Source organism: Panicum virgatum, chromosome 8K, assembly GCF_016808335.1.
Source record: "Panicum virgatum strain AP13 chromosome 8K, P.virgatum_v5, whole genome shotgun sequence".
Taxonomy (NCBI): domain Eukaryota; kingdom Viridiplantae; phylum Streptophyta; class Magnoliopsida; order Poales; family Poaceae; genus Panicum; species Panicum virgatum.
The window spans coordinates 624975-759236 of NC_053143.1; the positions used below are offsets into that span (position 1 = coordinate 624975).

The 134262-nt window shown below is 44.4% G+C and overlaps 16 protein-coding genes, 2 long non-coding RNA genes, 2 other non-coding genes and 1 pseudogene across 27 annotated transcripts; 11 read left to right on the forward strand and 10 right to left on the reverse strand.

The window, feature by feature from the left end:
* The window catches only part of LOC120646446, a 7864-nt pseudogene extending 460 nt beyond the window's left edge, over positions 1–7404 (reverse strand).
* A 511-nt stretch (positions 7405–7915) lies between these two features.
* LOC120643370 (fatty acid desaturase DES3-like) lies at positions 7916–11352 on the reverse strand. Of its 2 annotated transcripts, none has more exons than XM_039919721.1 (7): positions 11196–11352; positions 10696–11101; positions 10402–10491; positions 9724–9790; positions 9026–9118; positions 8525–8932; positions 7916–8438 (listed from the first exon to the last, which is right to left on the reverse strand). In XM_039919721.1, exons 1-7 carry the CDS (start codon positions 11347–11349, stop codon positions 8247–8249), a joined length of 1410 nt encoding a protein of 469 aa, XP_039775655.1. In that variant the 5' UTR covers positions 11350–11352; the 3' UTR covers positions 7916–8246. The 2 variants fall into 2 exon arrangements, with proteins under 2 accessions (XP_039775655.1, XP_039775656.1); XM_039919722.1 differs by having other exon boundaries at positions 8032–8438; positions 11217–11277.
* An 8811-nt stretch (positions 11353–20163) lies between these two features.
* Positions 20164–24530, forward strand: LOC120643372 (protein trichome birefringence-like 28). The gene is made up of 4 exons (XM_039919723.1): positions 20164–20794; positions 20967–21338; positions 21483–21638; positions 23859–24530. Exons 1-4 carry the CDS (start codon positions 20337–20339, stop codon positions 24265–24267), a joined length of 1395 nt encoding a protein of 464 aa, XP_039775657.1. The 5' UTR covers positions 20164–20336; the 3' UTR covers positions 24268–24530.
* A 2878-nt stretch (positions 24531–27408) lies between these two features.
* LOC120643373 (clathrin heavy chain 1-like) lies at positions 27409–37170 on the forward strand. Its single transcript, XM_039919724.1, has 29 exons — positions 27409–27602; positions 27688–27892; positions 28574–28662; positions 28761–28967; positions 29228–29326; positions 29429–29537; positions 29720–29799; positions 29884–30111; positions 30196–30261; positions 30781–30897; positions 31262–31459; positions 31578–31694; positions 31802–31861; positions 31973–32059; positions 32161–32244; positions 32340–32474; positions 32552–32614; positions 32686–32790; positions 32890–33002; positions 33085–33337; positions 33430–33566; positions 33670–33948; positions 34050–35052; positions 35144–35629; positions 35728–35898; positions 35979–36164; positions 36288–36410; positions 36486–36596; positions 36689–37170. Exons 1-29 carry the CDS (start codon positions 27558–27560, stop codon positions 36839–36841), a joined length of 5109 nt encoding a protein of 1702 aa, XP_039775658.1. The 5' UTR covers positions 27409–27557; the 3' UTR covers positions 36842–37170.
* A 638-nt stretch (positions 37171–37808) lies between these two features.
* Positions 37809–42155, reverse strand: LOC120643374 (mRNA turnover protein 4 homolog). 2 transcript variants are annotated; one of them, XM_039919727.1, is made up of 8 exons: positions 42017–42155; positions 39594–39762; positions 39370–39460; positions 39224–39282; positions 39061–39121; positions 38690–38780; positions 38535–38611; positions 37809–38190 (listed from the first exon to the last, which is right to left on the reverse strand). In XM_039919727.1, exons 2-8 carry the CDS (start codon positions 39644–39646, stop codon positions 38068–38070), a joined length of 555 nt encoding a protein of 184 aa, XP_039775661.1. In that variant the 5' UTR covers positions 39647–39762; positions 42017–42155; the 3' UTR covers positions 37809–38067. The 2 variants fall into 2 exon arrangements, with proteins under 2 accessions (XP_039775661.1, XP_039775659.1); XM_039919725.1 differs by lacking the exon at positions 42017–42155 and adding an exon at positions 40018–40182.
* On the forward strand, positions 41555–41628 carry TRNAI-AAU. The gene has a single exon. It is a non-coding gene; the product is annotated as a tRNA-Ile (tRNA).
* On the reverse strand, positions 41800–46659 carry LOC120643375 (probable phytol kinase 2, chloroplastic). Its single transcript, XM_039919728.1, has 6 exons — positions 46381–46659; positions 45931–45998; positions 45760–45862; positions 42626–42773; positions 42253–42367; positions 41800–42173 (listed from the first exon to the last, which is right to left on the reverse strand). Exons 2-6 carry the CDS (start codon positions 45945–45947, stop codon positions 41996–41998), a joined length of 561 nt encoding a protein of 186 aa, XP_039775662.1. The 5' UTR covers positions 45948–45998; positions 46381–46659; the 3' UTR covers positions 41800–41995.
* A 5155-nt stretch (positions 46660–51814) lies between these two features.
* LOC120643376 (myb family transcription factor EFM-like) lies at positions 51815–53739 on the reverse strand. The gene is made up of 5 exons (XM_039919729.1): positions 53230–53739; positions 53055–53131; positions 52824–52860; positions 52581–52701; positions 51815–52423 (listed from the first exon to the last, which is right to left on the reverse strand). The coding sequence occupies exons 1-5, from the start codon at positions 53516–53518 to the stop codon at positions 51979–51981; spliced, it is 969 nt and encodes a 322-aa protein (XP_039775663.1). The 5' UTR covers positions 53519–53739; the 3' UTR covers positions 51815–51978.
* Positions 53740–56818: 3079 nt separating this feature from the next.
* LOC120643377 (SAM50-like protein SPAC17C9.06) lies at positions 56819–70556 on the reverse strand. Its single transcript, XM_039919730.1, has 5 exons — positions 70423–70556; positions 59571–60037; positions 58575–59057; positions 57608–58120; positions 56819–57507 (listed from the first exon to the last, which is right to left on the reverse strand). The coding sequence occupies exons 2-5, from the start codon at positions 60027–60029 to the stop codon at positions 57427–57429; spliced, it is 1536 nt and encodes a 511-aa protein (XP_039775664.1). The 5' UTR covers positions 60030–60037; positions 70423–70556; the 3' UTR covers positions 56819–57426.
* Positions 70557–70668: 112 nt separating this feature from the next.
* On the reverse strand, positions 70669–74059 carry LOC120643378 (protein MALE DISCOVERER 2-like). Of its 5 annotated transcripts, none has more exons than XM_039919735.1 (8): positions 73873–74058; positions 73285–73506; positions 73045–73182; positions 72859–72952; positions 72144–72409; positions 71830–72020; positions 71601–71733; positions 70669–71439 (listed from the first exon to the last, which is right to left on the reverse strand). In XM_039919735.1, exons 3-8 carry the CDS (start codon positions 73133–73135, stop codon positions 70877–70879), a joined length of 1338 nt encoding a protein of 445 aa, XP_039775669.1. In that variant the 5' UTR covers positions 73136–73182; positions 73285–73506; positions 73873–74058; the 3' UTR covers positions 70669–70876. The 5 variants fall into 5 exon arrangements, with proteins under 5 accessions (XP_039775669.1, XP_039775666.1, XP_039775667.1 ...); XM_039919732.1 differs by having other exon boundaries at positions 73045–73185; XM_039919733.1 differs by having other exon boundaries at positions 73045–73185; positions 73729–74058.
* Positions 74060–75271: 1212 nt separating this feature from the next.
* Positions 75272–75343, forward strand: TRNAP-CGG. The gene has a single exon. It is a non-coding gene; the product is annotated as a tRNA-Pro (tRNA).
* Positions 75344–75702: 359 nt separating this feature from the next.
* LOC120643380 (ubiquitin-activating enzyme E1 2-like) lies at positions 75703–81839 on the reverse strand. Its single transcript, XM_039919736.1, has 7 exons — positions 81778–81839; positions 81349–81680; positions 80108–80325; positions 78517–79311; positions 77331–78199; positions 76669–77101; positions 75703–76516 (listed from the first exon to the last, which is right to left on the reverse strand). The coding sequence occupies exons 2-7, from the start codon at positions 81581–81583 to the stop codon at positions 75920–75922; spliced, it is 3147 nt and encodes a 1048-aa protein (XP_039775670.1). The 5' UTR covers positions 81584–81680; positions 81778–81839; the 3' UTR covers positions 75703–75919.
* Positions 81840–82519: 680 nt separating this feature from the next.
* On the forward strand, positions 82520–84692 carry LOC120646447. Its single transcript, XM_039923011.1, is given in 4 exon segments — positions 82520–83732; positions 83734–83881; positions 84153–84291; positions 84661–84692. Coding segments are annotated over 4 exon segments (846 nt in total). The 5' UTR covers positions 82520–83205.
* Positions 84693–92431: 7739 nt separating this feature from the next.
* On the forward strand, positions 92432–93556 carry LOC120646085 (LOB domain-containing protein 12-like). The gene is made up of 2 exons (XM_039922802.1): positions 92432–92826; positions 92976–93556. Exons 1-2 carry the CDS (start codon positions 92479–92481, stop codon positions 93381–93383), a joined length of 756 nt encoding a protein of 251 aa, XP_039778736.1. The 5' UTR covers positions 92432–92478; the 3' UTR covers positions 93384–93556.
* Positions 93557–98195: 4639 nt separating this feature from the next.
* On the forward strand, positions 98196–100841 carry LOC120643382 (protein trichome birefringence-like 34). Of its 2 annotated transcripts, XR_005662993.1 has the most exons (5): positions 98197–98801; positions 99301–99475; positions 99546–99754; positions 99899–100457; positions 100542–100841. XR_005662993.1 is itself a non-coding variant. In XM_039919739.1 (4 exons), the coding sequence occupies exons 1-4, from the start codon at positions 98419–98421 to the stop codon at positions 100401–100403; spliced, it is 1272 nt and encodes a 423-aa protein (XP_039775673.1). In that variant the 5' UTR covers positions 98196–98418; the 3' UTR covers positions 100404–100470. The 2 variants fall into 2 exon arrangements, 1 of the variants encoding a protein (XP_039775673.1); XM_039919739.1 differs by lacking the exon at positions 100542–100841 and having other exon boundaries at positions 98196–98801; positions 99899–100470.
* Positions 100842–111424: 10583 nt separating this feature from the next.
* LOC120643381 (protein trichome birefringence-like 34) lies at positions 111425–113874 on the forward strand. Its single transcript, XM_039919738.1, has 5 exons — positions 111425–111968; positions 112449–112623; positions 112702–112910; positions 113061–113219; positions 113332–113874. Exons 1-5 carry the CDS (start codon positions 111550–111552, stop codon positions 113678–113680), a joined length of 1311 nt encoding a protein of 436 aa, XP_039775672.1. The 5' UTR covers positions 111425–111549; the 3' UTR covers positions 113681–113874.
* LOC120643383 lies at positions 112196–114197 on the reverse strand. The gene is made up of 3 exons (XR_005662994.1): positions 114006–114197; positions 112565–112643; positions 112196–112476 (listed from the first exon to the last, which is right to left on the reverse strand). It is a non-coding gene; the product is annotated as an uncharacterized LOC120643383 (long non-coding RNA).
* A 1171-nt stretch (positions 114198–115368) lies between these two features.
* On the reverse strand, positions 115369–121772 carry LOC120643385. The gene is made up of 2 exons (XR_005662995.1): positions 121506–121772; positions 115369–115879 (listed from the first exon to the last, which is right to left on the reverse strand). It is a non-coding gene; the product is annotated as an uncharacterized LOC120643385 (long non-coding RNA).
* LOC120643384 (protein trichome birefringence-like 34) lies at positions 118721–121075 on the forward strand. Its single transcript, XM_039919740.1, has 5 exons — positions 118721–119301; positions 119789–119963; positions 120058–120266; positions 120415–120573; positions 120679–121075. The coding sequence occupies exons 1-5, from the start codon at positions 118865–118867 to the stop codon at positions 121019–121021; spliced, it is 1323 nt and encodes a 440-aa protein (XP_039775674.1). The 5' UTR covers positions 118721–118864; the 3' UTR covers positions 121022–121075.
* A 2522-nt stretch (positions 121773–124294) lies between the features above and the next one.
* On the forward strand, positions 124295–127039 carry LOC120643386 (protein NUCLEAR FUSION DEFECTIVE 4-like). Its single transcript, XM_039919741.1, has 3 exons — positions 124295–124927; positions 125564–126426; positions 126506–127039. Exons 1-3 carry the CDS (start codon positions 124532–124534, stop codon positions 126996–126998), a joined length of 1752 nt encoding a protein of 583 aa, XP_039775675.1. The 5' UTR covers positions 124295–124531; the 3' UTR covers positions 126999–127039.
* A 1482-nt stretch (positions 127040–128521) lies between these two features.
* Positions 128522–129414, forward strand: LOC120643387 (PRA1 family protein B2-like). Its single transcript, XM_039919742.1, has one exon. The coding sequence runs from the start codon at positions 128656–128658 to the stop codon at positions 129328–129330; it is 675 nt and encodes a 224-aa protein (XP_039775676.1). The 5' UTR covers positions 128522–128655; the 3' UTR covers positions 129331–129414.
* The last annotated feature ends 4848 nt before the right edge of the window (positions 129415–134262 follow it).

Sequence of the window (134262 nt, forward strand, 5' to 3'; positions counted from 1 at the left end):
GGGAGCAGCCTTGCGAGGCCGAAGTCGGAGAGCTTTGGGGTGTAGTGGTCGGCGAGATAGCACTGACTTAACCAGGTTCACTAATCCAACAGTAGATCATCTCTAGTACATTAACTGATACATAATAGATTAGATTCGATCTTATACCAGCAGTAGTGGTGTCCATGGCGTCACTGGAAGTAGGTGTAGACGTGACGACGTCGACGGTGTTGACGGCGTCGGGGATGTAGCGCAGACGCTCCTTGAGAGTCCTGGCGGTGTAGCGGCGACCTTCAAGACGCCACCGGCACTGCCCCGGAGGTAGTGCTCGCGCTTCTGAGCCTTCCACTGCTCTGATTGATCGGTGGGTGGTGAAAAATGATAGGTTATACAACTCTGTGGTCAACCCCATCTTATTTATAAGCACTGTAGGCCCAGGGCCGAGCCCAATGGGCTAAGGATTACCTCCCAATCAAAGCAATCGCGGATTGGTTCCCTAAACTCAAGGGATAAGATATCCCTATTTTTCTGCTAACTTTGTTGTTGACAGAAGTCAAACAAAAACAAAATCAACATTCTCCCCCTTGACCAAAGGTCAACAACTTTTTCTTAACTTAAACTTAATTTTATTATGTCACTAACTCATATTTAACTTATACTAAATTCATCCTCCGTAAATCAGGAAGTACCAGACCAATGCATCGTCAGCAGCACAACGGCATACTGGGACAACATTACCCATAGTCTTACTGAAAAACTTTGTCAGGATTCTTATTCTTATTTGGGGAAATATTAATGGCCCTAAACCAGGACCTGATCAAAAGTATCAACCAAACCCATACCTAGGACATGTTTCTGAAAGAGGGTTGATGATAAATCTTTTGTGAGCGGATCCGTAATATTTGTTGTAGTACTTATATGCTCAATCTTAATTGTGTGGTCCCGGTTTCTATCTTTCACGACACGATACTTGAGGTCAATGTGCTTGGAAGCACCAGACAACTTATCGTTTGCGCAAAAGAATACTGCAGATTGATTATCGCAGTGCATTGTGATAGGTCTCGAGATACTATCCACAACTCTTAATGCCGGAATAAAATTCTTAAGCCACACTGCCTGTCCTGTTGCATCATAACATGCCACAAATTCAGCTTGCATCGTAGATGCAGCCGTTACACCTTGCTTACCACTTCTCCATGAAATTGCTCCCCTTGCCAGAGTGAAGATATATCCAGAAGTGGATTTTCTATCATCTTCATCACCAGCAAGATCAGCATCAGTGTAACATACAACCTCAAGATTGTCTGTCCTCTTATATGTGAGCATGTAATCTTTGGTGCATTGGCAATATCTTAACGCCTTCTTGACACCTACCTAGTGAGCCCATCCTGGATTTGACTGATATCTACTAAAAACTCCGGTTGCAAATGCCAAGTCTAGACGCGTACAGACTTGTGCATACATCAGACTTCCGACAGCTGATGCATAAGGAACATTGTTCATTCTTTTTCTTTCTAAGTCATTCTTAGGGCATTGCGCTTGACTAAACTTATCGCCCTTTTGAATAGGAACAAGTGAAGTGTTGCACTTATGCATCTTATATCTCTTAAGCATTTTCTCAATATAAGCTTTCTGAGATAATCCTAGTACTCCTTGGGCTCTATCTCGGTGTATCTCAATGCCAAGGACATATGAGGCATCACCAAGATCCTTCGTATCAAAGTTGGATGAGAGAAAATTCTTAGTCTCATACAACATGTTCTTATCGTTGCACGCTAACAGTATGTCATCCACATACAGTACTAGAATTATTAATTTTCCACCTTTAACTTTGGCGTAGATACAACTATTCACATCATTCTCCTTAAATCCGAATTTCTTAATGATTTCATCGAATTTAAGGTTCCACTGCCTGGACGCTTGCTTAAGTCCATAAATGGACTTCTTTAATTTGCATCCCATATATTCTTTACCCTTTATGGCAAAACCTTCTGGCTGTGCCATAAAGATTGTCTCATTTAAGTCTCCATTAGAAATGCAGTCTTAACATCCATCTGATGCAGCTCCATATCAAAATGGGCAACTAATGCCATGACAACTCTAAAAGAATCTTTGGTAGACACAGGAGAAAATGTCTCATTATAATCAATTCCTTCCTTCTGTGTGAACCCTTTTGTTACGAGTCTAGCTTTGAATCGTTCGACCTTCTCTTTGGAATCACGTTTGGTTTTGTAGACCCACTTACAGCCTACTAGTTTGACTCCAACAGGAATTTCTAGTAAATCCCATACTTTATTAGTACTCATAGACTTTAATTCATCTTCCATGGCTTTAATCCATTTAGTAGAATTCTCACTTGACACTGCCTGTCTGAATGTGGCAGGGTCACTTATATTCCCGATATCATATACATCTTCACTTAAGTATGTCTCATAATAAGTAGGAATAGCTGATTTCTTTGCCCGTTGCGACCTTCTTACTGGTTCAATCGCAACTGGTTGAGGAATCTGATCTTGTGGCGCAGGTTGCGCCTGGTTCCCAACCATTTGCTCCATGTTCTGATGTTGCTGAACAGCAGTAGATGGCATGGCGCCACTTACCTGAACAGGAGGAATGACTGGTGGTACAAACTGATATACCTCTGTGGGCTCTTGAACTACTGGATCAGGAAGCTCAACCCATAGTTCTTCGAGACTCACTTCCCTCCTTGGAAAACTCCCACTAATTCCTGAGTCCTCTAGGAACACAGCCTGCCTGGTTTCTACGAACTTAGTGTGACGACCAGGACAGTAGAATATGTACCCCTTAGACTTTTCTGGGTATCCAATGAAGTGGCAGCTTATCATCTTAGAATCTAATTTCTTTTACTGTGGATCAAATAATTTAGTCTCAGCAGGACAGCCCCACACTTTTAAATAATTAAGTGACGGTTTCCTCCCATTTCACAGCTCAAAAGGTGTCTTGGGAACTGACTTAGACGGAACCCGATTAAGTATGTGAGCAGCTATTTTTAATGCTTCCATCCACAGCTCCACAGGCAAACTAGAATAACTGAGCATGCTCCGCACCATGTCAAGCAGTGTACGGTTGCGACGCTCATCGACTCCATTTTGCTGTGGTTCGCCTGGCATAGAGTATTGCGCTCTAATGCCATTTTCTTCTAAGTACTTAGCGAATGGTCCTTTAATCTGACCATATTGAGCGTGTTTCACATAATATTCACCTCTCCGGTCTGATCTTACAATTTTAATGGAAGTATTGTGCTGCTTCTCAACTTCCGCCTTATAAATCTTAAATATTTCTAAAGTGTCTGAATGCTTTTGAATGGGGTAAATATGTCCATAACGGGAATAATCATCAGTAAATGTTATAAAAGAGTCATAATCGTCTACTGATGTGACTGAGAGAGGGCCACAGATATCTGTGTGAATTATTTCTAATACGCACGTACTCCTAGTCGCTCCTTTCTTAATAGTCTTAGCATATTTTCTCTTAATGCAGTCGATGCACTGCTCTAAATCTGAGAAGTCTAACTCCTGAAGTATCTCATATTTAATGAGACACTCCATTCTCCCCCTCGAAATGTGGCCAAGGCGACAGTGCCACAATTTCGAAGAAGTCTCATTCTCACGCTTACGCTTATGCATCGCATCACAGACATTCATTGCAGAATAATTATCATCAAGAGAGAGCAAAAAAAGATCGCCTTGTAAATGGCCAAGGCCAACACTAATATTATGAAATTTAATGTTGCAAACCGAGTTGCCAAACTCACACACATGTCCTGACTTATCTAAACGCGAAACTGAAATAATGTTTCTCTTTAAACTAGGAACATAAAGGACATCCTCTAAATTAAGCCGGAAGCCGCCTGTCAACTCTAAGGTGAAGCTTCCAACGCCTTCGACTTCAATCATGTTCACATCAGCTACTCTTAGGCTTCGCTCCCCCCTTCTTATAGTTCGGATCGAACTGAATACCTGTAATGAATTAGAAATGTGCACAGTGGCACGTGAGTCAACTAACCAAGCATTAGGGGATAAATATGCTAAGAATAACTCATCAATAAAAGAAACAACATCAATCTTAATATTACCTTACTGTTTCAGTCATTCCTTAAAGCCTGGGCAGCCCTTCTGAAGATGCTTGGGTGAAGCACAGAATGAACACAGCATCTTTCCACCTTGGGACTGCTTGCCCTTAAACTTGTTGTTGTTCCTTGGACCAAAGTTATGGTTCCCTTTCTTCTTAAAGTTCTTCTGGCCTTACTTGCTGCTACCTGACTCATGCTTATTCTTGGGAGTGCCTGAAATGCTGAGATTGCCAACCATGTTGACAACATCCTTCATCTTCTTAGTCTTAAGCCTTTCTTCTTCTTCAACACAGTAGTTGATCAAATCACTGATAGACCAGACAGTCTTGTTGGTGTTGTAATTGATCTTAAATGCAGCATACTATGAAGGCAATGATGTCATGATGAAGTGCACAAGAAAACCTTCAGAAATCTCCATCTGCATCTCCTTAAGCTTGTTGGCCATGTCACACATATTGAGAATGTGCTGCCTGATGCCAGTCTTCCCATCATATTGAGAGGCCACTAACTTCATGATGAGAGTGCTTGCATAAGTCTTGGATGAGCTCTTGAAGTTCTCCTCAATCTTTGCCAGAAAGGCCTTAGCACTCAGATCTGCTCCCTGCGCATCCTTGGTGGGGATGGTGCCCTTAATGCCAGCACTGATGGTCTGAGACATGACCATAAACGCCTTGCAGTCTGATCTTGCCCACTTTTCCAGAGCAGCTAAAGTCTGTCCTGCAGCAACAGCAGGCTTATCCTCCCTTAATGTCAGATCCAGATCATTCCAAGCCAAGCATGTCATGACCTTGCCCTTCCAGTCAGGAAAATTCGCTCCATTGAGTGGCTCGATATTGTTCAGGTAGGAGGCCACAACATTGACATTTGTCACTGAAAATCAAGGGAAAAACTTATCTTAGTAATCATATACAATGAAATGCAAATAAAAGCATGATAATAACCCTACGGTGGTCTGATTAAAATCATGCAATTAAAATTTCAATTTGCATCACCGGTGGGGAAAACAAACGAAATTTCGTCTTAATACTCATGATTAAACAACGGTGGTTAGAAATAATCACAAGTTTACTCTAAATAAACTCCTCGGTGGTTCCATTTATTTAGAGGCATCTCAAAGTATAGTGGTGGAATAAACTTATGAACATGAAATAAACACCAACTACTTAAAAAAATTACTCATGCAAGCTTAACTTAGATGGATGCAGAAATAAACTGAGCTTAATACTGAAAAGAGACTGAAAACTGAAATAAAAAAAAACTTAAAATTCAGCCCGAAACATGAAACGGCCTGCTGGCGGCCTGCTTGCGCGCGCAGCGCACCCTCAATGCGCGGCCTAGAAGGCGCGCGTGCAGCCCAGCAAGCGGTGCAGCCCGGCAAGGGCGCGGCCCAGCAAGAGAGATGAGCGGCTCAGGCTGATGGCGGCTCGGCTTAGCTTAGCGCTCGCGGCTCGGCTAATGCGCGCGGCTCAGGCTCGGCTTAATGCAGCGGCTCAGGCGCGCGCGGCTCAGGGGGCGGCTCAAGGTAGCGCGTGGCTTAGGCGGTCCGTTAGCGATCTGGCCCGGCAGCGGACGAGTAGGCCGGCCATTCGGCCCGCTCGGCGCGCGCACCGCCCCCTCCCAGTGATCGATCTGAGCCGTTGGCTCTCATCCGACGGCTGACGATGGTTGGGGCGAGATATAAAAGGCTGAAAAATTGGGAGAGGGTGAAACCCTAGTTCATTCTCTCCCTTTCCTCTCCCCCGCGCGCTCTGCTGCTCAGAGCGGCGGCGACGGCGCCGCCGGCCGCCGGCCGACGCGCGGCTTAGGTCCGCCCCTCCTCAGAGCTCTCCCCGCGCACCCTCTCTGATGGGATCTAAGGGCCGGAGCACCGCGGGCCCTCTCTGCAGTGCGCGTGCATCTCGCGCGCGCACCGCCGAGGGGCTCCGCCGGAGCTCCATGGCCGGCGATGGGAGCTACTGATGGCCGGCGAGGGCTCAAGTTGAAGGCGCGGAGGCGGCGCTACTGATGCGCCGGCGAGGCAAGCACCGCCACGCCGAACCGGTCGGCGGGGCTACAGCTCCCTGAGGGACGCCGGCATCCATGCGCAGCAGCGACTAATGCCACGCGCGAACACCGGAGGTAGAGTCCCCTTTCTTATCTTAATCTTACTTAAACTGATCTAGGGTTAGGGTTTGGGATGGGGATTTGCGGGATTAATCTTTGATTCGATCTGAAATTTGCATCCCCTCCTTCTAATCTCACTTCGTACCGACTTATGCACGAAATTTTACCCAAAACCGAGATGGTTTAGGCCACTGACTTAACAGAAAAACTTAATTTCGTGAACTAAAACATGATAAACGCCTAGATAAACTTAGCGGATCTAAAGTTCTAGGCATGGAGGCATTTCTGACTAACTAGAAACACGTGCATGATGTGAATCTTAACTGAATAGAGCTAAAAACATGAACAAGAACATGCACAGATAGATCTACACCATGAAACCGAACCTAAAGCTTAGGGTTTGTCTAGGAGATCTAACCAGGATTAGGATAGGCGACTGATACCAATTGTTAGGAATTGAATCTAATATAAACTTAGCACTGACTTAACCAGGATCACTAATCCAACAGTAGATCAGCTTTAGTATATTAACTGATGAGGAATATATTAGATTCGGTCTTATACCAGCAGTAGTGGTGTCCATGGCGTCACTGGAAGTAGGTGTAGACGTGACGACGTCGACGGTGTTGACGGCGTCGGGGATGTAGCGCAGACGCTCCTTGAGGGTCCTGGCGGTGTAGCGGCGACCTTCAGGACGCCACCGGCACTGCCCCGGAGGTGGTGCTCGCGCTTCTGAGCCTTCCAGTGCTCTGATTGATCGGTGGGTGGTGGAAAATGATAGGTTACACAACCTTGGGGTCAACCCCATCTTATTTATAAGCACTATAGGCCCAGGGCCGAGCTCAATGGGCTAAGGATTACCTCCCGATCAAGGCAATTGCGGATGGGTTCCGTTGAACCAATCCCTAAACTCAAGGGATAAGATATCCCTATTTTTCTACTGACTTTGTTGTTGACAGAGGTCAAACAAAAACAAAACCAACAGTTGGAGGACTTGAGGTCGCGGTAGATGACGGCCCTGTCGTGCAGGTACTGGAGCCCCTGGCGGCGCCGTGCGCGACCCTCAACCTGGTGCGCCATGGCAGCATTGGACGCATGGGCATAGGCAGCAGCAGGTGGTCCTCCAGGGATCCCAGCGCCATGTACTCGTACACCAGCAGCCGCTGCTCGCCCTCGGCGCAGTAGCCCACCAGCCCGCCGCTGCTGTATATATGTTCTTCTTGCTCATAGAATTAATAATGGAAAGAAAGAACAATGCAAGACGACGACGGCGGCCGGCGATCTATGCCGTGGGATCGATCGGAACGAATTGAAGCAAGGTGAGGAAGGATGGAGAGAGAGAGAGAGAGAGAGAGAGAGAGAGAGAGAGAGAGAGAGAGAGAGAGAGAGAGAGAGAGAGAGAGAGAGAGAGAGAGACGGCCAGCCAGCCCCAGGCCCCAGGCCCCAGGCCCCAGCTGGATGGGACGAGATAGATAGATGGAGGCTTTGCTTTTTCAGGGAAGGAAGGAATTGAAGGACGAATGGATCGAGTTTTGCTTGCCTTGCCTTGCTTTGCTTAATATAAACTGCATGCATGCATGCGCATGCTGCAGCCTACAGGCAGGCCTTGCCATTGCCATGGCCATGGATGGATTTTATCGATATTGGTACAGTTTTTTCCATTTATTATGTACTTGTAGGAGGAACCAATTTTTTTTATTATTATTATATATATATATTGACTATATATAATAACAATGCTTAGCTACTCCACCTGTTTGGTGGGTGATGATGAATATAAATGATCTCAAGAATCTGATGATCCGACCGATGAGCTAGATAGCCCAATAATCAACGAACAATACATGCATATATATGTGTGTGTGCGCTTGAATATAATTAGATCAGGATCCCATCCCTTGCTTGCTTTGCTGCTGAAATTATTTGACTAACTTTTCTATGCTACCTAAATCTACCAGGATGTAATTATTAATTCCGTACGTATAAATCCTTGCCTTGTGCATGCTTAAACTTGAGGTCGTCGTAATATAATTTCCAGCTGCATGCAGATGGAACGAGTCACTAGTTTTGCTTATGGTCGTTTTGGGTGTTGATCAAGCAAGGTGTGGTCAGTTTGGTAGTAGACGACATCCCCGTGGTCGCTGACAAAGTGATCCACTCTGAGACTCCTGAGGAGCACGCCAAAGAGGTGAAGTGGCAGCGGCCCTGCTGACTTGTGTGGTTCCCGGTAGTATCTGCCCAGCACCGGCCTCGCAGCCTTGGTCTGTCGTTATTATTATGAAGTTTTCAAATTTCAATTTTTTATATATAAATAAAAAGTACAAGAAGAAAGAAGAAGCGCATGCTTACTGCTTCGACGAGATGGTAGTGCGGGATCTGCGGGAAGAGGTGGTGGATGACATGGGTGCCGATGTCGTGGTGGATGTTGTTGATCCAGCCGTAGTCCCGGTCCACGGTGGTGAGCCCCCCACGCAGGTAGCTCCACTCCTCGCCGCGGTACCAGGGGAGCTGCTGCTCGGGGCTGCCGTGGTGGTGCAGGTACGTCACCAGGTCAAGCCACATCACAAATACAAGGTATGGGACGGCGTAGAGCTTGAGCAGGTGGAGTGGTCCGAAGGCGCACGCCATGGCGAGCAACGATGCGAGCATGACGCAGCAGCAGGTGGTTGAGAGCATGACATCGGCCCGCTCCTTGGGGCTGAACAGGTCGCTGCTGGGAAGAAAGTGAGATCCATTCTTGCCGGGGCTCCTGTACCACTGGCAGCAGCAATATTGCATTGGGTTTCTTTCAATCAGTTACTAGCTAGTAATAACTTTATTTATTTCAGCACCCAGCAGACAGCAACATACTAGGTAGACTGGGAATGCGAGGAGCGGGAACGGGACGGTGAAGCGTAGCTTCTTGGTGCGTGGTTCAAGCTGCCGGTAAAGCTTCTCCGTGATCTGCAATGCAATGCATGCATTTGCATTTGCAATTGTCAAGACAAGGAATATATTTTGATGCCGGGCAATGCAAATGGAATCAAACTAAATGCCGGTTGCAGCTAGCTTGTACTATCAGCAGTAAGAATTGTTGATTTACCTACTAGTATTTGGCAGCATGCAGGCACAGATCTAGCTACCTACTAGTACAAACTTTTATAGGAGTAGCACCAGCAGATTTGTGCTAGAGCTAGCTGGTGGCAGGCATGCATCGTGCATGCAGCATATGCTAATTTAATTAAGCTGGTGGCAGAGCTAGCTAGTTGATATGCTAAGCCTTTTACTAATTAAGCTAGTGGAGAAAAATGCAATGCCATGTGCGGGCCTCCATATATAGCCCAGATCTGCAGTCTGAAAACTGGTCGCCCCAAGAAAGCAAAAGGACAATACTCCTAGATAGATCACGACGCATCCCGGACACTGACACAGCAAGGACGAATCCGACTAATTTAATTAATTATGGCAAAACCAACCTAATGGCTAACCATATATATATGGAATTGCAATGGAGGTGGCCTAATGGCCATAAAAAAAACAAAAAAAAGGAGAGATGCATGATGACTGACCGGGTGCCATGACTCGTCCCTTTCAATGTGGCCGTGGTTCTGATGGTGCGTTCTGTGGCTGATCCTCCTGCATGCATGCATGCATTATATATACAATCACTTTTTCTTTGCTGCTGATGGTGTGCAGTGTAGTGACCGGATTTATTTAATTTGCAGGATTATTGTTAGTAGTAGTAGTAGTATATTGTTACTGCTAGTTACGGCAAACGGAAATTGTTGTCAACTAGAGCTATTTTTTGTATATAATATGTTCCGATCGATGCTCTTAAAACGGCTACTACTGGAGCTTTACAGCTAGCTAGATGCGTGCATGCTGCTTGCTGCTTTACACACACATGCATATCAGCCAACAGAGATTCTCTGTGTAATGTCTTCTTCTTCTTCTTCTTCTTGAAAACTGTATCATGCATCTATGCAAGATATTTATCAACGACACGAATCGAATAACTTTGAAAAGAGAGAAAGATGACAGCAAAATATCTTCTTCTTCTTTTTGAAAATTGGACCATGCATCTATCCAAGATATATATCAAACTGACACGGATCGAATCTCTTTGAAAAGAACAAAATCAAGATCATGTGTGCTAGCTACTACCTTTCCTGCCTGTTGTCTACTTTTATCTTAGCGTATTTGCTTCCTTGGTTGGTAGAATGAAATGAAGATATATAGTAGCATACCATCCATGGTAGGGGACGAGGATGAAGGAGTGGAGGAGATGCCCCACCGCGCTGTTGAGAGTGCCGCTGTCAGAGAAGCTCCCGTGCCCACTGCATTAATTAATTTTATATATATATAAGCAAATCAATATATATATATAATTATTCCATTCCACCATGCATATGCATGCATGGATCGATCGAAGAAATAATCAGATGTCACGTATACTATGTCTTGATAAATAAATAAATAAATTAATAAACCAGCAGCAAGAAGCAGAAGAAAATACTCTAAAAGCAAGCAACCGCGCGTACCAGTCGTGTCCGAGGACGAAGAGCGCCCAGAACATTGTGCCCTGCGCCGCCCAGTAGATGGGCCAGAGCGCCCAGGTGTCGAGCGCCGCCGCCGCCACGGCCAGCCCCGCCACCACGGCCACGTCCCTTGCCACGTACGACAGCGACCGCAGGGAGCTCTTGCGCCAGCAGTGGGCCGGCACGGCGGCGCGGACGTCGCCGATGCGGAAGGGAGGCGGCTTGCCGGCGTCGAAGACGAAGCGGCTGTCCTCGGTGGCCTTGGCGGCCGCCGCCTCCTCCTGCCGCTGCTGCTGCTGCTGATGCCTCATAATTTTATTTTGCGGGTACGGCGGCGTTGTTGTTTGCAGCTGCGTCGGCGTCGTCGTCTGCTGATGCATTATTCGATCGACGGCGGTGGCCGGAGAGCCTGCAGGAGGAGAATCGATGGACAGAGAAGAGAGTAATTGATTTGATTGGTAGAGAGAGAGGAACGAAGGAAGGAACAGGAGGAGAGGCCGCACCGGACGAGGAGAGAGAGAGACGGTGGTGGTGGTGTCGTGCGACTGCGCCCTCCCCTCCTCTCCTCCCGCCGCGCCGCCGTGTGTTGCGCTGCTCCTGCCAGCACCAGCACGCTTTATAGAAAGGAGGAGGACAGGCCCACATGAATACCTGCATGCAATGCAAACCCGGCCTGGCCCACCTTGGGTGTTTAGTTCCCTCCCAAAACTTTTATGCTTTGTCACGTCAAAGCAAATAGCATTAAATAAAATTTATTAATAAATTTTTTTACACAGATGAGTTATAAATCACGAGACGAATCTAATGAGCCTACTTAATTCATAATTTTCAACAGTGATGCTATAGTAACCATCTGCTAATTATGAATTAATTAGGCTTATTAGATTCATCTCGCGATTTACAACACATCCGTACAAAAGTTTTGTAAACAGATTTTACTTAATACTCCTAAATACTAGCAAGATTCTCTTTCTAAAAAATTTTAGGGGAATCAATCCAGAATCAAGTGGTTCTCAATTCTCATCATCATAAATAAAGTTGATTGGAAAACAAAAAAGGATCAAACAAATCAAAACGTACCTGCACATGCACCAGTAAAGTCCTGCAGTAGTACTAGCAAGAAAATTTATCACTCCACGCAACGTGTAATTTATTTGGGCTTATTTTCACGTTTATCCTACTGGGAGAAAAAAAATACAAACAAACACTCCGTGCATCCGTGCAATTTAATCGGGGCCAACAACTTGCGTAGTATGGCTGCACAAATTATTATTATTATTATTATTATTATTATATATATATATATATATAGATTAAAAAATTATCCAATTTTGAACATTAAGGACGAATGTCTACGACCATAAAAAAATAAATTCGGTTACATAGCCACAAGATACTTTGCAAAATCCTCTAAACTACTCAAGGGTGTATAGCCTATAATTATATGCATGTGCACAGTAATTATAAGCGGTCTCTAACCTTACTCAAGGGTGTCATTATTAGAGCATCTCCAGCCCAAGTCCCCAAACAGGTCCCCATCCTATTTTTTAGGAGTTTTGGGCTAAAACTCAACTCCAATTGAGACCCTATTTGGACTCCCATTTTACATGGGCCTCCAAATTGAAGGCCCAAGCCCCTGTAAACAGAGGCCTCCCATTTCCAATAAACGGATCGGCTTCTCCTTCTTCCAGCTCGTGACGCCCTCCCTGCGCAGCCGCCCTCCCTGCGCGCCGCCCCTCCTTGCGCGCGCCGCCCCGCCAGCCGACGCCCCCAGCACGAGGCGCCGCCCGCCACGCCGTCTCCGCCCGCCGCCGCCCGCCGCCTACCACCGTGCCGTCTCCCACCGCGCCGTCGCCGTCGCCCCTCCTTCTCCATGGACAGATCCACGCCGGCGTCCCGCGCCATCTCTGGCGGCGGGCGGCCTCCCCGTCCTACGACGGCTCCCCCGGAGAAGACGTGACGTCGTCCGTTCGTCGCACCGCATCCCCGTCCTACTGCAAATCCTCCCGCTGCCGGCCTTCCTCGTCGTCAAGATCTGCCATCTCCCGCCGACAGCCTACCTTGTAAGCTCCCCAACAATGCGCTCGTTCCTCCACGCAGTCGTCACACGTCCACCTTCACGGAGCCTCAAGGTGCTTCACCACCATTCTCCACCGCCGCCACCTTTGACGCCCGCAGCACAGCATCATCGCCAGTACTCATGTACGAGGCCGCAGACGACGACTTTAGCTCCACCCCAATAGTTGACTGGATGCCTGATTTCTCTGCAAATGTAAGTCAATGTTTACTCTGCGCCTTACTTCTTGCACATCATCAAGTAGGCAGTGAATGTTTTCTGAATATTGCTTGTCAATGTTTTCTGAACCTTGCTTTTGGTCATGGACTGAAAATCATGTGGTGAGTGAAGCTCTGCACATGACTACATCAACTCACCTTTTCATGTAGGGAGTACTAAAAATTATGTCCAATCTAAATGCAACAGTGAACAGTGAATAAATCAGAGTTGATCTTTCTATTTTTCTGTTGCCATTGTATATTAGGTCTATTGCTGCTACTGTTTCAGTATCTATATTGCAGCACCCAAAATGTGTCACAAGAATTCCAGTGCTTGCCAAAGTTCTAATTGCATTCAGTAGACATGCTTATTTGTTTTCCTTTCACAGTGATGCTGTATTATTTCCATATGGACTATTGTTACGCCTGAAACTATCAACCTTGGAAACTGATTATTTACCTTTGTATCTGGATTTTCAGACTGCTAACTTTACGAGTGCCAACTTGAGAGGAGCTAATCTTGAAGCTGCCAATCTCAAGGTAAATTGAATTTTCTTTAACACGATTTCCTAATGTTCTTCCTGTAGAATTGAAGCAAGGGGTACAATGATAATCATTCAATTTACTTGGTCACTGAATGGACCATTCTGAGATGTTTCCATAGATAACTAGTTTACTTGGTCAGTTCAGCATTTTGCTTTACTAGGACAGTTACTAGACACCTGCTGTATCATTCAATTTCTCAATGTGAATTTCTCAATAGTTTCTGTCTGCTGCAGTCCTGAGATCTGCCATGGCCCAATTTCAAGGAAGAAATGCAGTTAGAATAAGAAGCTGTGAATTGTTGCCTGTCTTAAATTAGTGCTGCATTTTATGTCTAAGTTAGAACAATGTTTGGTTCTGACATTTTCTCTTATGCAGGACCCAAGGGCTTCTACCTCCCAGTCTTTCAAAAACATGATGACACTGGACGACGATGCTGCAGTGGAATTACTGATGGCGTCGGATCCCACTCCAAGTAGTGGCAGGAAAGGAGTATCAAGGCGAGGCAGCGGCTACATTCAATGTGAAGATATCCATCTTTGCACATCTTGGATGAATATCAGCAATGACCCCATCATCGGTAATGAGCAGCCATCAAAAACTTATTGGAATAGGATTGCTGACGATTTCCACTAGAACAGAGACTTTGATTCCAATAGGTCTGCCAATTCTCTCGAGCATCGAATGGGGATCATACTGAAGGACTGCATGCTGTTCCAAGCATGCTATGAATAGATCGAGCGTCGTAATCCCAGCGGCGTCCCGTACCAAGAACATGTACTTGATCTCTGTTGCTGCTGCTATATCTTGTCATTGCTTTATATATATTCCTTCTATTGCCGTAACCCCAGCTGCTATATCTCGGTTATTGCAGATGATTGAAGCTCAAGCAAGGTATGCTAGAGCTTCGAGTGGAAAAAGTTTCCAACTCGTCCATTGTTGGCTCAAGGTGAGACATTGCGAGAAGTTCACATCACTGAGACAAAACAAGATGCCGAGTAGAAAGCAAGACGCTGCACCAGAGGGAGAAGAACAGCAAGAGGCCAGCCAAGGCCCTCCTTCCCAGAAAGCCCGAACTCTGGGTAGAAAGCAATCCAAAGACAAGCTAAAAAAAATGAAGGAGATGACGAGTACAAGGATATGATGCAAAATTTGATGGTAATGAAGGCCGAGGAACATAAGATGAAGAAAGAACGATGGGACAAAGATATGGCGCTCGAGCAGCGTAGGCTACAGATGGAGGAGCGGCGGCTGCAGTGGGAGCAGGAAAAGAAGATCATGTTCTGTGACATGACTACCATGGACGCTCATCAAAGGGCGTATGTCTTGGCGAAGAGAGCTCAAATAGCAAAGGAGACAAGTGCTGCTATAGTTGATAGCGCCGGTGCTAGTGTGGGCGACAGCGAGGAGAGCGTAGTGTAGCCGATGCTACTAGTGCTTGATAGCATGCTATCTGAATTATTTGTGCTGTAATGTACTATCAACTGAATAGCAGTATTGAATACTGCTCTAATGTTTATGGCCATCTGAGACTGAATTTTGTTGAAAAATTCTCTAGTGTATTATTATGAAGTCTGAACTGAATGTTATTCACTACTGAATGTTCAAATGGGTTCAAGCAATATTCAGTTGTGTGCTTTTCTGGAATGCATTTGTGCACAGTTCTACTGTGATGTTTCTTTTGTGTAAATTTAACCTCTGCATTGTTCAGAGCAATATTCCTTGTGTAGCATGCTGATGCTGGTCATTCAGAGGGTTGGTTGTTGTACTTCTGTCAATTAACAGAATGGTCATTATTCTGAATTGATTGATAGAATGGCAACACTTGGGCAAGAAACAGTGCTAGTTCAGATTGTTAACTGAACTGAGCATGGCTGGCTGATCTGTTGAACTGTTACAGTGTTGGTGCCCACATTGTTCTGTTAGTGATGTAAAGCATTGTAAGTATGAGAAGTAACATGCCGAAAATAGTGAACCTGCCAATAATTTAGAGAACATTTAGTTTATTATGACTAACACTTACACTTACAGCAGAGAACATATATGACTAACTTATAAATAGGAAACAGATCACCAGATATAAATATCACAATTCACCAGGATTCTGTTTTCATATACTGTTAACAAATGGAACTTTTCAGTTGTCTGAACCATATTCTGTTTTTTTTTCAGTTGGAACACTAACAGTTTGCACACTCCACAGGAATATAGAAGCCAATCCCTTTTGAGCGAGAGCTGCTGTAGCACTGCATCTGCACATGCAGATAGAAAAGGCATGCACACTTCATTGAAGTATATTCTCTGCACTCAAGTCTCAAATAAACACTTGACAGAATGGAACAGAATGCTAATAGCATTGCAGTTCATTTGTGCCATTTCATTTTCCAGAATAACATAAACACTTCATTTGTTTTTCAGAATCAAACCACTGAAAGTTCAAATATTGTGCTATGCTTTACAATCTGTGAGCTATTTGATTCTTGATAGTTGAAATACAGTGTGCAAATAGAAATGAGCCCAGAAGGCTCACAATCCAAAATAAAACTCATAGCTGCTGAATGCTCTTTTTTCTCTCATTCTAAAGCAAAACTCACAATCCTGTACAGCCTTGGCAGCACACTAAAAAAACACTTTTTGATCCAAACAAATGGGCACTTAATGTTCTTGATTTCTCTATTCTACCCACAGCTGCAGAGTTCATCAAACAGGTGCTGGGAAGAGGAGACGAAGGCGGTGCCGCCACTGCCGCCGCCGCAGACCGGCAGCTCCACCCCTGCTCCTGCGTGCCGCCGTCGCCGCAGACTGGGCCAGTAGCACCGCTCCTGCTCCGGCGTGCCGCCGCTGCGGACCGAGGCCGTCGAGGACAGCGACTAGGCGAGGGAGCACTTGAGCTCACCCACGCTCGCGCCATGCTGCGGGCCTCCGCGCCAAAGAGAGCACCTCAACTCGGCCATGGAGCCTCGGCCTCGCCCAGGCAGCGCGTGCGAGCTCGAGAATGGAGCGCCGCAGGCCTGTCCCAAGGGCCACCTGAGCTCGCCCATGGAGCCTCGGGGGCCTCGCCCAGGCAGCGCGTCGAGCTCGAGCATGGAGCCAAGAGAGAGGAATCGAGGGGAGAGGGAGAGAGATGGAGAGAAAAATTGAGATCCTGATGTGTAGACCGAGAGAGATGCAAGAAGGAGAGGGATGCATCGGGAGGAAAAGGAATGGAGATGCGCAGCAGCAAGATGGGCGGGCAAGGCGGTCGGGGGCGGGCCGATTCCGCGGAGGGCGGGCGACGGCGACGAGCGGACGCGCGACGGCAGCGGTCGAGCGTGGCCGCGCGTGGGAGATGGGAGGGCGAACTGACAGATGAGTCCCACGTGAATAGGGGTTTGAGTTGCAGGCCCGGCTGGAGTTGGGCCTCAAATTGAGCTCTTATTTGTTGCAGGCCGGCTTGCAAAATGAAATTTGAGGACTCAATTTTGCAAGGCCCGGCTGGAGATGCTCTTATGTGATCAATTACTTTGCAAAATCCTCTAAACTACTACTAGCGGAGGCCGACCTATGTGAGCCCAGTTCGGAAGTTATAGGCCCGCACCAGCCATACACGGATGGGCTGTGGCCCTCTGCGTACTTCTTGTCGGGCTGTATTGTCTTTCCCCCCACAAAATTATATATCTGCGTAAGGGCATCTGGTCTATTAGTTGCAAGAGGCTGAGCAGCACCCGAGGTTCGAGACTCGACTCTCTATAGGAGCGAATATTTTAGAATTTAACAGTATTGTGCATTCATTGGTAGATGATGTTCCCCTCGACAGCGAGGTGCCTGTGGTGACTTCGTCAATCCGAGAATTTGTCGGCTCAATCTTCAAAGATGCTCATAGGGTGGTGGCATGGAGATGTCAAAAGAAAAGGGATGAAACTTTTCTCGCTTCTGGTGTAGCAGAAAGGGAGGCCCACGCGACGGATAGCTCAGTGGTAGAGCGCGCCTCTAGTAATTGCGTCCTTGTGCCTAGGCTGTGAGGGCTCTTAGCGTCTGACCAGAATATGTAGATCACCCAAGGTACATTAGCATCGCGTACTCCTCTTGTTTGAATTGGAGTTTGAAACCAAACAAACTTCTCCTCGGGAGGATAGATGGGGCGATTTATGTGAGATCCCGTATAGATCTAACTTTCTATTCACTCGTGGGATCCGGACGGTCGGGGGGGGGGCACCGCTGCTCCTCTCTTCTCGAGAATCCATACATCTCTTTATCAGTGTATGGAGAGCTATCTCTCGAGCACAGGTTGAGATTCATCCTCAATAGGAAAATGGAGCATCTAATAACGCATCTTCACAGACCAAGAACTACGAGATGAGGCTCAGTCTTTAAAGATGCTCATAGCGTTAGAATTTGCGTACGTATATTCGTAAGGTTGTGAGTGTATGTGCGTTGTGAGTGTCTGTGTTATATTATGTAATCTAAAAATATATATCTTTTAAAAGATAAAAATTAATCATCTTCTAATATTTGAGATTAGATCGTCCGATTTAACTACACGTTCCACATCCATAAAAAAAAGGTACTGGTTCCACGTCGGGGAGTAAGCGTTCTGAATGGCGGTGTTTGAGGATGGGCTGCCAGACGTGTCGATTTGTGGTTGGTCCTAGTAGGTGGATGTAGCTTTTGCTTTTTAAACTTGTGATTTTCTCCTAAACTATAAATTCATTTTTGAATCCGTTTAAACCACCGCATTGCTGCGAATTAATCTGATAGAATGAGATCCAATATGAATATATTTTATTATTTTTTTAAATCAATAGTCTAAATGAACTCATTCAACATTTATATATACTACCTCAGCATTTTGATATCAAATGTTGAATTAACTTATCAAAATGTTGAACTTGATTTGATGAATTGTTGAATCTATAATTTTAAACGTTGACTGTATTAACATTTTCTATACAAGAATCACACAATCCCTGACAAAAAACAATGAACTGATTAGATAAAAGGAAGCGTAAGCATAAAACATTTCTACCTAGGCTGCTGACTTGCAGCGCTCTTGCATGTGCATCATTTGTGAATGTGCTGGTGTCCCTGCTTGCATGTTGCATAGGCCCAAGCTGATGATGCGGAATAGTGGGCCATGACAGGTCGTGCGATGGATGGTTTATCCAAAATTGTATTTGATGGAGATTTGAATTTGTGAAGGTTACGGCTGCGGCAACTACAAGCAAACGCGATATATATATATGGCCCATGCTTCTATCCACTCCTAACTTGTTGCAAGAAATTAAAGTTGTGGAAGATAAATTAAGTTAGGTGAGAGCAGACAACAGAAATTAGGAGCAGTATGTATGTAGCTAATTTCCTTCATTTTACACCAACAGCTCTGTAAATAAAGCGCACATGCTGATTAATATAATCATGGCTTGTTATGTAGGAGTAGTAGCAGCTACCACACACCAACTCAACTAGTATTTGAAGCAAAGCCAATATGCGACCTAGTTCTTGTATGAAATTGCCAATTGCCACGAGGGAGGTTGAGAAGCAAGGCAGCCGGGTCTGTATGAAATTTAACTGTCACCATTGCTTCATCAAAAATTAGAGGCCAATGTCAGGTATATAACAACTTTTAGCCTCATTTTGTTTTGCTCGCCCCTCCAAGCTAGTGCCCTAAAATGAAATGCAGCAAAATAAAAAGGAAGTAGCAAAAGTTGTATGTATCACAACATTTTGTTCCTCTTCTGCTCTACTAGTCCCCCCTCTTGTGGGGTTACGAGATACTCACTCTGTTTTCTATTTACATGTATTAGATTTGTCCTAAGGCCATGTTTAGTTCCCAAAAAAATTTTACAGTACGCATCACATCGAATTTTTGGATATATGCATGAAGCACAAAATATAGTTGAAAAAATAATTAATTATACAATTTAACTGATTAGCACGAGATGAATCTTTTAAGCGCAATTAGTCCATGATTGGACATTATTTGTCAAATAACATCAAAATGTGCTACAGTACCAAAATCAAAAACTTTTCACTAACTAATCAAGGCCTAAGTCAAATTTGACAACTTTGATTAAATTAATAGAAAAATAATAGCTTTCAAAACATCAAATTTATTTTATTGAATCCACCGTGGAATATATATTGATAGTGCATCCGTTGGGTAGTATAGTTGTTGTTATATTTTCTATAGAATTGGTCAAGTTAGCCAAGTTTGATTTAGGACAAATCTAGTATGACATGTAAAAAATGAAGTAGTAGATGTTGAGGCTGGTTGACCTAGAAGAAACGCCAGTTACTTCTTTGTTTTTATTTACATGTCGCATTAGGTTTATACTAAGTTGAACTATTCAACTTTGACCAAATTTATAGAAGAAAAAAAGATAACATTTTTTACACCACCAAATTTATTTCAGTGAATCACCGTGAAATAAATGTTGATAGTGCATATTTATTGGTAGTACATGTATTGCAATATTTTTCTACAGAGTTGATTAAAACTAGCTAAACTTAATTTAGAACGAATCTAGTACGATAGGTAAATAAAAGTGGAGGAAGTAGTTTTAGGCCGTGCGGTGAGGTGTGAGTGAGAAATTGAGAATGAGGGCCACCAAACAGACCAGAGTAGCAGACCACCACCCTACCATACCACACGCCGGACCCCGACGCCGACACTTCGCCGCCTGCCGGCCCAACTGCTCAAGGAAGGAAGAACCGAAGAAGCCTGTACAAAATCTGAGGCCGCGTTCCCCGCCGCGGGATCGGCGGCCTTGCCCTTCTTGACTTGGGTGGCATCCCCTTCAAATTGAAGGCTTCAATTCCCCAGCAGCTCCAGCTCCAGCTCCTTCGCCATGGCCAAGCCACCGCCTCCCACCTCCCCCTCCGATCCCCCGCTTCCCACCGCCGCCGCCCCCAAGCCCCGCACTTTCGGCCTCTTCTCCTCCTCCGCGCGCTCCCTCCTCGCCGCGGCGCGCCGCTCCCCCGTCACCACGCTCGTCGTCGCCTTCTTCCTCCTCGCCCTCTTCATGTACGGCGAGGACGTCCGCACCATCGCCGAGCTCTCCATCGACGACTACCTCTACCCCGACGCCGACCTCTACAATGTCTCGGGGCTGCCCCCGCTGCTGCTCCCCCCGCCCACCTGCGACCTCTCCGACGGCCGCTGGCTCTTCGACAACGTCTCGCTCCCGGCCTACAGGGAGAAGGACTGCACCTTCCTCACCAAGCAGGTCACCTGCCTCGCCAATGGCAGACCCGACGATACATGGCAGTACTGGAAATGGCAGCCCAACCAGTGCTCCCTCCCAACGTACGATTCTTCTTCCCTCCAGCTCCATTCTGCTCCCTCCGATCCAGATCTGCCACTTTAATTTGTTGCCTACTAAACTATATAGTAGTACTAATTGCGCTAAAGATTGCATCTTTGCTCTCCAATGCACTAGTATCGCTAATTTGGTTTGGGGATCCGATCAAATGCATAGGTTCGACGCTCGGAGATTCATGGAGACCATGCGCGGGAAGCGGCTCATGTTCGTGGGGGACTCGCTCAACCGCAACCAGTGGGAGTCGCTCGTGTGCCTGGTGCAGCCCATCCTGTCCAAGGGCAGGAAGAAGATCGTCAAGCGAGGCTCCCTCACCATCTTCCACGCCAAGGAGTACCGCGCCACGCTCGAGTTCTACTGGGCGCCCTTCCTCGTCGAGTCCAACTCCGACAACCCCAAGATCCACAGCATCGAGCACCGGATCATCAGGCCCGACCGGATCGAGGGACACGCCAAGTACTGGAAGGACGTCGACTACCTCATCTTCAACACCTACATCTGGTGGATGAACACTGCTGACATGAAAGTCAGGTCAGTACACTCCATCATCACCCATTCCTTTCTGCTCTGCTCGATTAATTCCCAACTCATTCCGGACTGGAAATGCATAGCTTCTCTGCATCTTTCTGCAATCAAGCATTGGAACCATGTTCTGAGTATGTTGAATTTTTGCAGGAGACCTGATTCAAGGTATTGGTCACAGCACGACGAGGTTCCCAGGATTGAGGCATATGGACGAGTGTTCAAGACGTGGTCTGAATGGTTGAATAACAACATTGACCCTGCCCACACCTCCGTCTTCTTCATGACAATTTCCCCTCTTCACATCAGGTGAACAAACTAAAAGCTGCATTTATATTTCCTCCTTTTTTTTCTTCTATGGTACAAACAATGGTGGTTCGCTGTGGACTTTGATTAGTTCCTTTATTTAGGAGTGACTTGCAATGCAACCTTGATCTTTTTGGACCACTGTCGGACCAATTGGACTCCATACATACTAGGCTTGATTGAAGTGGTTTGTTAAGCCCAAATTGCCTTCTTCAGAAGCAATGTTCCACTTTCTAGTCTGCAGGGCACAACATCATTGTCCACTCTACCAAACTCTGCGGTCAATGTTTGGAATTCAGCTGTTTGGTTAGTCCATGACCCACTAAGGAAAATGATCAATGGCCTAACTTATTGGTCTTATAGTCCATGTTTTCATTTCAGTTTCCTGGACTTCATTCACTACTCTCAAGTAGATAGATATCTCTCAGATTTGTTGTAAATGCGATCAGAAAGGAGGGAGGGTACTGTAGACTTGGTACCATGAATCCATGATATATGCATGTTAATAATCTTGAGAATCGAGTGTTTGCAAAATTAAAGACTGATGGAATCTTAAGTTATATGCGTTTCGCTCACTATATTTCAGGCGTTGTGTGGTTCACATGATATACGGAATCTTAAGGTTCATAAGTATGTGTAGACTAAAGTACACCAAAATTAGTAGTGATGGCTGGGAGATCGTGTTAGGATCTCAACAAACTTCTATGTGGGCCTGGCTCACAATTAGGAAGGGAAAAGGCACCATTTTGTCCAACAGCAAAAATATGAAAGCTGGGATTTGACATGTAAACAACCTCTAGACAGAAAAAAAAATGGAGCCCCACTGTTTCCGAATTGGCTTCTCTATTTGTCCTGATTCCTGATAGAGACTTAGACTGTGACTCTGTGACTACTTTGTGGTGATGTGCTGGAGTGTTACCAAGGAAAAGATAGATACATGGATGATTACCAAGGAAAAAAAAAACTCCCCTGTTAAAATTATGTTTGTAAAGTCATGATCAAGGCTATTTTTTTTGTTATTTTGTAATCCCATGCCATGGCTATTAAAGTTGTCGTTCTGCTTGAGAAAGAAGGGGATTCTTATCCTAGTAAAACTGTTGGGCAGTTATGCCATTGTATGTTGAACCTGTGACCTTGGAGCATTTGAATTTAGTTTGATATACAGTACGGTGTTACAGAACTCCACTTTCACTAGGAGAATATCTACTTGAATGTTGCCTCCTAGTTGGGCTGAAAGAAAAATAAAATATAGTAATACATTTGGTGGAAATGAAATTATATTATTCACAGGACTCCTAATTCTCTATCATGCTCGCACTAAGGCTGAGACATAGTGGTTAGAGTAGTAAGTCAATAGAGGTGGCCTTTGACTTATCATCAATGCTGCCATCACCAGTTAGATAGGAATGCAATATTATATATGTGGCCCGCAGTGAGTTACATACGCATACCGATTTCTTTCTTATTGATACTCAATAATCCAGCCATTTAGCCAAATGCCTGAATGTTTAGTCTCTCTTAGAATCTTTTACTCTCCATGTTCGTTACATACTTGCTTCTCCCATGTGGGTGTCAACTACAATGAGGCTAATCAGTTGTTATCTTAATCAAGGATCAATGGCGTATTTAAAGTTGCATAGAAGTGCTCTATTAATGGTTGCAGTTAAATTGTGTTGGCCAGCTCTATCATCAGGTTTCAACTCTTGTGCATTGTTAGACTCAAACTAACTTATTGTTATAATAGTGAGCGTCTCTGGAGCAGAGTAAAATATAGGCATCATGTGAGCCTTGAGTGCCTTGTGACAAGTATTTTGCAATAAGTCATTGCTGGTGTCTGCAATACTAATGTTTCATAGGACTCTTACACCACCTGCTTCCACATGGGCATGTCCTGGACAGCATAATAGAAAGCAGGCACCATTTTGTTGCATGTTGTATGATGCACTTTGACTTTGTTTTTACACCTTGTATGACTATAGGATTCTTTGGTGCTGAATCATATTGATTTCTTGGCGTGTTGTTTGATTTTATTCTGATGTACTCGTGTACCAGTTGGAAAAAAATATAGAAAAGGAACAAGGTAAAAGCAATTGTGGTTAGATGGTGTCAGCATAAAACTAGCTTCAAATTTCTGTTGTTTTTGAGTTGCGAATTGTCACGATATTTCAGACATCTCCTTACGTGTTGATCTTGCTAAAACTTACTTCCTTTTTGTGAAAACAGCCCAAATAACTGGGGGAACCCTGAGGGGATCAGATGCGTGAAGGAGACGCTTCCGTATCAGAACTACAGCCAACCCCTGGACCTGTACCATGACATGCGGATGTTTGATCTGGTAGTAAAGGTGGCTAGCTCCATGGAGAAGGTTCCAGTCACAGTGATTAACATCACGAGGATGTCAGATTATCGGAAGGACGCCCACACATCGTTGTATTCTATCCGGCAAGGTAAGCTGCTGACACCAAAGCAGAAGGCAGACCCGGAGAAGTTCGCAGACTGCATCCATTGGTGCCTTCCCGGCGTGCCGGATGTGTGGAACCAGATACTTTACACGAGGATCCTTTCGAAATCATCTTGGCACTCAAATTCTGCGGCTCCTCCCTTGCAGTCACTGCCTCCTCCTGCCCAATGAGAATCTTAGCAGGGGCTTGTGGTTTTTACCATGGCATAGGAAAAATGTATGATTATTCATTCTTTTGTCTTTCTTTTTGGGTAGATTGAGTAAAGGTTAGAGTAAAAAGGAAATGGATGGGCTGATCACTGACGGCATGGCATGGCATGGCATGTAAAGTGTAAATGAGTTTTGAGTTAGCCAATTGAGCGAACAGCAGCGATCATGTAGACAGTTGCCTTATGAATATATATATATATACTATACCAGTTTCCAGACAGAAATTAGCCATATGTAACCTGTTTCCTGTTGGATGACACACAAGGTGCATATGTATACGCAGTGCTTCTAATGCTTGAGAAGCATGTATACAGGAGAATCATGTAAAACAATGTTTGAGTTTTTTTTTTCTGAAGGAGTATACATGAGCTTGTTTTGGGCACATTTCTGCCTAGAGGCTTCGTCTTGGTTGTCCAATGACAACAGATGCTACAGAAATCTCATTCATTTTGCATTGCCAACGAGCTGTTACACAATCGCAACTTTAAATAAAATTATTATAAAGGCCTCATTACACACTAATCCATGGGCTACAGCCCAGATCAGGCCCGTTTCTTCAGTAGCCTAACTGTCCTCAGCAGGTAGTTGAGTCCACTATGGCCATGTTTTCTTGTTGTAGTTTTCCAAATACACCCTGTTTAAGTTAGGTATTCCAAATACACTTCTAATGGTTATTACAAAACAATTCAAAATCCAACCTGTCACTAAAATACTTCTCATCTGCAAAACAACAACAGACTAAAATTACGCATCAAATGAAAACAACAAAATAAAAAGAATAATTTGCATCCACCATACAACAACTTGGCAGGTACGTGCAAATTAGTCCAACAACTTGTAAGGTGCTCAATTTAATACAATAACTTGACAACTGGGTACAGATTGATCCAACAACTTAGAGAAAGCTTAATTTAGTGCAATAACTTGGTAAATTGGTGCATTCACAGTTCCAACGTTTCATGACAATGTATTTGCTAACATCAGGTCACAATAAAGAGTATATTCATGTGGGAACATATTATTTGACAATAGATTTTCATGTCGCAATGGACGCCAATAATTTTATTCTCAGAATAAATTAATCATGGTTTCATTAAAAGTAATATTATTTAACCACCATTACAACAACAACATATTAAGCACGGTAGATGAGCGTCAATAATTCTTAGTTCAAATTGCTGATGGTGATCCGGTTGTTGCTTTTCAACTATGTACAATTTTTTATTAGTACAAATTCAATAAAATTTTAGAATTACCATTAGCATCACTGTTTTTATTAGTTCAAATTCAATAAAATTTTAGAATTACACCATTAGCATTACTGAAACACTGAAGTCGATAAGAGAGACCCTAAAATCTTAGATTTCTTCTGCACTTCTGTCATGTATTCAACAATGCTCATGTTTGTTTCTGTTTATTATTTTATTTAGCTCATTTTCCTTTCTAACAAATATAGGAGGCTTTAAAAATATATGTATATGTACCAAGCTCCTAAAAAGTATCAAAAGTTTGTATCAACATATTGACTTTTTTTAGCTTAACAGTGCATATAATCAAACATATCGAAAATAGTGAGGGTGGATTTTTCAATATTGAATATAAAACTAAATAGTTTTAATCAAAATTAAATCACTATAAAAAATAATTAATATAAATACATAACATTAATTTCTAAACACTAAGGGTTTTCATCTTGGCCAAATACATTGCCACGCAGGCGCAACATGAAAAATCAAGGGTCAAATAATACTTAATAATTTATCCTAATGTGAATATACTCTTTATTGAGACCTTGCGTTAGTTATATTGCTGTGTAATGTTTGGACTGCGAATGCACCTATTTGCCAAGTTATTGCATTAGATTGGGCATTTTACAAGTTGTTGGACTAATCTGCACCCATATGTCAAGTTATTGCACTAGATTGAGCACTTTACAAGTTGTTGGACAAATTTGCACTCACCTAACAAGTTGTTGTATGGCGGGTGCAATTTACTCAAATAAAAATAATAATTAGCTAGTTTTTGAACTAGATTATATGGAACTATAAATCTCTTTTTTCTTCAAAATATTGATAACTATGTCAATAACAAATTATTGATAATTTTACAGATTAAAAAGGTATCAGTATACACTTATAAGTTTCTCATGAATATCTTTTAGTTTTCACTAAAAGTGATATAGGTATTATGATGACTCATGTTTTAGAGAAAAAAAAAATTTATTGTGTATTTCTTATCCTACATTCCTCCTATTCTTATGTAACCTATTGCGTCCTAACTATTAATGACTATCATACTCCTATTAGTGGAGAAGGTAATTACAATTATTTACTAATTTTTAACACCACAATACATGGATTATACAATTAATTACAATAAAGATTAGAAAAACTAATAACCACAATCACAATCCACGTTTTCATGTCGTGTTGTTTTCCTTTGCCAATGCATGCATCAACATATAGTTACATCATATAATATAACTCTAAATACTACTGATTAAGAATCCAACAACCCAAGATGAAAAGAACAAATAAACATTATGTAGACATGGTATTTTCTTCTCTTATATGTGGACACGGTATTCACGTATAAGTGATGCCATCATTGTTCAACTTTCAGCATAATAATCTCAAGTAGTATGTGAATACTTACATGAACATTCTTCCTTTACCCGTGCCAAATTTAAATCTTGATGATGAGGAGGAATCTGCCTCTCTTAATCACAATATAGGAAGTTTTGATTGCGATAGGATATAGCCTGCCCTGCCTTGGTAGCGAAGGAAGGAGGGGTGGGTTGGTATAAAGGATGGAGGAATGATTATCCTTCCAACATAACTTAATCTTTTTTGAAAAGAACATGACCTAGATTAGCATGCAGATAATCACGTGTTATGATTCAAAGGAAGCTGCTTCCCTCAATTATAGGAAGTTTTATACGTGTGATAAAATTGAGCCTTGGTAGCAAAGGAAGAAGGGACTCATCACGACTATAAAGAGAGGAGGGAAATAGAGGAATGGTGAAGGTGTGATGAGCGAAAGTGCAGAGACCAGACCACATGGCAAGGGCAAAGCTAAAATTCCCCTCCCCTTGCTGTGGTTGGCCTCCTTTTCTGTAGCGGCCCCGCTGGTTCCACCCCCCGTCTTCCTTCCCGTCTTCGGGAAGCTCAGATCAGATCCGAGTGGAGGCTCCACCCGTCGCCGCCGCCGCCGCCCCCTTCCTCCCCCGACTCCAGAGAGATCTCGGCACCATGGCGGCGGCCAACGCCCCCATCGCCATGCGCGAGGCCCTCACGGTACCAGAACAACCCATCCTCTCCCTCCCTCGCAGATCTCCCCGCTTCGTCGCCTTCACTGATCCACTGACAAATGGCCTCGCAGCTCACCAGCCTGGGCATCGCCCCGCAGTTCGTCACCTTCACCCATGTCACCATGGAGTCGGAGAAGTACATCTGCGTCCGCGAGACCTCCCCGCAGAACAGCGTCGTCATCATCGACATGGCCATGCCCATGCAGCCTCTCCGACGGCCCATCACCGCCGACTCGGCGCTCATGAACCCAAACACCAGAATCCTCGCGCTCAAAGGTTTGCTAATTCCTACCGCTCTCTTAGATCTGCCCATTCACCGTGCGGGATCTCATCTCATCATCCTAGTAAAGTCCTTGTTGAATAGTCGGCTCCTGGGATCTCTAAGAATTGGACAGCGATCTCAGCTCCTTCTACTTCCTTTTTAGCACATCATCTGAATCTGCACTAGTGAAATCAAGTCTTCGCTTAGGATCTTGCAATTTAGTGTGATCTTCTGCATAATAACTACCTACAATGTTACCTTGCTGTTTATCCTGACCTTGTACAAGTCATGTAGAATGAACAAGGCCCTGTTAACATTGTGCTAGGCTGCTATAATTCTAGCTTGCCATATAAGCAATTCATATAAATATTATCACTGTGACGTCAAATTTCCTGTGGTTCAACATAGTGTACAAATAGGTTTGAGAAACTTTAGGGTTCTAACACCCAAGTCTGTTTGAGGTTTCGGAGTTGCTATCGATGACTTGTCTGCTGGCTTACTTGGCATTGCTTGTTTAAATTATCAGAGAATATTTTGTTAAATGAAGTGCTTGATTTGAAGTGTTGCTGTTGGTTCAGCTATTAGTTCCAACATGATGAATTTGGATTTTAGACATCTCGTATTTCAGTTGCTAGCTGTTTAGTTTGATTACTTTGTAGTTTGTAATAACAGCAAATATTTACTGAAATTTTCAGCCCAAATACCTGGGACAACACAGGATCACCTTCAAATATTCAATATTGAGGCTAAGACTAAGATAAAGTCTCATCAGATGCCGGAGCAGGTACATAAGTCTTTCTAATAAAATCCCCCCCTCCCCCCGATGCTCAAGGAGATGCCCTTGAGGTAATGCGTTAATGCACTGTTACTTTTGAATTGCAGGTTGTGTTTTGGAAATGGATCACTCCCAAGTTGTTGGGTTTAGTAACACAAACATCAGTTTATCACTGGTCAATTGAAGGTGATTCTGAGCCCACCAAGATGTTTGATAGGACAGCTAATCTGGCAAACAACCAGATCATCAACTATCGATGTGACCCGGCTGAGAAGTGGCTTGTGCTTATTGGGATTGCACCTGGTGCCCCGGAGGTAGGCTATTACAGAAATTTGTTGCTAGTGACATCATTATAGACAGTTCACATGTCAAATGAGGTTAAACAAACTAATACCAGTGTTGCCCTCTAGCCTGCTAATGTTTGTTCCAATCTTCTTATGATCCAAAACATTGTGTCTGTAAAACTCAGTCCTTTCGAACTATGAGAATTTTCTGGAGATAGTAATTAGTAATTACATAATACTTTTGTTGTCTGTGCTTCTCATATTGGCGTGCCTCCTTTTCATGCAATCAGAGGCCACAGCTGGTGAAGGGAAATATGCAACTTTTTTCTGTTGATCAGCAGCGTAGCCAGGCACTTGAAGCCCATGCAGCATCTTTTGCAACATTTAAGGTACCAGTCAGTTACCCTGTGGTGATTATGGTCTTCTATTTTTGTTTTATTTATTTCTAGTATTAGTAATTTACCAACCCCTATTTTATCTAACCTTTATAGGTTGTTGGTAATGAGAACCCATCAACCCTTATTTGTTTCGCCTCGAAGACAACTAATGCTGGACAGATCACTTCAAAGTTGCATGTTATTGAATTGGGCGCCCAGCCAGGTTTGTATTTTAAGAAAAAATCTCAGACTGATTTTTTTTTCGTTCTGTTTAGTGCTACATTAAAACATCTAGCAGTGTGAACACTTATAGAGTTGCCTAATTCTCGCTCTTGCATTGCTTATTTTTTCGTTTGAAAGACATTTGAGCCCTTGTCACTATTCTTATTGATTGTTTGGTTATAGGGAAACCTGGCTTTTCTAAGAAACAAGCCGACCTCTTCTTCCCACCAGATTTCCAGGATGATTTCCCTGTAGCTATGCAGGTGAGCATCTTCCCGTAACAATGTGCACTTTTAGAACATCCCATGATGCATCTAAAATGTTTTTATTCCATTTTTTTGCTGCAGGTTTCACAAAAGTATGGGCTTATCTATGTAGTTACGAAGCTTGGCCTTTTGTTTGTATATGATTTGGAAACTGCGGCAGCAGTTTACAGAAATAGAATTAGTCCAGACCCTATATTCTTGACAGCAGAATCTTCCTCGACTGGTGGATTTTATGCCATCAACAGAAGAGGGCAGGTTTTACATGCCACAGTTAATGATGCAACCGTTGTGCCTTTTGTCAGTGGTCAAGTATGTACATCAATACTTCCGGACTTGTTTTCTTTTCCTGATGCATATGTTATACAATTGTCTTGACACAATTTTGGCATGCAGTTAAACAACCTTGAGCTAGCTGTGAATCTTGCCAAGAGAGCCAATCTTCCTGGTGCAGAGAACTTGGTAACCTCGACCACCTCTATGATTGATATGGACGCTAGCAGTACTTTCTTGGCCGTTATCTGTGCTCATTTTTTTTATAACTTGTACCAGTTTTATACTGGCTAGTGAGTCAATATCTCTGTCTCCTGTAAACTACTGTTACTTGCTAGATCACAGACTATCTCACCCTAGTTTATTAACCTGGGGAATCTTGTCGAAATCGAAATGCTTACTTGATCACTTCTTAGCAGACCTTTCATTCACTTGTTAATTCATACATAGAAATGGCACATACTTTACCGTAGGTTAATATGCATCGGCTGTTTTCCACAGCTTGTTTTGATATGGTGCCCTGCCACATCAATATCTATTGCTTGTACTTCAGACTTTTGCAATCAACTTGCTGTCATGCAAATATTGATGCTCTATACTGGTTGTTGAAGTTACAGACTCTGTAGTTAATTTTACATTTCCACATTTCATTTTATGTGTCAAAAGATTGCATGAATTTTTATTGATGCTCCGAATTTGTATTTGCAGGTTGTGCAAAGATTCCAGGAACTGTTTGCACAGACGAAATACAAGGAAGCAGCTGAGCTGGCCGCAGAATCTCCTCAAGGCCTACTGAGAACACCTGAGACTGTTGCGAAGTTTCAGGTCGATTTCTAATTCTTTTGCCCCTAGAGCTATCATTGTTTAGTGCCTCTTTTTCTCTGGTCCCACCTTTGTACATTGTCAATGTGTGATAGTAGAATTTTCTCTCTTACATGAGGACTGCGCTAGAAAGTTGATAGGATCATGGGGATTTGTCTGTTAAAATTGTTTAGCCTTGTGTATTGCGAAAGAGAAACTGTGTTTGTTGCTCATCATCAGTATTATTTGATATAAAACCAAAAAGTACTACAATTAAGTTTATCTCATGTGCTTTCCTTCTGTCAGAACTAATTTACACATGTACAATTAATCAGCTTACAACGTAGGTTCCTTCGCTTAACTGCATTGCTGTTGACATGCTTTGCAGAGTGTTCCTGTGCAAGCTGGGCAAACACCCCCACTGTTGCAGTACTTTGGTACATTGCTAACTCGAGGGAAGCTCAACGCCTTTGAGTCTCTTGAGCTATCTCGACTTGTCGTCAATCAGAACAAAAAGAACCTTCTGGAAAATTGGTTGGCAGAAGACAAGCTAGAGTGCAGTGAAGAACTTGGAGATCTTGTCAAGGTAATACATGAGTTGTGCTGTTTTTATTGATTGCATGGATTTTACCATGCCTCACCAAGTTGCGCCCACTGTCTTGTGTCTGGATTGTTTGCTAATTATTTCTTACCCTTTGATGCAGACTGTGGACAATGATCTTGCCCTAAAAATATACATAAAGGCTAGGGCAACCCCTAAAGTTGTTGCAGCTTTTGCTGAAAGGAGGGAGTTTGACAAGATTCTTATATACTCGAAGCAGGTTTGTTTTTTAGTTTTATTGAAGTCTTGTTTTCAGTTGTTACCTGCTATACGCCTATACCTGAGTTGAGCTTTGAATTTTGTTGTTGACCTACAATTTGGTTCCAGGTTGGGTACACTCCAGATTATCTCTTCCTTCTCCAGACCATTTTGCGTACAGATCCACAGGTGACTGATTTGTTTAAACTGAATTGGCCTTTTGTTAGACATTTGATATTTGGTTGTGGGCTTCATTAACCTTATGAATCTTTGTCTCACGGTCTGTGTTCGATTAACCAGGGAGCTGTGAACTTTGCTCTCATGATGTCACAAATGGAAGGTGGTTGCCCAGTAGATTATAATACTATTACTGATCTTTTCCTTCAGGTATCCACTGTATATCTGTTTTGTTGGTTAGTAATGTCCCTTTTGGCTTTTTAGTATTTGCTATGGAATTTGGTTGCATGCCTAAATCCTTCTGTTCACAGAGGAATATGATACGGGAGGCAACGGCTTTTTTGTTGGATGTTCTGAAACCAAACTTGCCAGAGCATGCTTTTCTTCAAACCAAGGTTAGCAGTTGTTTTTTCCCCTTTGGATATGAATGGTTACCCCTGGATGTGGACATTGTTTGTTACTTAGCAGCTTCTGTCTGAATGCACTGTAGGTTTTGGAGATAAACTTGGTGACATACCCAAATGTCGCTGATGCCATTCTTGCTAATGGCATGTTCAGTCATTACGACCGCCCTCGTATTGCTCAGCTGTGTGAAAAAGCAGGCTTGTACTTGCGTGCTCTCCAGGTCAGTTCCTCAGCATTGGTGCAGCTGATTTCTTCTCTTCTCTTCTGTTTAACTAATCTTATATTTTTGTGATGCAGCATTACTCAGAGCTACCTGATATCAAGCGTGTCATCGTCAATACCCATGCCATTGAGCCACAGGTTTGTAGTGTTCAGTTATGTTTGATCATGTTCTTTTATTGTTTTGTCCACTTAACAAATTTCTTGCACAGGCACTTGTTGAGTTCTTTGGCACCCTGTCAAGAGAGTGGGCCTTGGAGTGCATGAAGGACCTTCTACTGGTTAATCTGAGGGGGAATCTTCAAATAGTTGTGCAGGTAATCCTGTTTAATTTCCTGTGACCTGTCCCCTTGCCCTACTGACATATCTTTTTCCTAACGATTCTAATTATTGTGAAATCTTTGGCACACCTGCAGGCTGCAAAAGAATATTCTGAGCAGCTAGGAGTTGATGCTTGCATAAAACTATTTGAGCAATTCAAATCTTACGAGGGCCTTTACTTTTTCTTGGGATCCTATTTGAGCTCCAGGTAGTTACTCGTGAATCCTGATATTTGACATGTGAACATCTTTCTCAAAACGCGACATGCCTGATATCTTTGCATGCAACAGTGAAGACCCAGATATCCATTTCAAATACATTGAAGCAGCTGCCAGGACTGGACAGATCAAAGAAGTGGAACGTGTAACCAGAGAGTCCAACTTCTATGATGCTGAGAAGACGAAGAACTTCTTGATGGAAGCAAAACTACCTGATGCCCGCCCACTGATTAATGTTTGTGACCGCTTTGGTTTTGTGCCAGATCTCACTCACTATCTGTACACGAACAACATGCTTCGGTATATTGAAGGCTATGTACAGAAAGTATGCACCGTTTTGAACTAAGTGTTATTTGGGTGTAATTCCTCACAATATGTTGAACATGAGAATGATTATTTCTTTTCTCTGGTTTCTAGGTGAATCCTGGGAATGCTCCCTTGGTAGTGGGCCAACTACTCGATGATGAGTGCCCTGAAGATTTTATTAAGGGTTTGATTCTCTCTGTTCGTTCCCTCCTTCCTGTTGAGCCACTGGTTGATGAATGCGAGAAGAGGTTTGTTTCTCATATTCCTCCATCTGCATATTCAAATAATACACACCCTCTCTCTTTACCCCACTTTATACTGTTCTTATTTGCTTGATAATATGTGAACCAGGAACCGCCTACGTTTGCTCACTCAATTCTTGGAGCACTTAGTGAGCGAAGGTAGCCAAGATGTGCATGTCCACAATGCTCTTGGGAAAATAATCATTGACAGCAACAATAATCCTGAGCATTTCCTTACTACCAACCCATTTTATGACTCGCGCGTTGTGGGCAAATACTGTGAAAAGCGGGATCCTACACTTGCTGTTGTTGCTTACAGGCGTGGGCAGTGTGACGATGAACTTATTAACGTCACTAACAAAAACTCATTGTTCAAGCTGCAAGCCAGGTATGTAATTATCCTTGTTTTGATGGCTTGTGTTTGTTTGAAATCTTTATATCCATTACGCGTTGATTTTACATGTTCATTTATGTCACTTGAAATGTCAGATATGTGGTTGAGAGAATGGATGGTGATCTGTGGGATAAAGTTCTTCAGCCTGAGAATGAGTATAGAAGGCAGCTCATTGACCAGGTGGTTTCGACTGCATTACCTGAGAGCAAGAGCCCGGAGCAAGTGTCTGCTGCTGTTAAGGCTTTCATGACTGCTGACCTCCCTCATGAATTGATTGAGCTTCTTGAAAAGATTGTTCTTCAAAATTCCGCGTTCAGTGGAAATTTCAATCTGCAGAACCTGCTCATCTTGACTGCGATCAAGGCGGACCCATCAAGAGTCATGGACTATGTGAACAGACTTGACAACTTTGATGGGCCTGCTGTTGGAGAAGTTGCTGTTGAAGCACAGTTGTATGAAGAGGCTTTTGCTATATTCAAGAAGTTCAACTTAAATGTGCAGGCTGTCAATGTTCTCCTGGACAACATCCAAAGCATAGAAAGAGCTGAGGAGTTTGCTTTCCGTGTTGAAGAAGATGCTGTTTGGAGCCAGGTTGCCAAGGCCCAGTTACGTGAAGGTTTAGTCAGCGAAGCAATTGAGTCCTTCATCCGGGCAGATGATGCGACACATTTCCTTGATGTCATCCGTGCTGCTGAGGAAGCCAATGTGTACAATGATTTGGTTAAGTATCTTCTGATGGTAAGGCAAAAGGCAAGGGAGCCCAAAGTTGATGGAGAACTCATCTTTGCATATGCTAAGATTGATAGACTCAGTGATATTGAAGAGTTCATTCTTATGCCAAATGTTGCCAACCTCCAAAATGTTGGTGATCGTTTGTATGATGAAGAGCTATATGAAGCTGCAAAGATCATCTATGCCTTCATCTCAAACTGGGCTAAGCTGGCTGTTACCTTGGTTAAGCTGAAGCAGTTCCAAGGAGCCGTGGATGCTGCTCGTAAGGCTAACAGCGCGAAAACATGGAAGGAGGTCTGCTTTGCTTGTGTTGATGCAGAGGAGTTCCGTCTTGCACAGATATGTGGTCTAAATATTATTGTCCAGGTAAGGAGAACAGACTTCATATTATTTCTTCTCTATGACAGGTTATATTACAAATATTCTATAATCTATTCCTTTCTGTCATTCTTTTTAGGTTGATGACTTAGAAGAAGTGAGTGAATACTACCAGAATAGAGGATGCTTCAATGAACTTATTGCTCTCATGGAGAGCGGTCTTGGACTTGAACGTGCACACATGGGCATCTTCACAGAACTGGGAGTTCTGTATGCTAGATACCGATCTGAGAAGCTTATGGAGCACATCAAACTTTTCTCCACCCGTCTCAACATTCCTAAGCTTATCCGGGCTTGCGATGAACAGCAACACTGGAAAGAACTTACCTACCTGTACATACAGTACGATGAATTTGACAATGCTGCCACCACTATCATGAACCACTCTCCAGATGCATGGGATCATTTGCAGTTCAAGGATGTTTGTGTTAAAGTTGCAAATGTTGAACTGTATTACAAGGCAGTTCACTTCTATTTGCAAGAGCACCCTGATCTCATCAATGATATGCTAAATGTGCTTGCGCTCCGTTTGGATCATACCAGAGTTGTAGACATAATGCGCAAGGTTGGCATCTGAATGAATACTAGTTTCCTTTGTGCACATGGAAATTCTGTTTCAAATTCCATCCCAAAAATCTAACTTTTGTATTGTTATTTTGACAGGCTGGTCAGTTGCATCTTGTGAAACCTTATATGGTTGCAGTTCAGAGCAACAATGTCTCTGCTGTGAATGAAGCGTTGAATGAGCTTTATGTTGAAGAGGAAGACTATGAGAGACTCCGGGAATCAGTTGACATGCACGATAACTTTGATCAGATAGGTCTTGCTCAGAAGGTACATAGGAACCAGATAAGTGTGCAATCCTTCTTGTTTTTGCTTTTAGTTTAATAACTTTGAGTTCATTTCGGGAGCAGCTTGAGAAGCATGAATTACTTGAGATGAGGAGGATTGCTGCCTACATCTACAAGAAGGCTGGCAGATGGAAGCAATCCATTGCTCTATCAAAGAAAGACAACATGTACAAGGATTGCATGGAGACATGCTCGCAGTCTGGTGACCGTGAACTATCAGAGGACTTGCTTGTCTATTTCATTGAGCAGGTTTGCTTTAAACATGTTCTATTAACTGCTGGATCTAGTGATAAGCCTACAGCAAAAAGCCTAGTCTTTTATCTGCTCGGCATAGCATTCTGATTAGTAAACATATCCAATTATCTAATGCAGGGAAAGAAAGAATGCTTTGCATCTTGCCTCTTCATTTGTTACGACTTGATCCGGCCTGATGTTGCCCTTGAGCTTGCATGGATGAACAACATGGTGGACTTTGCCTTCCCATATCTCTTGCAGGTACCTTATTTCTGCCCATATCTTTATTTATTTACGTACAGTTTTCTGTGAGTAACATCCCTGCTGTGCATGCAGTTCATTCGTGAATACACCAGCAAGGTTGATGATTTAGTCAAGGACAAAATTGAGTCACAAAATGAGGAAAGAGCCAAAGAGAAGGAGGAGAAAGATCTTGTTGCTCAGAAGGTAAATTAAAATGGCACTCTCCTCTTTTGTGTCTGTAACAATCATTCATGCTGTGAGATAGTTGGCATGACAAGTTGCATTCCATTGTGCAGAACATGTATGCCCAGCTGCTTCCTCTTGCTTTGCCCGCTCCGCCGATGCCTGGCATGGGTGGTCCTCCACCTCCGCTGGGTGTAATGGGCATGCCTCCAATGGGCCCTGGTCCGATGCCAGCATTTGGGATGCCACCAATGGGAAGCTACTAGGTTGGTTTTGCAGAGAGAATAGATGATGGTTGGGATTTTTTCCAGTGTAAGCAGAAGTGGAACTTTTTTGGAGTTGTAGATGATGACAGTTTGGAATTGATATTCTTTATGGTACCAGGAAATTTTGGCGAGTGAAATCTCTAGCCAGAGTTTGAGAAATGCCACCTGTTGCTACACCTTGTAATCGGATAGGATGAGGATGATTAGGTTGATTCTGTTGAAAGCTGGTACCATTTTGTATAGTGTGATAAATATCGATCTGTAGACATTTTGGCTGTATACCTGATGGCCTCAGTGGCAGACAAACAATGTATGTTATTTACAACTTTAACGCCCTATCTACTAGTGCTACTGCTTGTAATTTTTTGTGAATAACCGAAACCTTTGACACCCTACATATTGGCTTGTTGTGGAACATTGATCGTCACAATGGAGCAGCGTTGCTGTTGTCTTGGTTAACCATTGGCCATCCAGCCCCACTGGAACAGCACAATGCTCGCCCAGCCTCATAACTGTTATGCTAGCAATTTCCCCTATATTTCACACAGCAAGCTGTTAGCTATCTGCTTCCGTGTGCTGGCATTATATTCAGTCTGCTGTGGCGACAAAATTTGATTGCCTGCATTTTTGTCAGGCGACTATGATCACCTCACTAATGCATATTAACCAAATATCGAAATGTAATGTGAAAGAGAATCATGTCTACTCTTATCTGTTCCAAAATAAGTGCACTTAAGCCCTTTTGTCCTAAGTCAAACTATCGTAAAACGTACTACGTTTCCAGTGGAAGTAAGCAACGAGCCAGTACAATCACTCAACAACACGCAAAAATGCACATGTTTCACGAGATCCCAAACGAACGAACGACAAGCTACCCCCCAGCAACCGGATAAAGATTCAGCATTTTGCCATCGACCTACATTTAGCACAAAACCCAAGTCACAAACTGAACCAAACAAATGTGATCTTCAGAAATTGAAAGACTCGTTGATTCTAAAAAATGACTGCAGATCTGATCCACCCCTCAACCATCTTGTTCATATGATATACCAATCAGCTTACACCCTCCAACACTGCAGTAGATGGGACTGAAAGAAACACACAAGAAAATTTTCACCGCATCTTTCAAATTTCCAACACTCCGGGGTACATGGCCGCACACAATACCAAAAACTGTCCCAACACAAGACAGCAAGTGCGCCCTTACATAAGGGAACATAAGGATCTTAACAGGAATCATCATCAGCTCCTAGATGAGCCAAGCCTTCTTTGTACACTTCAAAGTCATCACAAGACCAGCGGCACACAAGGTATAGCCGGAATGTTGCCATCTGTATCCCAAGCAAGCGCTGCGAGAGGGGAAACAAAAAGGGTTCAGTGCAAACAGAGAGACAAGCATACAGAAAAGGGGGGCAAATGTTGGTTTCAGAGTAAAATGGACAGATGCACTTCCACAGTTACAATTGAGATGGTACGGGACTACTGGGGCACCCTAACAAAGAGCATTTCAGTAAGAACTGAGCTGCCAATGATGTCTTCATGGACACTCACCAGCCAAGGTATTTAATTTTGGGAAATGTGTGTAAAGTGTAATTATAATGAAATTAAAAGATTGTCCTCTTAGTTCGATCAGCTTTATATTTAAATAAATTATGCAGGAAAGACTGCATAGTGTGCTCTATGCTATTCTTACCAGAGTCTGTGCTGCTTCTGGTGAAAGGGGTTTTCCTTCCTCACACACTACATGATCTGCAACTAACTCTACAACACCTGCAGCAACAATGTTGAACTTTTTAATAATTTTGCTTCGCAAGTTTAAGCATGTTAAATGCAGGGGAGACTACGAACCTCTGTTCAGGCGAACTGGCAGTCCTTGCTTGCGTAGAAAAGGTTCCATTTCATGTGTAAACTGTTCCAGAGGGCCTTCCTTAAGCTCCACCTGAGGCATTGTAAATTTTGTTATACAAGAAACAAACAAACAAAAAGATAATGACACCAAGAAGAATAACTCCTAAGGCAGGCTAAGGAGCTATTGCAAATAAATTTCAGTATCAAAGTAATATTATTCTGGGTGTGATTGATACTACTTATTAATAACATATTAACACCAAGTGCCCAGACTCGCTATTTGTTAACTACAGGGGACTGTATGGTTAAACATTGTCTTCCTAGTCTGTCTCAAACAATTAAAGATACATCAAAAGCAAAAACTAGAATACCGTTTCTGTGGCAGTGCTTCCTGTCCTTGCAAAATCATGCTCCTCAAATTCTCGAAACAGCCTGCAAGTATGATAAGGATCATAATCAAAGTTTATCTAAGCCACAACATGTGTATTACAAAAACGTAGGCAATGGTTAAGACTGAAGAGATATGAATTCTACCTCTCAACTTCATCCCTTGGAAGATTGGTAAAGAAGAGACCAGAGTCACCTTGAAGGAACTAAACACAGCGAAGTTAATTTGATCAAAACACCATACTAGTAGTATGAATACAGTGTCTAATGAATTCTGGAAAAGAGCAGCCCACCTTGGAAAGTTTGTGGAGGCCTGTTTTAGCTTCATCGGCAGGTGAACGCCCCAACGCTATCTGCATAACCTTCTTTCCAGCAAGAAATATCCTGGAACAGAAAATGCAGCAGCTATAAAACATGTGCTAGCTGAACCTTAGCGTTTTAAAGGGTTTAACTAGCATGTCACCCTTGTATCAGGAGCAATGTGTTTTAAAGGGTTTAACTAACAAGTGGTGGGTACCTGCTAGATGATTTGAGCTGCTCCCTGAGGTCCTTGAGCTTCTGATTCCTCATGTTATCGTAGGTAAAAACATAGGCGCTGCTGTATTGGTCGACGGCCTTTTTTATGTCATCTACTACTTTGCCCTTGCGCTCTGAACCTGGCTTCTTCTTGGTCTTTGATAAGGTCACTGCGTCGGGCCAGCATAGAATTAGCACATTTGACAACAACTGCTTGTGCTCTTGAAAAACAAGAGGCCATCCCTAGCAAATATCCTCACAGAAACTTGTATTGTGTTGGGTGGGTAAAAAAGAAAGAATTGGCGAGGCAAACAAGCAATTGCTGGAGATGGATGTGAGGGTATGAATACCCTGTCTACTCTAGTTGAATGGAAGCAGCACACGAGTACCAGGCAGACCAAGAATCGAGGAAGAGAGATGCCAACCTGGGCGGTTGCGCTTAGATTTCGGCATCCTTTGCTGCAGTGGCGGCGGCGGGAGACGGAAGCCGGCGGCTCTAGGGTTTTATTAGTAGGAGTTGGCTTGTCCGACGAGAGGAGGAGAATGAGGTTGAAGGAAGAGGGAGCTGAAGTGGGCCTGGCCCATTATGTCCTCAAGACAAAACTGCAACAGCCGCCTACCCCTTCTTTTTTTTTTCAAGAATAAAATCCATTTTTGACCATCCAACTATTGACCGAATTTGATTTTGGCCCTTCAACTCCAAAACCGGATATCTTTGATCATCCAACTCTCAAAACTGGTTAGATTTGGCCATCCTGGTGGTTTTGAGTGTGGTTTTGCTGACGTGGACGCCACATGGCGGCGGGGCCCGCATGTCAGCCCTTCTCTCCCTCTTCTCTCTCTTTCTTCTCTCTTCTCCCCCTCCTCTCTCCCTGCACTGTCCGCACTCGCCGCCGCCGCTCGAAGGGGCCGGCCGCCCGCGTCCTCGCACGTTCCTCGAGGACCTCGGGGTGCCGTCCATGCGTCCCCGCCCCTGCTCGCCCTGTGGCCCACCATGCTCCTCTGTGCTGCCGTCGATCCCGGGAGAGCAGGATGCGGTGGCGGTGCAACCTTCTCCCCCACCGCCGGCCGTCCTCGATTCGTCATCTCCGGTGAGTCTCCCTTCAATTCCTTGCGCAGGGAGCTTCCCCGTCCTCTCCTCGCCCGATTCTGGTCCTCACACGATCGATTCCCCTTCCGCAGGTCCTCCTCGGCGGAGCTCCATCCCCTCCGCCGCCGGACGTCGTCGCTCCACCTCCACGCTGCCGCTCCCCACGCTGAGCTTGGCCGGTGAGCTTCGCCGCGCCCTTGGCCAGCAGGTGCGCGCGTGTGCCCGGCCTCCATTAGCCTCCTGGCCGCCTACCCCCGTCGGCCGCCGCACCGAGCCACCGTGGCGTCGCGTCGCGGGCGTGGGCACTGCGCCACAAGCCGCGCGCGTTCGCGTGCCGAGTCAGGGTAGCCGGCCGGACACGAACGAGGGCGGCGAGGCAGGGCCGGGCAAGCGGTAGAGCAGGGGCGGCGACAAAGGCATGGGGCGGCTGGCGGGGCAGGGGAGGAATGAGGGAGCGGCAGGGGCGGCCACCGGGGCAGGGGAGGAAGGAGGGAGTGGTGGTGGTGGACGCCGGGGTAGGGGGTGCGGCGGCGAGGGCGGCAGCTTGGGAACCTCCCCGGCCTCCCCGCTGTCCAGGTACCTCACCGGAGAGAGGAGAGAAGAAAGAGGGAGGGGAAAAAGAAAGAGAAAGAGGAGAGAGGATGACTGACAAGTGGGTCCCACAGCCATGTGGCGTCCATGTCAGCGAAACCGGCCACCAAAACAGCCTGATGGTAAAAAATAAACGGTTTTTATAGTTGAGTGGTCGAAGATACCCGGTTTTGAAGTTCAATAGCCAAAACCAAACCGAGGCAAAAGTTGGATGGCCAAAAATGGACTTTATCTTTTTTTTTTATGTTCCATCAAGTGTTTGTTTTAAATATAACCAAACAGGCCTATTAGCTCAGTTGGTTAGAGCGTCGTGCTAATAACGCGAAGGTCGCAGGTTCGAGACCTGCATGGGCCAAATCATTTTTATTTTTGCATCTCCTCTGCTGTCTAGTTGAGCTCCTTACGCAGCATTTTCGCTGCACGTAGCAACAATCACCAAACTATATAACATTCAGTTTTCCCAGCAAATCACAAACGAATTCCAGATTCCGCTGCAATTTCCACCAGCTTATGCTTATGACCGAGATTTGATCTTCAAAGAAATTAGAAATTATTCCCATCTCTTTTTTTTCTTTATTGGGCAATAATTTTCAAGTCACATGAATATGATGGAGGTTACAAAGAAGGTACCGACACGCCAGGACCAGGACCAGGACCAGGAGTGAATCAATCAAGTAGCACTCCAGTCCTCACGCATGCAGCAGCACAGGCTCCGTGAATTACTAGAAAACCAGAGCACTGACCAGCACAGATGCGAGAGGAACCGTGAGGTTGTCGTCAAGGCGTGTGCTGATCGGCAGCGACTCCACAACTGCTGCAGCGAGGGATATGACACCAAAGGCACCAACGATAGCCCAGCTCTTGTCAACAAATCCGAAAATGTTCAAGTACCACATGTACCTGCTTCCGTATATATTGCTGTCGCAGTTAGTCTCAGGTTTCAGTAAAAATATACTGTCAAATATGGACTGTTACTTACATCACTGACGCGATGAAACCAGCCGTGAACATCGCGATGCTGCCAGCATACGATTTTCCAGGGTTGTGAGGGAGTTTCACTTGTCCGAATCGTCTCCCAGCTATGTCAGCAACACCTGATCAAAAGGACCAAACAAGTTCATTGTTTCACTTTTTCAGCTGGCGCGATTGTAACAAAAAAACTAACCCAGTCTGTGAATTCAGCATTGTAATTTGGACCGTTCTTTCTTCCTATTAATACAACGACACGCAGTTCTCCTGCGCGTTCGAGAAAAAAAAAGTTCATTGTTTCAAAAAAATCACAATTTCTTCTGTTACTAACTACGCAAACAGAAACAACTTGTAATGGCAGCAAGAAGAAGAAGAGCTAATACCATCCCCCGCACACAAATTGCAGATCACGGCGATTGAGATGGGCGATGTCCTCGAGAAGACTATTGTTGTCAGAGTTATAGCACAGGCATAATACAAGGGGCCCTTGAGTAGTTCCCTGTAGTCCCCATGCCTGGTCATCGAGTTAACCACGTGTGGACGACCAAAATTAGCAGTAACATGAACAGATCGGTCTGACCGGTGTGTCCAGGCGGTCTGACCGGTCTAGGCGTTTGTAGGCGGTCTGACCGGTCTAGGCGTTTGTAGACGGTCTGGCATGACCAACCGGTCTGACCGGTCTAGGAGGAGTCCGAGTACAATTAGAGTTCTTAATATATTTAGATCTGTAAACAGAATTTCTTGCGGGGTAAGTCTTCCCCATCCTATAAATACAAAGGGTCACGGCCGATTGAAGGAACAACCCAATCGAATCTATCAAAAACACATCTTTTATCTTTTTTATCTTTACCCTACTTTTCCAACCTCGACATGCTGTTCTTCTCTCGTCTCCATGGCGTTTGAGGACGCCCTAGCTGGCCTGCCGAGTCTAGGACAACCCTACACGCGCTTGCCCCGACGGGGTCCCTCCTGGGCGAGCGTTCGTAGGATCGTCGCCGTTCTGCACGGCGACCGGTCTGACCGGTCCCTCTGACCGGTCTGACCGCTCCACGTAGGAGGTGCTGCAAGGAGCTCCTCCTCGCGTCGCGCGACCTAGCGCGATCGTGTGTTGGCCCGTAAAAGGCGTCAACATATTTTTGGCGACTCCGCTGGGGAACGAGAATCAGGCTATCATGGCCGATTTGTCAAACCCTAGCAATCCAGCATCATCTGAAGAACTACTTAAAGAGTATCGGCGAGAATACGACAAAGCAGTCGAAGGTCTACTTTTGTCTTGCTTTCGTATAACAGAGCATGGAGTCGTTAAGATAAAGGAGTTGTATACACCATCTACCATTGATGTATTAATGGAGATGCAATCTTCAGGTACTTTATCTGACATTCTATCTGGTTTTGTCAAGCATTTGATTGATAAGAAAGATAGTTCAGTTGCAATTCTTGTTATTAAAAAATCGGCTATTGAAAAGCCGACTAGTAATCCTTGCGAAATTTTGCATAATGTTGCTAGTCAAGATACAATTCGGCCGTCCCAAGCCGAAATTGTTGAGCCAAATTTCCCTAGCAAGAGCACAGAAACTAAGTTTAGTACTTCTACGCTCGGGGGGCAACAAAACATAGTCAAAGGTTCCGGTTGCACCGCAACCGGTCTGACCGGTTATCCGACCGGTCTAACCGCCTCGTCTAGGGTTTCACCAAATAATTCAAAACCTAAGATGGTTAAGCCCAAAAAACCCGAGATTGGTGTTTGGAAAACTGTTGAATCCAAAGGCCGTCACAAGCATCAAAAGGAAAAGCCGAAGCCCTTTCTTGGAGATCTTCCGGCTAAATTCAGAAAACGAAATAATGATGCTAGTCGGCTAAAACATCCAAAACACTCAAGATCTACTCCAAGACAACAATTCTATGATCGGAATCGGCAGACAAATAATTTTCCTAATTCAGTGCCGTTTTCAACACATAGGTCGTATACACATATACCATACGACATGCTTTGTTTTTATCCGTCATGGTATTTTAATTCCTATATGCCGTCTCTTCCTATATATTTGTGCCCAAATTATATTACCTATAGGGAGCCGGCAATTAGTAAGCCACCACCTACAAATAATGGCCGTTTTGATCCAAAAAATCGGCCTGTGCAGAAAAAGAAACACATGGTGATCAAGCAAGTTTATCGTGTCAAAAAAGATGGGCGATTGAATAAAAATTCAGATTTGACATAAGATAAAGAAAAACCGACCGTTGAAGAAACATCGGCTAGTTCCGTTGCTCAGATTGTCCCCAATGGAGATCATACTTCAAACAATATAGTCGAACAATGTTCAAGTTCGGCTGGGGGGCAAGATAAGAGCATCTATATCGGTTCTGACAGGACCGGTCTGACCGATTTATCAGACCGGTCTGACGGTCTGAACCTGGAAAGTCTGGTGGTGCAAAAAATAGGATCAAGCCAATCTTTGAGGAGCTTCTGGATAAATACAAGAAAATATCTGCACAAAAACAAAGCAATCAATTGGAAGACAAACGAAAAAGGAGTTCTTCATCACCAAGATCAAGAAAGCATCAATGGTCATCGTATTGGTCTTCGTCATTCATCCCGTCGATGCATGTACCATGGTCTGCATATTCAGGTTTGTTTAATCCATGGTTTGGTCAAAATTCTTGGCTGCCATATTATGATTATCAGTTTTATACTTTACCAAGGAGCTATGATTTGTATAATCGGCTGCATGGGCCGTCTCAAGATTTTTGTTATTGAACATGCTAAGGAATGTAAAGCCGAAATAGTTTGCTGATCGTAAGCTAGAAATTATTACATACTAGTTCTCTTAGTTCGGCTATTTTAGCATGTTTAAATATAATGTGTGGCCGACGTATTGTTAATTGTCGCCCTTAGACAATTTTGGTCCAGAGAAGTGTTCTTTGGCACGCAAGCTTTGCCAAAGAACAGGGGGCATATGTTGACGACCAATATTGGCAGTAACCTGAACAGACCAGTCTGACCGGTGTGTCCAGGTGGTTTGACCGGTCTAGGCGTTTGTAGACGGTCTGGCATTACCAACCGGTCTGACCGGTAGGTCCGACCGGTCTGACCGGTCTAGGAGGAGTCCGAGTACAATTAGAGTTCTTAATAGATTTAGATCTGTCAACAGGATTTCTTGCGGGGTAAGTCTTTCCCAACCTATAAATATAAAGGGTCACGGCCGATTGAAGGAACAACCCAATCGAATCTATCAAAAACACATCTTTTATCTTTACCCTACTTTTCCAACCTCGACATGCGTTTGAGGATGCCCTAGCTGGCCTGCCGAGCCTAGGGCAACCCTACACGCGCTTGTCCCGACGGGGTCCCTCCCGGGCAAGCGTTCGTAGGATCGTCGCCGTTCTGCACGGCGACCGGTCTGACCGGTCCCTCTGACCGGTCTGACCGCTCCACGCAGGAGGTGCTGCAAGGAGCTCCTCCTCGCGTCGCGCGACCTAGCGCGATCGTGTGTTGGCCCGTAAAAGGTGTCAACACCACGCCTTCATCTTTAACTACACCAAGCCCAATCACCGTCACCTTTATGATGTTGATTACGATAATAAGCGGAGCAAGGAACGGGGCATAGACATCATCTGAACTGCACGGGGCAAAAAATTGTTTTCAGTACGGCTCCAACAACAAAGACCGACCTGATGAATTAATTACCTGAACAAAGGCCACATGAGCAAATACACCAAGCCAACAGTTATGTGCACCAGTTTCCTGCAAAGTTTCTAGAATGCACGGCACAAAAAAAACTAATCAATAATTTCATCCTTTTTTTTTGAAAAAAAATGATATGCTGGAGTAGTAATTAATTGCATATAAGGTTTCGAGTTTTCATGGTTCAGAATAGACTAGGTAAAGCTGCAGTACTAGAGTTTGGTGGTTGTGTAGTGAAGGTGGGGGTTCACTCTGGCTTGCTGCCCTGCTTCAATTCAAACGAACTGGAACCACAAGTTTACAACTCGAATCTGTTGCTAGCACAAGCAGTGGAAAGCAAATTACGGAGGACAGAGTTGATTTGGTCGTGGGACAAACACAAGTCAATCTCCGACAGGAAAAGTCCACAAGTTGTTGTGCGAGGAGGAAAGGAAGAGGGCAATCAAGCATTACCTGTTCCAGCAGCGCGCGATTGGCGACCTCCTCCCAGAAGCGCAGCACGGCAGCCACGGCGAGTCCGGTGAGCACGGCGGCGCCGGCGTCCCGGACCAGCGGGTTCTCCGTCCACTTGGTCCCGGGATACCCAATCAGCTGTTGCTGTTTGTTTCTGGTGGACCGGATGGAGCTGTTCCTCTCCTGCCAGTGCCCGCGCCTGCAGTCGTGCAAGAAGACTCTGCGGTTCTTATCGTGGACTTCTGATGACCTTAAAATTAGGAGGGATGCTGCAGCTCACATCTAGTTGAGAGTCTCTTCTCCTTCCTCGATCTCCCTTTCGTTATTTTTTATTTTATTACATAAATAATGTTATATTATTACTGCTTGGTGCTCCATCATGAGCCATGGACTGAGTCAGCCAGCAGTGTTGGGAAAATCCGTTTGGATCCATGCATTAGAGTTAGAGTTTATCCTAATGTGAGGGTTAGATTGGAATTATTTGCACCTGACCTATCCAAAAAAACTATCTCCCAAGTTAAAAAAATCCCTCCAGGGAAGTGCTTATCTATTATCTTATTATTTGGCTAACAAACAAACCCACCATATTCGCTCTCAAGATTTAGAAATTTCCACATTAATCAGAGAAATTAAGAGAAATTAAAATTACTCACCACTGCCATTATGATAAAAATCGACCCAAAATACTCCTGTGTCTGACTAAATATAGCCCACCACGCCATTATAAAGAAATTAATCCAGCCACTGTCATTATAATAAAAATCGACCCAAAATATCCCTGTGTCTCACTAAATATAGCCCACCATGCCATTATAAAGAAATTAATCCAATATTTAACATAATAATGAGACTCCAAACAAATAGCGTTGTGTAAGCTAGGAGATTCTTAAAAATTACGATCATGATTTTTAATTCATTTTTTCTACGGGCATAAACATTGATAACAAAATTCCAGACAAGTTTCAGAAAAATATTTGCATACCATAGCACCACATTGGAAAAAGTAGAAAAGTTGTAGCCTCACACTATACTAAGATATCTTATTATTTGGCCAACAAACAGAGCTTCCACGTTCGATCTCAAGGCCTAAAAATTCCCACGTTAATCAAAAAAATAAGAGAAATTGAAATTACCCACCCCTGTGTTTGACTAAATATAGCCCACCATGCCATTATAAAAAAACTAATCCAATATGTAACACAGTAATAAGACTCCGAACAACTAGCGTTGGGTAAGCTAGGAGATTCTTAAAAATTACTATCATAATTTTTAATTCATTTTTTCTACAGGCATAAACATTGATAAAAAAAATCGGACAAGTTTCAGAAAAATATTTGTATACCACAACACCACGCTGGAAAAAATAAAAAAGTTGTAGCCTCACAAGTTACTGAGAAATACTATTATTTTAGTTGAATAATTGTAATATTATTTTTTAGTATACAATCGAAACATGTATAGACAAAGTTAATATGTTCTATTTACTAACATTTCAGTCAAAATTCATGTTGAAACTAATAAATGGTGCTGAAAAAACCAGAAACAATCTTATGTCAACGGTCAACCATTGTTTATCTCACTGTCTTAATCAAATCAGCATATTTAAATTGATTAAATGAGTACCCAAAGCTAAGAGAGGAACAAAATAGGTGCACTAAATTCATATTCCATTGGAAACAATAAGGGGATGAGAAAAAAATAAGAAAAATAAAAAGGAAAATGAGAAAAAAAGTCCATAAGCCAGTATGAATACGGAGTGGACGACGTGGAGGAGTGGAGTGTGGAGTGTGGAGGAACTATTATTGGATTAGGGGCAATAACGAAGAAATGAATGATTGGGGGTGAATATGATTCACACGCTCAATCGATTCTACGAATTAAGATGGGAATGAGAGTGTAAATCTCTCCTTTTTGTCTCTCTCCTTGAGCAACCAAGATAACAGCAAACAAAAAGCAGCAGCACCAGCAGGTGAGTACCAGGAAGCTACCACAAATCATTGACTTAGAATCCAAATTAAATAAATAAAAACATTACGCTACAACATTAACTGTAATATATAAACCTAAAAAATGCTCAATTTTTTTTGAAGCGAGGCAACTCCCCAATTCCATTGCAGTCGAAATGGAATTACACTGTTTTTGTTTCCTACCCCTCTCAGGGAGGGCAAAGAAACAATAATAAGCAAAAATGAAAGAGCGGGAGGGGAGAGAAGCCTGCCTTTCTGAGCCTAACTTTAAAGCTAGAAAGTTCAGCGAACAACCTCACAAGGATTCCTAGGTAGGAGCTACCAAATGTGATAGGTAGTACAAGTTTTTAACAATCTAGCAAAACAAAACCAACAGAGGAACAGCTCAACAGGACCCGACGGACGATCCATGATCAGCACAAGAAAACTGCCAGCTTCAAACTTCGTCTTCCTCTTCTTCGCGATCATCAGAAGAGGCAGGGAGCCTCAGAGGTGCCGCCCTGTTCTGAAGAGCCAGCGCCCGATGAGCGTACGCGAGCAGGGTCTTGACACCATCCAGCACCCTCCCTTGGAACTCCACGCTGTATAGACCTGCCCAATATGGCATGAAAGAACAAACATGGATTAGAATCTCAGACGGATATCTGATGAGCTTTCCTTCGAACACCGCTTTATTCCTATGTTTCCAAATCGCCCAGCAAACAGCGGCGAAGCCGAAGTGATGAGCATTTTGCCCATCAGTCAGCCACTTCATGATCCATTGTCTATATTGGCCACAACTAGCAGGAATGTTGTCGGCCCCAAAACAAGAACCAACCAAGCCCCAGATACACCTAGAAACCGTGCAGAGAAAGAATAGGTGCTCCACGGTTTCCATTTGATCACAGAACACGCAGGTGGGGTCCCCTGCCCATTTTCTCTTGACCATATTACTTTTAGTCAGTACAGCCCCCTGTTCCACTAACCAAGTAAAAATTTTAAGTTTGTATGGTAACTTCGCCTTCCAAATATGAGAGAAGCATCCGCCCCTGGGCCCAGGGGTCAGATGATCATACACAGATTTAGTAGTAAACACCTTCTTACTACTCCATTTCCAAGAAACAATGTCATCCATATTAACAAATTGAAAGAAGAAAACTTCCTCCAACACATCCATCCAGGTTTCGAACAGAATAGGAGAAAGCCATCTACTGAAATTCAAATGACCATTTCTGTCAAGCACACAGAAAACTGTAATGATTTTGTCATCACATCATTCATACAAGGTGGGGTGTAGGACACAAAGGGGTTTGTCTTTTAGCCAAATATTCTCCCAAAATAAAGTGTTCTTACCATTTTTAATCTGTATTTACCTCCCACTCAGATATACCTATCTGATTTTCAGCAGGTCAAACCAAATAGGGGAGTCATCAAGTCTGTGTTTTACAGTACTGATGTGTTTCCCTTCTAGGTATTTTTCTCAATAATTTCTTGCCACACACCTTCTTCTCTTTCTAATTTCCACCACCACTTGCAAAGCAAACCAATATTCATTTTGGAAATATCCTTGACACCCGGACCTTCTTTTGGCTTGCTCTTACAAATGGTATCCCACTTGACTAGATGGTACTTTCTTCTGGTTCCTCCTTGCCAGAAGAACTTTCTTCTTTGTTTATCAAGATTATCCACAATAGTCTTGGGCAAAAGATAGATAGACATGTGGTAGATGAAAGAACTAGATAGGCTCAAAAATTTATTATGTCAAAAAATAATACTATCTCCAAATGAATAATAATTTGTTTTCCATTGACGCGATCCTCAAAACACAACTTTGAGTACTATTAAAAGTTTACACTTTAGTGAAACTAAATATTTTTTAATCAACGTATATAACGACAAACTTAGAACTATCTCAAAATGGTATCCAATTCAAATCTAGAAGGAGTATGAAAATAAAATCAAATTATTGATCCTCAAAATAGCTTTAATAGATCTTGATTTTCGTCAACAAAAAAATTGCTTTATGAAAGCCGATTAAAAAAGTGTAACCTTAAATATATACCTAACCGCACAAATAATAAATATAAATAATTAAAACTTTTAAAATATAACATTAGATATGGTAACAACTAGCCGCGCAAATGCACGGGTGGCCTTCCTAGTTGGAGTTATTTGAGGTGGGCCCCCACTTTCCCTCCTTCTCTCTCTCCCCCCTCTGATCCTTCTGCGTCCGCCCTCCCCTATCCGCGAGTTTTCCGATCCAGGGGCACCGCCACTCCCCTTGACCCGATCCAGGGGCGCTGCCGCCGCCCTTCCATTGCCGCCACACAAGAGCTAGCCACACCAAATCCAGCTGAAAAGAGAGTTTAAAGGAGCCAAATAATTGAGAAAGTACATTTATTGCCAATCTAACTCTTTCATCCAAACGTCTCTTTAGTTTGAGTTAGTTCAAAGCTACTCATGAGCTAGATACTAACTCTAACCTCTAACTTAGCTAGAGTACCCAAACAGAACCAATTTACCAATAATTGTACTCCTCACCCCCCATTGGTACGGTGGTGTCCCGGAGCTGGAGCTATTTTTTCCAGCTCCATCGGCTCCACCTCTTTTCTAGTTCATTTTTTAACCTCAATTTGCGTTTCGACTTGTTGCTACAATGCAGAACAGCATTACTACAGTACCGTTTCACTATAGCATGGAGTTGAAGTCGTTTTTGGCGGAGCTCTTCCGAACGGGCTCTAAGTAATACAATCCCTTGCTCAATTGGTTAAACAAGGCGTACCTACAGCTTCCTTCAAGAAAAATAGCAGCCAAATTTATATTATTTAATTTTCATTTTTTCTAGTTATATCTTTCTCATGGATTTTTCTTTCGACTTACATTTTCATGGGATATGCTAACAGCAAAAAAGAAAGAAACTTAGTAAAATGGGGCATTTGGTTCCATATTTTTTTTTCAAATGATATAATTTTAATTGAAAAAATGAGTGCCGATCGATTTGGGGAAATTGCAAATCTATTTATTTGATAAATTCTACATGCACCCAATGGTCTACGTGGAAACCACGATGCTGACTTGGCAAGCCATGTATTTCCTAGCCGATAACTGCATCTTGGCTTTCGCTTTGCCGATATCTCTCTAGTCAGTTTGCTGGGTGGCTGATATACTACTTAGAGCTGTATTTTTTCTAATTTCCGCACCTATTTTTCATTTTTTATAGAATAATATTTTTTTTGAAGAACACTACTACACATAGAACCATTTGGGCACAACTTAAGGGCCATTTAGGATCCAAGGTCACATGTCATATTCGTGTGCGTGTGCGCATAATTGTTGAAAGTAAGTCTTCTCTTATTAAGGACACACGTTACTTGAACAACATTCGACGTATCGATGTCCTTTGGCCGCGGTATGGTTGAAAGAGTACATCAAAAATAAATTCAGATGTAGCCACTTACAAACATAGCTAAACTCAAAAGATCAAAATATGTATAAATAATTAATAGCTCGCTCTAAGATATATATTTATATGCATACGTATCTTCCTCTACATACATGGATAAGTACCACAAGATATCACCACACCGAAGGCGAAGTAGATCATGCATGGTGAGATCAAGAGTACTTGTCCTTTGTTGGGTGAGCTTTTCCTTTATCCATACTGACACCTACCACTACTGGTCCTCGCAGGAGGAGATGAGAAGAAAGAAAGAGAGAGCCCAGTATCGGCCACTTCTTGTTCTTGATCCCTGGCATTCTCATCTTCTCTGCCCCAGCTAGAACCTGATCTCTTTATTCTCTTATCCCGCCGTGTCCCAATATCCAGTGTGAGTTCGAGATCAAGGGGATCATGGTGGTTATTAATGTTCTCCTGATCGCGCAGCAGTCGTATTTGATTGTTCATGGATCGATCATTTTGATATGATGAACACCCTTGAAGAATCGAAGCTCCAGTAACAGACTGATCAGCTCGTGTTCTAAGGAATGGGTCGTCGGCTTCAGCTGCTGATGAGTAGTAGGTTTTCGATCCAAGAACATGGTGACCATGAAGCCAGTATGGTTGATGGAAATTGTTCCAATGAGGCCATGCACCAAACCTAGTTCATTCGTTACAAATCAATAATGAGATTATTAGTCAGATCATGTGCGAGCTGCCTGCTTATTTATGGACGCAACAAAAAGGCATAGAAATTTAATGGATTTTGTTTGCAAGTGAGATGATCCACATGAACAGCCAAGGATGGATCCAACTACCTTGCTGACAATAGGGTAGTACTAGCACCAGTCTGGCCGTGATGCGAGGAAAGATGGCTGAGGTTGTACACTTGCCCCCCCTCTTGCAACCGATGATCATTTCTCCATGAACCACCTATCACTGCAAACGACACGAGTAGTAAAAAAAAAATCTACCAGATCAGCAGAGTTATTTATACATGTATTAAGAACAGAGTGAAATAAAAAAAACGAGATGTTTATCCATGAATTAGTCTTACATACCCTGCCCCGAGTCGTCAATCTTCTTGCTTCTATACATCTGAAAATCACCAAAAACCGAAAAAAAGGCACATGGTGAAATTAAGATCTCTAATAATAAGAATGGAAGCTAGCTAGGGGATATACGAAACAAGTAGTAAAATTAGGTACAATCAATTAAGTCTATCTATTGGAGTACATGATAAAGAAGAGAAGGGTGAATTGAAGAAGATGCGCAGATAGATATATATATACTTGGAGGTGGCTCTTGACATGGCCTATGCTGAGCCCTTTAACGTTCATCAGTTGAAGAACGAGCTTGGGAGTTGCACCTACGACCAGACATGTCACATGTGTACAAGCACGATGTGGTAAAGATTAAAGGACTGGGCATGAACACAGCATGGAACAGAGTTGATCTCGCTCTTACGATCTTGGCCGCCGAGCCTGTCGACGGCCCGGAGGAAGCAGTGGTGCAGCTCCGGCATCCAGCGGAGGCGAGGGTTCTTTGAGCGGACGTAGGGGCGAACCGACGATGGAGAGGCCGCGGTCTTCCTGCTGCTGTCGCCGGCGCCGGCTTCATCCAGCTCCACCGTGCTGCTATTATTGCTGGAGCTCCTCCCGTCGTGAGGCACATCGGCAGACGACGACTGCAGCGGATGATCCGTAGTAGAGGCAGAGCTGTAGTACTCCAACTCTTTGCCATTACTTCCCTCCATGAGCTGAGGTTGCTATTATCTTATAGCTTGTTGCTATTGCATCGATCATAGCGGCCGGTCACGCCGATGGATCTAACTAACTCTCAGAACTCAGAAGAAGCTAATAAGAGAAGAGACTCAGAGAGAGGGCCAGTAAAGGTGCGTGAGGTCATGGATCATTCTATCTATCTATCTATCTATCTATCTATCTATCTATCTGACTAAGATACATGTATGTCTGCATATGAGATGGATCGAGATGCATGACAGGTGATCGATCCATCTCATATTTATATAAATGGGTTTCTGAAAAAGAAGCTAGCTAGCTACCTCATCAAAAAAAGACAAGTTGGGAAAAAGGTAACTACAATTAATCGATCCTACTAACTGACAACCTTGCTTATAGAAAAAATAGTACTGAGTGGACTATAATCAGCAGTTGCCCTAAAGTCTTTGGCTTCTGAATATTATTGGTCGTGACCAGTAGTAACTGATATTTTCGTCTGTAGCAGGCAGCTTTATCTCTGCATGTCTCCATCGATCAGCTGGTAGCAGGAGCAGTGTAGACGACTGACCAGAAGAGAGGCCGGGAGAATGAAGAAATATAATTCGGGTCGTGGGAATAATTGATTGAAGGATGCATGCATGACCGGAAAGTCTAGCTCATCTCGATCAGCATTTATAGGGATGTCCCACTTTTTTTTTTGGGTCATTGGGTCGACCCAAAATTTGATAAAATGAACTAGAATAACATGCTACGTAATTAATTTGGAAGAGAAAATGAACTAAAATGAGAAACCCAAAAACACCAATGGGTACCCACTTGCATCCCATGTATATAGGTGGTTTCAGAAAGTGCAAACCATGCAAACTTTAATCTTGACCACCGGATTAACATCCAAGGGGCGTGCTAGGATTGGATAATTTTACAATTAACCGTCCGCCTCTAATCATACTTTTGCAAATCCCCCTGCGCATCCCTTTGGATGTTGCATTGATCTGGTGGTCCAGATTAAAGTCTGCATAATTTGCACGAAGGGTTGGTTTGCACCACACACTAATCCTGCTTTTACATAGCTCACTGATCATGGATACATAATATATCAGCTCTTTCCCTGATCTGATGAAAAACTAACCAGTTCCTTCCCTGATGAACTAGTAATCCAACTTGTCATGTGTCTACAGTTGAAGCCAAGTGCAGTTCTTCCTACTATTACTAATCGGAAGCTCATTTTAAAGCCTCACGTGAAGTCACCTAAGAAATAGAGGAATCCTAGAAATATCAAGACACAATCAATCTGGCAACTCTAGTCATAATAGTTATTGAATCTATTATCTTTTCTAATAAATTACCCACCTCTTTCATTATGAAAATAGACCAGTAACCCCTAAATATGTATCTAAATTGCCCACATATGTCATTATAAAAAATCTAAAGTAATCCCCTAATCTTCTTATAAATTACCCACATATGCCATTATAAAAATAATGCAAATAACCCCCTAAATTTGCAATTAAATTATCCAATTATGTCATTATTTAAAGTTAAAGTAACCCCTAAATCTGGATCTACATTATATAATTATAATAGAATATTAAAGTGCACCAATATAAAATTCTAAATTACTATTTCTACCATTATTAATATATTATTTGTGTTATTATTTATATAAAAATACTACCCACGATATGTGTCGCCATGTATTCAGGTATGATGGAAGAGATAATAATACCAATTCACAAGCAAATGGCTCAATTAAATATAGGAAAAAGTCCGTTTGACCCCCCTGAAGTTATGTGCGAGTTCGAAAAACCCCCCTCAACTCAAAAACCAGAAATGGATCGTCCCCGAACTTCTGAAACCCCCCGGGCAGAGATGAGGCCGGCGGCCGCAAGGAGGGAGGCAGGGGAGGAGAGAGAGAGAGGATGACATGTGGGGCCCGTGGGCTGACATGTGGGGCCCACCTACCACGTCAGCAAAAACCACCGTGAAAACCATCCAAGGGGGGTTATTTGCCCGGTTTCGGAAGTTCGGGGGGTTATTTGCCCGGTTTTGGAAATTCGGGGACCATCCATTTCTGGTTTTTGAGTTGAGGGGGATTTTTCAAACTCGCACGTAACTTCAGGGGGGTCAAATGGACTTTTTCTTTAAATATATATCAAATACACATGGAGGTGTGATGCAAAATGAAATCTATTGCAACTAGATAATGATATATATGTATTTTAGAGTATGTGTTAAAATATTTAATAGATGAAAGATGACATGAGATAAATAATTATAATTATTAGCTATAGCTTTATTTTTATATTAATTCTAATTAGTCCGTGATAGAGCACGGGTTAATAGGCTAGTGTGGGTTAATTAGGCTGTCTTTCTTGGCTGTTTAGTAAGACCGCCAAGAAAATATTATATTCCTTGGCGGCTCTATTTGAGCCGTCAAGGTAATTCCGGTTTGGGGTAGTGCAAGGAGATTTTGCTAACTTTGATTCAAACAAAAATTTCACAATGCCTTGTCAGTTATTGTGGATAGATAAAGATATATGCATTGGCCAGACAACGTAACAGTACGTACTTGAAAGATGTCACTAGTAGATCGTCAATCATAGTCATATGGATAAATGTACAGTGACTAGCACTTATGGCACACGGGACGACACCTTAACTAAAATTTGGTTGAACGATGCATGTAAATTAATAATCTCATGCCACTTTATCTTTTCGGTACGTCTTGTACACAATCAATTAATTCCTCTTTTGACTCTTGTTTCTATATATTTCCAAAATTCTTATGTATGAATTGAATGTGTTGAGTTAATGATCAAATAATCATCCATCACACACACTACTGATGCGCAGTACAATTAAAGTGACATGCGTGACTATCGTGTAGTAAGTTTTGAATTAGTCTTATGCATGTATAAGCTGCTTCAATTGAATCACTAATCCAAATTGAATATAATTGTGGCTGGACACGTGATCGGGGAACAATATAGTGCAAGAAACATCTTTGTCAGCGCGTTGATACATACATTCACTCAATCACTAATCCGTTTGTCCAGCAAACTAATTGGATTCGTCAAAGCTTGGTGGCTGCTGAAAAAATGCCACTCGGTCTGTACATACAACTAACCTGGATAGAAATAAAATGTCCCCATCATCTCCTGCTGAAAAAATGGGAAGGTACGGTGCTGCTCTCTTTCTCTTCTGCCTGGATGATAGATGGACTATGGTGTCACAACATTATATTGTCCACCACCCATTCCAATTAATCCAGCCTCCAGCATATACAAATATCACAATTTCAGTTTGAAATCAGCAACACAAATGTTCCAGAATATATTATTAATGAATGAAAACGACAGATCTGATCTCTTGTCCAACAATAACAAATGTATGTATGTATGTATGTGACAAGGGTTCATTATGATGACAATGGTTGAGCGTGCCCATGCAATACCCAACTCGGGCACTCCCAGACATACTCACAACCTAAACTGCTTTGCTATCTTTAGCTTGGCAACACAGATCTTTAATTTGTATACAACCCAATTTCATCAATTCTTGTCCACAACATTCACATCAGCATTGAAACCTAAAGCTCCCTACCTCTTTTGATTTTGCTTTTTGCTTTTTGTGCTTTACAAGTCAGAACATTAAATCCAGAACACAGTACAAACAATTTCTCACTTCCAGTGCCTGTGGTAACTTCAGCGACTCTCTGGAGGAGGACAAGGGAAAACCTCTATGTGTAACAATTTGGTTAGCACAACTACACCAAATCCTGCAAAACTCCGAAATTTCCAAAGATCATACTCAGTTTGTTATCAATATTTCCAGCAACAAAAAGCATGGCTGAACTCCTAGATCGTTGAGCAACTTTAGAGGTACAACTATTCATCTTGATGTGAACTTCTTGCCAATGAAATTAGGGTGAAGCAAAGTTAAACTGTATGCCTGTCTTTCCCTTGTCATGGTCAAATTGTTTCAGGATGTGGCAGTAATTTACCTGGACAAGAGGAGAAACACTTGTTTAGAGCAAGTGAAAACAAAATAACGTACTTCATTCATAACTTCAGTGGTGCAGCTGTAGAATGTCAAGGGCAAACCTCTATGCGAAACAATCTGGTTGGCAGGACTACACCAAATCCGGCAGAACTCCTGAACGTTTGTAGGAAGTCGGTAAGGGGAAATTTCCGTAAATCACACTCAGTTAATTTACCAAGATTTCCAGCACAGACAAATGCATGGCCATGAATTCCTAGATCCCTGAGTGGCTTCAGAGGTATATCAAAGGAGAGGTCCGCAAATGCTGCCACTGCTATGTCACCACCAAGACCAATTAGCTCAGGACAACTGGAACTACCATTTTCAGAATTGTTGGGGTTACAGACCCTGAACTCCCTTGCTCCTAGTCCTCTTGTTTTGAATCCTAAGAGTGATGATGGTCCACCCAAGCGGCATACAAGGGACCTGTTACCTCCCAAGTAAAACCTTTCTGAAAGTGGTGACACAGATCCCGTGGAACCCCTTTCCAATGGATGGATGACTCCTGCTGCAACTCCGGCATTGAGAGCACCATTAAGCACACCCAGAGGCAAAGCCACTCGAAGATCAAATTCCTAACAGTGAACCATGAAAAGAATGAATATGTTTCATCTCAAATCAGTTCAGTTATTAATAAAGAAAAGTACTGATGTACAGTGCATTAGATTCTAGGAAATAGATGTGATGAAATCATTCTCATTGAAATTTGAACTAGATGTTTTTTGTGCAATGAGAAAGGGCTGGACAAAAGGTATCTACCATTTGGGTGCTTTAACAGAGCATAGAAATTTGGAAGTTTTTGGACCTTGGCCCGCGGTCAGACAACAAAATGTGTATCTAAAGGGAGAAATGCAGACTGATCATAGTTTGCATTGTTTGTAATGGTCATGAAGTTGGCAAAGACGGAGGTACAAATACAATACAGATTATTGAAGAAAAAGGCAATAATAAGGGCGGTTCAGGATTCAATTAAAAAGTGTAGTGTGTAAACTCTAGTTTTCAGTCAAGGCAAAGGAAGTCAAGATATACCTGTCTAAGAAACCGTGAATATCTGCTCCCTGGTGCAAGACCTCCTACTTGAGAAGACGAGAGAAAAGCATATCCACGTGTAGGCCTTATGCTCGAGTCCCTTTGGTCAACCGTGTATGCATACTTAACAGAGGACAAAAGGCTATGTCCTAACTGTTCTTGTACAGAATTGGATGACATGCGTGCTGGATCAGTTAATTTTCGCCATGTCAAATTGTAAGAAAGGTTGTGGCTCATGGTGGAGAGCAAGCCAACAGAAACGCCCATCAGGTGTTCTTTGAGTGAGGACTTCAACCAGTCCTCGGACAGAAATGATATTCTAGCCACCAGCGGAGTTGGTATCGCTCCGATTCTAGGCATTTCCACTCCAGCACTTAGTTCTGTTGTCTTATCTAATTCAAGAGCACCTGCTGCATCCCAGGTCTCACAGTATCCAAATAGGTTCTTCAACTTCAGTGAACCTTCAAGTGAACACGATCGAGTCTGCAAAAATGTTTACATGGCAAAAAAAAAATGGTGGGAGTTGAGAAAGTGAATTTGGGAACCAATTGGGGTCATCCATCTGATATAGTGATACTAAATTATCAGCCATCATGGCATCCTACACCTACAGAGAAGGTTCTGCAGATTGATTATGCTAAGAGATGGAGAATCCATGAGACATATCCTGGCATGATTTTCGTTCAAGCTATTTTGTGGACCACGTATGAGTTTGGCATAGAGGGTTATAACAGAAGATGCAAAAGTCTTCTAATGCAGAATATTAGAAACACTGCAATTCTGTACTAGAAAATGCAGGGGACTAATTGATTTGCTCCAGAACCAGAGCAGTGCACAATGCACCTGAAGATAGCCCGATCCACCCCCAACTAAATGCAAGAAGTACATGTTCCATCTTTTTCCGAAACAAGTCAAACTAATGTAAACAGGTAGTACTACTCAATTGTCCTAGTAGCTCTTCCAATCATCCAAGACACTTTTTTGCTGGATGCGCACCTGGGTGTTGGCGAAGACGCCGAATCCAGCGGCAGCGCGGCCGCGGGCCTCTGCGACGTCAACAAGTACGACGACGGCGCTGCCGGGGATCCCTGACGGAGCCGCGTCGAGCGTGATGGAGACAGTATCGAAGGCGCCGAGGCGCCGGAGGCGGTCGCCGGCCGCGGCGGCGGCGCGCACGAGGTCTCGCACGGTGGCGGCGCGCGCGAGGTCCGGGCCCACCGCGGCCTCGACCGCGGCGCGGCGCGTGCGGGCGCAGCCCCGGATCGTGACCTGGTACACCCGGATCCGGACCTCATCCGCGGTGAGCCGCCGGAGCACGGCCTCGTGGCGCGCCTCCTCGGACGGGGACGCGGAGGGCTCGTCGTCGGCTTCGTCATCGAGGTCGTCGTCGTCCTCGTCCTGTTGGTGGGGGATGATGGAAGGAGGCGAGTGGGTGGTGTTGGATGCGGTGGCCATTGGACTATGTGTGGGACCGAAGCCGGCGACCAGAGGGGGTGAATGGAGCCGATCAAAATTTCTTCGAAATTCAAATCGTCGGTCTATATTCCAAAATCTCCCAAACCCTCAAGCGTTCTGACCAAATTTTGGTGTAGCTATTGAAAAGCTAAACCAACACAAAAGGCCTCGAACGAGCGAACGAACCTACGAAGCAAATCGGAAGCAAAACCGAAAAACTGCAGAACTGATCTGCCTGGACCAGTCTGACCGGTGCGCTATACCGGTCTGACCGGTGCGCTGGACCGGTCTGACCGGTCGTGCCTACCGGTCTGACCGGTGGCACCCAGAAAACCCCGAAAACTTGGATTCAAATGGGAAATCTCGATCAAACGACCACGAAAATCGATGAAACTTGGGGGATTGCTTCGCCCCTACAACGTGAACATATCCCCAAAAGATCTCGTCCCAAAGATCAACGAATCGTGAGAATTATGGGGGAGATAAAAAGGAATTGGGGTTTTCTCAAACACTCAAGAACTCGAATTCGAATACGCCAGTAATTCCAGAGAGTTTAGATCAGAGTTGGGAGCACGGGAATCACAGCAAAGAACTCGTAGCCTCCTCTCAATCAAGTGTGACAAAAACAAAATCGAAAATCCATTGCACAAGGCACAAAACTAGGGGATTGAATCAAATCAAAAGCCCAGATGGCACGAGGAGGATAGGGCCTCCTTTCCCAATCAAATCCCTTACAAGGTTTCAATAATCCATGGACAAAATCAACTCAAACGAGAGGAACAGAGGGAGGGAGACGCAGGGGCGGCGGCCTGGAGAAACAGAGAGTCCACGAACAGATTACAAAAGCCGCTGTTAACCTAACACAAGTGAAGGGGTATTTATACCCGCGGGACCGGTCAGACCGGTACGCTGGACCGGTCAGACCGGTTGGTTAGACCGGTCAGATCGGTGCCAGGGACCGGTCAGACCGGTTGGCCTGCAGCACCCCCTGTACACGATCTCATCCGACGGCCGAGGTTCTTTCTTCGAAACGAAGTCTTCTCCGCGATGCCGCCGTCTTGATGAAGATCCAGTCCGCGGTTTTGGAGGGTCCGCGAAACCCGGGTAGATGGCCGGTTTTGAGAAAACCGCCAAAACCTCACGCGCGGGAAGATTCCCGCCTCCACGCCGTGGCCCTAGATGCCGTTTCCGCCTCGGCCTTCTGACAGCCCTAGACGCCGTCGACGCCCGTCGCCTCCGTCAGTCCCGAGACCGACGCCCGTGCCTCCACGACTTGGCGTCTTCAACCGCCGTCCGCCTCCTTGGTTTTGTGGCGCAAACCAAGAAACCCGCCTTCCGTCGCCGCTTGCGCCCTCGATCCAGGAGTGGACGCCACAGCTGCCGCCCTGTCCGAGCTCCGGTCGTGGCTGCCCTTCACCGCCGTCCACCGCACGGTCCATCGGCCACAGCACCTCCACGGCAGCTCCCCGTCGACACTCGACGCCCGTGTACCTGCAATCCAAAGACCAAGCGCACGATCACACTGCACGGTTGACAATTCACTCATCACAAGCAGGATAGAGTACTCAACATTCCTCAATCTCCCCCTTGATGAGTGCGTTGTCAACACACCACAAACGAACCAAGAGAAGTGATAAAAAGAAGCAGAAGTGAAGAACTCAAGCAAGTGACAAAAAGCTCAGAAAGGCAGAAATAGTCACTTACTCAAGCAGAGATCGATCCCCTAAGACAAGGGCAACGGCTCGACGCAATCGATCAAAAGCCAAAATATGACTCCTCAAAGACAGAGGTAACGCTCAACGCAGTCATGCAAGAAGCAGAGGGAAAACGAGGAAACCAGGAGCCAAAACCAAGGCAGAAACTCCCCAAGCAAAGTTTTTCCCTCTCACAAGTGTAACTCTCCCAAAATAATGCACTCTCAAAGCCCTGTGCACAACAAGTTTTTCAAAAATCAAACAAGTCTCCCCCTTGTTCGATCACTTCTCTCAAAATTCTTCCCCTTGTTGGCACATGCACACATCAAGCCTTAAAAGACCTAACGCTCCCCCTGAAGCAAAAACTCCCCCTGAACAGATGCTATGCCATGAATGAAATGCAGGAGGTGTAAGTGAAAGCATTCAGGGATACAAGGATATGAGCAACATCTAGTCACAAGCATGTGTGCATCCATAAACAGGACCTGCAACTAGCTCAACAGGGTATATCAAATCAGTCTAGAGTTAGGCAAGTTCAGTTTAGGAGAAATAAAAGCATCACCCATGATCTAGTACTAGCAAGTAGGAAATGGAAAGCAGTGCTACTCAAACTCATACAGGTGAGCCAAAACAGCCAAAACAAGTTGCCAACATTCCTTTTTCAATCAACTTTATCTCAATCAATTCTTAATGCCAGGGGTTGAAAGCTTGTCATGCTTCACTTAGCAACGAGGCCAAGCCTATGCCAAAAGACAATCAGAAGCTTAAAGCACTCGTTTCAGTCATGCACAGCCTTGCCCGGGTTCTCACAAGTGCAAAGTGAGCCGTCCCGAAAGCTCGATCAGTGCGACAAGCAATCCCACCTAGATCTTTTCAATCCATTTCAAGAATAGTTCAAGCAATTTTATCAGATTTAGATCATTTCAAGTATGAATTGCTGAACGAAAAGCCACACTAGCTTAAATAAGATAGCAAAGCACATCAACACGCCCTAACATGCTAGTAGCCAAGACAGGGTGATCATGTTTTTAGATTTTCAAATCAAAATAGCTTAACTCAGATGATGTCATATACACAGTGGAGCAAACTATACATGATCAAGTTTATCAACTCACACTAGCAGGCACTAGAAGATCATAGCAATGTATTCAAGAATGCTAGTGCAAGTGAGACAATGCAAGATGTATACATGTACAATGCATATGTACAATGCAACTACCAAACCTAGAAAAACAAAGAGAAGCAAAACAAAGACCTACCAAGCTAACCAGACCAAAAGTCAGCGATCAAAAGGGGTAACACACCCCAAGCTCCCCTCGCAAGCGAGTAAAGGTGTCCTGCTCTAGCGGTTTGGTGAGGATATCTGCAGTTTGCCTCTCTGAAGGGACATGGATCAAGTCTATGTGTCCTCTCTCATGGTTGTCTCGCAGGAAATGGAATCGGATGTCTATGTGCTTGGTTCTGGAGTGTAGGACAGGGTTCTTTGCAATGCTAATGGCTGACATGTTGTCTACAAAGATGGGAACCCTACCGAAACTCAAGCCATAATCCTGCAAGGTTTGTTTCATCCAAAGTATCTGGGAGCAGCAGCTAGCAGCGGCAACATACTCAGCTTCTGTAGAAGAAAGCGCTACGCTAGCCTGCTTGCGAGAGGACCATGACACCAAAGATGTACCGAGAAATTGACAAGTGCCGGATGTCGACTTGCGATCCAACCGACACCCACCGAAATCGGCATCAGAAAAGCCCACCAAAACCAGAGAAGAATCCGCAGAATACCAAAGACCAAACTCAGGGGTGAATTTCAGATACCTGAAGATGCGTTTCACCACCTGCCTGTTTCAAACCGTAAAGAGCTTTCTGAAGTTTATAAACACGGTTTGGAAACTTGGGATTTTCAAAACCAGGGGGTTGCTTCACATAAACCTCTTCTTCGATAAAACCATTCAAGAAGGCAGATTTAACATCCATTTGGAAAACCTTAAAACCCTTGGAAGCAGCAAATGCAAGAAAGATTCGAATAGCCTCCAAACGAGCAACAGGAGCAAAGGTTTCCTCAAAATCAATACCCTCTTTTTGGCAAAACCCCTAGGCAACAAGACGAGCCTTGTTTCAAACAACCAAACCATCCTCACCCTGCTTGTTTTTGAAAACACACTTCGTTCCGATGGGATTACAAGCAGCTGGAGGCTCGACCAAAACCCAAACTTGGTTTCTTTCAAAATTTTCAAGTTCCTCATACATGGCATTGACCCAATTAGAATCAGAAAGAGCATGTCCAATATCTTTGAGCTCAAAAGAGGCAACAAACGCTGAATGAGCAAAGCCAGCGATACTCGTTACCTTGGACCTGGTGACTCGCTCGTTGAGATCACCTAGCATCTGTTGAGGTGGATGGCGACGCTGAATGTGTCGCGGTGCTTCCTGTGTCGAAGTCGCCTCCTCCTCAACCAAGGCTGGTGTCTCCTCAGAATCAGCTGGTCTAGCCTGAGTCACCTCCTCGAACAACCCCCGTGAAGTAGACGTAGTCGGATCGGGGCCGTCTTCATCGTCCGAGCTCGTAGCAGAGATAGCTGGGTCCACAGCACGTGTGGTAGCCTCAGCCTCGCCATCTGCAGCTTCTTCCTCCTCATCTTCAAAGATGGAGGTGCCGAGCTCATCATCTCCTGCAACTTCAAAGACAGAAGAATTGCACGGTGCAGTCTCGTCGAAAGTGACTTCACAAGTCTCTCTGACGATGTTAGTATCAATAATCAGCACACGGTACGCTCTAGAGTGAGAAGCATAACCGAGAAAAACACCGTCAGACGAGCGAGACTCAAACTTATCAAGATTTCCATCTTTCAGCACAAAGCACCGGCAACCGAAAACTCTGAGATGGTCAACACGGGGCTGGCGTCCAAACCGCAACTCATAAGAAGTCCTGTGCATGAAAGCACGCAAGAAAATGCGGTTGGACACGTAACAAGCGGTGTTAACCGCCTCAGCCCAGTATTTGCGAGGAGTCCTATGCTCATCGAGCATCGTCCTCGCCATCTCAACCAGCGTCCGATTCTTCCGCTCTACAACTCCATTCTGCTGTGGAGTGTAGGGAGAAGAATACTGGTGTTCAAGACCTTGATCACTGCAAAAGACATCAAAACAGGCATTTTTGAATTCTGTGCCATTGTCAGAGCGGATTGCTCGCATGGCCTGGGGTAGCTCGTTTTTCAATCTCAAGATCAAGTCTCGAACAAACTCGAAAGCCTCATCCTTGGTTCTCATGAAAAAGACCCAAGAATAGCGAGAGAAGTCGTCCACAATCACAAGCACGTACCACTTCCCACCAATAGACATCACCCTGGAAGGACCAACAGTGTCCATGTGTAGCAACTCTCCAGGGTGAGAAGTCATCACCTGATTAACAGGCGGATGAGAAGCGGCAATCATTTTCCCATGGCGACACGGATGGCAAACAAGGTTCTTCTCAAACTTTAGTTTGGGCAATCCTCGGATCAGGCCAAGTGAGCTCAATCTCGACAACAAATCGAAGCTCAAATGTCCTAGTCTCCTATGCCACTTCCACAAATCAAAAGAAGGACCAGCCATCAAGCAATGAGAAGGGCCAAAAGGAGTTCCAGAGAAGTCAACCAAGAAAACTCGATCGCGAGGTGTAATCCGGCAAACCAAATCTCCCCTGGAATCCAAAACACGCGAACAGCCCTCCTTGAAGCGAACCTCAAACCCCTCATCAAGAAGTTGCGAAACAGAGAGCAAATTAAAACCAAGATTCGAAACCAAAGCAACTTCTCTCAGGGTAAAGCGATCAGAAACCCGAACAGCGCCAAGTCCACATACCTTTCCTCTTCCATTATCCCCGAACACAATGTACTCCTTTGAGTGCATCGGGGTGAGGCTGGAGAACCATTTGTCATTTCCGGTCATGTGGCGCGAACAACCGGAGTCCATGATCCACCTGTTCTCCAAGCCTCCGACATGCACATCAGTAGTGAGACAAAGGGTGAGCAAATGTCTCAACACTGGGGTTAGCAAAGTGAGAAGCAAACCAGTGTCGAGCCATTTGCTCTACAGAAGGGTTAGCAAAACCAGACAAAGCGTATCCCTCGTCCCGTCTACCGCGTGACTGACGAACACCACCGCGAGGAAAGCGTGGAGCCTCAAAACCTCCTCCAAAGCCTCGGTCTCGTGGTCCACAGCCGTACTGAAAACGACCAGGAGCACGGCCGGCAAAGCGACCACCCGCTGGAGCACGGTAACCACCACCGTCTCCCTGACCTCCACCTACACGGCGTGCCCTAGCATCTCGCCTATCACCACGCCGAGAAGGACCATGCACCCGAGCAGAGTACATGTCCGCGTTCCGTCTCTCCTGCTCTCTCCTCACAGCCCGCTTCCTCCTGAAGCAAAACTCCTCCAGGTGACCTTCCCTGTCACAGAACTCGCAGTGGTACCTCACCTCACGCTTGGGAGGTGGAGGCATAGCCTGCGGACGGGGAGGAGCAGCCCTCTTCTTCTGGGCAACCTGGGCTGTGGCAGCAGGGAGCGTGTCGAGGGAGTTCCTCAGCTCATTGGGCTTTGGAACCCAAACCTGCTAATACGGAGGTGCTTTCGGTGGTTCTTTAAGCACACCATCCGTGGGGTTAACAAGCGAAGGCTGCGTGCTCGTGCTAGCAGTGTTTCCAGCAGCCTTGCCAATCTTACCGTACAACCTGTCAAAGTCTGACTTCGTGTACGTGTAACCGACCCCAAACCCATCACCACACTTGAACTGCTTGATCATCATGCCCAACTGCGGCTCACTGCTAGAGACCCAACTCAGAATCGCCCTAAGATAGGTATTCTCATTCTCCAAGTTGGCTTTCTCTACCGCAAGATTATCCAAATCAGAAATCAAACCAGGGCAAACAGAGCAGTCAATAGGTGGGCTAGACTCTATGACCTTAGTCTTTCCAAAAGACTTGATCAAAGCGGTCTTCTCCTCAAGCTCCAACCTAAGCGTGGGACAAAGGTTACAAGCACCAAGCAAAACTGGCCTAGACTTCATCTCCTCTAGCTCGCACACAACAGTAGCAAACTTAGACTGCAATGAAGTTAGATCAGACTTAAAGATAGGACACTCCTCGCATTCAAGCACATCGCTAACAATAGGAGCATCCTTAACCAGTTCTAGTTCATGCTTGGCCTTAGCGAGCTCATGAGACACGTCAGCAAGCGAAATCTTAGCAGCATCTAAGTCCGCGACGTTCTCATCATGCTTGGCACGGAGAGCAACAAGATCATTCATGTGAGATATGCAGCCAGCGCACTCATCCTCACTAGACTTCTCCCTAGCACAAGCCAGCTCAACCCTAAGCTTTCTACGCTCTCTAGCTGCTTCCTTAAGTAGCCTCTTCTGGTTGTCGAGAGCGGCGTACAACTCTCTAACCTCTGTATCAAGCAAGTCGATCGTGGAGTTTACCTCTGAATCGCTCTCGGATCCAGGAGAAGAGCCGGAGTGCGTCGGTGTAGCATGTCCACCCGAAGACGCACGAGCACCCTCGGCTTCGCCCGCCATGGTGCAGAAGCTCTTGCGCCGACCGGCCGCCAAGCAAAGGCCGATGAAGCCGGTGGCTTCCTTGTCCCGCTTCTTCTTCTTCTTGTCGTCGTCGTCGGAGGTCGGTGAAGAAGAGCGGTCGGTGTCGGAGCTCTTGTCGAGATCGCTGAGCTGCGCCAGGAAGGCCTTCTCCCGCTTCTTGGCCTTGTACTGGAAGCGCTTCTTGAGCGACTCCTTGTCGAAGCGTCCTCCCCGGTCACGACTGCGGTGCTTGTGGCGTCAACGCTCCTTGTTGGAGCCTCCCTCGTCGCGGTCACGGTGGCGGTAGTAGTCGAAGGAGTTGTTCTGGCCACCGCCGGACTTCTTGGGGCAATCGGCGATGAAGTGGTTTAGATCGCCGCAGTTGTAGCACCCGGGGTTCTTCTTCCTCTGCCTGTTGTGGTAGACGCGCTGGAACTTGCTGATGAGGAGGCACAAGTCGTCGTCGCCCAGCGTCTCCAGCTGCTCATCTGAAACAGAAGGCAAAGAGGCAAGAGAATAGCCAAGAGCAGAGTTAGAGTTAGAGCTCGATCCACCTGGGCCAGTCACAAGAGCGACGCTCTTGGAAGGAGGGGCACCATTGAGCTTGGCTCGTGTCTGGTTATCCACCTCCGTGGCCTTGAGCTTGCTGAAAAGCTCGTTCACGGTCAGAGTCTCATAGCCTGCAGACTCAATGATCGTGTTCACCTTGAGATCCCACACAGAGCGATCAAGTGCGTAAAGCAACTTGAGGGCCTTCTCGTGCTCTGTGTACTCAAGGGCATCAGCAGATCTGTTCGCATTGACCTTGTTCACAATCGACTGAAAACGACTGAACATCAGGTCAATGCTCTCACCCGGCTCCTGTGTGAAGTTCTCGTACTCACGCCGGTGAGTCTCGAATAATCTGGCCTTCACCTGAGGTGTACCCTCGTGGTAGTTCTCAAGGCACGTCCAAATCTTGTGGGCTTCCTGAAAACTCTGGACGCGTGAGAACTCCGCACGAGAAACGCCAGCGAACAAGGCATTGACAGCCTTGGCGTTAGCCTCGTGCTGGGTCACCTGAAGAGGCGTGGTCCGAACAGCCAGCACCTCATAAAGCTGGTTCTTGGTAATCTCCCAGACCTCGGCTCCCATGCTCTGCAAGAAGGCTCTCATGCGAACCTTCCAGTAGGCATAGTCCTCGCCGGAAAACACTGGGATCTTACCAAGACTCCCCATGGTCGCCGAGTGGTTTTCGAACCGGTTAAGGTACTGAAAACCTCAACCAAGCTCTGATACCAATTGTGGGACCGAAGCCGGCGACCAGAGGGGGGGTGAATGGGAGCCGATCAAAATTTCTTCGAAATTCAAATCGTCGGCCTATATCCCAAAATCTCCCAAACCCTCAAGCGTTCTGACCAAGTTTTGGTGTAGCTATTGAAAAGCTAAACCAACACAAAAGGTCTCGAACGAGCGAACGAACCTACGAAGCAAATCGGAAGCAAAACCGAAAAACTGCAGAACTGGTCTGCCTGGACCGGTCTGACCGGTGCGCTATACCGGTCTGACCGGTGCGCTGGACCGGTCTGACCGGTCGTGCCTACCGGTCTGACCGGTGGCACCCAGAAAACCCCGAAAACTTGGATTCAAACGGGAAATCTCGATCAAACGACCACGAAAATCGATGAAACTTGGGGGATTGCTTCGCCCCTACCCCGTGAACATATCCCCAAAAGATCTCGTCCCAAAGATCAACGAATCGTGAGAATTATGGGGGAGATAAAAAGGAATTGGGGTTTTCTCAAACACTCAAGAACTCGAATTCGAATATGCCAGTGATTCCAGAGAGTTTAGATCAGAGTTGGGAGCACGGGAATCACAGCAAAGAACTCGTAGCCTCCTCTCAATCAAGTGTGCCAAAAACAAAATCGAAAATCCATTGCACAAGGCACAAAACCAGGGGATTGAATCAAATCAAAAGCCCAGAGGGCACGAGGAGGATAGGGCCTTCTTTCCCAATCAAATCCCTTACAAGGTTTCAATAATCCATGGACAAAATCAACTCAAACGAGAGGAACAGAGGGAGGGAGACGCAGGGGCGGCGGCCTGGAGAAACAGAGAGTCCACGAACAGATTACAAAAGCCGTTGTTAACCTAACACAAGTGAAGGGGTATTTATACCCGCGGGACCGGTCAGACCGGTACGCTGGACCGGTGTAACGACCCGGCCCGGGATAACGGCTAAGATCTACTCTTCAAGTTGAGTAAACCATACCTACTAATTAATCCTCTTGCGCTTTCGTCCTCGCTTCGCGCAAAAAGGATTGATCCGGAATTAATTAGCTTCCCGCGACCGCCTATTTAAGCTGGTCTGCTCCTTCCTCCGATTCCAGTATGGGATTATCCCGCCCAGCACTGTTCAACTCGGCCCACTGGCCCACTTAAGGCTGGGATGTCACAACCGGTCAGACCGGTTGGTTAGACCGGTGCCAGGGACCGGTCAGACCGGTTGGCCTGCAGCACCCCCTGTACACGATCTCATCCGACGGCCGAGATTCTTTCTTCGAAACGAAGTCTTCTCCGCGATGCCGCCGTCTTGATGAAGATCCAGTCCGCGGTTTTGGAGGGTCCGCGAAACCCGGGTACATGGCCGGTTTTGAGAAAACCGCCAAAACCTCACGCGCGGGAAGATTCCCGCCTCCACGCCGTGGCCCTAGACGCCGTTCCCGCCTCGGCCTTCTGACAGCCCTAGACGCCGCCCGACGCCCGTCACCTCCTCGCCCGCAGTGAGGCCCTAGACGCCGTCGGCGCCCGTCGCCTCCGTCAGTCCCGAGACCGACACCCGTGCCTCCACGACTTGGCGTCTTCAACCGCCGTCCGCCTCCTTGGTTTTGTGGCGCAAACCAAGAAATCCGCCTTCCGTCGCTGCTTGCGCCCTCGATCCAGGAGTGGACGCCACAGCTGCCGCCCGGTCCGAGCTCCGGTCCCGGCTGCCCTTCGCCGCCGTCCACCGCACGGTCCATCGGCCACAGCACCTCCACGGCAGCTCCCCGTCGACACTCGACGCCCGTGTACCTGCAATCCAAAGACCAAGCGCAGGATCACACCGCACGGTTGACAATTCACTCATCACAAGCAGGATAGAGTACTCAACATTCCTCACTATGGGAGTGTAGAGCTGGGACTTGCTTAATGCTTTCTGACGAATGAATGAAATGGATCAACCAACGCCTTTCCAAACACCGGGTAACGTTTGCTGCAGAACAAAGGCCCAAAACAAGACTTGCAAATGGTGAAAGTATCTGTGACGGGGAAAAGAAGGAATCTCAGCTTAGATGAGATTTAATTTGTGATATATTTTACTTGGTTTGCATGGTACACCTGCAAACTTGATAGCAATAGATATCTGATAGATGCAGAGAAACCATGTATGGAACAACAAATGCCATTTCTTGTTCTCCACTTGTACAAATTTGCAGAATCACCGTGATCAGCAGCTAAAGTTATACTACATAGTATACAGCAAAAGGAACTGATTGATGACACAAAGAACGAAAGCAAAGAGGCAATTCAGTATAGTACTAGTTATCATGCATGTCGTGCCCGTTTGGTTGTGAATTTCACCCGGACTCCACCGTGGTGGAGGCAATCTCAAGCTCGGCCCACCATAGCGGGTTGTCTCTCGGGGTCGCCTGCTCCGGCGACACGGCGGTGGCGCCTCTCATGAGCCTGGCAACCTCAGCCATGGCCGGTCTCTTGTCCTTGTCAGAGTGGATGCACAGCCTCACAACGTCACACAGCACCGCCAGATCCTTGTCACGCACGGACGACCTCAGCATCGGATCAGCCATGCCATTCAGCGGCCTTTTGCCGTCCAGGTAGCTGGACGCCCACAGCACGAGCAGGCCGTGATCCTCGGACAAGGGCAGCCGACCGGAGATCACCTCCAGCAGCAGGATGCCAAACCTGTACACGATGCTCTCTTCATCTCCTAGCGCTGCAACTTTCCACAACTCCATGTCCGAGATCTTGGCCGCGCAGTCCTCGGTGAGGTAGATGGATGAGGAGCTCAGGGCTGCTGGCATCACAGGTGGGTCCAGCTGGCTCATGTGCTCCAAGCAGTATGCTACTCCCATGATGATGCGCAGCCGTGTAGGCCAGTCCAAATCTTCTGCTTCTCGAACTACAAAACATGGTAACAAATTATTCAGCGAACAATCAATCATTCTAGTCAACTTGCATGTCTGTTATCACCATTGCTTTTGTCTGCTATTCAGCAAAAAGTAAAAACGTTATTTTTTTTTTTGCAAGCGTAAGATACAGAGATGGAGATGGATCACTCACTATGCAAGTGCTCAAAGAGGGAACCACACGGAGCATACTCGAAGACCATCATTCTTGTGAATGGCTCGTCGCATGTGCAGTAACCAAGTAGGTTCACCAAGTTCTTATGGTTCACTTTGGACAACATAGAGATCTGAAACAAGAGCGATCGCTAAGCTGATATATAGCAGTAGTATAAGCATACATTGGACGAGTAACATTCTAGCTAGTTCTGCCCATTGCATGTTACCTTGTTCTTAAATTGCTCCTCAGAGCTATCTGACCAATCTTTGGCAGAGTCAACTGAAGTGGAGACTACCGCTATTTCAACTCCACTTGACAGAGTTCCTTTATACACTATGCATTCGGATGAAGAGCCGATCACATTGATGAAGTTCTCACATGCTGTCTGAAGCTCTGTCCTTCCAAGAGAAGGAACACCTGTCCACAAGGTACAGAAAATTTAACAACTTAGGTTATGTCTAGGAAAAAAAGTTGGTAGTATTTTCTATCCTGAAAACTCAAATTATAGGAAATTTTGATGCAATGTGCTCTTCCCATAACCTGCCACGAAGGCTTTCCTGAGCGGTCCACTGAGCCCAGTAGACCAAGGCATGACAGTATTATCCTTCTTTCGACGAGAAAAGAGTAGATACATGGCGGTTGCAGATGCAACCACAAAGAGAACTGCTCCACTGATGGCTAATGTGTGGATGGCCCAGTGGGGTATCGTCCTTCTTTCAGATCCATTTCCATTAGACTTGGGTGATTCTGCAACTTGGTGATCCCATTGATGTAGGAGCCGTCTCTGGATGACACTCCTACCTTTTCTGTTCAACATCATGGATGGACATGAGCTAAACAAATAAACTTGGCCACGTTGTAATCAAAGGGATTTAATGTTTCTTATCTAAATATTTATTCATAGCAGTTTTAAAGGCGTTATTTTCCTACAGGAGAAGGACTTCATTCCTTGAGGCAAAAGCTCCTGTTGCTAGTTACCTGGTTCTCCATGTATTGGTCAAAAAATTAGGCGTAGATTGTTCTCCTTTTCTCTCGGTTAATATAGAGTTTTTCTGATGCTGTTTTCCCTTAAATAAGAATTAATTCCTTGAATCCTATCATCAACAGCAATTTTTAGCCTTTTATTTTACCGGCTGTACTAATAGGAATAGTCCTATTGTCAACGGTAACTAGTTACTAAAAAAATGAATTCTGAATGTACTAAGAACTGGGATTATGAGAAGAAAACTGATGATGGAACAAAAACATGACTTACAAGGTCACCGCCTTGCCTTCGTCTGAGCAACTCAGTCCCCGGTTTGAGGAAGATCCAGCTGGTGTATCTGCTCCAGATCTGAAAAGAGTTTTCCCTGAAATAATATAATAGCAATAGAAATGTTTAGAGAGGAATCCATTTGAAGCTAGCAACCACCATGAAGGTATGAATGTTGTTGTGGCACACCTTGTTGATTGATGGAAGCACATGAGCCAAGTGTGTGAGACACAAGCAAGGAGAAGAATAGCAAATAGGCCGCAGCTTTGATCTTCTCCATTTCTGTGGCCAAGTCCAAGATCAGAGCTCTGATCTCTTCTCTCTAGTCTACTGCGTGCAGGATGTTAAAAGGAGAGTAAAACAAGGGAACCAAGTAAAAGAGGGGCGCCACCACCACCACCATAGATTCGAATCGAATCGAATATTTACCTGTGAAGAGTGGGGATTGACTGACTGACTGACGGACGGACGGACGGACTTGTGCAAGCAAGCAAGCAAAGCTAGCTAGATGTCGGAAAGCTCACCACATCCATCTTTTGTGGTAGCTGTGGAAGGGGCCGTTGGATTGGATTGGATTGCGTAGCACCTCAAGAAACGAATCGAGTTGCCATGATGGAATAATCTCCATTTGTGATTTGTCCGTCCCCTCCCCTGCAAGATACGTACGTATCATAAAGCTAAGGGCGTGCTTGGTCAATTCCTAGGATGAAAAAGGGATAGCAGATGTGGAACTTGTGAGAACGAGACAGAGAAGTAGGGGAGGATCTTGGAAGTGCGGCTGTATGTTCAAGTAAAGAATCCACACCACACTCGGAAGATAGATTGGACTTAAGAGTCATCAGAGTTAGAACAGGCACACAAGGATGGACTCACACAAGTCAAACTCCGAGCAAGCAGCAAAGAAACACTGAGGACAGAGCAAGCAAGCGAGCAGCCGATCGATGTCCGGGATCAGGGCAGGAGGCAACAGCTACAGCCAATGCTTATTGGGAATCATAGCATAGGGAGGCGGAGTACCTGTTCCCTGTAAAGAAAGGCTTGAAGCAACTGCAGGATGCAGAACCAATATTCAAGTACAATTTGGTGGACTGGACTTGAAGCCTGTCTGTCCGGCAGGCCGTCCGCCCGTCCGTCGTTTGTGGCCACCGAGAGCCATGCCAGGTCTAGTTGCACATGCCATGCCCTACTAAGCCATCTTGCTTGGGCGCTTGGCTGCTGATCGATGATTGCCCAACTCGATGATGCATGGAACCTTCCTTCCTTCCTTTATTTTCTTTTCTCTTCTGATGAGAGTTTTTTTTTCTGTTTCATTACTAGTTAATTTCATGTCAGAGAAATCATTTGTACTTTGTGGACTTATTCATGTGGGGTAGAGTACGAGTCGCCATCAAGAGAGCCATTTTTCCTCTATACGTATGCATGGACCCGGCCGTCCGCTTGCAGTTTCGTGCCAATTTAGCATCACCCTACACGCATGTTGAGTCACTTGTCACTAGCGTTGCAACTTGCAAGTTATATATATTTGGAGTTATTAGGTCGACCAAAAAATTGATAAAATAAATTAGAATGTAATTCTGCGTAAATAACTTGGACGGAGAAATGAATTAGAGTGGCATGCCATCGTAATTAATTAGCTATCCAGAAATACTATTGGGTACCATACATATGGCCAAATAACTTATTTGTACTAGTCAATAGTCAATATGTACCATACATATGGCCAAATAACTTATTTGTACTAGCCAATAGTCAATATGTACCAGTACCATACATATGGCCAAGTCCAAACTCGAACACACACACACACACACAGCATGAATTTCTTAGTTTTATTCTTGTGCAAGAAATTGTTTTACCCAATTTGACGTGTGCATTTGAATTTCTTTATAAGAAAGAATAGTTGGTGTGCCTGCACTTGAGTTTTCTTAGTTTTATTCTTGTAAAAAAAAGTTGTCCTAGTCGTGACTTCTTCTATGGTATTGTGACACATAGATGAATCCGTCCACCTTAGAATTGGGCTAGTCATGAACGATAGGTACCTATCCAACTAGTATGTGATTTATAATACATTATCTGTTTTTAGTCAAATGACATTTAAAGAAGTTTCTCACACATATACCTACTGTACTTACGTATATATAGTTTTTCCAATATACGTGCATATGCACTAGTCGAAATATTAAGTTACAAGAAAACTTCATGTGGTGTACCTTTCATGATGTGTCAGCCATAAATCATATATTAAAAAAAAGGACGTGTAGCACATTGGATATCATATGATATGATGTTAGAACGAAGAATATGCAAAATTAAATTCGACATGGTCATGTGATGTGCGTCGCACATGCATGTTCCCAAGCAAACTGGGCATTACAAAAACGTTAATTAAAATAGGATATAAATACAAATCAAAACTGGGTGTTTGGTCTAGTGGTATGATTCTCGCTTCGGGTGCGAGAGGTCGCGAGTTCGATTCTCGCAACACCCCTCTTTTTTTGTGTTTTTACATTCTTGTCTCTCTCTTGCTTTCGAATTCGATTATGCTTCTGCCGCATGTCTGTAGTTTTTATTTTTACATAAATTCGTTCAGGTATACCGTTTGTTGTATTGGACATACTGATATTTAGTTTCACGTTTTTTCAGAAAAAAAAGATATTAGTTCACGTTCCTTGTTCGTGGCATGGAAGGCCGGCATTTGCATGTTGCAACGATTCCGTGGGGTTCGATGTTGCAAAACTAAAACTACAATTTCCAATTTCTGTTTAAAAGGCAGTTACGTTAAAAGGCGCACACGATGATGCCGCGCGCACACATAGATTACACTCCCAGAAAAACAGATCCCGGCGATGGCAAATATTTACCGACCACAGTACCATGCATTAACTATCACGATGTTATGCTTTAAAATTTCATAACGGTGACACCAATCTCCGTGAGAAATCTCAACCAACTCTACCCTGATGGCAAGCACGGGAATCAGCAGTATGTGGCTTAAAAGTCACTCATGCAACAACTTGTAACACTGACCCTTCTGGCAAATATCGCACAGGATCATGTAAACTCTTCAACGGAAGTAAATGGACACAAGAGGAATGTCCACATCATTGTCATCGTCATCCTCACAGGCCACCACGACATCCAGATGGCGGCGATAAGAGGGCACCTCCACCTTGGCCACCTCCCTTGCCACATCCACGACCTTCTTGTCCAGCCGCTCCTTGTGCCTGGGGAACATGGAGTTGTACAGCAGTGAGGTGCCCCAGGATATGCTGTAAGCATTCAAACCCTTCTCCTTGAGCCACTCTAGGAGCTCCCTTAGCGTGATGTTGCCAGTTATGGTCCAGCGGTCCCACACGGTCCAGGACATGTCCTGGTGCTTGATGGTCTTGGGTGGCACAGGCTCCGCCACGGAGAAGAGGGGGATTGCGAGGTTTGCAAATGTGTTCCGGTAGTCTTCAACCTTGTGACCCCCAGCGAGGACTTTGTAAAGCTCCAGGCAGACAAGGCCGGTGGCCATTGCGGTCGAGGTGGCAATGGCTGGGATGATCCTTCCAGCTATGAACTTTGCCTTCAGCTTGTCAACTTCAGGGATGCTGTAGTTCCGTGCCCGCATGTTAGCAAAGCCAGCTATCAAGTCCATATGGAAATTGGTGTCATCATCCTGCATATAAAAGAATTAGCTCAGCATTCTCAATCTCAAGACAATTCACTGATTTCTAAATATGTAGCATGAGTGTTAATTCTAGAGACATGTTCTCGTGAGTGAGTGTTAATTCTAGAGACATGTTCTCGTGATCAATTGGACACACTGACCTTCTCAAACTGTATTGGGTTCATGTGGAATCCTGGTGGCAATGTTTTGGAAATTGCTTCCAACTTTGCAATAAGCTCTTCAATGACGGCAGCATCATCAACAGATGCAGAGGATAGGCTAGTAGCCTTTTCATCTGTCTCTATTTTAACCCCCTGTTTTGGTTGGAAATCAGGTACGATGACCTTGTCAACAGCTTCAGCCAGTTTTTTTGGGTTTTTGGCCCAATCAGGTATGGGTATTCCAAATGTCTCCGCCCTTAATATCGAGGCAGCCAACAGAAAGTTGAGGTGGCTTGGGTCAGCAGATGAGAACTCCAGAGGTCGCGGGAACCGCTTAGGAGCAGACCAGAAAGGAGCACCAGAGCTTGTCATTGCGTCTTCAGGGAAGGTAAACGTCAGCTGCTTCACACGGTTGGCGAAATAGTCCTCAAACCTAAAATAAGCCATCAACAGAAAACAGAGCAAGAAACATTAGATCTATAATTCAACAGGAGCACTGTGAAATAGAAGCCAGATGGCATAATAAAACACTTTTGACGTCGTATTCCCCACATTTAAGAACTTGCATGCTCATTGTAATACAACGTATAAACGTGAAACTAAGCTGGTGTATGAAGCTCCAAAATGGACCATAACAAATTGTGCAAAAGAGACAAACTTACTTAAGCCGAGCCCAGGTAATACAATCTTGGAATGTCTCACACTTGTCTCTGTCAAGGCATTCAATAACTCGCTCAAGTTGATCCCTAGCCTGTGCATCACCAGCAGTTCTCGCAGCAGTGGCATATCCACTAGGATTTGACAGGAACGCGTTTACTTCAGTGGGAGTCTTCTCTAGTAGACCCTCAAACTCAGACCTTGCCCACGTTAGGCAGTGATCAATATTATGAGGAAATGAATGTACAGTGCACATAGGCGCCTGCTTTTCAGGTGGATCTCTGGATGCCCCATAGTTTTCTGTTAGGTGAGGAATGACCATCTGCGTGTTGCACTTAGCACCCAGAGTCCCAGATTCAAGAAGTGGCTTCTGGAAATACACACACCTGGAGTCAATGTACATTCTTGCAGTCACATTGTCCAAGGCATTGACAACAGCATCCAAGCTCTCCCAAAAGGCATCATTAAACACATTTTCAGTCTCAGGACTTGCCCTGTTCTGAAGGGCCTCAACATGAAGCTTAGGATTAATTGCCATAGCAGCAGTAGCAGCAACTGTGGACTTGGGCTGCCCAATGTTCCAGTCACGGAAGAGGAACTGGCGACTGAGATTGCTCTTTTCTATAACATCATCATCTGTCACAGTCAGCTTCCCATTCTCACTGCAAGAAATGCCCATTAATGCAAGGTTCTTCAAAAATTCACATCCAAGAGCCCCAGAACCAACCATGAATATTTTTGACTGCTCCAGTTTCTTTTGAAGCTTAGCCCCAAATACACTAATTTGTGCATCGTATCTACTGTTCTCCGGCTTCAAATCACTGGCCTCCAACGGTTCAACTGGCAGTGATTCAACAGAATCGAAGTAGAAGAACTGCAAAATCAAGAAAGTACATTAACATTACAAATTTTCTGCAAACATATATTCTCGCTGATCAAAATATTTGACATTTTTTACTTATAATAGTCACCAAGTTGTGATTTTGGCAACTATTTTCTACTAGAGTAATCTAATAAACTTATGTATTACGAAAGTTAAGGCAGTCTAAATATGACATTCATGTTCCAAACTAAATATGTTAAGTTGTCGAAAAGTTTCAAATGTTTCGCATGATCTTGTATAAAATGTCAAGCATTTGTGCTAGAAGCGAGTAGAATATTATATTCAAGAAAGCACCAGCAGATTCTAACCTGGTAAAGTGGGTGGAATTTCCCTGAGCATGCTTTAACAACTTCCTGACCTACAATACCACCAAACATTGCAGCCATAGGATTCAAAACAGCCCTGGAACCACTTGCGAAATGCTGCAGGAGCTTTTTATCAGTTTCTTCAACCTTACTTTCACCAAGACTTTCATTAATACTAATAGCAAAATCTATAAGCTTTTGTGCATCGTCAGCTGAACCAGCAATTGGGAATCGCAGCAACTCAGTCCTAAACTTGTCCAGAGCTTGGAAGGCCAAATGCAAAAGAGGTGGGCGGTCAAACTTGGAGAAATCACTCATGAGAAATTCTCCTGGCTCCTTGATTGCCTCCTTCAAGGTTTTGAACTTAAGAACCTTGGGTGGCTTCACTTGTGTGACAATACCACCTCTAATGTAAGTGCCATATGAGGTGGTGTCTTCTTCTAGAGTAAAAGAATAAGGCCTAGCACTCTTAATCTTTCTTGGTTTTCCATCATTGAGCTCAGTCATTCCATGCACTTCAGAGAAAATAACTAGATCGCCATCCTGGAACTCCAGACGCTCATCATCCACACAAGAAACAAGTGCTGGGTTGTCATTGCTGATTGATGCCACAATTCCTGTATGCGGCTCCTCACCATCAACATCCAAAACAGTAAACTCAGGACCAAAGTCACAGAAAACACTGCCGAAAAGACCACGAACTTCCGACTTAATGAAAGCAATTGGTGGCTGATGGCTATGACAGTAATCATCAAACTCAACTGCTTTTTCTATGCTGATATCAGTAAAAACCACAGCCTGTAAGTTGGTCAGGAAGCTATCAGCTTGAGTCTTTGAGAATACAGAGCAGACAAATATTACTAAGTCTAAATCAAAAGGCATATATAATATATTCCATAGAGCACCATAAAATAAATCAACTAGGTTTACGAGTAAAGGCCGGTTTGGGAGAGATCCAGCTCCAAAATTTATCACATTATGGAGCTTATAGGCTCAAATAAAGTGGTTTAAGCATTTATTTTAGTCTAATCTAAAATACCATGTAGATGAGCCACCATGTAAATAATTCATAGAACTAGAGATGCCCAGATCCACTGGAGCTCTCCCAAACATACTTAAGTCATCAACATACTTAAGTCATCATGCAAAAATAGTTGCCATCACTTGAAATAGGAACATGGCTCTGAAACTCTTCGCGACAACTCTTTGAGACAATGCTGGCATATGGCAGAATATATATGCAACAAAAGATGCACTAAACTGATAATGTGTGTCAACAGAACAGATGCTGATAAACCATTTTGTAGTTTTCTATATGACTTTTCTACTGTGTAGTTGTGGTATGATACAATTGGGCCGTTTGACTCTATTTTTACAACGCATGTTAGACATGCCACTGTTTTTCTAAGTTGTATTCTGAACATAAATTTCTCTTTCAACATATTGTAGTTACAGTATTATAACCATAAGAATTTGTACTTTTGTATCACTGAACTAAAATATTTATCCTGATTGTTGATCAAGTTACAAAATCGAAACATGTCTTTTACAATACACATATATGCGCACAACAGCTCATTTCATGCTTGTGTACCTGAAAGTTAGAAAGCTGCTCCTTGGTCAAATCACCAGTTATGGTAGAGATGATAACAGCATTGTTAAGCTCTTGAAGCTTTGGAACACATGCTTGAGCACGGTTTTGACCAACATCCTTCTCGGAGAGGAAGAAGTTGCTTGATAAGTCCCATAGGTCAACTTTGCCATCATCATGCAAGGTTACGGACTTGACACCCGCAAGGACAAGGTTCTTTGCTGCAATGATCAAGTGGCATTAAGAAAGTAGTGTATCAAAAATAGAAAGAACAAAAGATAACCCAAAGGCCTTATAAAATTTAGCAATCTGAATTCTCAAAACAACTTCAAAAACTCTAAATCTAAACAAGATAAATTGCAAACATATTTTGCTTTAACATCTGAAGCTCCCAAATTGGTACTGTGACTACCAGCATTGCACCATAAATTCAAAAATCAGTCACGTAACACATCAGATCTAATAACTGACCAGCGACAATCACGTCAGTGCAGCTTCAGGATGGCAATAAGAAATGTTTGTCAAAGCTAATGGTTAGCTTAAAGCACATGTGCACTGCAGAAAGCTTTGAAATAATAAGATACTTATAGATACCAACATTCTGAAAGTTAGGGGTGACCCTGCGCTGACACATATTCAGTGAACAAGGATAAAGATTGCAGCTCAAGTAACTGATGTGCATCATGCCATTATATTCATGCCTAATGACGTAAAGCATTAGTACAAGAAAAAATAGGGGAAATAAATTATACATTTATGGGTTGAAGATCGAACACGTCCATTAGGGTTCTCTTGTAGTTGAATCGAAATTTTTTAAGACAAGTATCCCTCCTATTGAAGCTTACTGTTTCTGCAAGTTGCTATTGAAGTATCTAAACAATCGTGGGAATAAATCAGTAAGATTCTTGAGGTATGTCCTGTTGGAGATGATCTAAGTGATGTGAAGTGAGGCAGTTACTAGGTATATGAAATCATAAAGCACATCAGCAGGTGGTAGTAACTAACTAGGGACTGAAAGTATAAAAAAAGATATACATGTTAAAGGATCAAGATTTGGATGGTAAGCACAACATTAATAGTCTGATTTGCAAGATCAGATTGGGCAAGGTGTAAAAAAAGGTGACCAGCCCGCCCTATCAGTTTATTACTGTGCATCTATGTAATCTATATAAGCTCGAAATTTTTAAAGAGCAGGAGGAGTAATATATATAATAAATAAATAAGGTTAATCTGGCAGGGCATACCAATCTCAGCGCCGAGTCCCTGTAGTCCAGAGACGAGGACGTTGGAGCCGAAGAGTCGCTTCATGGTCTCGCGTCCGTAGACGGCGAGCTGGCGGCTGTGGAGGTCCTCATCGATCTCGGGCGCCCTGGCGGCCATGGGGTCGTCCTGGGCGGGTGCGGGGGCGGCGGGTCGGGGGGCCTTGTTGTGCAAGTCCTGGACCTCGCCGGCGTCGACCCCCCGCTTCCGGGGAAGCATATAGAGTAGGAGGCCGGCGAGGAGCCCGAGTACGGCGGCGGCCGCGAGGGCTTGGGGCGGGAAGGGGAGGCGCGTCAGATCCAGGTCGGGCGGGAACCTGCAGGGATCGGATCGGGCGGGGGCGAGGGTCTACTCGGTCGGGGTGGGGGTGGGGGTGGGGGTGGGGGGAGGAGATCTCAATCTCTCTATCTCACCTTGTTGGATTCGATGCCGGACGCCGCCCTGCTTCTTCACCTCTAGGGTTTTGACAGGGGAAGCGAGGCGAGAGCAGGGTTCACGTATCCGACCGGTGACCGGTAACCGCCGGCCTCCGGTTCCGGTATACCGGTCCGGTTTGGCCGGTTACCGGTCGGAACCGGTGGAATTCAAATTTGAATTCAAACTTCCCCGTTCAACCGGTTCCGATCGGTATGCCGGTCGGTTAGACCGGTATACCGGCCGGTTTGGCCGGTATACCGGCCGGTTTGGATGGTAACCGGCCGGTTTGACTGGTACAGGTCAAATTCAAATTTTTTTCTTTTTTTTTAAATTCAAATGCCCACAAAGTATACTAAATAAATGTTTGTACAACATATTTTAGTCTAAATGAACCCTCCAACTCTTTTTTATACTACTTTTACATTGTATTTGTATACTTTCGTATGCACGTTTTTTTTATTTAACTTATAAATTCCGCAAACCATACTAAATGAACGAATTTTTGAGAAAATTTGACACCATTAGATTCATCACACCTTGAAATATTTTTAGGAATTTTTTGAGAATTTTTCATTTTTTTGAATTCAAATTCAAAATTTGAATTTGGACCGGTTGGGAACCGGTCGGAACCGGAACCGGTCCGGACCGGTTTGACCGGTTACCGGTCAAACCGGACCGGTTCCCACCGGTAAGGTTAACCATGGGCGAGAGACAATTTCTTTCTAGGAGGAGGGCTCAATTGTAAAAGTTTGGTAGTAGCTCTAGCTCCTCGTGGCATGGACAGGGACCCACCTGTCAGTGTCGCGGCAAGATGTGCTTTCCTTGCAGGAGGCGGCGCCCAGGCCCAGCTCAGAAAAGGAGAGGCTGCAAAGTGGGCCTCTATCTCACCACTACAATTTCATTCCTTCCTTGAGGCCTCTTCCTCCAGCAGCTTTTGATCGAAGTACCACAACCCAGCACTCAAACCGTATGCATATCAAGAAGGGACTACTCTATACGAGTGGTAGATGAAAAGCAAGCAAATGTTAGGAGTCACCAGTCAAATCATCACACAAGGCGGAACAATTTTTTCGGAATAAAATTTTTTTATTGCCAGAACAATTAGAAAATTATTCCGCAACAAAAAATTTTTGTTCTGAGACAAATCTAACCGAATTTACACATGTGAGCCGGTTTAGGCTCAAAACACTAAATCTGGAGGGAGAGGGCGCTCTATGTGACAAGTCTGACCCGTGACCCCGAGCAGCGCCCGATGAAAAACCACCGATAGACATACTAACTAATTGTGCCCCTTGCCCACTCTCCTCAACTGGGCAACATACTCGGAGAAAATTACACAAGTGCCAAGTGTGAAGTACAGAAAAAACCCATTGTCCAGCATGATTTGTTCCTCACTGAACAGCAACGGCTAGGACTAGGACACAATGCTAAGGGACCCAAATGCCAGGCTTGTGCGGATCCATTCCAAGCTTACGGTTGTTGTCTCTGGACGGCCCGGCCCGGCCCACCCATTCAACTGCAGCCGGCTCGGCCCAGCAAAGGCAAACATCCCCTGGGCCCTGGCCATCTCCCTCCGCTCCGGCGACGACGATGACCATCCTTCCAAAATCCAAATCCCCACCAAACAAAGCAAAGCAAAGCAAAGCAAAATGGCGGACGAGTACGATGCCCTCTCCCTCTTCGCCTCTCGCCTCCTCTCCCACCCCTCCACCACCTTCGGGGACGGGGACGGGGACCACCTCCTCCGCCTGCTCCAGGCCGCGCTCTCCGCTGGCCCCGACGTCCCCGCTCTGCTACAAACGCGCTCCGCCGCCCGCCGCCTGCTTCAGGACCGCGCCAAGGAGGCATTCGCCTTCGCCGCCGCGCAGGCTCCTCCCCTCCACCATGCCAGGATCCTTAACTCAACTCCCAACACTGCTAATCCTTAACTCTATTATCATGCATCTGCACTCACAGAGCTGCCTTGCCATGAGATATGAGGCTCTGCTTCTGCGAGACGCTAAATTCTCTGACAGCCACCATCTCAAAGTGTCACGCGAGGAGTGGTTAACTTTCGCAAAGGATGCTCTTCACAACGGCTTCTACACCATTGCTTCCAAGGTACTTCAATTCCCCATTACAGTCCTCTTTGATAGATATTTGCCAGTTAAGGCGATAAGGCCCAGTAATGTCTCAGCTCAGTAACTATCCAAGTAACTCTATCAGCAAATAGTAATACCATATTTATGTTTTCGCTAATCGGTATGCCAGTTCCCCCGGGCACCAACCAATTTATATTATTCAAATGGACAAGCATCATCTCTTACTACAATGTCTGAAGAAAGTGTCCCTGTACGCTGACACTGGCCTGCCTGCATTGTAACTTTTTCAGGCATTTGCACATGCTACTGCACACACTCATCGCAGCCACCCAAGGCAGTTTGACTCCACTGATTCCATTGACAAGGACATGATCAATGATATAACTGGACTTCAAACCCTGGCCGAGTCATTATCTGCAAAGCATTCTGGTGAGTTTTGCAAGCAATGCCATCAATTGTTTAAATTACATGCAGACAAACTGAGTTCGCTTTGACTTTTGACGAAAACCAAATGTGAGAAACTCAACTTGCTTTATTTTTACAAATTGAGTAAATGAAAGAGTGATACATACATGCAATCAACAGGAATAAAATATCTGACCACCTGCTTTATCAAACTTCTGTTATCTACGACAGTTGCAGGGCTATTAGGATCGAGTCTGATCTCTTTAACCCTGGAGCATAGGCATAGCTCAACTCACAACTCAGGACGCTGAATCTTCTCTTATATATACACCAGTGAAATGTTTGAATAATTTTCCAAGTAACTAACCGATACTACTCTTTCTACCATGACAGTTCAGATCAGACAGAGTCAGCTGAATACATGAAAAGGAGAAAGTCGGGTGTTCATGAGAAGTATAATTTGCAATCAGGAAAACCAAAGCTACCTGGCACTTCAATGTATATGTTAGGGATCAAAACAAGGAACATAAAGAAACTGCTTCATAGCCGTGAAAGGAATTTGGGGGATATTTTGAAGCAATCTTAGTATGGCATCTTCCACATGACTGACAAGAATGAGCATGATCTGTAGTAGGAGTCATTTTGTAAAAGGTGAGTTTAATGCCTTAATTTTACTTATTTCTGGAACTCTATTCTTTTTAACTTATTTCTTCCTAACAAAGCGCATCTGCACTTCAATCTCTTATGCCTAGTTGAGCATCTGCAGTACCAGTATCAGTACCATCTCATAGGAACAATATAGACGAACACATCAAGTCTTACGAATTCAGTTATTCCTTTCTATACGCAATCCTTGATTAGAACATAAGGCCACATTGAAGCCTTGTTGTCAGATAACTACGTCGTTCATCTGATTATTAAAGTATGTGGGGGATGCATTGATAGCATGTGCATGCCAGCCGTCCTCATTTTCTTTAGTAATCCACATCATCAGTTCATGTGGAACCCCTGTTCATCAGTTCCCCAAATTAAAAATACAGTAGTTTTCAGCTTACTTTTATAACATTGGATCCTAGATTTTTTTTTTAAAAAAAAACAGTGGCTAGACCATCATCTCTTATTTGAGCTCAAAAGTTTAATGACAAGTCAATTGCCTCGAAAATAAGGCGCTCACATGGCGGTATCATACCATTGGCATATTCGCTATAAATGATTTGGTGATTACATTACTATACTATTTAACTACATTTTCCACCATTATTTTTCTTGCTGGTTGATTTCTGGCCCATCTCATCAGTGTACAGTTTCAGCTTGGTATATATTTCAGAAATGTTGAACTTTGCTTTTTACGTGCAACTCAATTAGGTGAGAATTTTTTGCAATGGAAGACATGAAGTGGAGTTCATGTATGAGTCTTTGATTCAAACATTAAGACGAAGCTGCTATTTTCCATATCTGCAGAACGATGTTCATGTGCAGGACAATAATAAATAGCAATAAAGTCATGCTTAACATGTTGCCTTATAATATGAATTGATTTTTTTTTCTGACTGATGAGTGTGGCAAATATTGGAAAAAAAAAGGTGCATGTGAAGCATTTTCTTTTGATACTATTGCTTGGGAAATGCTCCACCATCTGTTTTTTTAAAAGAAAAAATAGAAATGGGCAGGGTCTATGTTTTTCTTTAGAAATGTGCTGTTCGGCACAAATGCACAATAGAATAATCTGTCATGATATAATGCAGTTCAGCAATAACTTGGACCTTTTCTTGATATATATGATGTTGAAAACTTACCTGGAAATCTAGAAGGTTTGTAGCTGGAAATAATAAGCATGCTTTTGTAGAATGAATCCTGAGTCTCTTGAACAGGAATTGCTTAGATGGGAACAAGTGGTCGTGTTTGAGGAAAGGACATGTCTGTTGCATACATATTCTAGTAAGGATATTTGTTGGGATGCTAGGTAAAAGAGTTTAGAAAATAACCACGAGCAGTATGGACTAAGGATATATGCAGAGGTGCATGTGGCCTAGCCATGTGGGTGAGCTCTCAGTGATGGATCAAATTTGACTTTAAATGTCAGGCGAAGACTTTGCGTAGTAGTTTTACGGAGTTGCCTGTGAAAACAACACTGTCGGCAAGCATTATTTAGTGGTAGTGGCCTGGGCAGCCGCGATTGTACTTGACTGGCATGGCATCCATCCATATTAGGCTTCAATCACACCTTTGTCCTTTGGAAGGGTAGTAGTAGCTTTTGATAGCAACCGCATGTGCACGCTCGCATCGCAGCACCCTCCCTTAGAAGTCCTGCCTCCTCCTCTGGGTGGGGAGACTGGTTGTAGTTTGTATGCAAGGCACGCCATGCATGCGCTCGGCAAGAAGATCAGAAAGCTGATCCTCCATCAGACAGCATATAGTACTAGTAATTAGGAGGTCTTGTCTGAAGATCAATCAATCATTGTGCATGCTTATAAGCTGCTTATTGTTGATCCGAAGCAACAGAACATCGCAGGATGGTGCAGTACACTATGGAAACAAAAGGTGCTCTGTCCTGTTTTCCCTTGTGGCCTTGTGTTTTTTTTTCGTTTTCATATATACTAGCTACCGCCAGGAATATAATGAATCACTGTTGGAGAACGGCTTATTAGTGCCGGTCACAGGACGTATTAGTGCCGGTCCCTGTGGCCGGCACTAAATGGCCGGCACTAACGTGACAGACGTTAGTGCCGGCTACTCTGACCGGCACAAACGTGCGTATGTTAGTGCCGGTCTGTAATACCAGCCGGCACTAACGTGCCCGACCCCGCCCGAGTCCTAACAGCAAAGTTAGTGCCGGCTGATATAACTAGCCGGCACTAAATGTTTTTTCTTCTTTATGTTTCTTTTCTTTTCGTTTTTATACGTATGGCTATGCGTATTTATACCGTATGTACTCTTTGCATTGCACAGTCTTATTAGAACAACATATTACACTAACATTATATATATATATATATATTTGTCATGTATGGAACACTTAGGAGTTCAAAAGTACATGAGATATTATAAATTATTAAGCACATCAACTATAGTAACGTATCAACTTCCTCGTCGTCGGATCTTCTTGGGCAACGCTTATACGGAGATCGCCATGAAATTCGCCCTTAGGATTTATGACTTCATCGAGTAGAAATCCGCATATAGCTTCTTGAATTGCTCTGATCCGAGCGATTTCAATGAGTTCTTCTTTCATCCACATAAATTGTTTTCTTGGCCCTGTCTGCAACACTATGGACAAATGTGGGTTACGATATAGAATTTTTCTGATGTTTATTGCGAATGACATTAGTAGCGAGAGTATATTCATACCGGAAAATCAGTCACCCAATGAAGAGGCTCGATTTCACCTATGGGCAAGCCTATGTGTTTGTGGAGGTAGCGACTCCATGCAGTATTTACCACCTCGATGATATCTTTGTACTTTGATTTATCTTGCCTTAGCGAGTCGTACACCAAGACCTTGTGCTCCTCAATCCGAATACAAAGCAATATCCAATGAAAGCTGTGCATATACATACGCATAACCAATTAATGTTGATTATAATAGTTATTAAATAGTATTATTAATACGAAGGGATTGAAAAAAAAGGCTAACAAAGAACGACTCACTGATGGTTGTATGGCAAGAGAATGAAGGGACACATGCTATTTTTACGCAACCCCCTGTATATAACATTGACTATGTCTCCAGGATTTTGCGCTAACGATTTCTCGTGTATAATATCGGGGTCGAAGAACCCGACGTTATGGAAGTTCTTCTTTCGGCAAATTTGAATTTTTGACCTACGGGACACAAGAAAAATGGGGATCAGTCAACACACAAGGCTAAAATAATGAAACGAGAGACAATACTTACATACACCATACACTGACGAGGGACTTGTGAAGGGCATCTTGATGGTATAAATCGTAAAGTGCTGCAAACTCGATATATACATCATCTCCCCCCCCCCCCACTGCCAGAAATGCTCATCTTTAATCCGAGCTGGGAACATCTCTAATTGATTAGCTTTAGATTGCACAGCATACCATTTGTGTAACTCGGCCATTCTCGTTGGTAGGAATGGTAGCAACTCTGGCCATATCAAAGGTTCACCAAGTACAAACTTTTTCTTGCCGCGGGCATTCTGTAGGGCCTCCCAAAGCAATTGAGCCCTTGTTAGATCAGTTTGCAATATCATCCCAGCCATGGTCAACGGATCTCTTGATTCATCGGGACATTCTTCACGCGGCACTATCAACGGAGGGATCGATTGTTTGGACTATGAGCGCTGCCAAACTCACCGTACGGATTCATTCCATCCGCACTTAGAGCAAATCTTATATTCCTTGGGTCGTTGTCAAATTGAGGATACTCTCGGTTAAGATTTCTCCACTGGGACCCATTTGCTGGGTGTCTGATCATGTGATCCTCCTTACGATCTTCTTTGTGCCACCACATCAACTTAGCGTTATCCTTGTTTTTGAAAAAGCGCTTCAGACGTGGTATTATAGGGAAGTACCACACCAACTTTGCGGGAACTCTCTTCTTTACCGGCTGCCCATCAACATCACCTGGATCATCTCGCCTAATCTTATACCGCAATGCGCTGCAAACAGGACAAGCTTCCAAGTTCTCGTATTCGCCGCGATACAGGATGCAGTCGTTAGGACATGCGTGAATCTTCTGCACGTCCAATCCAAGAGGGCAAACCATCTTTTTAGCTTCGTATGTTGTTGACGGCAGTTCATTACCCTCAAGAAGCATGTTCTTTACAATCTTTAATAGCTCACCAAATCCCTTATCGGTGACACCATTAGTTGCCTTCCATTTCAGCATCTCCAGCGTGGTACCCAACTTCTTTTGCTCCGGTTTGCAACTAGGGAACAACGGCCTTTTGTGATCCTCCAATATCTTCTCGAACTTTAATGCCTCCTTCACAGTCTCACTGTCTTTCTGTGCATCAAGTAACGCCTGACCTAGCTCGTCGGGTGGCTCCTCTTGTGCAACATTTGCTTCACCCTCGTCCATTGGTTCATCTTGAAAGCCACCTGCTTCATGAACCCATGCCCAATCTGGAAGGTTGTTATCATCATCGGCATTTTCTTCATTATCTTCCATCATAACTCCAACTTTGTCGTGCTTGGTCCAAATGGTATAGTTACTCATGAATCCATTCAAGGCCAGGTGATTTCATAGAGTATCTCTTTTCCGGAATTCCTTTTTATTTTCGCAAATACTGCATGGACAACACATTAAACCCTTTGGCGTCCTATTTGCCATTGCCACCTTGAGAAAAGAATCTAAACCCTGAATCCACGCCGAGGTGCTCTGGCTGTCGTGCATCCATTGCCGGTCCATCTGTAATTAATTACCGTATAAAAACAAAAATCAATTCTACATATATCAAAACAAGTTACTATGAAGTAATTCGAAAACAAATTGTAAATGTGTCATAGGCCACCTATCTAGTAAACCTAAAGTAAATAGCAAAATAAATTGACACAATAACATATACACATGTCACCATGAAATAATTCGAAAAAATCATTCTAAATATGTGATAGTCAAACTATATAGTAAACTTTCTCTAAAAAACAACAAATAATTCTACCTTGCTCAAATTAATGAACAAATTGATAAATCATGTTCATTTTCCCTCATCCTTAAAATTTTGCATAATAACATATAGACATGTTCCCATGAAATAATTCAAAAAAAATAATCTAAATGTGTCATACTCAAACTATCTAGTAATCCTTCTCTAAAACACAACAAATCAATTCTATTTTGTTCAAATTAATGAACAAATTGAAAAATTATGCTCATTGTTCCTCAACCTTAAAATCACTATTTTCTTTACCTAGAAAGCATGAAACGAAAGAATAAACACTGTGAAAGAAGAGTGGAAGAAGCTGCTAACCTTTAATGCATTTGGATGGGTGAAATCCTCACAAATTTTGGAGAAAATGGGCAGCACCTCCCCTCTAACACGCCATGGGAGAGAGGAGAAGCTCGGCCAAATGGATGGGTCGGGCTGGGGAAGAAGGGAGGGGGCAGTATATACGGGGCAACTTAGTGCCGGCCAGTGAATTCAGCCGGCACAAACTGTAGACAGTTAGTGCCGGCTGGACCCTTAAGCCGGCACTAACCTGCACCTTGCCAAGTTAGTGCCGGCTGGAGGGTCCAGCCGGCACTAAATTAGCTGCTGACCGTTGGGGGTGACACTTTAGTGCCGGCTGGGGAGTCTAGCCGGTACTAACGTGACTGTGGTGTACTGTAGATGCACGTTAGTGCCGGCTCCCTTGTGACCGGCACTAACGTGCTGGTACCGATAAGCGTTTCTCCAACAGTGAATGGCGCAGGAGTCGGGCCTTGGCTCCAAGCCTCCGACCCGAATTTAATTTGTTGTGTCATGCGAACTGGAAACAGATGTTGTTAAAATATACACAAGGCTGTTCGTTGTAGAGTCTGCGTCGCAGCTGCTGGTGGGCGTGCATGCGTGTCACCGTACCCCCTCACTTGTTCTTGTCGTCGATGCCATACCACAACTGGTGGACGGAGGTCTACTCTCCTTGCATTGATTGGACACCATGTATATATGACTACGTACAGATGTATAGCATTAATTCTTGCCTTGCCTCTACCTACAACTCTGGCCTACTGTTGCAATGCACGACAAATCCCTAATCTTGCTCTTGTCTTGGCCTTGTGCCACTCTTGACCTACTGCCGACTTAGGTGTCAGCTTTCCTCGTCATCTTCGTTTACTTGTCTTCTTTTGCTCTCGTAATCGCTAGTTAATTCGCAATCATTTTATGTTACTACATATATATTGAGGATTTTATTAAAGCTAGCTATCAAGTATATATGGTGTATGTGGTCATGGTCGATAAATATAGTAAATGGAATGGAGAGATGAGATTCGGAGAGGTGACCACGTGAATGTCTAGAAAGACAATGCATATGCTAGTACATATTACTAGAAGTATTAGAGCTATTGTGGTACTGTTTTTTTGTAGTAGAGCGAGCTATTGTGGTGTTAATTAGAGCTAGATTTAGCAGCGTAAAGTCTAAAGAGTGATCTGACTAGTCTTCCATCCCTGCTAACATAAGGTCAACTACTCAACTCCCAACGTGCATGGGACTAAAAGTCCTGTTCGATCAAATGGTAAAACAAACCTGCTCTAGAGTCTAGGTGTAGGGCACCGCTATATATTGGTTCATCTCAAATGGTCAATGCATTCCTCAAGAAATTTACAATCTGTCTTGTGTGTGACAGTGTTTGAAGTATGAAGTGATGCTTAGAATATGCATTAGAGGCAGCTGCTGCGTGGACAACTGACAACTGTGCTGTGCTGATTGGGAAATATATAATGAACGCGTACACCAATCTGTAGCTTTGTTTGTTGTTTCTAGTACTGTAGTTAATTGAGGAGAGATAGAGCAGACTACTTGCTCGATTGGTTATTGTTGTATGTATGCTTGCTTGCTGTCGACCAATCAATCTTCTCGTTGCTAGCTGCTATATACAGACAAACAAGCCACGGAACCATACACACTGCGTGCCCTACCACTACAGCTAGCCCATATACACATGCTTAGAAAGGTCATTAGCTGATAGATCAGCGTGGCAGTGCAATATAATACAATACTAAACACAAATCTATCATGTTTGTCGTGACCCGCTAGTTAGCGGAGGCTTTATTTGTTCCTCTCCCTACTACAGATTCAGCCTTTTGTCCCGGTTCCAAACTGGCTTTTGTTCCTCGAGGCTTTTGTCCCGGGTGGCAGAACCGGGATAAAAGGTGCCTGACGTTAAAAAATTTTTTGCACACCTAAGTATTCGATCCCAAGACCTCTTGCCTAGCGCATGATTTCCTTGTCAACTCACCTAAGTAGTACACGTGACTCAGTATAGAATAACTTCCTTTTGAACTATCACGTGGAGGGGCCTTTTGTCCTGATTGGTAACTCACTCTTTTGTCCTGGTTGGTGTTACCACCCGGGATAAAAGGGTTGGGGCTTTTGTCCCGGGTGGAGCCACCAACCGGGACAAAAGGGGGGCCTTTTGTCCGGGTTGGTGGCTCCATCCGGAACAAAAAAACTCATGTCCCCCACGTTGGCCCGGCTAGCCGTTGGACCCGGGACAAAAGCCACCTTTTGTCCCGGGCCCAAAGGTAACCGGGACAAATGGCCTGGAATAAAGACTTATTCTGTAGCAGTGTCTCTGGCTCTATAAAAGAGGAGGCTCTGCACCCGACAGTCTCCCCTCTTCCTTCCTTCCTTCCCTTTGCAATTAATCATCACTCGTCCTCTCTCTTCACTGCTCGCTCTAGAGCCCTACCTGTTGTGAGGTTGGCATCCATGGCCGGCAGCAGCAGCAGCAGTAGCTCGTCGCCCTGCGCATCGTGCAAGCTGCTGCGGCGGCGGTGCACCCAGGAGTGCGTGTTCGCGCCCTACTTCCCTCCTGAGGATCCTCACAAGTTTGCCATCGTCCACAAGGTCTTTGGCGCCAGCAATGTCAGCAAGATGCTTCAGGTACATACGATACGGTCTTTACCCTCTGCTTGCATCCATCCATTATACTGAATGTGCAGTGCATCACTGCATCTCAAAGCTAGCGCAGCAGCAGGCAAATTAAACTAACGCATGCATCCCCCTCCATTTTTCGTAACTTGGATCATCAGGAGCTGCCTGCTCAGCAGAGGGCGGACGCTGTGAGCAGCCTGGTGTACGAGGCCAACGCACGGATGAGGGACCCGGTCTACGGCTGCGTCGGCGCCATCTCCTACCTCCAGCAGCAGGTTTCCCAGCTCCAGGTGCAGCTCGCCCTTGCCAAGGCCGAGATCCTCTGCGTCCATGCAACTGCTTCATCATCACCACAATCGCCATCGCAACAACGTCAGCAGCAGATCATGGAAAGCGAGGCTTATGTTAGTAGCTTGCTCATGCAAAATACCCTGATGAACAGCAGTAGTGCCGCTCATCATCAGCAGCAGATGTTGGGCAGCAGCTTGGGTTCCTCGGGGAGCACTGCAACTGCTGCAATGATGCTGCAGGAGGCGTGCCTCAAGAAAGAGTCCCTCTGGGCGTGAACTTTATATGTACCTCAATTTGTCGATACGGACGTCAATATTTCTGCCCACTTCTGTTATTTTCCGAAAAGATGGGGAATTGATACATACAGGAGATAATTGGGTCCTCACATGAGCATCATAATCTCTCCATTTTTACTCAAAGCTATAGATTAAGAGTTAATAAGACAAAACCGATAGATCTGCTTGTAAACATAGATAAAACCTTTTTTTTGTTGAGAGTCAGAGATGTGAATACAGTACATACGCGTGTTTGGATTCACATGGTACGCACAGTCCGATTGTTCGTGGCCAACTGGACAATAAGCATCACAAAGCCTTTTTCAAACCAGGCCGAAACTGGATGACTGCTACATACCTACCTACTAGATTCCTAAGCTTTCTGCGCAAGACGTGTGTCCCTTCATCTGCTGGGTTGCACAAGGGCTACCTGGCTTCACAAATATTCTACCTGTCCTATTGTACTTAATAAATGCCAAGGCTGTAGAATAACTGGAGATCTTAAAATACTTGGGGGTGCTCCCATCGATTCATCAAGAAATCATCAAAACAAAAACCTAATTTGTTTCTTAATTTCCTATAAAATAATGAGGAAGTGAGTTGCAAGTAGCTTTGATGGATCTGTTTGAAATGATTCGTACGTGGAGGCTAGGTGCTTTTACTATTTATATATATTTTGGCAATGATTGGCTCGGTTTTGATATTGTCAAAGTTGCAACCTAAGGTGCATGCATGCATGAGGAAGTGAAATCTAGGACAAACATATAAGAATCAGTTGTAGACCCCACAGTGTTTGCATATATGGATTCACCTTGGGGTAGAGTTCTTGGCTTTTTGTTTGATCAAAACTTTTCATGTTTGTTTCCATACGAAATTATTTTTAGTTGTGTATTGATCACAATGCGCTATTTATGAACAGTAAAAATCATTTGCTCAGAATCGACTCATTTAAATGCAAGTTTAGGAGTTATTATAACATATTTTTATAATGGTATAGGTGGGTCATTTAGATAAATATTAGAGGATTAGTTTAGATTATTTTTTATATGGCAGAGGTGAGTAACTTATATATAAATTTGGGGGTTACTTTCAGCCATATTCATAATGACAATGGTAGGTAATTATTTAGAAAAGTACCATAGATCTGCAATTTTTTTTCGAACCGAGGCCTTTACCCCATTTCCATTAACAAGAACGGAAATACAAGCGTTCGCGCCCCCAGCGGGAGGGAAGGAGGGATGAGGGGAAAAGTCTACGGAACGCGTCCTATCCTGACTTGATTCAAGCACAGGTAAAAGGACGGTAGACAGGGAGCCTAGGATTCCCAGGCCCCGGACTGCAGACAGAGTGAACACAGTTTTAATGTATTACAGACCAAGGAAAAATTTCTCGGCGAGAATTTTCCAAGAAAACCGAAAATCCTGTTTCTCGGCAGGGTCCGGTTTTTTTACTTATCGCCCGAAATTTTCGGCCCTTTTGAATCTCCGCCCAAACCAAATTGGTGCAGCCAAATATCAGGCCACCCCGCTGCCTCCTAACACTAAATCTTATTCATATTCCATTCCCCATCTCTCTCGGTCCCTCCACGACTTCATAGGAAGCCATGGCGATAGCGGTGGCCATATTAAACAGACTGTTTGTTGTGGCAAGAAAGTCATATTTATATGCATTGTTGTATCTTGTTTATACTATTAGATTGTTTGGAAATAATCTAGGTTACTTCCTGCATAAATTGAGAATTTTTTTCTAAATTTCATCCGAAATCAAAATGGCAAATCCGATAAACGCGTTTCTCGCTGACCTCCGGTTTCTTTTCCTTACCGGTAAGGAAAACCTTGTTGACTTAGAAGCTAGGGAAAGCAACACAAAAGTGCTTGCAGACTTCGGGCATGCGAACAAAAGATAACTGAAGCTCTTCAGACACTCTTCCAGACATTGTTCTCCAGCTTCAATCACTCCTCGTCGCGGACGTCCGGTGGAGCAGTCAGTTGGAGCAGCGGCATCGCCTGTCCTTGCTACGACAGAGCTCTGTACGCGTAGGAGAGAAGAACCTTCACACCGTCCTCCAGCATCCCTTGGAGCTCCGTGTTGTAGAGTCCTACCCGGTAATTCATAAAAGCACAAGCATGTAATATGATTTCAGCAGAGTTTTTTATCATTTTTTTTGTCAAAACAAGCCCTATTTCGGCATTTCCAAATAGCCCAGCAAACCACTGCAAGACCAAAGGTGTGGAAAGTTCCACCACTCGGCATACACCTTTGAATCCAGTCTTTATATTGAGCAAGCCCCCGTGGGGTATTGTCGGCTCCCAAACACCTGCCAATCACTTAGATCTGCAATTGGCTATCATGATTAGAAGTATCTCGAGTAGATAGTTAGATGTTTCTGATTTTATAAGAATTTTTAAGATCTCTCTATTTCTCTAGCGCGTCTAGTGAGGATTAGCATGGAGGTTAGTAATAGTAAGAGGCAGACAATGGTTCTTGTTTGGTCCTATGAACTGCAACTAACTTCATTGCGAGGACGCTCAGCTCGCACCCTGCTGTAAGTAGCATATGTAGTTGTTGACAGAGAGCATTGCATTGGACCCTAGCTAGCTAGTGCATGCAACACCTGAGTCCGAGAGTGATCTAGTAATATTTACCAAGACCAATGATGATGACGGGTGGTTAATTTAAACTAAAACACACGGGGAACAAATTAAAACGTCAGTCAACTGCTAAACTCAACCCTTGTCCTTTCTACTGCATTTTTATGGTGCACACACGACCATGTTGCGACATTCTTCATTGTTTACAGTACCAAATAAGACTGGCATGTAGTAATGGGCCTGCCTTGGCAAAAGACATATATATTGGCTTGCTCAGAAAGAAGCGGGCCTGCTTAGAGCATGTATGCATATCCTTGCGTGGGTCGTTAGGGCTCTGAATAGTCCTTGAAGATCTAGATATATGGCAATGACACTGTTCCATAAAAAAAAAGATATATGGCATTGTTTCTGAACAGCTAGCTGCATCATGCATCTACTGGACTACCAAAGCTTATTATTGTCATTTCGCACTAGTAGTGTAGTAGGCCTGTATTACAATTTAGAAGCAGTACTTGGCGTCTTGGCCTTGGCCATCCTAGCTTGATACCCAGTTGCCTTCCATTTCTTGAATAGTTAGCGGAGAGGAATTCCAGGAGCTGCAGCTCTTTGAAGCCATGCATGCATGCGTATCTTGATTGATACTGCAATGCCCAGAATGTTAGTGGGAACAGCAGTAATCAATGTTTGACGCCCATTGTCCACACATATCGTCGGTGGATTAAAAGGATTCGATGCTGATGAATAAAGTTTCTGAGTCCCACAAATTGATCTGTTAGTTATTATTGGGACCAATTAAATGACATGGTTGGTGACAGAGGTGGTTGAGGACCAATTCCGTCGTCCTTGTACACTACTGCCGACGACTGCCCAAGATGCATTCCACAACATTCAGATGCAACATCCGCCGACAATCAGTGAGTTTTAGTGCGTTGCAAATTGTAGTAGCAACCTAGCTTCCAGATCCCAGTGTATTTGGTGGAGGGTCAAAACCAAAGCTTCCCTCTATTTATGCTAACATTCAGTGCATGTTTCGTCAATATGGCAATAATATATAATGCAAATGTTCCAACTAATACGTGCCTTAAACTGCTCGCTCATTCATGCTTCAATCTTACACTTTTCACATGGACTGTTATTAATCCAGGAACAAGAGCACACCTACAAGCGTCCGAATAATACTGGTTGCACGGCTTCTTTTTGGACTTGTAACGGAAGCAACTTGTGCCTGATCCTGCAGGGAATCATGCATTCGGTTGCAACAACAGACTGCTACAGGGGGTCTCTCTGCAGTTACTGAAGGGGCACTCTCCCACTGACATGCGGGCCCCACGGGCATGGGACCTTCCAAGGCTCAATCAGCTGGTGTACAATGCAGTAATAGTTGTACCATCCTGCAACCCTGAAAAGCATGCTTTTGCCCCCCAAAACCTTTTTGTAGAATGCTGCTGCTGATTGTTCATGCTTCTCTTACCTGTAGGTACCTGGTAGAATAGCAGTATCTACTGAATATTAATAAAATCTCTCTTTATCAATTTTTTTTTTTGAAAATGCAAAAGCATATCAGATTGACACCACACATATATTATCACTCATCAGCCAAGCATTTCTCATCTAGATAGACCCCACCTGGATAGGACAAGATACTCCATAAAGCAAACGTGACCACAGGATTTCACTTAGCCTTTTTTTGGCATTTTGAACCACTAAGGCCTTGTTTAGTTCTTTACGTGTTTTTGAAGCATACAGACACACATTTGAAGTATTAAATGTAGACTAATAACAAAACAAATTATAGATTCCGCATGTAAACTGCGAGACGAATTTATTAAGCCTAATCAATCCATCATTAGCAAATATTTGTTGTAGCATCACATTGTCAAATCATGGCGCAATTAGGTTCAAAAGATTCGTCTCACAATTTACACGCGAACTGTGCAATTGATTTTTTATTTAATTTTGTCTATATTTAATACTCCATGCATGTGTCCAAAAATTCGATGTGATGTTCTTGAGCAAAAAAAAAATTGATCTAAACAAGGCCTAATTTCTTTCTATGCTGAAGGAAGAGGATGCAAAATGTCATTTTAAGATCCAGCAGGAAACCAAATCAAAGCTAGAATATGTTGTTTTGTGATATGTCATTTACCTCTAGGTACTTGCATCAGGTCAAAATAATCATAGTGCCTCCAAACAAATGCAATAGTGATGGAAAGGAACGCAAAGAAAAAGCCAAGGCTAATCATTGATGGTGTTTGCACAAAGCTACATTTTTCAGCACCCTACTCTTTAAAGGAATTCACACCGCACCGTGTGGAAATGAGATGCACTCCGACATCACTTATTTGTAATTTTGTATTGACGCACAGATAGACCATAGAATAGGGGAGACAAGCTATGAACCACACTTTTCTGAAGAAAGATTGACGACAGAAGCTACTCCCAAGATGACGGCGCTCCATGCTCCGGTTGGAGTGAGGAGCATCGTGAGCTTCCTAGTGGCCTTCTTCATCGTTGCCAGCTCCATCGTCTTCCTCTTCGACAGAGGTCAGGAAGCGCAGGTGCAAATGGTGGTCGATCATGGACACCAAGAAGTGAAGGAGAAGGCGGAAGCTGGGCTCCTTGGAGGGTCAACTGAGGCCGGGGACACCAGCAAGGAGGAGTGCAACTGGTCAAGGGGGCAATGGGTTTACGACAATGTGTCCCGGCCATTGTACTCCGGGCTCAAGTGCACCTTCATCTTCCCTGAGGTGGCTTGTGAAAAGTATGGCAGGAAGGATTCCATGTACCAGCACTGGAGATGGCAGCCTCATGGATGCGACATTCCAAGGTAGGATACAATTACAGATTTCCCAGGTATTTTAGATATGTTCTTGTCAGTCCAAAAGTTCCAGCATGTCTTAAGCTGCAGTACCAGAGAAATGAGCTCTGTCAGTATCAGAGTCAAGGATTTTCCAAGGGTAGTAAATGTTTTTTTTTTTGTTTCATGGAAGCAGAAAAACATACAGCTAATAATCTGTTAACTGAATATAAGACAGAGGATAGTAGTGCAGAGAGAGAGAAAAAAAGCTATTACTTTGAGGTTGCAAAACTGATCTGATTATTACGGTTGTTCGCTAGAGGCCAACAAGAAACTAAACATGTAAGAGAACTAATTGACAGTGAAATGTCAGACGCGAGGAAAACTTGTACCTACCTTTTATTGTATTACCTGTACCATCTCATGAGCCTGTAAACTAAAGAGGATCATACATATATCTGGCACAACTTACTCTGCGTGATATTCATGACATGATGTTTGAATTTTACCGGCCTGCTTTCCGGAACAGATTCGATGCCATCAGGTTGCTTGAAAGGCTGAGGAACAAGAGATTAGTGTTTGTGGGTGACTCGGTGAACAGGAACCAATGGGTTTCCCTGGTGTGCATGGTGGAGGCTTCAATACCTGATGACAGGCTCAAGACGCGCATCTTCAATGGCTCTCTCATCTCCTTCAAGGCACTGGTATGTATAGGCTACACAAACCAACAATAATTCTGGTTAACCGATATGAACGCACTCTAATTATTTACAGGAATACAATGCAACGATAGATTTCTACTGGTCACCGTTGCTGGTGGAGTCCAACAGCGACAACCCCATTATCCACCGGGTGGACTACCGGATCATAAGGGCTGACAGAATCGAGAAGCATGCCAGTGTCTGGAGGGATGCTGACATCATTGTCTTCAATTCTTATCTATGGTGGAGGAAGCAGAATGATGACATGAGGATGAAGGTCATGTAAGTGCATTATTTCTTCCCTTCCTTCTCCTATTAAATTTACACATATACCAGGTAAAAAAACATCTTAGAGGATCATAAAAAACAAAATATAAACCAACAAAGTCTCAATGAATTGGGTAACCATTTTGTATCTGCATGCAGGTATGGTTCATTTGAAGATGGTGATGCCAGGTTAGATGAAATGGAAATGATGGACGGATTCGAGGTAGCTATTAAGAAACTAACGGAATGGCTTGGTGAGTATATTGACAAGAACAAGACTAGAATCTTTTTCGCGGGATCATCACCAACACATTTCCGGGCTAGCAACTGGGGTGGGGAAGACAGCAACAAGTGTCTGAATGAAACAGAACCGATCTACAGAGTCGGATACAAATCCGCAGATTACAGCTTGATGGCCATGGCGAAGTCGTATTTTGAGAGATTAGAGGCAAAAGGTATACATGTTGAGATACTGAACATCACAGAGCTGTCTGACTACCGCAAGGACGGGCATCCGACGGTGTTCAGGAAACAGTATGTTGCTCTGACGAAAGAGCAGATTGCGAAGCCAGCCAGCTACGCGGATTGCACGCATTGGTGCCTCCCCGGCGTTCCTGATGTCTGGAACCAGTTCTTATACGGCTACCTCATCATGTACAAATGACAAAAATATATATACCACTGCACATCTAGAGATAATTCAATTAGGGTGCTCCAGGTCCGCGTCTGAATTCTCTTGCTCTCATCGATTTCGTGCCTCTTTATAGATCATCATCAAAAGTTAAAAGTATGCAAGTTCCAGTTTGTTTTGCAGACGCTGCTGGTGAGGGTCAGCGATAATGTGACCGCAGGCATTTGTACTCATGTGCATGTGTGCACAGTAGGATGGGATCCCTGAGTTTGTTCGTCGACAACTGGACATGAAGCATCACGAAAGCCTTTTTCAAATGCACGCCCAAGTTGCATCACTCTGCCACATCCAAATGGATCGGAAGACCTGATCGAGTACCTCACCTACTAGATTCCTAAGCTTTCTGTAAGATCGACGTGTGTCCTACTTTGCTCTGCTGGGTTGCAAAAGGCCTTGGCCTTGTTTGCTTCACGCTAGGGTTTCTAGTGCACACAAGCTGAGAAAAGAATCTCACATGTATGGAATAGTAAATAAAGTATATTTGTAAAACTTTTTTAGGGATGTGTATAATTTTTCTCGACGAATCTAATGACGGTAATTAATCGATGATTGGCTACAGTGCTGCTACAATAACTATTCTCTAATCACGCGGTCAAAGGTCTCATTAGATTCTTCAGGGTTTCTAGCGCGGGAGTTCTGGAGTTGGTTTTGTAAACTGGCTTTATTTAACACCATAATTAGCAGTTAAAGTTTCCTAGTACACTCTAGTGCAGGAAACCAAACAAGGCCCTTACCTGGCTTAACAAAGTACTTGATAAATGCCAAGCCATCTGAATAACTGGATCTTAAAACACTTCTGTGCTCCGTGTCATCCACTACTAAAGAAATAATTTACTGCAACTTTTTTTTTAAATAGCTCCAAAACGGGCAGGAATTCCAATCACCTCGGTTAATGGTAAGAATTAACCGAAGTGGTTAAACAAATCGTCTTGCAAAATCGACTAACCGAAGCGGTCACCATTAAAATAACCGTCTCCGTTAATAATCTTATTTTGAGAGGCGGGCCACTTATAGAGGCCGCCTCGGTTAATAGATCGAGCCCAATAGAAACTCATATGAGCCCGGTTGCTGAGAAAAGTATATAACTGAACCAAATCTTAACCCACTCACCTCCCCACCCCCTCTACTAGCCACACCTCCCTCCCTCCCTCCACTCACTCCCTTCCCTCCCGTGCGCATCTCTCTCTCCCTCCCTCTCTCTTTCTCTTTCTCTCCCTCCCCCTCCCCCTCCCTCCTCTCCCGCGCGGGCTACGGCGGCAACTGCGCGGGCGGCCGCACCAGTGGAGCGGTGGGCGAGCGCGGGCCACGGCAGACGCGTGGCCACGGAGGGCGAGCGGCGGTGCTCGGCGGCTGTGGCGAACCGCAACAGCGCCGAGGTGCTCCTCCTCCACGGGCTAGATCTAGTACCGTGGACACCAGATCCGCGCGAGTAGGGGCTGGATCTGGCCTCCCCCGGCGCGACGGCAACGGCCTCCCTTGTGGATGGGCTCGGTGGGCTCGTGGATGGGCTTGGCGGGCCTGTCCATGGGCTTTCTATTTTTTTTTATTTTCCTATTCGATTAACCTAGGCGGGCAGGCAACCGCCTAAAAAAATAGGTCATTTACCGTGATCTTCGGTCCGAGGCGGTTACGAAAAACATCACGGTTAATAGTTTTGCCCATCTCGGTTAATAGTTATTGTAGTAGTGATCAAGAACCAACAAATACAAACCTAATTATGTGCTTCTTTGTTCAAAAAAGAATTGAGTTACAATTGATTAATAGTCCCATCATGATCTGATTTTGACTGATTCAATAGTGTTCTGTGAGAAAAAATAAGCTGAAATAAATTGGAATAAGCCGAAAACAGACAAGCCGAAGAGAGGGAGATAATAACTCGTAAAGAACTCAACTAATGGTTGGGACATTATTAATTAATGGTAGCAAGCAGCATGCCGTCGGTGGGATTAACAAAGGATTGAATAATGCCACCGTACGTGCGTGCGTGCGTACGCGTTGCTGTGACTTAACATTACTGGAAACTGTACTGTTGTGCGATTAAGCGACCATCAGCCCGGTCTAAAACGGCAATTAACACCTGATCGATTGTATTAATTTGCAGCAGAGAACTGGAAACGCTGCATCATCTATGGATTCAATCATTCAGATAGCTAGAGGGATATCCGAATTATTATTGTCGGCCGGGCCGTGCCGTGCCGTGTCACCAACGCTGCATATATGTAGGTTTGGTGAGGTTGTAGAGGGATCAGGCTGGCATACACTTGACTTGATTCACACTAGAAAACAGTACCTTTTTTGCTTGTCGTACGTCCTCGACTCCTTGTAACCTTGTAGATCATCAGAGGTACTAGTAGGTCCCGTGTGGTCGACTACCTTAATTATTCTCAGACTTTTTTTTGACTTGAGAGCACCGATATTGATGTTCGCTAGCTGTGGGTGGATGCATGCTGTTAAGTTCTTCCAGCCGACGACGACCTGGCTCTTGAGGTCATAACTCTATGCATGCCAATGATGGATTGAGGCACAGGACTGCTGCTGTGCTGCAAAGCTAAGCTTCAAGATATTCGACATCACATTCACAGTACAAACAGAAGCTGGACGATCCACACAATATGCAGCGCAGCATCCAGTTCCGTGACACCTGGCCAGCGCGTAAAAATTAAATCTTGGCAGTTCGATCGATCATCAGTGACACAAATTAAAGCGCGAGTTCAAATAATTATCTATTGCGTGCCTTGTCAACCACCAATATATAATTTTTTTAGATAATGGATAAAATATCCGGCCTCTACATCCAGAGACGCACACAGCCCAATTATTACAACGTTTATGAAAAAGAGCAACACTTGTTCACAAATAAAAACAACGAACTAGCACAGCCTATATAAGTGCTTCCATCCATCGTTAGCCTGCTCCAACAAGACCATCTCAATTCTAGTGCTCAACGATGATAGTAATTCTTGTTGTGCTCATCACACTGCAACTGCGCCAAAAAACATAGCCAGTACGTTCTCATGAAAATAACCTGCAGAATAGAGTTATATTTAATTCTATAAAAAATAATGTCATTGCTGGTATTTCAGATGGCCCAGCATAGAGCAGCGACCCCAACCCAAATCAAATCACTAATCTCAATATTTTGATTAGAGAGCCAAGAACCAAATAAATGTCTAATGGATTTGGGTTGAGTTAGACCCGTAGCAAGATACACCATCCTCCAAATCATTCTAGCATAATGACAATCTAGGAACAAATGTTGGATTGATTCATCCAAATTACAACCAATACATTTCTGGCTGACTTTCCAATTTTTCCTAGCAAGATTGTCTTTAGTTAAGACCACCTCTTTTTGTAAAAACCAGAGGAAAATCTTAATCTTTAGAGGAACCTTAATCTTCCAGATTTTCTTATGTCTGAAAGGGGTATGAGTATTAATTAAATGCAGATACATAGAGCGGACCGTAAATAACCCAGATTTGGTTAAGTTCCAACGAAAGAACCCGACCCATCCACTAGATTAAAAAGGTGCTACCTGTGCTACAAGATTAGACCAGTCTCTCAGTTTAGGTCCCAGCAACGTTCTCCTAAAAGAAATATTAAAAGGTTGAGAAGCCATAATTTTGGCCACCATCGCATGAGGATCTCCCATAATATTATAAAGAGATGGATATCTATCCTTGAAAGACATATTGCCTACCCAAGTGTCTTCCCAAAACCGCGTGGCACTTCCATCCTTAATCAAAAAGGTGCCATTAGTTAAGACCTCATCTTTAATCTTCATAAGTCCCCTTCAAAAATGGGAATCATACGGTTTAGCCTTAACCTGCGTTAAAGATTTGGACCGCAAATACTTGTTCTTCAGCAAATCTTGCCACATACCATCAGTGTTAAGCAAGTTCACAATCTATTTTGCTAGAAGACATTTATTTTGTATTTGGAGGTCCAAGATGCCTAAGCCACCCTGATCTTTAGGGCGACAAAGGATGTCCCATTTAGCAAGCCGATATTTATGTTTTTCGGAAGATCCTTGCCAAAAAAAATCTTGATCTGAAATGATCAAGATTTTTCAAAACTCCTTTTGGAATTTCAAAAAAGAACATCATGAACATGGGAAGACTGCTAAGCACTGAATTTAGGAGAACCAATCATCCTCCATAAGACAGATACTTAGCTTTCCAACAAGAGAGTTTTTTCTCAAATCTTTCTTCTACTTTATGCCACTTAGAATTGAGTAGCTGTCTATGGTGCATAGGTATCCCCAAATATCTAAAGGGATATTTTCCAGCATTACAACTAAAGAGGGTGGTATATTCATCTTCCATCTCTTTAGCAGCACCATAGCAGAAGATTTCACTTTTGTGGAAATTAATCTTTAACCCAGACAATTGCTCAAAGGCACAAAGCAAAAGTTTCATATTTTTTGCTTGTTTTAGGTCATGATCAAGAAAAATGATTGTCATCCGCATATTGGAGAATAGATAGACCGTCATCAACTAAATGAGGAATGACCCCACTTATTTGTCCATCGGACTTTGCTCTCTTAATAATGAGTGCAAGCATATCAGCCACGATGTTAAATAAGATTGGAGACATCGGATCCCCTTGGCGTAATCCTCTTTTAATTTGAAAGTAAGGAGTAATATCATCATTGACGTTAATCCCTACGCTTCCTCCCGTAACCATTTCTTCAATCCATCTACACCATTTTGAAGAAAATCCTTTCATGCGTAGAATTTGTTGGAGAAATGACCACTTTACTTTATCGTAGACTTTTTCAAAATCAATTAGACGTATGTACTAGTGAATCTTTACATGCAAGCGTCTCTATCCTATCCAGGACTGGACAGCATCATATAATGGTCGTACCGAGTGCGTGCATCATGCTCTCTTCCTGGGCGTGTGCATGCGCCTGATCAGATTCCTCAGAGAACCAAGAACCATGTGCCCAGCAACTAGCAGGAACGAATCCCATGGTACAGCACCTAGGCTAGCTGCTTGCTGCTACTGTCTCTCTCTGTGTGTGTACAGCTCTGATGTTACTAGCCTTCTAAGGCTCGCTCACCCCATCTACTGCAAACCAGCTGTCTTTTTTCTCTTGGAATGTTCGTGGCTTGGGGCAATCGTGCCGCTGCGACGATGTTCTTGCGGAGTTGATCTCCTCGCGCCCCTCTGTGGCTGCAATCCAGGAGACCAAACTTTCTTGCCTGTCCCCGTTGAAACATCGCACGTTCCTCCCTGCGCGCCTCAAGAATTGTGTAACTCTTGACGCTGTGGGCTCTGCTGGTGGTGTTCTTACTGCTTGGGATGCTTCCATTTGCTCTGTTGATTCTGTAACTAAACTCTCTTACACTCTCACTACAAGCTTCGCTGTGCTGGCTGATGGTTCAACCTTTACCTTCTCCAACGTCTATGCACCCACCCTGCATGAGGACAAGCCATCGTTCTTGGCCGAGCTTGCCTCTCTTGCCGATCTGATCTCTGGACCTTGGATGATTCTTGGCGATTTCAACCTCACACGGAGTCCTGCTGACAAAAACACTGGTTCCTTCAACTTGTCTGATGCTACTCGCTTCAATGACCTCATCAGCTCCATCGCCTTGGTCGAGATCCCTCTCGTGGATCGGGCATACACATGGAGCAACCGTCGGGTCAATCCTACTCTAGTGCGCTTGGACAGATGCTTCGTAAATCTTGATTGGGACGCTTGTTTCCCAAACACTACTCTTTCTTCCCTGACCCGCTTTGCTTCGGATCATGTTCCACTCCTAGCCTGCGCTTGCACGCGTGTGCCTCGAAGCGTTTGCTTTCGTTTCGAAAATTCTTGGCTCCTCGACAGTCAGTTTCCCATGGTGGTGCAATCGGTGCTCGACCAACCTCTCCACGGTTGCCAGGCAAAAACTTTTGTGCTTAGGTTGAAACGTTGTCGTACTGCTTGCCGCTCTTGGTCCCGACGCCAGCGACCTTTGGTGCAACGCGAGGGTGACACTAAGATTCTCATCGACGCCCTTGACCTTCTTGAAGAAGAACGACCGCTGCATGCCTCTGAAGCTGCTCTCCATTGCCTCGCTGTGCGGAGTTTGCAAGATATCCGCTCTGAAAAACTTGAGTTTTGGCGTCAACGTTTCAACACTCGGTTAGCTTTGGATTGGGATGAGAACTCCCGTTTTTTTCACGCTGCAGCTTCTGGACGGCGTCGGCACAACACCATTGCCTGTCTTGAGGTCGATGGCCTTGCTGCTACTTCACATGATGCTAAGAGCTCCATTCTGCATGACTTCTACCTGAATTTGTTGGGGAGTTCATGCACCACAGTGTGGCATTTCGACCTCCAGGATCTTTACCCCAATTTGGATCTCTCCTCGGCTCCTCTTTCTGAACCCTTCACTCTGACTGAAATCACTCACGCCCTTTTTGCTATGGACACTCGTTCAAGCCCTGGGCCTGATGGATTTGGTCCTTCCTTTTACAGAAAGTTTTGGCCTTCACTTTGTCTTGAAGTGCAGCAGCTCTTTAATAGTTTCTTTGATGGGTCTTTGAACATGGATGGTCTGAATCGAGCTCTATTGGTCCTCATCCCAAAAAAGGAAGGAGTCCGTACCGCTGACGGCTTTCACCCCATCTCTCTGCAAAATTGTCCCATGAAGCTCTTCTCCAAGGTGATGGTCAACCGGCTAAAACCCTTTATCCCTCTCATCGTGGACGCTGACCAAACCGGTTTTGTTCATGGGAGAAGCATCGCAGAGAATTTTGTGTATGCCGCTGACCTACTGAGCTGCTGCTCCAAGAGGAAAGTGCCCACTGCAGTCCTGAAGTTAGATTTCAAGAAAGCCTTTGATTCTGTCGAATGGTCCAGCTTGGACAAAATCCTCTGTGCGCGTGGATTCGACGAAAGATGGAGGCTGTGGGTGTCAAACATTCTTTCCAGTGGCAAAACTTCTGTGCTACTGAATGGCGTTCCGGGTCGCTGGATCACCTGTCGCCGTGGTCTCCGTCAAGGTGACCCCCTCTCACCCTACTTGTTCATCATAGTTGCAGATGTGCTGCAAAAGCTCATTTCTAAAGCTTCCCGGGCTGGCGACTTGTGTCATCCTATTGATCCCTCCCTCCCTTGTCCCGTTCTCCAATATGCGGACGACACTCTTATTCTCACTAGGGGAGACGTTGGCTCTATGCAAACTCTGAAACAAATCTTGGAGAACTTTTCTCTGGCAACCGGACTCACCATAAACTTTCACAAGTCCACTTTTATCCCGATGAATGTGCCTCCAGATGTTGCTTCCGCCATGGCAAATGTCCTTGGTTGCACACTGTCATCCTTCCCTCAAACCTATCTTGGTCTCCCTCTCTCACCCAAAAAACTTCGTCCTGCTGACTACCAACCTCTTCTTGACTCCTTCGATAGATTCTTAGCTGGGTGGAAGGCGCGACTGCTTAGTTATGGTGGCCGGATCGTGCTGGTCAATGCCGTCCTTGGAAGCCTCCCCATATACTACATGTCCTCCATCCTCCTACCAAAAAGTGTGTGTGAGATTCTTGACGCCAAACGCCGAGCGTTCCTCTGGACTGGTGAGGACGCGTGCTCCGGTGCTAACTGTCTTGTCGCTTGGGACCGTGTTTGTCGGGCGCGCGAATGTGGTGGTCTTGGCATCAAGAGTTTGACTAACATGAATCACTGCATGCTTATGAAGTTCGTCCACAAATTACATGTGCCGGATGAGCTTCCTTGGAAGTCGTGGTTTCTGTCCCACGTCGGGCCATGTCTCACGGGCACTCCCGGTTCTTATCTCTGCTCGATTGTGAAGGAGGAACTCCCTCGGTACCGCGGCCTTACCTCTGTCCTGCTTGGTGATGGTGCTCGCACATCATTTTGGTTCGACAATTGGATCCTGAACTCACCACTCTCCGAAACCTTTCCCATTCTGTTCTCCCACTGCATTCAGAAAGAGGCCGCTGTTCGGACAGTCGTGACTTCAGGCCTCCGATCCTCTCTGCACCCCCGCCTCACGCGTGCAGCCGAGGATGAATTTCTGATTCTCTCTGACTGTCTTGCACAGATCACTCTCCAGGACAAGCCTGATGTTCGCACTCTCATGACACTTAATAGGAGCCCCTTTACCACCGGTGAAGCTTACTCGGTACTTCAGGGCCCAACTATACCGGCGGATGTTTCGCGGATTTGGGATATCAAACTGCCAACCAAGATTAAGTTCTTTGCGTGGCTCCTCTTCCATGGCCGTCTCAACACCCGTGCTCATCTCTACCACCGGAATATCAGAACCTTGGATGACTCCTGGTGTGAGCAATGTCCTGGGGTGCTGGAAACAGATGCACACATCTTTTGGGACTGCAGTGCTACTAGGGGGGTCTGGGACCTGCTGCAGATATGTTTCCATGGTGATGTCTTCAGACGGCCTTGGGAACTTGTCTTGTCTCATGATCTTCCGAAAGCAGTGCAGGTTGATATGCTTCTCCTAATTCTCTGGCACGTTTGGAAGGCGCGTAATGCACTGATTTTCGACCAGAATGCCATCTCTCCGATTGCTCTTCTCAGGAAAGTGCTGCATGATGTTGATGCTAGGAGCTGCCGGTATAGGAAGCTTCGCTCTGAAGTTCGTGCTTGGCGTGAGTGGATGGCGGGCTGTCTTACCTAGTTTCTCTCTTTGCTTCTCTCTCACTCTCTCATGTACTTCTCACCCCTCGGAATGCCGAGGTTAAGCTTGTAACAAACCTTACAATTCAATGAATAGTAGGTGGGGTTTCTCACCCCCCCGATGCCGTTCAAAAAAAAAATGTACTCATCTCCAACCTTGCAACCAGATGCTGCTCCACTGAATGCTGCTGCTCATCATCCACGCTTTTTCAGATCTACTGCACCTGCCACAAGGAATTTTTCTGTAAATGGCCGGATGGAATCAGAAGAATGACTGAAAGCAGTATAAATAATGCAATGCTCAACACACCCGAGCCTTTTCATTACAGAGTACAGACTAGACCGCATTGGTTGGGACAGGATACCAAACAAAGCAACTATCACCACACAATTTCACCTAACCCTTTATTTGGTCTCTGAATGCACTCATTTTAGTCCTTTGCTCAAACAAGATAACGCACAAGAAGGCTACTATTTATTTAGCACCGAGTAGGGCCATTTCACGTTTCAGCACTGAACCAAATTGATGAAAGAATGTTAGGAGGATCGTGATGTGGCATTTGCCTCTAGGTACCAGATCAGACCACCACCAATTGCCTTTCATTATTGTTAAATCTGAACGTGCCTTTTGGCCCAAGAAAGATTGAATAGAAAGGCAAATAGAAGGCGTGGCCAATAATTACTTTAAAAGAGATTGCAGGTGCTGGTGCGGCACCAATGATCATCCATCGGTCTATCAAAATCAAATTCAGATCTCCATGTTTCGTAAAATAATGATCCCAGTGCCACCATGCTAAAAAAAAAACAGGTACATTTCTTTACAATGAATCATTCAGAAAGGCTGGGTGACTGGGTCGTCAGTGCATGCCGTCTGTGCACTCATTAAAGTAAAAAATAGTTTGTGATACATTCCTAAAAAAGTAACCCATGTCATGGATGAATAAAAAAATGAAATAAAATATGGCAGGTGGCTAAATTGACTCTGATTGACTCACTGATAGCCAAGTTGACCATCACTACTCCAGCACCGTACCCCTCATCATCAACAGTTCGGATACCGTGGGATTTAACTCAACGGTGATGGGTAGGGTATCACCATTGGTTCTAGAACCTGCGGTGGTGCCATTAAAATAACAAAAAGAAAAAGAAAAAGCCCCTCATGCCTCATGCCCCACGCACCGCCGCAGCCACACCCGGCACACACCGGCAGTCGCGCGCTGCCGCGGCCAAGCCCGGCGACAGCCGCACGCCTCCGCCGCTGCCGCAGCCACGCCCGCCGGCAGCCACGCGCCGCCGCGGCCTAGCTCGCCCAGCTTCAACGGTGGTAGTTTGAATCAAACCGGCGGTGACGGGCCACTGCCCGCCAGATAGAACAGATCACTTGGTTCCACGAGGAATAACATTTTTATTATGATGCTAAGACAAAATACATATACATATATATCTATTTAGAAAATTACATATATTGTTACAATATATTACTACCAAACACCAAGAGAAATTATTGTTAGGTTTCATGCACCAACCAGATGAACCCAAAAGCTTAAGCTATGGGGAGAAGGTGGGCAATTCACTAATACTTCACAACACTCCCACTCACATGCAGCCGGAACAAGGCGTAAATGTGGAAACAAAGAAGAGAGCGGAGGACTTAAAAGATGCCTCTACCAAGACTCGAACTCGAGACCTCTGGTTTTGATACCATGTTAGGTTTCATGCACCAACCAGATGAACCCAAAAGCTTAAGCTATTGGGAAGAGATGGGCAATTCACTAATACTTCACAACAATTATGATTGCTACTTTCAGCTGGGTTAGTCTTCTGGAACATTGGTGGACTTTGCTTTGCATTAGTGGCTTAATGACTTCAAGTGTAGTTTATTGATTGTCAAAGAAACATGCAAAACATGTTATTTTTTTCCTGGCAATCAGCTTTTTAGTTGCTTAATTCACAAACTCCTGTGCTTCACTTCATTTTTTATTTTCACCCTTTCTATATCATGTTTGGTGTGATACTGTGGTGGATTGACAGGACTGTCGGCAACAGAAACCAGCACTTGGACCTCCTCGCATATTTTATTCCCTTTTGCCTTTAAACAAAGTTAGAACACGCTGCTCATATGAGAAAAAAGCATGGGATCAATTTAGTTGGTGATTTGCAAATTCAGACTGACTATAAATCAAACTGTAAACTGATATTCAATTGTCTAAGTTTCAGCATTGAAAAAGACTAACTGAGCCTGCTCTTTCTTAGTTACCAAATGGCTCGCTCGATTATTCAGAACAGGTGGATGCTAGCATGCTACCTCTCGTTATGTGGTTAGCTCAGGGGTCACTTGCCAGTTTGTTTGATTGGTACCAGACCTGGGTCACTTAGCCATGTGCAAGTCTAGTACCCCCATCGCAGAGAAGAGAGGTACACCATAAAAGAGGGGAGCCAAGCTAAGCACCACACTTTTCTGAAGAAAGAATGAAGACAGAAACCACCCCCAAGATGACGGTGCTCCATGCTCCGGTTGGAGTGAGGAGCATCGTGAGCTCCCTTGTGGCCTTCTTCATCGTCGCCAGCTCTGCCACCTTCTTGCTTGACCGAGGCCAGGAAGCACAAGTTCAAATGGCGGTCGAGCATGGACGCCAAGAAATGCAGGTGAAGGTGGAGGCTGGACTCCAAGAACCAGCGATGAGAGGGACTACTGATGCGGGCGATGCCGGTGAGCAGGAGTGCAACTGGTCGAGGGGACGGTGGGTGTACGACAACATGTCCAGGCCATTGTACTCTGGGCTCAAATGTACTTTCATCTTTCCTGAGGTGGCTTGCGACAAATATGGAAGGAAGGATGTCATGTATCAGCACTGGAGATGGCAGCCTCATGGATGCGATCTTCCAAGGTATGATGACTACATGCTCCCCAAGTATTTTTAGCTCAATTTTGTTGTTGTCAACCCAAAAGTTCCAGAATATCTGAAGGTGCAGTTCTAGAACAATAAGCGCTTTCAGTATCGCAGTCAAGAATTTGCAAGGATATTTTTTCTTTTGTTTTTTATGGAAGCAGTAAAAAACTCAATTGATCTGATTGAAACAAAAGAAAGAATTCTATACAGCACAGAAGAAAAAAGATAAAACTTATTTAAGATTGAAAAACTGATCTAATTATGATTGTTAGCCACTTAGCGAGGCAAACAACAAACCAAATTTGCAAGAGAAATAACTGACAGTGAAAGATCAAAACCAAGAAAAATTCTACCTGCTTCTTATTTTATTATCTGTACCATCCTGTAAGGGTAGAAAGGAGATCATATCCCGAATAACTTACTCTGCATGGTAGGAAGACATGATGTCTGATGTCAGGATTTGCCATGTCAATACAGATTCGATGCCACCAAGCTGCTTGAAAAGCTGAGGAACAAGAGATTAGTATTTGTGGGCGATTCAGTCAACAGGAACCAATGGGTTTCTCTGGTGTGCATGGTGGAAGCCTCAATACCTGATGACAGGCTCAAGACGCGCATCTTCAATGGCTCACTCATCTCCTTCAAGGCACTGGTATGTTTTCCTTCACAATTCTACAGGCCACAGAAATAAATATTTCAGTTAACCGATATGAAAACATAATCATTTCAGGAATACAATGCAACAATAGATTTCTACTGGTCACCACTGCTTGTGGAGTCCAACAGCGATAACCCAATAATCCACCGTGTGGAGTACCGGATCATAAGGGCAGACAGAATTGAGAAGCATGCCAGTGTCTGGAGGGATGCTGACATCATTGTCTTCAATTCTTACTTGTGGTGGAGGAAGCAGAAGGATGACATGAGGATGAAGGTGATGTAAGTACAATTCTTTCCTTCCTACTCAACAGGGATCACGCTGTCAGTGTCGCATGTCAGAATAGTTATGAGAACTAACAAAATGGAATAAAAACTAACAAGTCTAAGGCGCAAGCGCAATGGATTTGTTAACATAATTTGTATGTACAGGTATGGCTCATTTGAAGATGGAGATGCAAGGTTAGACGAAATGGAAATGATTGATGGTTTTGAGATAGCTCTCAAGAAACTTACTGAATGGCTTGGAGAGAATATTGATAAGAACAAGACAAGAATCTTTTTCGCAGGATCATCACCTACACATTCCTGGTAAGAGAGATACCCTTGCATTATTCATAACTACTAGTACATTAGCTACATCTCCATGATATCAGGTGGTTTTCTTGGTGGAACTGATGAAAGATATATGTGTATTTTCCAGGGCTAGCAACTGGGGTGGTGAAGACAGCAACAAGTGCCTCAACGAAACGGAGCCGATCTACAAAGTTGGATACAAAGCCGCAACTACAGATTACAGTCTGATGGCCAAGGCTAAGTCATATTTTAAAACATTGGAGCCGAAAGGCATACATGTTCAGATACTGAACATAACAGAGCTGTCCGACTACCGCAAGGACGGGCATCCTACTGTGTTCAGGAGACAGTTTGTTCCTCTGACAAAAGAGCAGATTGCGGACCCAGCCAGCTACGCGGATTGCACACATTGGTGCCTCCCCGGCGTTCCTGATGTCTGGAACGAGTTTTTATACGGCTACCTCATGTACAAATGATACACCATGCCAGATTTTATCCCCCCAACATATATAATGTACAAATGACATACTGCATCTAGATTAGGCTGCTTTACTTTGTGCAGAGAATGGCTGGCAGATAAAAGTGAACAGTGTATAGCAGTGTGCTATTTGTTTTCATCTGACAGAGCAACATAACTCTGCAAATTTTAACAAAAGTTTACCATGAAAAAGAACAACTCATCTTGAGAGTGAAACACTGTCATAGACGTCTCTAAAATTCAATTCATTCAGACTGGCAGGCAGGCAGGCAAGCAAGAAAAAGCTACACATTTGAGAGGTGGATCAACGAGAGAAGAGCGACCTGAACAATAAGGGCTCAAGTCACTGAACCAGCTGCAGGTTCCACGCTCGCCGGCAGCATACGGCACCGCGGAGGGGTAGACGACGCCACCATCGCGCGCAGGCCCACCGCCATGCGCACTGCCATGGCTACTTGGATAAGCTGCCGGCCTCCGCCGCCGTGGAATGGGCATCGGTGGAAGCTTTGGGTTAGCTGCCGCCGCATATCCAGGCCATGGGCTCGTAAGCCACGATCTGGTCATTAATTTGCCGTTAGGGCCCAATATGCAGCCCAAGTTATGCTGGGCCACACATGAATAATTGGCAGTCATGCGTCTGTCTATCTTGTTAGGCCTGGCGATCCAGAGATTACCCGTATACTAAAATCAATCTCGGGGATCACGAATACAACAACATAGTCTTTTTTACCAAACAAATTGAGATAGACTAGAGATGAAACCCAAAAAAATAAAAGTCATGATTTCAGTCACATTGATAGCTAATCTCCAAATGCTCATATCCAAAACTATCTCTTTAGAGATATTCCAATCTTTAAGGTCTCTCTTAACCGACTCATCCCAAGTCAGTTTAGGTCTACCTCTACCCCTTTTTACATTATCGACCCGCTCAAGAACCCCACTACGCACCAGCGCCTCAGGAGACCTCCGTTGGACATGTCCAAACCATCTCAATCGATATTGGGTAAGTTTCTCCTCAATTGGTGCCACCCGACCCTATCCCGAATAGCTTCATCTCGGACTCTATCCCTACTTATGTGCTCGCAAAACCACCGCAACATCCGCATCTCTGCTACACTCAATTGCTGGACATGTCGCCTTTTTGTAGGCCAACATTCAGCACCGTATAACATCGTCGGGCGAATTGCTGTCCTATAGAACTTGCCTTTTAACTTTTGTGGCACCCTTTTGTCACAAAGAATGCCAGAAGCTTAACGCCATTTCAACCAGCCAGCTGAAATTCTATGTTTAACATATTCATCAATGTCGCCATCCTTTTATAGCACCGATCCTAAATACCGAAAAATATCCTTCTGGGCCACCACTTGCCCATCTAGACTAACATCTCCCCCCTCATGCCTAGTCACGCTGAAATCACACATCATGTACTCGGTTTTGGTCCTACTAAGTCTAAACCCTTTCGACTCTAACGTGCATCTCCACAGCTCTAATTTCCTATTAACCCATGTACTACTCTCGTCAACTAGCACCACATCATCAGCAAAGAGCATACAACAAGGAATCTCACCTTATATATCCCTTGTGACCTCATCTAACACTAAAGATAGACTTTTTTCCCCAGTGAATTGCAAGCTGCCTCATTTATTCATGATAAAGATAGACTTTTGAAAGGGCACATGTAGGAGAAAAAAAATGGGGAACAAATTTCTCCAATTCCTGTAAAAACTTGCATTCGGAGAATAATAATCTAAAACGAATTAAGTTATGATCCAGGATGGCAGATATATTCATTGCATATTGTATTGGGCATCATGGGGTGGAAAGCATTCAACTACTACTTGCCTTTGCAGCTAGCTCAAGCCCACTTAATTGTTGTCTTTTACATGGTTCTCTATCCACAACAATAAATATGTTGCTCAAGTCCATAGCAGTTGTACTGACTCTCCTTGGACTTTCAGTAAGTACCCAGTCTGATCCCCGAGGGAACCATGTGGAGTAGCAAGCATTAGGTAAAGGTATCCCATGTTGGCAGCTCACTACTGCTACTGTGTGTGTACCCAGCTCATCTTAAGCCTTGTAAGGCCCCCTCATCTCATGCGCTACAAACCTGTAACGATTTTACCATTCTCCAGTGTTGCTTGCAGATGTTTTCCTGAATGCTTCTCCTCACCCTCCATGCTTTAAAGAGCTACCGTACCTGCCAGAAATAAACAATTTTTGCTGAGAAAATGGCCACACAGGCACACATGATAAGCAATCTAGCATCATATGTGCAGCTTAACAGCCAAGCCCAAGCACTGTCATTAGAATAGACCCCAATGGTTAGAACATGGTACCAAAACCAAACACTGCAAAAAGCAGACCACAATTTCACCTAACCCTGTATTTGGTCTTTGGAGGCACCCAATTAGTTATATCACTAGAAACATGGCGCGGCGTTGCCGCGCTTGTTGACCTCCAATGAAGATTGGAGATTTACATTGGGTGCATGGAGTTTGAATATAGTTTATGCATAATATACAGTACTTTGACTTGTTGATTGTAGTTGATGTGATACTTGGTGCGGTCACAAATATGTATTTCCATACAAGATATTAAGGTTCTTTAGTGTCAGTGAAGTATAGTAGTCACTAATATGGAAGTTTACACTCTTGCTAATGGAGTTATGCCTATGAAAGCAGCATGGATATATATAAATTTTGAGATTAACATATGTTCAGAATATTTAATAACAAACTGCTTATTACATATATATAGGGGCAGGGATAGCCTTTGTGCCAAATGAGCCCACCATTGTCATCGAACAGCTTAAAATTTCTATTCCCTGCATTACACAAAGAAACTATGAAGTGTTTAGGATTTTGCAAAGCATAGGATGGTATTGCAACCTGAAAATAGAAATTTGCATTTTTATTGCCTCTATGATTGCAGCAATGCAGAATAGCATCATATTTAATGAGGGACATGATGGTCTTTTGGCTTTTTGCTTAAAATGTCCTAAGATTCCTTGAAACTATAATCTGATCTGCATGTATAAAACTTTTTTGTTAAAGAAGGAATTGTGGTTGCTTATTTATATGCTTTAACAGTAGTGTTAGTTTTGCAAATCATGTGAGATTTTGTTATCCCAAATTTCTTTAGAAATCTTGCTCTGCTAAGAGGCATTATCATTGTCATATGTAGGTATATTTGAGAAGGTTTTGCATTCCTAAATCCTGATTATTTATCTTCATAGACAGCACGCACTATTTTCAGAATCTTTTTTTTTGACTCGTAAAGCAATTCAAACTCTTCCTATTTTTGAGAAAATTATTTTTTATGAAACCAATATAATTTTTACCCCTCTTTCGCTAAACTAATGGACAGTTATCATCTCGTTAATATTGTATTTATGAGCTATAGGCATTGAAATCAGACCAAACATGACCTCCTACAGTTTGGCTGTCTGCTGATGCAGTAGTTGGATTTGTCAGAGCAAAGTAGGATGCATTTGAACCTGGGCAAACAGTTATCCAGGAAAGGAAATAAAAACTTGAGAAAAAGGTACCTTAATTACCAATGCAATGTTCTCTTGTGTTTTCCAAAGAAGGGTAATGCATAAATCTCACAGATGAGGGTTTAGTTATACTAATTTTCTTTCCTCTGGTGATATGGCGACTTTACCTAATAGTGTTAACTTGCTATGTCTTGTTCACGCATTCCTGTAGGAGCAGTAATTAGTGCTTTATCTTTTCGAATGAACTTTAACATTATTAAGTTTCAAGTATAACTAATTTTCTATTTTGGGGGTTCAGTAATAATGTAACATTGTGTAAATTGCAAATCATCTATTGTAGTAAATATAGTTTTCATGAAGGCATAACCAAAGACTCTAATGGAAAATTGGAATTCAAGCAAAGTGTGATAAAGAAAATGCGAGTCAGATACTTTTAGCTATTTCATCGAACAGCTAATATGCATGAAACTACTCATAACAAAAACGAAAACTGAAATCGATTGAGTATGCAGTTACGTGCCTGAGGTCAGGTGGTACACGTGCACCTTCATCACACATAGAGCTTCAATCATACGATGGCCTAAAGCCAAACAGAGAACAGCGAGGGGCACCAGTGCTGCTCGCCCTCACCGCTACCGCATCTGCGTGCCGTGGTGGTCGAGGCGCTTCCCCGCTGGCTGGCTGCACGCCTTCACGTCGGCATGCTCCTTGCCGCTGCTCCACTTGCGCGGCGCCATTGCGAGGCCCTCCTGTTGCCGCTGGCCGCTATGAGCGCGACGGCCTCGCCGCCGGACAGCATCCGTGGCCCGGGCGGTGCTGCTGTGGGGGACGCGCGCCACTGCCGGCTGCTTGCCGTGCCCGGTGGCGTGCCGTGATGCATGACCGCCCAGCCTACTCGTCCTTCCTCTTCTCCGACGGGGATTTAGGGGAGAGAAGTAGTGGCCGGTGGCGACCTGCGTACCGGAGAGCCGGAGAGCTCCGAATGAAGCGCTAGCGCGATAGAGACGCTTCGCGATTACCCTTTCCGAACGCCAGATCAGAATCGCACGGGTGGAAAATAAAGGGCGACGTGGCCAAGCGAGGGCTCGATTTTAGCCCGATTCCAGGGTGGGCTTTCGTCTTTTAGAGATACGCTGGAGCTGCACAAGGCAAAAGAACCCACTCACTATTAGCACGTCCACCATCTGAAGACACCACCAAACCAAATTGATGCATGCTACAAATATTGTAGTGATTTATGATCTTCCATTTAACAAGATGAGGTATATGCATCATACTGAACAATCATGTTGGTACAACTGATTTTGTTATTTAAAACAGAAGCCACGGCAAATAATTGATGATCAGTTTAGAAAGGACTGCAGACATTGGTGGCACCACCATGTTGGAAAAGATGCCTTCCTCTCACCGGACCCTCTGAAATAGTTATTGTAAAATATTTGACTTTGATGCATGTATACTTTTTGCACTAATTAGTTAGAAAAATGTTTGAGTGACGGTAGGGCTTCCGCTTCATCTCCATATACATACCAAACACTCCAAGACTGCTTCCCTTGGTATGAATGGCCCAAGGGTCAGTGTTCAGGTATCAGGTTACTTGATTAGCAATGAACCTGGACCACTTGGCCTAGAGAGCGCACAATAAAAGAGGGAGCTATGCACTGCACCACAGTTTTCTGAAGAAGAATGAAGCCAGAAGCCAATCCCAAGATGATGGTTCTCAGTTCTCCTGTTGGATTGAGGAGCATCATCAACTCCCTAGTTGCCTTCTCCATCATTGTTAGCTCCGTCACCTTATTGTTCTACCAAGGCCAGGAAGGGCAGGTGCCAATGGTGATCGAGCATGAACACCCAAAAATGCAGGTGCAGATGGTGGCTGAGCACCATGAACAACTGAGAGTGACGGAAGCACCTGTGCCGTTGACAGCTGAGCTCCCAGATGCCAGAAAAGAGGAATGCAATTGGTCGACAGGACGGTGGGTGTATGACAATTTGTCCCGGCCATTGTACTCTGGACTCAAGTGCTCCTTCATCTTCCCTGAGTTGTCATGCGACAAATATGGCAGGAAGGATGTCATGTACCAGCACTGGAGATGGCAACCTTATAGATGCGACCTTCCTAGGTATGATCATAACAGATTTCCCCAGTTTGGGAGTATTTCTAGCTCAGTTTTGTTCATGTCATTGTCAAAACAGCAATTAAAAAGAAAAATCTGGAGGTGAAGTATAGTATTACAGCAACAAGATGTGTCAAAATCAGAGAGTTGTGATTCTTTAAAGTAGATGTTTGTGTTTTATGCAAGGAAGCAGGGAAACATTCACTTCATTTGTAGGTGAAATAGAAAACACAGGATAGAAACTGCTGAGAGGAAAAAAAATAATTGATACTCTTAAGATAGGAAAATTGATCTGATTGTGGTGGTTAGATAATTAACTAACAGTGAAAACCCACTGGGGAGGAAAAATCCCATCTTGTTTTAAATTGTTCAATTTCATGTGCTTGAAAAGTCTAGAAAGGAGATCATATCTTGCATAAAATTCAGCCATTGATAAAAGCTTAAAATGCATGGTGTATATGAAACCATGCCTGGATTTTTGCTATGTCAACAGATTCAATGCCACCAGACTGCTTGAAAAGCTGAGAAACAAGAGATTGGTGTTTGTGGGCGACTCACTCAACAGGAACCAATGGGTTTCCCTGGTGTGCATGGTGGAGGCTTCTATACCTGACAACAGGCTCAAGATGCGTGTTTTCAATGGCTCACTCATCTCCTTCAAGGCATTTGTATGTTTTTTCCTTCATAAATCTACAGGCTACTATAAAATCCAATGATTTCCATCAGCCAATTTGAGAAACCGTTATTCATTTATTATTTTAGGAATACAATGCGACAGTAGACTTCTACTGGTCGCCGCTGCTGGTGGAGTCCAACAGTGATGACCCCATTGTCCACCGTGTGGAGTACAGGATCATAAGGGCAGACAGAATCGAGAAGCATGCTAATGCCTGGAGGGATGCTGACATCATTATCTTCAATGCTTACGTGTGGTGGAGGAAGCATAAGGCTGACATGAGGATGAAGGTCATGTAAGTTCATTCGTTTCCCCTTTCCTAGTTCCTACTCATACCTAGGTAAGGTGATGTGAGGTAATGTAACTTTATACTATCACATTACCGATTTCACATAGTTTTAAAGTTTCCAGAACTGAGAAAAATACATCTCTGTTTTGAGCAGGTATGGTTCATTTGAGAATGGTGATGCAAGGTTAGAGGAAGTAGAAATGGTGGATGGTTTCGAGATAGCTCTCAAGAAATTAACCGAGTGGCTGGGTGAGAACATCGATAAGAACAAGACTAGAATCTTTTTCGCGGGATCATCACCAACACATTCCTGGTGAGTTCAATAGAAAGCACTACTCCTGCATATATCTTGTGCCAAGACATGTAAAACAGTAGTACAATACCAGCATGCCCATGAAAGATTGAGTGTGTTTCTCAGGGCTAGCAACTGGGGTGGAGTGGACAGGAACAAATGCCTTAATGAGACAGAACCGATCTACAAAGTTGGATATAAAGCGGCAGATTACAGTATGATGGAGAAGGCGATGTCATATTTTGGGACGCTGGAGCAGAAGGGCATACGCGTCGATATACTGAATATCACCGAGTTGTCTGACTACCGTAAGGACGGGCACCCGGCGGTGTTCAGGAAACAATTCGCCCCTCTGACAAAGGAACAGATGGTGAACCCAGCCAGCTACGCGGATTGCACGCACTGGTGCCTCCCGGGTGTTCCTGATGTCTGGAACGAGTTCTTGTACGGCTACCTCATGTACAAATGACCAACTACGCCAGTCAGAGTACGTACTACTACATATGAATATATGACGTGCAAATGGCATAATCCGTCTAGATTAAAAGTAGATTGCTTTGTTTCAGAGAAATTAAAGGTCCAAAATTCATACAGTTAGTTACATGTGAAGAGAGAGGGCTCAAATTAGTGCGTATCAGATTCAAACCAGTTGTTTGCTTACGACAGGCAGACAGAGCAACATACAGTAATTCTGAAGACTCCACACAAAATCTGCCTTGCAAAGAAACAAGTTACGAATTAATAGGTATCCTAGATGTATAGTCCCGACATTATTGCCTCACTGAAGCTAGGCAAGCACCTAGCAGGAAGTAGTTACCTCAACCACCATCACTTCACTAATCACTAATCAGTAGCAGAGGCTAGGCAGAATTCATTCAGACCTGGCGCAAGCAGTAAAGCAAGCTAAAAAAAAAAACACCACGTTTCAGCATTGGAATGAACGAAAATGGAACCTGAGCAGCAGCAGCAGCCCACAGCGGAGGTAGATCGAGCCTGGACGCCATCGCCGCGTGCAGCACAACCGCCGTCGCAGCCCACCTCCAGACTCGATGGCTAGCTGCTCAAACTTAACAGATCAACAAGGGAAGGTTTCTACCGGCCATGGCCGCTGCTTTGGAAAGCCTGGTTATCCGCCGCCGCCGCCGCCGCCGCCGCCGTTGATGAGTTGGTCGACGGAGAGCAAAGAGGAGAGACGACATGGCATGGCCCATGGGAGGGAAGGAGGCCCAGTGGGCCGGCTAACCCATGTCATAAGTACAAGGCCTAACCAAACAATATCGAATCCCATCTACACAAATTAAATACACAATTGCTTTTTTTCGCATAAAAGATATGAATTCTGACGTCATAGCTGTTGACGATGATGATTTATTTAACTCTTTAAATATAAAATTGCTAACAGGGCTGATCTGACACTTTTTATACATACGAGGTCAATGGGAATATATAGCAGCCCCTTAATTAGCTTGTTATTATATATATATATATATATATATATATGGTAGTTGGAATAATGCCTTTTCCAGTCGTCGTTGCTTGGAGGTTGGTACCACTAAAACTAAGCTAGCAGCCCTTTCGTCATGGGTGGATCTGGATCTTTGCGCGGATTTGCATTGTTTTGTTCTTCTTCTTTTGTTTGAATTCGTGCATCGCAGGCCCTCTTTTGTTTGAATTCATAACTTTTTTTTTTGCGAGGAGTTTGAATTCATAACTTGATGGCTGGTGAGCCTTAATATATAGTTTGCTTATTGGTTATTGGCAAATAGCAAGCATTCACTTTTCTATAGTTCTTGGTTGGAGAAGAGAGGGATTACTTTGTAAAAGACACTGAAAAAAAGGGGGATTTCCCCCCCTCCTGCATGCTCTTTCTAAAAAAAGAGACTGATTGCAGACTGGCCAGAGGCGGCTTCAGCTATGTTAGTAGTAGTAGTCAAATAACGAGCACAAGAGCAGCAGGTAGATTGATGTTGATGTAAAATAAAAACGCCGACGGCTTGCATTGTAACCCATGTCCACGGCGAGGAAAAGTTTGTGGAAACTGGATTTCCATATGGACCATGACCTAGGGCTGCTACAAAAACTAGGATGAGTCAAAAATACAAGTGCAACTAGCAAATAGATGTTGATGTATGACGACGTAGTATATGTATAGCCAATTATACTTGTGTGTTGTTAGCAGATACGTAAGAGAATTGTGCATCTTTGTATATATTATTAAGGAAGAACGCTTGAAAACATGCAGCAGAAGCAGCAGCTGTTTTTTCAGGTCACACTCCGACCCTAATTTGGTTTGAGCTAGCAGCAGCAGCAGCCTAATTAGTATTGTCATTACACTGCAACTGATATTTTTAAATGAAGACAAGTATCTGTCAGGGACAGATCCAGATAGATAATGATGCTGATGGACTCATCAATCGGACGACCACGTGTCCATTCCCACGGCGCTGCCTAGCTTATTATTAGCTGGTTTTCTTTGCTAGCTTTCCATGACGCTGCTGTTTGCCGCTGCTGATTTTAATTTATTATTTGGCCTGATTTTGATTTGGATTTGGATTTGTTTGCCTCCGTCTACCGTACCGCCGCGCACGCACCTACATACAAAATTAAACAGTGATGGATCGGATTCTCTATAGATGCATGGCTGGATGGATCGATCATCGATGCGGCGCCGCCCGTAGCATGCATACAGCAATGACCATGTTAGTTGTTGTCCAATGCAAATTGCTTAGTAGTTAGCACCTAATAATGCATGAACCATCACATGCATGCAGAATAAGCTTCTGTATATCTATCTATGATCTATCTATATGTAAGCTCGCCTGGACTGTAATAATAATATTCTCTCGCATGGATTGCATGTTCGGATGTTCCATTGTATTATTGATTGATCAACCAGCAGATCTATCAGAGCAGTCCCAGTTGCTTGAAAATAAACAAGGTGTGTGCAAGTCTGCAAGACCTCCGGGTCTTAAACTTGGCTCGAGCAGTCTTTCAGCTCCCCCAACTTTCAAAATTTAAGTATACATTCGGATTCTTAAACTTGTCAATCGTATCGAGTGAGATCCAAATCACACTTGCTTATGCTAAATTGAAAGTTATATAATTTACTCAAATATATAAAATTATGCACAAAATATATACACAAAAAATTATAACAAATTTACTTGTACAAATACGTTCAGATACAAAATATATGTATAAATTTTTGTAGGAAAAATGAAACTTATATGACAAAATTTGTAACCAATTAGAAAACAGAAAATAATAAATTTTGGAGGAAACATTGGAAAAATAAGTATTTTGACATAAAGTTTTCAAACAAAATTTTGGACAAACTTTGAGTGCAGCGTAAAAAATCAAAAATAAATTTTGGGCCCACGTGAAAGCTCCCACATCAGCAGAAAATACTTCAGCTTTATAACTTAAGAATGGTAATTTGGACTTCATGTGACATAATTAGTAAGTTTGTAGGTCTGAATGTGCAGTTTGGAAGGTTGAGAACCTAGATGACACTACGAACAAGTTCAAGCATTTCACTGTGTGTAAAGATAACTGATGTACTTATATATTTGCGCCTGAAAATACACAGTGGCAAATTTCGTATATTTGATCACCGCCATTTAGCGAAACTAATCATAATAAAATTTCTCATATATTTAAGGATGCTTGCACACTGTACAAATTGGTTTTTGTATTTACAAAATGCAATATATACTCATTGGGATTGCAAAGAAAAGGCCGGTTTATATTAGCTAGGAGGATTGTAGCCAGTCAACCATGCATTAAAAGACAGCAGCTTTGATTTGATTGGAAAAGAGAGGGAAGATACATGTGCGGGGCTGAAGATGGAAAGTATGCGCTGGTATGGTCCATGGATGTGTATATATAGCACATATATACTCCTATAGGCTATAGGTAGGCAGCAGCCTCCTTCCTGTTCCTGAACCAAGCAAGGAGGAGGTGGTAGGTTGGCAAGGCAATGGCAAGAGAGGTGTCGTCGTCGGAGGAGGGCCGTCGGCGGAGCGGCGACCAGATGAGGAGGATGGAATTAGAAGGGGATGATGATGATGCGTGGCGGCGGTGGGCTGTTCTTGTTGCGACGGTGTGGATCCAGGCTCTGACGGGGACCAACTTCGACTTCTCGGCCTACTCGTCGGCGCTGAAATCGTCGCTGGGCATCTCCCAGGAGGCGCTCAACTACCTGGCCACCGCCTCCGACCTCGGCAAGGCATTCGGCTGGTCCTCCGGCCTCGCCCTGCTCTACATCCCCCTCCACGCCGTCCTCCTCGTCGCCGCCGTGCTGGGGCTCGCCGCGTACGCGCTGCAGTACGGCTGCCTCGTCTCCGTCAACCTCGCCGCAATCCCATACCCGCTGGTATATATGTGTTCCATTGCTTCGATTCATTCATTCATTCTCTTTTCTGACAAGAAGCAATAGCAGCAATCCGCTAGCTAGCTAGAGCTATTTGCGTGTCCATTTGCTGTTCAAGTATCATTGAGCTATTTGCTCTGAACGAACAAGAATCAAACTGATGATAGGGACGGATGATAGGGAATTGAAGGGACATTTGCTATTTGCTCGCTGCATCCATCCAGTATGTATGTATGCATTTCCATGGCGGAGCTGAAAGGGAGGGAGGGAAGAGGATTTATTTCATAGGAATAGGACACAAACTACCTGCCTCCTTCACTTCCTTCGTGTGGCTGCCCGGCCGCCACCAACATGCAGCAGCATTGATTCCTGTTACTAATTTTAAGCCAGATACGACCAGTGGGGTAAAATTTACCTTTCGTTTTCATGGATGGAACAAGACTCAGCTCCTTCTTCCTTACATTTATATAAACCTATATATTAGCTCACAAATTTTCTTGACAGGAGGGAGACTTTCCCCAAATGTATGAAGCCCCGACACAGACACAAACACACGTTAAACTGTCAAGATGCCGCAACATGCAATTTATGGTGAATTTAATTACTCGATCAAATTCTGATTCATATGTTGCACTGCAGGTGTTCTTGGTCTGCTTGATAGCAGGGTTGAGCATCTGCTGGTTCAACACAGTCTGCTTTGTTCTCTGCATACGCAGCTTCTCCGCAAACAACCGCCCCTTGGCCCTCTCCCTCTCAATAAGCTTCAATGGCCTCAGCGCCGCCTTCTACACTCTCTTTGCAAATGCCCTATCACCTTTGTCCCCATCTGTCTACCTCCTCCTCAATGCCATCCTCCCTCTTGCCATCTCTATTCTTGCGCTCCCAGCTATACTCCTCTGCCACAAGCAAGACAGCCATCTCCACAGCATGCCCAATCATGACAGGCGTGTCTTCCTTGGCCTCTACATCCTCGCATTCGTCACTGGCACATATCTGGTGGTCTTTGGATCTTTCACCGCAACCAGGTCCGCTGCACGGGTTATCCTCACAGGTGCCATGGTTCTCCTCGCCCTTCCTCTCATCATCCCTGCCTGTTCCAGTTGCTCACATGGCCCTGACCCTGCATCTCCACTAAACCATGATGACCCACATAAACCACTACTAACCAGCAACAATCATCAGACAGTGGCTGATGCCGTGATGGAAAAAACAATGGATCACCAGCTGCAGGGCAGTTGTTGTGGAACAATACTACACAAGGGCCGCCTGGCGGTGCTCGGTGACGAACATAGTGCAAAGAGGCTCATTGGGTGTGTGGACTTCTGGCTCTACTACATAGCCTACTTCTGTGGAGCCACTGTTGGGCTGGTATACAGCAACAACTTGGGGCAGATTGCACAATCATTGCACCAGCAGTCACGGCTCACCATGCTACTTGCTGTCTACTCATCATTCTCCTTCTTCGGCCGTCTTCTCTCTGCACTCCCCGACGTCCTTGACAGGTTCTTCTATCTTGCTCTATATCTTATCAATCATCATCACATGGCCTCCTAACTAACTATATATACAATTTGTATACAGGACGGTGTCACTTGCTCGGACAGGGTGGCTTGCTGCTGCCTTGGTGCCAATGCCAATGGCCTTTTTCCTTATGTGGAAACAACAAGATGGAAGTGCTCTGGTAGTAGGAACAGCCCTAGTTGGCTTAAGCTCAGGGTTCATCTTCGCTGCAGCAGTATCGGTGACCTCCGAGCTCTTTGGACCAAATAGCGTCGGTGTGAATCACAACATCCTAATCACCAATATCCCACTGGGCTCATTCCTCTATGGCCAGATTGCTGCCATGGTATACGACTCGAATGGCCAAAGAATGTCAGTAATGGATAACCGCACTGGCACTATTGACACCATGATTGTGTGCATGGGGGCGAAGTGCTACTCAACCACCTTCTTCGTGTGGGGTTGCATCACATTGCTGGGGTTAGCATTGAGCATAGTCCTATTCAAAAGAACAAAACCAGCTTATGCTACTAGTGCTAGTCGATCAAGTTGTAAGCACCAAGTTTCCAGTTGAACAGAGAAACTCCTTGACCAGTGCCTTGCTGCTTTGAAAAATCATTGTTAGCTTGTACAAAATTTTGGTTTAGTTTTAGCTGAAATTGTTACATATAGATACACGAAATGAGTACCACCACAAGACACATCAAGAGGATAGGAAATTACTAGATCCTAGCAGCACTTGACTGATGACGAAATTAGGGACTGGAGAGTCTGCTGATGAATTAAAAAAAGCTTGAAGAAATTACAAGAGGGAGGGTTGGAGGGGGATTGGGGGGAGCGAGAAGCGTACAGAAGACGGTGTGGATCATGAAGAGCTCCATGGCGGAACCTATGGAGGCCCCGACCGCGGCGATCTTCAGGTACCAGCCCGCGAATATCATGATATGGTTCGGTCCAAGTGAATCCTCGAGGGCAGGGGTGGCTACTGGCTGGAGGGAGCTGAGGTGACGGCGAGGCGAGGCGAGGCGGCGGCGGCGACTTTGAGGCCGCCGGCGATGAGAGCCTAGCAGAGGCATGTAATATGGGGGCCCGGCCCGGCCCACCGAGGCCCAATACTATTACATGAGACAATCTAATCTAAAACAATTAGAACGGGACTGCAATCACTTGCATATCATTGCCATTCTTAAACTGAGGCCACGTATATATAACTGAACGTGTAATTTTGGCAGTTTCAACATTGAGCAAGAAAATCAGATAACTGAATGAATAGTCTGTGACAGACAGCATCTCCAGTGTGAGTGTCTATCTAGGATTGATATAATGACCATTGTGATCACTCAGCTCAGTACAAGAACAGATGTAGTACGTATGTAATTAAAACAAGCTAACTGATGAAATTCTAAGCTCACGTGTGCTTTTTCTTTACGTTATCCCTAATATAATACTACACGCATCAACTTTTTCTATATTGCAGTTGTTTTGCTGCCTAACCTGAAATGGAGAGGTCCTCCGCTGCCCAACCTTTTGTTTTCTTTCTTCTTGCTGAATTCCTTGCTTCACACCAAATCGCATTGCGTGTTTACCTAACCATTGTTTTTGGTTGTGGCAAACACTTTACTGCTTTTGTTAGCAACCCTTATGGCATGGCATTTCATCTTATAAGGGAAATAAAATAAGGTTTTATGCATTTTTGAAACTCTGTAAACTCACCAATATTATAGACAAGGAATTTTGCACAATCCATTTGCTTTGGAATAAATGAATGTAACTCTGTTTAGTTGGTGAAAAGTTGTTGGTTTTGATACTGTAGCACATTTCATTGTTACTTGACAAATAATATCTAATTATGGACTAATTAGGTTTAAAAGATTCATCTTGTGCTAATCAGTTAGATTGTGTAATTAGTTATTTTTTCAACTGCATTTAATGCTCCATGTATGTGTCCGAACATTTGATGTGATAGGTACCGTAGAAAATTTTTTTTGGAACTAATCAGGACCGTAGTAATATAATGTTTTTTTTGTTTGTGGCCAGAAAAATAATAATAGGACAGATTTTGACTCGCATTTTGTTGGCGAATAGGAAACGTGCAGGCTGATGGACCGACGCGTTGAACAGTCAGTGTGTCGGTGGCACGGCCGGATTTGTGTTCGCTCGCGTCGCGCCCCTCCTCTCTCATCTCAGATCCGCCAAACCCGGCTGCTGGCAGATCGCCCCGCCTCGCCACCATGGCCGCGGCCTCCCCTCCGCTCCTCCCCACCACCGCCGTCGTCCCGGCGGCCGCCACGCCATCCCCAACCCCCATCCCCATCCCCAGCGCCGCCGCCGACGACGCCAACCCGGCCGCGGTGCGCGCCTTCCTGTCCCGGCTCCTCGACTCCGGGCGGCGCGCGCTCTCGGGTGCCCGCCCCTGGTCCGAGCTCGCGGACCGCGCGGCGCTCTCCCGTCCGGAGTCCCTGGCCGACGCCACCTCCCGCCTCCGCAAGAACCTGGCCTACTTCCGCGTCAACTACGCCGCCGTGGTGGCGCTCTCCCTGGGCGCGTCGCTCCTGGCCCACCCCTTCTCGCTGGCGGCGCTCCTGGCCCTGCTCGCCGCCTGGTGCCTGCTCTACATCCTCCGCCCCGCCGACGCGGCGCCGCTCGCCGCCTTCGGGCGCACCTTCTCGGACAAGGAGGTGCTGGGGGGCCTGATCGCGTCCTCGGCGTTCGTGGTGTTCCTGACCTCCGTGGGGTCGCTCATCTTCTCGGCGCTGGCCCTGGGGGCGGCCGTGGTGTGCGCGCACGGCGCGTTCCGCGTGCCGGAGGAGTTGCTGTTCGTGGACGAGGCCGCGGAGCAGAGCGGCAACCCGCTCATGTCCTTCCTGGCTACTGCAGCAGGCAGCACAAGAGGAGGACGCGTGTGAGTGATGGAGAATCAATTGGAGAATTGGATGTGATGACTTATTTGAGTATGCTTGTTGCTTTAATCGATTGATTGATTCATACTACAAGGCCCTGTTTGGGACTGCGTGCCAAAGAAGCGAGGCGCGCATAAGCGCAACGCGGCTCGGAGCTGGCTTTTCGCGATTTTGGGGCCGCACGTTGTAACTGCCGCTTATTCAACGCGCGGCGGCCGGGCAACACGCGTCTGCCGCAGCCCGTTTGGCGGGTTTAATTCGCTTCTTTGCCTCAGAAGCGAAAACGAAACAAACGCGGTCCCAAACAGGGCCTACTACTAGCATTCTTCTGGCAGCTCGATCTACTACTCCGTATATGAATGAGGGTTTTTTTCTTTTTTTTTATTGCGACTCGATTACAGAAGAAGAATACATACAGCATATAATAATATAAGGCCGTGTTTAGTTCCCCTTTTTTGAATTTTGAAAGGAAATTTTTTTCATATTTAAAGTACTAAATATAAACTAATCACAAAACTAATTACAGAACTCGTTTGTAAACTACGAGACAAATCTAATAAGTCTAGTTAATTCATCATTAGAGCATGTTTACTGTAGCAATTTAGTGTCTAATCACGGCCTAATTAGGTTCATTAGATTCGTCTCGTGATTTACAGTCCATTTGTGTAATGCGAATTTTTTTCATCTATATTTGGTACACCATACGGACGTTTTACAAATCTTTTGAAATTTTGAAGATTGGAGGAATTGTGAGTGCAATGGGTTTCATGGAAGTCTGAATTGGGATGCACATTCAACAAAGCAGCAGCAACATATGCTGTGTGACGTGACTCGATGTCATATGGGGCGGGCAAACTCATGCATCAGCTGCTACACATTTGTCTTTTTTTCCTTTTTTTTTTTGGGGAGAAAGCTGCTACACATTTGTCTTTGGAAAATGGAAATGGCGCCCATGTCCAAACTATATGCTTTCTCCGTAAGCAGGAATATTTCTCGATAAAAAAAAGCCAATCATACACACCATAGTATGGGCGTTCCTTTAGATTGGTTCCATGTAGACATGTTCATGGTCTTTGTAACGACCCGCTCAGGATAACGGCTAAGATCTATTCTACACTTTGAGTAAACCATACCTGCTAAATAACTTTCTTGCGCTTTCGTCCTCGCTTCGCGCAAAAGGCTGCAGCCGGAATTATTCACTTTCCCGTGACCGGTCTTTTAAACTGGTCTGTCTCGTTACCGTTTCTCGGTATGGGACTAAACTGGGAATACGGTGCCGGAGCTACAATATTTTTCGCGCTACAGTAGCCGTGCTACAGTAATTCGAATTCAGCCCGGCCCAACTGGCCACGGGCTGTCACAGTCACCCCCCGTTGAGGACTCGACGTCCTCGTCGAGACATCTAGCCAGCTTACCCATACGGGACAAAGGAGCAGGATCTCCTCTCTTGGGCCACGTCCCATATGTCTAGTGCTACGATCCCATGTGCCACGCCCGTGGGTTCACTGCCAGCAGCCCATGTGTGTCCGTCCACATGCAGTTGGCATCTGTGTTTCCACGCGCCGACGTGCTCATGTACGCGCACTTCTGCCCGTACGTGGCGTGAACCGCGAGAGTATGGCTCTGATACCCCTTGTGAGAACCGCCCAATTTGATACTATTTTAAACGAACCGCCGATCATTATCATCCAGATGAGAGTTAACACGTGCTTGCCGGAGAGCGTGCCACGTGTTATCCCACATCTAGAGACACGAATAACCGACACGTCATTCATCCAAAATAATATCAAATCCGGTAGTCCCGGTATGCACTCCAACATACGCCCAGACTCAGCATATGCACATACCGTTTACAATCGAATATATCGCCAAAAATCCACAAAGAGCAGTTTTATATTATCAGAGTTCGCAACTTAATATTACAAGTTCAATATAGGTGGGTTTCAAGCTTCACTTACAAGCCTTGGGCTTACGAAAGTCATATTAAACAGAAGCGTAAAGTTTATTGAATTTACATGCTCTCCCGAAGTTCGATTACGATAAAGACTTACTAAAGTAATGATGCCTTGCTCAAGGACATCAATACAGCCACCACGTCATACTCTTCCCCCGCGTTTGGATCAGCGGGGTAGAAGTGGCCGAACACCACTTCCGGCTCACCTGCAACTAGGTTTAGAAAGCACCCTGAGTACAAAAGGTACTCCGCAAGACTTACACGATTAAATAAACAAGGATCATGCAAGGCTCAAGTAACAGCTTTAAAGTTAAGTAATTATTGCATAAGTATTAGCTCTCTACACTATCACCTATAAGAATTAATTAATCTTGCCCAACCCCAAACACTTTTAGTTGATTAAGAGAGTAATATAATCTATAACTGATCATACCTATAACATGAACCATTCCCAACACAAACGAAATTCTATGAGGAGTTCATGGGATAAAGAGCTTGCTCATAACCGAGAGCGCGGCAATTCGAATTGATTATAACCTTGCAAGGGTGTACTACTTTACCCACACGACGCAAGGACCATGCGACTCACCCAACCGGCCAAAGTTGGATCAGGGGGTACTCGCGTCAACCATTCCCAACATGGCTCGATCATTGAACCTCACACCTAGATTACGAGTAGAGACTTGGTTCCACCAGGGACAGCTCTAAACTTTCCTACTCATAGGTCCACCTGGGGACACACTAAGCCTTTCTGCATAGCCTGTAGCCACGTATCTAGGACTGCACATCAATGATCAAGTCAAAGAAGGTAATTGGTTCATCCATACCATTATATTGGATATGTGGTAGCACGAAAAGGTGCTCAAGGCCGATGGCATCCACTCGGTCCTTAATCGATCCAAGCGGACTATGCCCATGTGACTTCATTCTCTAGGCCCTAACATTCCGCTCGAATCTCGATACTGCACTCCACTTGCCCCAGATGCTCAAGTGCGATCAAGGATAATCAGGTAAGTGCGATACTCCAAACTATTCCTTTCTAGCAAGCAATGTAAGTATTCTAAGCAGGGCTAAGCATCTAGTCAGATTAAGTTATTAACTGACTAACAAGTGACAAGGACATGGATAACAATTCAAGGAAGGGTAATGCAAGAGAGTAGGTACCAAAATGCAATACATACATACTATATAACCCCATATTACCCAGTGATGTAACTAACTAACTCAGATTAAATAGGAGTAAGGAATCATGCTTAGCTGCTTGCCTGGGTTAACTTCAGACTCGACCACGAACGGGATTCCGGGTTCAGGCTCCACGGACTCGGCGGTTTCCACGGGTTCGACCTCCGGCGGTTCGGTCACTAAAATGCATGAATGCGATGCAAGAATTAAGAAATGAACTAAACAACAAGTATAAATCATGAAATAATTTGAGCATGTAGAGGACAATGCAATGAACTCATGAAAATTGGTTTTGCAGCAAAAGCATTTTCCTATAAATAACCATAAATAGATCAATTTTCAGCTACTCTAAGCAAGATAAATCGGGAAAAGGATGCAACTGAACTAAACAAATGCAAGAAAATTATCTTAGATACTAGGCAGCAACACAAGGCTAACAAAACTGGTTTTGCCATTTTACCACTTTCCAGCAAAAAGTTCTATACTAAACCATTTTCAGACAAAGTATAAGATAACAACTAAAACTTTGATAAACAGCAAGGAACCAAGTGAAAAAGTTGCACCACAGAAAACTACACCTCACAAGGAGTCTAACAAAATTTAGTTTGGCATTTTTCGAGCAGTATACAAATAACCTAGCATTAAACTCACTTTTGCAAGATAAACCTATAGATAAATGTACAGCAAGGTAACATGCAAAACAATATTTTTTTTGAGTAGATCTCAGCTAGAGGAATCCAACAAAACAAGTTTCATAATTTTTGGAGCTATACACGAATTTCTACACATTTTTCAACATTCATTTCATGCAACTCTTAAAATATTTTTCTCTACCTCATCTTTTTTTTAGGGGGTAGGCCCTAGACGAATAACGATGCGAATGGGTTATCTTAGTTTTGAGTTTCTAGGGGTATTAGTACACTAACTGGCATGTCAAGCTGTGCATCTTGCATCATGCAACTCAATTAATAAACAATATCGAGCAAGAATGTTCTTGAGAAAAACTTGCCTTGATGCCCTTTCTTTTTAGTTTTTCCGAGCTCCTTGAAATTCACCTTGTATAGCCATGATTTCCGTTTTCAACCCAAGTCAGAAGTATTCGTGAGAATATTCGCATTACTCAATCTCGCCAGAAGACTTATGCTGATCGTCGTCGCCGAGAACTCCCCCTCAAAGTTGGCGATTATGTCTATCTCAAGGTTTCTCCATTTAAGGGCACTCGTCGTTTTCAAGTCAGAGGAAAGTTAGCGCCACGCTATGTCGGATCTTTTCGGATTATCAAGAAAGTTGGAGCAGTGGCCTATCAATTGGAACTTCCTCAACCACTCTCCGCCGTGCATAATGTTTTTCACGTCTCTCAGTTGAAGAAATGCCATCGTGTTCCAGCTGACGCCGTCGACCTTGAGTCACTTGATCTTCAACCGGGCCTTACCTACGAGGAACACCCAGTTGCCATTCTTGATCGTGATGAAAGAAAAGTGAAGCGTAGTATGGTAAAATTTGTAAAGGTTCAATGGAGCAATCATACCGAAGATGAAGCCACGTGGGAGCGTGAGGATCGGTTACGTCAAGAATACCCAGAATTCTTTTCCGATGAGTGAGTTTTCTCCCTAACCCACCCCACCTTCTTGATGAAGTTCATAGTTCTAGATGTTATATATGTGTACACAGTCACCATCAAAAAAACCCTAGGAATGTCACACATCACATCATCCCTGCCTTTGTGCATCATCTCGTAGATGTTTATCTTGTCTAGGTGAATACGGCCTCAACCTAGTCCGAGTTTTATCCTTCCCCTCTTG

What these genes read in the sequence shown, in the direction of transcription:
- LOC120643382 (XM_039919739.1), top strand. Translation starts at nt 98,419, where the DNA reads ATGACGGCGCTCCATGCTCCGGTTGGAGTGAGGAGCATCGTGAGCTTC. An exon ending in CATGGATGCGACATTCCAAG is followed by an intron (nt 98,802 to 99,300) that starts GTAGGATACAAT and finishes TTTCCGGAACAG; the next exon opens with ATTCGATGCCATCAGGTTGC. An exon ending in TCATCTCCTTCAAGGCACTG is followed by an intron (nt 99,476 to 99,545) that starts GTATGTATAGGC and finishes AATTATTTACAG; the next exon opens with GAATACAATGCAACGATAGA.
- LOC120646085 (XM_039922802.1), top strand. Translation starts at nt 92,479, where the DNA reads ATGGCCTGGAATAAAGACTTATTCTGTAGCAGTGTCTCTGGCTCTATA. An exon ending in ATGTCAGCAAGATGCTTCAG is followed by an intron (nt 92,827 to 92,975) that starts GTACATACGATA and finishes TTGGATCATCAG; the next exon opens with GAGCTGCCTGCTCAGCAGAG.
- LOC120643370 (XM_039919721.1), bottom strand. Translation starts at nt 11,349, where the DNA reads ATGCAGGTATTCATGTGGGCCTGTCCTCCTCCTTTCTATAAAGCGTGC. An exon ending in CTCGTCCCCTACCATGGATG is followed by an intron (nt 9,791 to 10,401) that starts GTATGCTACTAT and finishes GCATGCATGCAG; the next exon opens with GAGGATCAGCCACAGAACGC. An exon ending in TCGCATTCCCAGTCTACCTA is followed by an intron (nt 8,933 to 9,025) that starts GTATGTTGCTGT and finishes TGCTGCTGCCAG; the next exon opens with TGGTACAGGAGCCCCGGCAA.
- LOC120643372 (XM_039919723.1), top strand. Translation starts at nt 20,337, where the DNA reads ATGGCCAAGCCACCGCCTCCCACCTCCCCCTCCGATCCCCCGCTTCCC. An exon ending in AACCAGTGCTCCCTCCCAAC is followed by an intron (nt 20,795 to 20,966) that starts GTACGATTCTTC and finishes TCAAATGCATAG; the next exon opens with GTTCGACGCTCGGAGATTCA. An exon ending in ATTTCCCCTCTTCACATCAG is followed by an intron (nt 21,639 to 23,858) that starts GTGAACAAACTA and finishes TTGTGAAAACAG; the next exon opens with CCCAAATAACTGGGGGAACC.
- LOC120643381 (XM_039919738.1), top strand. Translation starts at nt 111,550, where the DNA reads ATGAAGACAGAAACCACCCCCAAGATGACGGTGCTCCATGCTCCGGTT. An exon ending in GACATGAGGATGAAGGTGAT is followed by an intron (nt 112,911 to 113,060) that starts GTAAGTACAATT and finishes TTGTATGTACAG; the next exon opens with GTATGGCTCATTTGAAGATG. An exon ending in TCATCACCTACACATTCCTG is followed by an intron (nt 113,220 to 113,331) that starts GTAAGAGAGATA and finishes TGTATTTTCCAG; the next exon opens with GGCTAGCAACTGGGGTGGTG.
- LOC120643386 (XM_039919741.1), top strand. Translation starts at nt 124,532, where the DNA reads ATGGCAAGAGAGGTGTCGTCGTCGGAGGAGGGCCGTCGGCGGAGCGGC. An exon ending in CCGCAATCCCATACCCGCTG is followed by an intron (nt 124,928 to 125,563) that starts GTATATATGTGT and finishes GTTGCACTGCAG; the next exon opens with GTGTTCTTGGTCTGCTTGAT. An exon ending in CTCCCCGACGTCCTTGACAG is followed by an intron (nt 126,427 to 126,505) that starts GTTCTTCTATCT and finishes ATTTGTATACAG; the next exon opens with GACGGTGTCACTTGCTCGGA.
- LOC120643375 (XM_039919728.1), bottom strand. An exon ending in TAGTTAAAGATGAAGGCGTG is followed by an intron (nt 42,774 to 45,759) that starts GTGTTGACACCT and finishes CGTCCACACGTG; the next exon opens with GTTAACTCGATGACCAGGCA. An exon ending in CAATTTGTGTGCGGGGGATG is followed by an intron (nt 42,368 to 42,625) that starts GTATTAGCTCTT and finishes CCTTTTGATCAG; the next exon opens with GTGTTGCTGACATAGCTGGG.
- LOC120643377 (XM_039919730.1), bottom strand. Translation starts at nt 60,029, where the DNA reads ATGGCCACCGCATCCAACACCACCCACTCGCCTCCTTCCATCATCCCC. An exon ending in GCGTCTTCGCCAACACCCAG is followed by an intron (nt 59,058 to 59,570) that starts GTGCGCATCCAG and finishes ACATTTTTGCAG; the next exon opens with ACTCGATCGTGTTCACTTGA. An exon ending in ATTCACGGTTTCTTAGACAG is followed by an intron (nt 58,121 to 58,574) that starts GTATATCTTGAC and finishes GTTCACTGTTAG; the next exon opens with GAATTTGATCTTCGAGTGGC.
- LOC120643378 (XM_039919734.1), bottom strand. Translation starts at nt 73,135, where the DNA reads ATGGAGAAGATCAAAGCTGCGGCCTATTTGCTATTCTTCTCCTTGCTT. An exon ending in GAAGGCAAGGCGGTGACCTT is followed by an intron (nt 72,410 to 72,858) that starts GTAAGTCATGTT and finishes GATGTTGAACAG; the next exon opens with AAAAGGTAGGAGTGTCATCC. An exon ending in AGGAGCAATTTAAGAACAAG is followed by an intron (nt 71,734 to 71,829) that starts GTAACATGCAAT and finishes CTCTTGTTTCAG; the next exon opens with ATCTCTATGTTGTCCAAAGT.
- LOC120643380 (XM_039919736.1), bottom strand. Translation starts at nt 81,583, where the DNA reads ATGCTTCCCCGGAAGCGGGGGGTCGACGCCGGCGAGGTCCAGGACTTG. An exon ending in AGCAGCTTTCTAACTTTCAG is followed by an intron (nt 79,312 to 80,107) that starts GTACACAAGCAT and finishes ACCAACTTACAG; the next exon opens with GCTGTGGTTTTTACTGATAT. An exon ending in AATTCCACCCACTTTACCAG is followed by an intron (nt 78,200 to 78,516) that starts GTTAGAATCTGC and finishes TTGATTTTGCAG; the next exon opens with TTCTTCTACTTCGATTCTGT.
- LOC120643376 (XM_039919729.1), bottom strand. Translation starts at nt 53,518, where the DNA reads ATGGAGGGAAGTAATGGCAAAGAGTTGGAGTACTACAGCTCTGCCTCT. An exon ending in GATTGACGACTCGGGGCAGG is followed by an intron (nt 52,702 to 52,823) that starts GTATGTAAGACT and finishes TGTCGTTTGCAG; the next exon opens with TGATAGGTGGTTCATGGAGA. An exon ending in ACTACCCTATTGTCAGCAAG is followed by an intron (nt 52,424 to 52,580) that starts GTAGTTGGATCC and finishes CGAATGAACTAG; the next exon opens with GTTTGGTGCATGGCCTCATT.
- LOC120643387 (XM_039919742.1), top strand. Translation starts at nt 128,656, where the DNA reads ATGGCCGCGGCCTCCCCTCCGCTCCTCCCCACCACCGCCGTCGTCCCG.
- LOC120643384 (XM_039919740.1), top strand. Translation starts at nt 118,865, where the DNA reads ATGAAGCCAGAAGCCAATCCCAAGATGATGGTTCTCAGTTCTCCTGTT. An exon ending in TCATCTCCTTCAAGGCATTT is followed by an intron (nt 119,964 to 120,057) that starts GTATGTTTTTTC and finishes TTATTATTTTAG; the next exon opens with GAATACAATGCGACAGTAGA. An exon ending in TCATCACCAACACATTCCTG is followed by an intron (nt 120,574 to 120,678) that starts GTGAGTTCAATA and finishes TGTGTTTCTCAG; the next exon opens with GGCTAGCAACTGGGGTGGAG.
- LOC120643373 (XM_039919724.1), top strand. Translation starts at nt 27,558, where the DNA reads ATGGCGGCGGCCAACGCCCCCATCGCCATGCGCGAGGCCCTCACG. An exon ending in TTGCACCTGGTGCCCCGGAG is followed by an intron (nt 28,968 to 29,227) that starts GTAGGCTATTAC and finishes TCATGCAATCAG; the next exon opens with AGGCCACAGCTGGTGAAGGG. An exon ending in GTTGATGAATGCGAGAAGAG is followed by an intron (nt 33,567 to 33,669) that starts GTTTGTTTCTCA and finishes TATGTGAACCAG; the next exon opens with GAACCGCCTACGTTTGCTCA.
- LOC120643374 (XM_039919725.1), bottom strand. Translation starts at nt 40,045, where the DNA reads ATGCCGAAATCTAAGCGCAACCGCCCAG. An exon ending in GAAGCACTGCCACAGAAACG is followed by an intron (nt 38,781 to 39,060) that starts GTATTCTAGTTT and finishes ACAATGCCTCAG; the next exon opens with GTGGAGCTTAAGGAAGGCCC. An exon ending in GCCAGTTCGCCTGAACAGAG is followed by an intron (nt 38,612 to 38,689) that starts GTTCGTAGTCTC and finishes TTGTTGCTGCAG; the next exon opens with GTGTTGTAGAGTTAGTTGCA.